At 36.3% G+C, this 139,158-nt stretch overlaps 9 protein-coding genes, 3 long non-coding RNA genes and 3 pseudogenes across 19 annotated transcripts; 10 read left to right on the forward strand and 5 right to left on the reverse strand.

Annotated features, from left to right (window-relative positions):
- The first annotated feature begins 9,780 nt into the window (after positions 1-9,780).
- Positions 9,781-15,807, forward strand: LOC143471416 (uncharacterized). Its single transcript, XM_076969873.1, has 2 exons — positions 9,781-12,547; positions 12,689-15,807. Exon 2 carries the CDS (start codon positions 12,709-12,711, stop codon positions 14,452-14,454), a length of 1,746 nt encoding a protein of 581 aa, XP_076825988.1. The 5' UTR covers positions 9,781-12,547; positions 12,689-12,708; the 3' UTR covers positions 14,455-15,807.
- Positions 15,808-17,151: 1,344 nt separating this feature from the next.
- On the forward strand, positions 17,152-25,101 carry LOC143471451 (uncharacterized; annotated as a pseudogene). The gene is made up of 2 exons (XR_013119549.1): positions 17,152-24,193; positions 24,275-25,101. The product of XR_013119549.1 is annotated as an uncharacterized LOC143471451 (transcript).
- LOC143449810 (general transcription factor II-I repeat domain-containing protein 2-like) lies at positions 19,778-21,513 on the reverse strand. The gene is made up of 2 exons (XM_076950140.1): positions 20,965-21,513; positions 19,778-20,530 (listed from the first exon to the last, which is right to left on the reverse strand). Exons 1-2 carry the CDS (start codon positions 21,511-21,513, stop codon positions 19,778-19,780), a joined length of 1,302 nt encoding a protein of 433 aa, XP_076806255.1.
- An 864-nt stretch (positions 25,102-25,965) lies between the features above and the next one.
- LOC143449819 (serine racemase pseudogene) lies at positions 25,966-26,430 on the forward strand (annotated as a pseudogene).
- A 3,269-nt stretch (positions 26,431-29,699) lies between these two features.
- On the forward strand, positions 29,700-73,765 carry LOC143471520 (uncharacterized). The gene is made up of 2 exons (XM_076969896.1): positions 29,700-35,058; positions 73,674-73,765. The coding sequence occupies exon 1, from the start codon at positions 30,605-30,607 to the stop codon at positions 31,445-31,447; it is 843 nt and encodes a 280-aa protein (XP_076826011.1). The 5' UTR covers positions 29,700-30,604; the 3' UTR covers positions 31,448-35,058; positions 73,674-73,765.
- On the forward strand, positions 35,072-40,094 carry LOC143471483 (uncharacterized). Its single transcript, XM_076969893.1, has one exon. It carries the CDS (start codon positions 37,005-37,007, stop codon positions 37,950-37,952), a length of 948 nt encoding a protein of 315 aa, XP_076826008.1. The 5' UTR covers positions 35,072-37,004; the 3' UTR covers positions 37,953-40,094.
- Positions 44,440-50,030, forward strand: LOC143471467 (uncharacterized). The gene has a single exon (XM_076969892.1). It carries the CDS (start codon positions 46,850-46,852, stop codon positions 47,873-47,875), a length of 1,026 nt encoding a protein of 341 aa, XP_076826007.1. The 5' UTR covers positions 44,440-46,849; the 3' UTR covers positions 47,876-50,030.
- LOC143471436 (uncharacterized) lies at positions 58,298-62,916 on the forward strand. The gene has a single exon (XM_076969891.1). The coding sequence runs from the start codon at positions 59,205-59,207 to the stop codon at positions 60,888-60,890; it is 1,686 nt and encodes a 561-aa protein (XP_076826006.1). The 5' UTR covers positions 58,298-59,204; the 3' UTR covers positions 60,891-62,916.
- Positions 64,425-71,916, forward strand: LOC143471405 (uncharacterized). Its single transcript, XM_076969863.1, has one exon. It carries the CDS (start codon positions 67,847-67,849, stop codon positions 69,710-69,712), a length of 1,866 nt encoding a protein of 621 aa, XP_076825978.1. The 5' UTR covers positions 64,425-67,846; the 3' UTR covers positions 69,713-71,916.
- Positions 73,766-76,649: 2,884 nt separating the features above from the next.
- Positions 76,650-84,491, reverse strand: LOC143471499 (uncharacterized). Of its 2 annotated transcripts, none has more exons than XR_013119580.1 (5): positions 79,260-84,491; positions 79,007-79,073; positions 78,639-78,765; positions 78,423-78,555; positions 76,650-78,117 (listed from the first exon to the last, which is right to left on the reverse strand). XR_013119580.1 is itself a non-coding variant. In XM_076969895.1 (5 exons), the coding sequence occupies exons 2-5, from the start codon at positions 79,021-79,023 to the stop codon at positions 78,092-78,094; spliced, it is 303 nt and encodes a 100-aa protein (XP_076826010.1). In that variant the 5' UTR covers positions 79,024-79,073; positions 79,260-81,440; the 3' UTR covers positions 76,650-78,091. The 2 variants fall into 2 exon arrangements, 1 of the variants encoding a protein (XP_076826010.1); XM_076969895.1 differs by having other exon boundaries at positions 79,260-81,440.
- Positions 84,492-86,037: 1,546 nt separating this feature from the next.
- Positions 86,038-93,001, forward strand: LOC143471427 (uncharacterized). Its single transcript, XM_076969882.1, has one exon. It carries the CDS (start codon positions 90,423-90,425, stop codon positions 92,190-92,192), a length of 1,770 nt encoding a protein of 589 aa, XP_076825997.1. The 5' UTR covers positions 86,038-90,422; the 3' UTR covers positions 92,193-93,001.
- Positions 93,002-96,597: 3,596 nt separating this feature from the next.
- On the forward strand, positions 96,598-102,469 carry LOC143462515 (uncharacterized). Of its 4 annotated transcripts, none has more exons than XR_013118176.1 (6): positions 96,598-99,917; positions 100,091-100,135; positions 100,690-100,863; positions 101,098-101,260; positions 101,479-101,550; positions 101,932-102,469. It is a non-coding gene; the product is annotated as an uncharacterized LOC143462515 (long non-coding RNA). The 4 variants fall into 4 exon arrangements; XR_013118175.1 differs by having other exon boundaries at positions 99,714-99,917; positions 100,690-100,935; XR_013118179.1 differs by adding an exon at positions 100,354-100,557 and having other exon boundaries at positions 99,748-100,135.
- A 3,531-nt stretch (positions 102,470-106,000) lies between these two features.
- Positions 106,001-111,954, reverse strand: LOC143460773 (uncharacterized). Its single transcript, XR_013117964.1, has 6 exons — positions 108,171-111,954; positions 107,534-107,702; positions 107,301-107,451; positions 107,036-107,108; positions 106,674-106,835; positions 106,001-106,581 (listed from the first exon to the last, which is right to left on the reverse strand). It is a non-coding gene; the product is annotated as an uncharacterized LOC143460773 (long non-coding RNA).
- Positions 111,955-114,501: 2,547 nt separating this feature from the next.
- LOC143457833 (serine racemase pseudogene) lies at positions 114,502-116,201 on the reverse strand (annotated as a pseudogene).
- A 19,548-nt stretch (positions 116,202-135,749) lies between these two features.
- On the reverse strand, positions 135,750-137,335 carry LOC143461181 (uncharacterized). Of its 3 annotated transcripts, XR_013118020.1 has the most exons (5): positions 137,018-137,335; positions 136,867-136,948; positions 136,730-136,765; positions 136,432-136,602; positions 135,750-136,305 (listed from the first exon to the last, which is right to left on the reverse strand). It is a non-coding gene; the product is annotated as an uncharacterized LOC143461181 (long non-coding RNA). The 3 variants fall into 3 exon arrangements; XR_013118017.1 differs by having other exon boundaries at positions 136,867-137,335; XR_013118016.1 differs by having other exon boundaries at positions 136,730-137,335.
- Between the last annotated feature and the right edge of the window lie 1,823 nt (positions 137,336-139,158).

The raw sequence follows: 139,158 nt of genomic DNA on the forward strand, positions 1-139,158 counted from the left end.
ACTGTAGCAATAAATTAATAAGAGCCGCATCAGAAGGATGAAAGATCCGCATGCGGCTCCGGAGCCGCAGGTTGCCGACCCCTGGCCTAGTGTGAAAGACACGAAAAGATATTTTATGAAACCTAATATAAACCATATGTAATATATATATACCATACCTTTCAAACATATTCGGATGTCCTACGAAAGCAATCATTATGAATAATGACTTAGACCAGGGGTGGGCAAATGTATTCAATGGAAGAGCCATTTGCAGAAAATACAAGCACCAGAGAGCCTCGAAATTATTTCAATACAAAAACGGAAATTTTAAAATTTCAGCAATAATAACAGAATTGTAATATTACAAAACGGTAATAATTAACACAATACAGTGAGAGTGAGACCTCGTTAATCTGGACCACTTCGTTTCGCCAAAAAATGTCGGTTTAGCGGGGTTTCCGGATTGTTGGAAAGTAAAAAATTGATCAATCTTGCAAATGCAGTTCCGTGTTTAAAACGCAGTATGCACCTTACTCCAATTCTAAGTACCGAGTTTCTGGATGGACAGCAACTAAAATAAAATTATATTTATTGTATGATCCGACCAAGTGTTGAACCCCAGAACCAACGTATTAAAGACGAATGCTCTAAGCCAGAAGTGGCGAACATGCGGCCGCAAATCGGTTTGACAATCGCTCTTGCATGGCGAAGCATTCCGGCAGGACCAGCAGTCTTGAACTTTCTTTGGCCTGTTTCTAATCTTTGCGCAATGCGATATCAAAAGCTGATAGCACGATTGAGTTGTAGCAGCATGTTTTCGATAGATTGCCGCACTCAACCGATGTACTGTACGTATTTTTTTGCGACCGCGGAAGCGTTGTTTGTTACTGTTTATGAACAATTTATTTTTTCGTTTCTAAAATGCTAAATACACAGCTAAATTTTATACAAAGCGCAATGCTGTGTAGTACTATACTTTTGAATCAATAAAGACCGCAGCGTTATTATGCGTAGTTAATCGGCTATTGTTTCGTCAACTAACTACATACATACTGTATTAGTACAACCGTGAATCATTTTCGCTTAACTGTTAATAATCCTGTTTATCGGATTTTATTGTTATTGATTTAGCACATTTGTTCCAAAACTTTTGTGTCGGAGTAAGACAGCGGGGTTTCCGGATTAATAGGGGTAAAATGCATAGGAAGAAATCCGTTCCCGGCAGTTTTGTGTCGGATAGCGGGGATTCCGGTTCATCGGAGTCCGGATTAATGAGGTCTCACTGTAATAATAACGGTAATAACAAATTCAAAAGGACAATATTTTTCAAAATCAGTCTTTTGTTTGATTTGCTAATCTCTAAAAAATTGGACGATATGTTGTTAAAGCTATGCGAATTACTTCTTCCAGGTGTTCATTTGTTAAGGTTACACGCTGCTTTGATTTAATAAACTTCATTACAGAGAATAAAGATTCATAGCAATACGTTGTGCTAAATACAGAAATGAGTCTTGAACTAATTTTTGAAGTTCTGGGTATTTACTCTCTGGAACCTGTCGCCAGAACTCAACCGTAGAGTGGCATTGGCTGAAACTTTTTAGAGCCATATCTTCTTGCATTTCGATCAGCTCCATTTCAATAGCACATGTGTTTGTGACAAGCGGTTGGCGAACTAGATGGCCATCACTGACGACATTAACACTGAATGGATTTACAAGGAATGCCAAGCATGGTATTAGCTCCTGCAAATCACTCGATATTTAATCACACACTTACAGTATCAAAAATTGCATGTCTACACACGAAAAACAAATATAAACTTGAAAAGAAATTGTTAAAATGATTAAACATTGTCTGCGCAGATTAAATTGATAAAATGTAAAATTAATTATGTTGTTATTGATTTTGATTACATGAATTCTTATGTACTTGACATTTCTTAGCGGTAACATTAATTCAGGTTAATTCGCATACAATGCTGCCCTTGTCACAAATAGTTTCTCTGACTAATAATTAAATGATATTCCACTTTATAACTGGCACCCAATTTTGTTCAACTCTTCTCAAAGAGAATTGAGGTCTCTGTTTATCAACTCTTCTTGGACTTGTGCTACAAGCGATCGAGCGACTATACTTTTACAACATACATAGATTTATTTTCCCATTTTTTTACGATATTTCGATATTTTTACGATATTTCATGTAAACCGAACGGTTTGGTGACACTTAATCACGCAACGCTTAATTACTAGGACATTTAATCACGCGACACATAATCACTAGGACATTTAATCACGCGACACTTAATCACACATTTACAGTATCGGCTACCGTACACACTAGGTAACAATGTCATGCATGGGAAATGTAAGCAATTGCACAAAGACAAACGAAAATCTCGCTTGACAGATAACGGTCAACTGTGTTTTGCACGCGCAGTTTCAGTGCATTATACCGCATTGGAATAGAAGGTTGAGTACCAGCAATTCCTTGCAGAAACGTTGCATGTTGCATTTGAATATCTTTTTCAATTCCCTGTATGAAAGTCCACAATGTCGGGTGGTGGCATTGAAAAAGCACTTGGAGACCAAAATGCCAACCTTCGACTGCATTCTTGCAATGCAACCTGTCCCGGCTTTGTAATGATTCCAACTTTCGATTGGAAAGATGGCAATGTACACTCGACATTTGGCCCGTGACTAGTAAAAGGTTGCTGATCCCTGATATAGACAAAGGTGCTGTCCAAGTGCTGTCGCGTCAAAGTGATTATGTGTCGCCTGATTAAGTGTCCAAGTCCCGTGATTAAATGTCCAAGTGATTTTGTGTCGGTTATTAACACGTTCATTGCGATGTGACCCACCGTTGGGTCATGAGTAAAGTTTAGCTACTGCGATGTGACCCACCGGTGAGTCGTACGAACAAAATCACTGTTTTTTTTAAAGTTCACTGCGATGCGACTTATTATTGTTTCATGCGTAAAATTTTGCTACTAAGTTGTGACCCACCGGTGGTTCTTACGAAAAAAATTACTTTTATTATTTTTTTGCCTTTTTTCCTGTTTCACAATACTTGTTCAACACAGACAAATGGTGAAACGTTTTGTAATTTTGTTATATTGAAAAAGAACATACAGCTTGCTTTTCGACCAATACAGTGCTATTTGGGGAAGTTTGTGTATTCCCATATAAAAAAAATTCCTATGAACGTCTTGATTTCAGATGAGGAGGTTGGTTTCCAGGAATTTAATCGTGAATTGCGTGTTACAGTTTGTCCTGCAATGAACTTACAAGCGTAACGGTTCGTTTCTCTCACCATTAGACTAATGATGTCATCTGATATAAATAGACTGAATACGTCTATTGGCCAAACTTTACCTTCGTGTGAAGGTTCAGCCTGAATGCAAAGAGTTTCTTGACCAGTGAATCCAAAATTCCTCTGCCTAACACTGGTAGCAGTCCAGCTATTTTGTAGCGTGGCTAAACCAGAAGTACCATCTACCATGCCTGTGGTGGTCACAACAACTTCTGCCGACGTATCTTCCTCTTCATCCTGTTCTATACTTGTACTGCTGCTATCACTTGGTTCATACACTGAATCATCTGACTCCTCTTCATCTGAACTAAAATCCTCATCTGAAGACTCCTCAAAATTAGCAGCACTTCTACCGTAAAACGATGCAGGATCCATTTTGCAACAATTGAGACAGAAATTACTTACAATATATTACCTACGATCTATCACACGCAAATAGTTAAGTTTTACTCTATAAGTTGCTTAAAATTATGTGACCCACCAGTGGGTCAAATCGCACTGACTACAGTTAACAGGAGAATTTAACACAAATGATCACCAGAGAAGTTATGACATTTTAAAAAGCTATTTGGACATGAATCTATGTTTAAAAATCATTTACATTTTATTCTTAAGGATTTTGTTGTTTAATGATTCATGTTTTGAAATCATTTTTGCTACAACATTTCAAGATTATTTCCTTGATTCAAAGACTTATATGTTTAAGGCCATAGTTGACATACATCTTGTAACAATATTTTTAGAATTGGACTTTTTCATACTTAAATGATTGAGTGTCATTTAAAAACTTGAACTTCAATCAGCAAAGCTAGAGATGAATTTGTTAAAAACTTTGTTATAACTTGTGTTTCTGAACAGTTTTAACTTTTGAATCTTAAGTTATTGTTTTTTGCTGCTCTCTTTTGTTTTGTATGCTGTATAGGTGCATAACCATGACGACATAGACAACAGCTAAGTTATTTTTACAGGATTGTGTAACTATAAATATTTAAAAATCAACAATTGCTGAGTCTGAAAACTTAAATCAAAAGATTGTACACAAATACAACGATTGCAACATGTCAGCTTTGAAGTTTTCTGATAAAGAAAACACAAATTGTAAAAACATTAAAAGCAATATTGGATGTTTGATAGCAACTAAGGAAAAAAACAAAAAAAAACGTTTTTGTTGCACTGTTTGTGATAAATCTTTTAAAAAGAATTCAGCCTTGAATGTTCATTTAAGGACTCACACTGGTGAGCAGCCATATCAATGTCGGATTTGTTGCAAATCATTTTCACAAAACAGCAGTATGAAAACTCATATGAAAGTCCACACTGGAGAGCAGCCTTATCAATGTGATGTTTGCTGCAAACCATTTTCACGGAACAGTAATTTGCAGCGTCATATGGAAGTACATAATGGAGAGCGTCCTTATCAATGCGATGTTTGCTGCAAATCATTTTTAAAGAACAGCTATTTGCAGCGTCATATGAACGTCCACACTGGAGAGCGTCCTTATCAATGTGATGTTTGCTGCAAATCATTTTCACTGAACAGCAATTTTCAGCATCACATGAAAATCCACACTGGTGAGCAGCCGTATCCATGTCGGATTTGTTGCAAATCATTTTCACGGAACCGCGATTTGCAGTCTCATATGAGAGTCCACACTGGAGAACGTCCTTATCAATGCAATGTTTGCTGCAAATCATTTTCACACAATAGTAGTTTAATAAGTCATATAAAAGTCCATATCGGAGAGCGCCCTCATCAATGCGATGTTTGCTGCAAATCATTTTCACGAAACAGCCATTTGCAGCGTCATATGACAGTCCACACTGGAGAGCGTCCTTATCAATGCGATGTTTGTTGCAAATCATTTTTGCTGAACAGCAATTTGCAGCGTCACATGAAAACCCACACTGGAGAGCGTCCTTATCAATGTCAGGTTTGCTGCAAATCATTTTCACAGAACAGCGCTTTGCAGCGTCATATGAAAGTCCATAATGACGAGTAGCAGTATCAACTTGAGATTTGTTGCAAATCATTTATACTAAGCAGCGATCTGGAGCATCATTATAATGATGACGGCCATATGGCGGTACACCTCGTCTAGAATGCTTATAAATGCGGTGTTTGCTTTGAATTACTTTCACCTAGCAGCTATTTGCGACACTGGAGACCGACGATAGCATTGTTCTTCTTCTGGGAAGTCATATTCGGATGGAAGTCGTATTTATCAGGACACAGGAAATTTTTCAACAACGGATCACCAGACAAATGTTGACATTTTAAAAAGCTATTTCGACATAAATCTTCTTTTAAAAATCATTTTCATTTTATTCTTAAAGAGTCTGTTCTTTAATGATTCATGTTTTGAAATCATATTTGCTCCAACATTTCAAGATTGTTTTCTTGATGCAAACACATACATTTTTAAGGCCTTAGTTGACATTCATCTTGTAACAATGTTATTAGTTTTAGATTTCTTTATTTTGTCATGTAAGTGATTGAGTATTATTTAAAAACTGGAACTTCATTCGGCAAAGCTAGAGATTTTCAAGATCACTGTTTATTTTTCATTTGCTGCTGGCAACTTTATGGTTTACTATAGAATGTTTTCTTACAGAAACAAACAAATTCTACACCGTGCGTAGACCAATGCAAAAATGATTTGAAATGATGACACTTTGAATAAATATACTTATACAAATACACTTGACATAAATATACTTTTAAATTTCCCCGTTATTCTTACAAAATCTGTTCTTCAGCGAATCGTTGTTTTTACACCATTTTTGCTGCAACATTTGAAGATTGTTTTCAATTTTATTGGTGTATAAATGCCGTAAATTGAACAAGAATCAATAAGCTATTTGCACCCAACCCCACACTCTCACAACTACTTCTACTATGGACCGACTTTCAAAGTTTACTTTGGACTTTATGTGAAACATTCGATTACCGTGTTAATTGGATCTACATCTAGAGTTTAAATCAGCAAAGCTAGAGATGAATTTGTTAAAAACTTCATTATAACTTATTTTTCAAATCATTTTTGCGAAATCACAAATTGCATAGTCATATAAAATTCTATATTGGACAGCGCCTTTATTAATGTAATGTTTCTTTCAAATAGATATGTTACACACTGGAGAGCGCAATTAATCAAATTTTTAGTTTAGGTGTGAATCAGATCTACTGTAAGTGTAGATGTGGTAATGTTTTGGTATTTGTTAACATTTATCGTTACAGTAACATTAACATTGACACCACATAAAGCTAGTTTGTTGATTTGCCATTTATGCCAATGATTGTTATGTTTTGCGCCATAAAGATCTTGTTTCATTTTTAAACATTTGCAAAGGTCATGTTACGAACTATGAACCAATTTAATATGTTTTTCTTTTGTTTTTCGCTGATTGCAATGTCTTTGAATTGACGTATTAATTTTGCCAGTTTATTTATATTTTCTGTATTCACATCATATGCAGTTTCCATTTCACATTCATTTTCTTAGCAAATAGGTCATAAACTCATAAGCATAAATTGCACCACATTCAACTGTGGAGTGTCAACCCGAGCAATGAGTGATCTGATATCACAAGGAATTTGCTTTGCCCCAAAGAAAAATAAGAATAAAAAATTTTCAATGTTGATAAAAGCGACCACAATATTTTATGCATTATATAAATTTTTCTTCAAAGGGAGCAAAGTTATCGGTATATAGTTGCAGTCTATTCAACAAGATACAAAAATAATTTGCACACATCCCAAAGCTTTCGGAACTACTTTTAAAACTGATTGACTGTCAAACTTTACTTTGGAATTTATGTGATGTTTTCAGTTTACGCCTTAATTCTGTTTTAAATGTAGATGATACGATCATAAAACTTTTCTTTGTCAACCGTTTAAAAGATATTTTTGGTGTTTGTTTACACACAGAGTTATTGTAATGTTAGTATTGAAACTGCTTTCACATCAGCACGGCTGTTTTGCTGCACATAGCAACGCTAGCACATGTTGTTATTTTTCATTGTTTCATTCGTCATTTTGTTGAATGCATCATTTCTAAATACTTCTATTTTTTGCAATTTCTTTGTGTTCTCTTCATTTTACAGTTTTGCGCATTCAGTTTCTTTCCCCAGCAAATAGGTTACAAATATAAACAATGTCATATATAATTGCGGAATGTAATTCAGGTGGTATCCATCGAACAGGAGTGTCATCCAAACATTATGTTGAGATTTTTTTTAAAACAATGACCAGTGGTGGTCAAAGTAATCACATAAGTTACTTAAGTAGAAGTTCTGTTCTCCTTGAAAAAATGTAAGTCACTATAAGTGCAAGTATTGTGGTTTGAAAGCTGCTCTCAAGTATGAAGCAGATCCTTTTGAACTACTGAAATAACAAGTAGTTTGAGAAGTAATTATTGATATGAAATGAGGTTATGAAAGTACAAATTACCAAGAGCTTGCTCAAACCAATACAGCTGCATGGAAATACATTAATGTGTAAAGCTAATTAGTTGCAAATAAAACTTTGTCAGGATATTTTCATGAAAATCAAGTTGCAGACGCTTCATAAATATGTGAATGCCAATGAAAGTTATTTTCTAACTACAACACTAACAATTTTCTACTTATAAAATATAAGCCAAATTTCTCACTATTTTTTCGTTAACGATTTATTGACAAAACCATTTTAAAGCTATGCTGGGAGCCGATAATGTGACGTCACATAGTTGGATCGCCTTCAAACATGGTTCAAGCACATATCGTATCAATGAAAAGTTGATGTCGGAAAACTCATTTCGACGAATGTAGTGGATGCATTGGACGGACTTTTTTAATATTTCTGCAGTAAAAGATGATTGACTAATTATTATAAGTTGGTTTTTAAAATTAAATAGGAGTTATGTGTACTGTGTGACCTTGCTACCTACAAGAGCACTTTCATGCTCAACTATTTGGTATAATAGTACTGGTACGGTAGTGCAAAAAGTGATGTCGTAAATTGACTAGAAGAAGATATTGGTAAACAGTCTTTCCATTAACAAACACATAATTTATTTTGGAATGATTTTAGGATACGAATTTGTTATCACAGATAACCGAACTATTATAAGTGCGTGACCAAAACCAACAAGCTTTTAACTAAACTTTTAAATAAATTTGTGTTGAAAAAGAATATCAATACTTTGAATGTATCAAGTTATGCGTCCTATGGCTTCGTGCAACTGGGAAATTATTGACGGTACATTACATTTCTGGAAGCACGATTGACTGTTGTTGATGTCGCCATTCAAGCGTTACAAATTCCATTGTTTGTGTGTGCGGCGCATAAATAAACCAGTTAATAAAAAATATTCCGTCATCTGCGTTGACGTAACAAATGCGATACGCATGCGTGTTTGTTCCGGTATCGGTGTTTGCAAACTGCAACGCACGCTGCAAATCCTAATTTTTGCGTTTTGACCCATTTTGCTATGTCAATGTTCCCGTTCATTAACAAATGTCAGCAGCAACTGGCATTGTTTTCCATTCACACAGAGTTAATAATGAAAGAAATGATTAGGTATATATGGTGATTAACGCCTCACCAAACAATGATCTAATTACGGCTACAAAACGATAAGACTGCATTTGATTGAATGAAATCATCTGCGGCAGACTATGTATAATAATTGATTTTCCAAATTGGATACCATATTCGTGCCTATTCAGTGGAATCCCATAAAAACATTGACTAATAAGCTACAAACATACAAAGCTTTTTATGCTTTATGAAAGCAATTTTAATGGTTTGATTAAACTGCTATACGATTAATCGTGGCCATTGTTTCGACATAAAACTGCAAGATGCAATCGACCAGGTATTATGTATTAAAAATGCCAGCCATTCAGCAGTGTATGGTATACACTTTTGCATTTGATCGTGATTTTACCTACGGTTTTCACCCAAAATTTGTTGACTGGAGTATTTGGCAACGGTCTGTTTGCAAAGCGTTTTTGATTTGTTATTCAGTACAAGACGTACTTCGTTGTTGTTCCATAACAGTGGTCGCGATTTACCACAGGAAACGAAAGGAAACCGCCGACATTCATTCGCTGTGATCATCTTGCAGGCAGGCTAAAACAGTTTCTGTTGCGTTGTTTAGCAGACTTGTCACAGTTCCAAAATCTTCCCCGTGCTTTTCGATGCAGGCTTAGTACTCAGCAAACAACCTCGACTGGCACTTGATGGCAAACTTCTTTCGAAAACGTGCTTCCTTCACGCTGTTAGTGTTGTGATAATAAGGGGATATTATAGTAAAGTATAAAGATCGAATACGGTGTAGAATTCTTGCTTTCGGACGTATGCTTTGCGAATCATGGCGTCAGTGATGCATCGTATTGCGAGCCGATCCCTTCCTGTTTCCGTTTTAAGTTGTGCCTGCCTATCCTGCGTGAGGTATGCACAGCTGTTCAATGCGTTTTTTCTAGTAAGATTATCGCTGCAACGTGGACGTCTTTATGCTGTTGCTGTGCTAATATAGGCTATGGTCTAAATGCAATTGTTCAAGGAAACTTCAATATAATCAGTATATACAGTTGTCATTCCTGTGTAACCATTCTTGATATCAATTTGAAGACGTTGAGCTGTAAGATAGTCAACTTTATTGTAATGTTTAAAAACCAACAAGGACTTTGGTCATATATTATAGCAGTGGAAAATAAGTCATTATAATATTGATCAGTGCTAATTGAAGATAGCCTTCAGAAAATAAGCCGTCAAGGTAAATAATGAAATCTGTGGTTGAGAAAAGCAGACGATGACCCCATGAGAATCATATATTGTTACCCGCAATAGACATTTCGACAATTACTTATTGTAGTTAAGTGGGTCAACCTCTCAAGTTCAGGTGCCGTATACCCATTTTCCATTACAGTGTCTTCTATAAGAAAGAGCTTATACAGGCGAAGCTTTCGAAGACGCCGAGCAAGGGATCGAAAGGTATGGACGCAGCATGTCTGATGCATTACCGGTTGTTCTTGAGTTGATTAAATTGGCTTGAAAAAACCGGCAAAAACTTTGAATCGTTGTCAGTTGTGGGAACGTCAACGGCAAAGCCATCACGTTGTAAATTTTTGGCAAATGTCTCCCCTAGGTCGCGTTCCATGCTGCCTATAAAGAAAACAGAAATAAATACGATCGCTACTATCATATAAAAATGGCTGTAAAATGGCAAATTAAATTTCAAACATCTCGAAAACAACTCGTGATTCGTGACGCAATTGTCACACTGCGTCACTTAATGAAGCATCAATGTCGGTAAAATATAGACTGCACTTTAGGATTATTTGTACTGCATTATATAGATTGTCGAATCACCAATCATTCTAATACGATCCCCGCCAATAGCTGATGCAGGAATTAGATAACTCACCACTAACCTGATGATGACACCAACGATATAACGAACTTTAAAGAGTTCTTTATATCGTTGATGACACCTTTGTCACAGAAGACATTTCGTCCGGGGTAATAAGGATGACCCTTTGTAAACTTGTACTGCTTACATTTATTCTGAACAGCATAGTAACAAGCATAAATAGACAGTTGGATTAAAAATTTCACTTGTAAGGGGTCACTTTCCAATAGAAAGATAATTTTAAGCCGGCAACATGGCGAATGTGAAGATGTTGCATTCAAAGCGTCATATTAAAAAAACTAGGAAATTTTCCGGTCCAATGCGCACGTGATGAAAACATGGACTAATTTGTTATTGTTTTGGCCATAGCTGGTTGCAGGTGTAAGCTAACTGGTAAATTTTGTGTGGGTTTAAATTTTCGGTATTTTGGAGTATTTGTTCTAAAAGTTTAAGCTCAAAACTTGCTGTAAAGTTTATGTGGTTGTTATAAAAAGTTGAGCACAAGGATTCTCTCACAATTAACACTGTAGGCAGCAATAACCTAGATTTCGTTACAAGCAGAAATTCAAGGAAGGATTATGATGTTATTTTGCGATAGTAGCTTCATGATTTAATGTACTTTGCATTGAAAAGCCTATGTTTTTGAATTCGGTCATGACCCCTTAAATGTGTTTTTGATATTGTTTTACATAGGCTACAGAGTTATCGTAATGTTAGTATTAACACAGATTGCACATAAGCAATAGCGTACTTCTTAGCTTCACATGGGTATCTAGGGTTGCCATGCGTCAGGATTTTCCCAGACATGACCGGGATTTTGGTGTTCCAATTTGCATCAGAAGGAAATGTTAAAAAGTGCTTAAATTACCTGGATTTTTGAACAATGCATTTTATAAAATCTAAATCTATTTTCACAGTAAGAATTTGTTTAGTGCTAAAGATTGAACAAAGTTATTGTTTTACTGTTGAGAATAATAAAGCGAAAATGTAACTTCACTGACGAGATGAAGGCAAGCTGCTTCCAGTAGAAGACCCACATGCAGGCATAGGTCCTTCTGGGCTTATCGGTTACATGACATCGCCTTAACGCCAATATAGTGTGTTTTTAGTTAACTTTGCTTTGTGGCATAGTAATTTTTATTAGCCTATTTGGTAATTGAGCAAATTGGCTTATTTGCTTGTCAAGTCATTTGACTAGGCTAGTTTATTTTGTGAGATCAATTTGGCTGTTTACTGTGTAGTAACCAGACCTACCTTTGTATTTGTAACTTTTCAGCAGTGAATGTAGCAAAATTGATCTTATTTTCGTTAAGCAGATAAAAGGTATAATATTAATGTAAAAGAAAGTTGTTGGACTAAACAAATGTGGCAATTCTGTGCTTTTTTTCCTCCGTGAAAGTAGTGTTGTCTTTCGGACAAAATAAGGCATTTGGCTTAGTACAATGTAAGAACATACTGTAAAATCGAACTATATAGCGCCTGTTTGGTGTCGCCAAAGTTAGTCATTGAGACCGTCGGGAATTTGACTTTTTCAGTTATGGTAACCTTATGCTAGCACATGTTTATCTCAAATTGCTTTGAGTTTTGTTGAATGCAACGTCCTTGAATGCTTCTGAGAATTTTTAAAGTTTCACAAGTTTCTTTATATTGCCAACATTTTAACAGAAGTGCATGTTAATTTTCTTTCCCTAGCAAATAGGTTACAAAAATAAATAATTTCATGTATAATCATGGAATGTTATTCATTTGGTATCCATCTAACGCTACATTAAACATCAATTTTTGTTTTGTTTTATCATTTTTGTCAATTGTTTAGCTAGCAACTTCATTGTTTAGTATGTAGTGTCATCCACATGGTAAGCATGTCAAGATTGTTTTAAAAAGAATCAGTGATACGATCTTACAAAAATTAAAATCTATGCAACAACATGGTGTGAAGTTGGAATTTGCCAAAATACAAGAAAACATGGAAGACATGTATTTAAATTTTCTTGCAGAAACAAAAAGAACTGAAACCATGAACATTGCAATGCCATTTGAAGAAACATTGCAACCATCAGCTATACCGTCTGAGTCTGATACTAGCATTAGTATTCAGGAAGTTCATTCAGAGAAGGCATCAGCTATAGCTCATCTTGAAGCTATTGAAGAAAAATCTTTGTCATTGCAAGATATTGAGATTTTCCCGACTGAGACAGATGCCACATTTACTCTCATGTCAAATACTGTTATCCCTCAGTTGGAGAATGAATGGAATGCAACATTCGATGATGAGGTTGTTGATTCTGAATACTTAAATAAAAGAAGCTCACATGAGGAATGCAACAAGTTGGCTACGAAGTTTCCTGATAAAATCATAACAAAGAGTAAGAGCAAATATAGGGAGATTCAGTGTTCAACAAGTGTTGGAAATGACAAAATGAAGCAATTCTCTTGCACTGTTTGTGATGAATCTTTCACACAAAAAGCAAACATGAAAATTCATTTAAAGACTCACAAGAGTATAAAGTTGTATCAATGTCGAGTTTGTTGCAAATCATTTTCACGAAACAGCACTTTGAAGCAACATATGAAAGTCCACACTGGTGAGCAACCTTATCAATGTGATGTTTGCTGCAAATCATTTTCAGAAAACAGTACTTTGAAGCAACATATGAAAGTCCACACTGGAGAGCGCCCTTATCAATGCAATGTTTGTTGCAAATCATTTTCACAAAACAGCTCTTTAAAGCAACATATGAAAGTCCACACTGGTGACCAACCTTATCAATGCAAAGTTTGTTGCAAATCATTTTCACAAAACAGCAATTTGCAACGTCATATGAAAGTCCACACTGGAGAGCGCCCTTATCAGTGTGATGTTTGCTTCAAGTCATTTTCGCTAAACAGCCATTTGCAACGTCATATAAAAGTCCACACTGGAGAGCGCCCTTATCAATGCAATATTTGTTGCAAATCTTTTTCACGACACAGCTATTTGCAAATTCATATGAAAGTCCACACTGGAGAATGCCCTTATCAATGCAATATTTGTTGCAAATCATTTTCACTAAACAGATATTTGAAGCAACATATGAAAGTCCACACTGGAGACCAACCTTATCAATGCAAAGTTTGTTGCAAATCATTTTCACAAAACAGCAATTTGCAACGTCATATGAAAGTTCACACTGGAGAGCGCCCTTATCAGTGTGATGTTTGCTTCAAGTCATTTTCGCTAAACAGCCATTTGCAACGTCATATAAAAGTCCACACTGGAGAGCGCCCTTATCAATGCAATGTTTGCTGCAAATCATTTTCAGAAAACAGCAGTTTGCAGGATCATATAAAAGTCCACACTGGGGAACGCCCATATCAATGCGATGTTTGTTGCAAATCTTTTTCACAACGCAGAATTTTGCAAAGTCATATGAAAATCCACACTGAAGAGCGCCCTTATCAATGCGATGTTTGCTGCAAATCATTTTCGCAAAGCAACTATTTGCAAAGTCATATGAAAATCCACACTGGAGAGCGCCCTTATCAATGCAAAATTTGTTGCAAATCATTTTCACGAAACAGCTATTTGAAGCAACATATGAAAGTTCACACTGGAGAGCGTCCTTATCAATGTGATGGTTGCGGCAAATCATTTTCACAGAACAGCAAATTGCATCGTCATTTGAAAGTCCACAGTGGAGAACACCCCTATCAATGCGATGTTTGCTTCAAGTCATTTTCGAGAAACAGTACTTTGAAGCAACATACGAAAATCCACATTTGAGAGCGCCCTTATGGAGACAATGTTTGCTGTAAATAATTTTCGCAAAACATCCTTTTGAAAGTCCAAACTTGGGAGAGACTTTATCAATGCAAGGCCTCTTGTAAACTATTTTTCAAAAAAGAACAATTTGCTATGTTTGGTGAAATTGGTGGATGCCCTTATCAATGCGATGTTTGTTTCAAGTAATGTTCTACTTTGAAGCAACATGTGAAAATCCACACTGGAGAGCGCCTATATACATGTGATGTTTGTTTGAAGTCATTTTTGCTAAAAAGCCATTTGCAAAGTCATATGAATGTCCACACTTTATAGTGCCCTTATCAATGTGATATTTGTCTGAAGTCATTTTGCAAAACAGCTATTTGCAGCGTCATCCAACAGATCACATCGGAGAGTGCCCTTATCAATGCAAAATTTGGGATGTTTGTTTCAAACCATTTTTGCTAAGAAATAGTCATATGTGAAATAGTCATATGTTGCGTCATATGATAGTCCGTACTGGAGAACGCTTTTTTCAATGCGATGTTTCGTTGAAATGTGATAAACTGATAATCCACGTTGGAGAGCACCATTTATAATAAATTATTTGGTTTAAGTTTTAATAAGATATATTGTAAATAGATCTATATATATTTCTGCAGTAAAACATGATTGACAATTATTATAAGTGGGGTTTTTAATGAAATGGGAGTTATCTGTTTGTGCACTGTTTGACCTTGCTACCTACAAGAGCACTTTCATGCTCAACTATTTGGTATAATAGCACTGGTACGGTAGTGCAAAAAAGTGATGTCGTAAATTGACTAGAAGAAGACATTGGTAAACAGTCTTTCTATTAACAAACACATAATTTATTTTGGATTGATTTTAGGATACGAATTTGTCATCAAATATAACCGAACTTTTATATATTGTGATGTAATAACATCCTCTATTTCTGTCATAATTAGATGAGAAATCTATATTTTTGGCATTTATTTATGGCAATAATCGATGCGTAACCACTGCATAATCGTAAAAAATTATCCTCGGCTATACACAATGACAATTGCTGTTTCATTTAAGGTCGATTGATATGATTGATTGATAAAGCGTATTACACCTCAAGACGGAACTCTGTTTCTTTAATGCTCTCCTTCAGTGTATATATGTATCGTTGCATGCTATGATTAGAGAGTTGGAAAATTAGAGCGAGTATGAATGATCGAGAAGGAAATAGATCGTAACTGTTCTGAGATCCATCTCCTCAAGTGTTTGTGTAATGTAAAAAGATGTGCTTACACATGCCGTGAAAACTTGTTCTAATTGTTCTTAAAATTCAGATTGCAATAAACATTATAATTGTGGTATACACTAACCAGAGTGTAAATGTCAGTTTCTCTTCAATTTGAACGTTCATTGCGTGGTTTTCATAAGGACAAAGCTTGGACTCACTTTCCATAACTTGCCGTAAAAAAACATGTTTCAGATTTTGTAATAGTGGCGCATTATCCACACCAAATGTTTTGACCCAAAAACCCAATTTTGCTACTTTCAAGGCAATTTTTAGCTTAAGTTTGCACGCAACCTATTACGTTAGGTTATTCAAGCACTCCAACCGGTAGGGTAATTCCCAAGCTTACAAAACAAAAACAACCATACAGCTCTCTGATTGGTCTAGCCTTGTATTTAAATGTTTTGTCCACAGAATCATAGAAATCTTAATTTTACCCTGTTTGACGGGACGCCGCATCCAATACAGCTTCGTATGTAATATACTTAAAGATACGAAGCTCTTGTCACGCAGAATTAAATAGCGCCTCTGAAACTCAATGTAAGACGCTCTTCGACAACAATGTTAAAGAATTTTAGAATAAGTTTAACCAGAGATTTGCCCAAGATGTTTGCTGCTTGTATAAGGCATTGAATGTTTTCATCACCGCCACCGGCACAATCTTGGCGAAATAGCTGAGAGATCGTCTGCGTAGTGTTGCTTTATCCCAAGAGCAGCTTTCATACCTGTCCAAGTTTTATGATATAGATTTTGCATTAATGTGATCGCAATTTCACATATTTGTTACAGTAATTTCTGTAGAAAATCTATGCATTACTTCACTTAGCGAAATGGTAAAGGTAATGGCGGACAAGGGAAACATATTCGGATATAAGGATAAGGAAACTATATACGCAAGTATATTAATCTAGCGTAAATTTTCTGGTTTAAAACTTACTTTCCCTGCATGTTTTGTTTTCTTGTTTGCAAGTTTTCTCTCAAACCGACGGTAATCTCCAAGGTTTTTGAGCGGAAAACGCAGAGGCATGCGATATATCTACGTCAAAATGTCCTGAACAAATGCGGCACGACACCGGTTTTGTAGCTGACATCAAACAACTGATGCAGCCGACCTCTATTTGTGACGCAATAAATAGACCAACATCTGTAACTTGTGTACGGTATTTTCTTTTCGAGTATATAGGCATTCCATAAAGTTACAGTATCATACTGTTCAGCCATTGAATGCCAAACCTTTAAACTTTCATTCCCTAGTTTGTCTTCTGCGGGGCAAAGATAACCGAATGTGAAATACAGATGTACAAGCACCGGCTTTAATATGTATATTATAAGAACCGTGTTATTCGATTATAATTATTATTTAAGTACCGACCATAATTTGTTATGGATAAGCACCAGGTTTTACGAATAAGTAATCACCGGCCTTAAATTGTGTTGGGTAAGTGCCGAGTTTTACGAATATGCCAATACCGGTCTTTAATTGTATGTTATAAGCACCGAGTTTTACGAATATGCCGGTAGCAGTCTTTAATTGTATTATATAAGCATTGAGTTTTACAAAGATCCAAGCACCGGGTTTTATGAATTTACAAGCATGGCCGTTTTTAATCTCCACTGGAAATGGTAATTTTATGTGATGTCTATTTAATGGATGATGTTTTATAGATGGAGAAACATAGATATCTTATATATAACAACAAGATATCCAACTCTCGCTGAGTGAAGAAACCTGCGACGACACGTGCGCCCAAAAGCGTTGGGTAACTTGGGTTAGAGCAGGGGTTCCCAACGTTTTATGTTCTCGTACCACTTAGCCACCACGGATTGTCAATACGTACCACTATTTTCAAAACAACTAATTTTATCCAATATTCGCACAGCAGCATTGTATTAATAACAATGACAGCAGGGAGCAAGATCGACAAAAGTAGCTTACTGAGTGCAGAGAATTTAGTACGGAAATAAATAAAAGTGTTGTTCGCATATTTTAGCAACTCAAAATTAAATTGTTATACTACTATACTGTATATCGCATGCAACGGAGAGCTGCTCTGGTACCACCTTAAAAGCTCCCGCGTACCATACCACCGGTTGGGAACCCCTGGGTTAGAGTGAGGGAAAGGGCTTTTAGCCAATATTGTAAATTGGAGTAGTTCTGTATAGTATAGGCCTAATCCTATGAAAGTTTTTAGAAAGGCCGAGGTGTTTGCACTGCACTATCTCAGACTGTTTTTGTAAATATTTGTATTTTAGCAGTATCGATGAATAAGCTTGCCTAGACTAATTGCCTACCGGTACCGTATAGCATAAGGCAATGGGGGTAGCCCATCATTCGAGTAAGAGTTGCATGATTCAAAGCAATTGATTGATGCATATTTTTTACAAAATTAGGTGTTAATGTGAAAGACACGAACTGAAATATTATGAAACCTAATATAAACCATATCTAATATGTTTCATACCTTTCAAACATTTTTCGGATGTTCTCAGAAAGTAATCATCATGAGTAATGAGAATGACTTAGACATTGCTAAATAAAACAAGTTTGTTTGATTGCTGCCGGTAACCAATTTTGTGTTTTTATATTACAGTTTTGGTATAATGCTGGCCATAGGTCAAAACCGTGATGGTGAAAAATTCTTTAATAATTTTCTTTATTAATTGTAAACAATGAAGATCTTCACGTCAAATCTCAAAATCGTCATCATGGTTTCTTAGGAAAGGAAAAGAATCATAATTTTTAACTTTTTCATAAATTAATTCACACAGGTTTTGACTGAGATGATCCTTGATACAAATTTTAAGATTTAGTGAATTAAATCCACAAACAGCAGCTCGAAAGAGCTTCTCTGCCTGTCTGACCACAGTTACAACACCTGCTGATGGGGTAATTAAGCTGCCTCGATCTTTGTCTTGAATGAATGCCAGGTATATAGACATTTTTTGTGCTGTAGTTGTGGTCATCTTTGGAACTCTTCTGTTGTATAAGTGCTTCAGCACAATATGAGCAAGTTATTCTATCGTTTAGTTTTCTGACCAAGTATCCTGAATGTATCCAAGTATAGCATCTTGGTATAATGAAATATATATCCACTTTATTGAACTACATGGCTTTTCAAATGTTATGCAGTTTGTATATTTAGAACTTGTTATGGCATTTTTAAGCAAAAGTTTATTGATAATTGACTTAAACTGTATTACATTTGGATTATATATTATTAAATCCATTTTTGCCTCTGATGCATGCAAATAGAAGCTCTAGATTCTAGAATCTAGATATATATAATTGTTGTTATATATAAGATGTCTATGTGTAGAGAAAGCACCGGCAAGTACCGGAGTTATCCTTTGCATAACCTGAACCTTAAGCACCGGCAAGTACCGAGTTTCAATGAAACCGTTTGATACTTATAACAAAATTACTCCCAAGTTGAATAGTACTGTCTTTTAGTTATAGAATGAAGAAATTGTCTCATTTCAGGGCTTCATTTAGTAAAAACTTTAAGAACACGTTCGCTTGCAATGAATTTTCAACACTCATCACTAGTGCGATTATATTTTAGACAAATGTATTGAACAGTTTTTGTTGTGTCTTATTTGTAGTTTTTTTTGGCAGTGATTTGTAATTAGCTCATTTCCCTTTTCAGAATAGGCTAGGTATGTGTTCAGATTTTTGCTCTTCTTTACTACAATAAATTTTAACTTTTTGTACAATAATACGTAATTTAACTACTAGAGTTCTTAAGGCCATAGTTGACATACATCTTGTAACAATATTTTTGTTTCAGATTTGTTTACTTTGTCATGTAAGTCAGGGGTGTGCAACCTTTTGTACAAGAGGGCCAGATCCCAGCAACTGGTTGAAACCGCGGGCCACACCTTTAATTAACATACACGTAGTTAAAAGCACAAAATCAATAACAGTTTCTTTCGTTATTGGTCTTGTGACTTTATTAGGGGTTATCTCCTTGCAGAAATATAAGTTAAGACGCAGGAATTTCTAAAGAAAACTGTAATTTAAATTTATTGTCACACCCGCTTTAAACGAATTCAGTGAGAAATTTGCAACTGGCTCATTTTCCCGACGACTTTTTCCAAATTTGCTTCAAAGGAAGTGCTAGCAATTCGAAGTCCATTTTCCAAGTGTTCGTCTGTCAAAACCGATCGATAGGGGGATTTCATAAAGCCCATTTTGGAAAAAAATTGTTCGCACAAATACGTCGAGCCAAAAAGTGCCATTTTTGAAGCTATGAATTTTTTCAAATGTGGAAAGTCATCTTGGGTGAGATGTTTTCGGTAAAAATCGCCAAGTTTCTTTTCCAAATACTTTTCTTTTAAATCACTCTGTTGTTGGAGATCAATCAGTTCGAGTTGGATTTCAGCTGGTGCTCTGTCAACATCTGTGTTGAACGGAGAAGAGAATATCTCAAACAAATGTTCATGAGATTTGAAGTCCTTGAAACGAGCTGAAAATTCATGCAACAATTTTTCAAGTTGCTCTACAAATTCAGTCTTCTTCTCCAAATTCATTCCACAGTCTCTCAAAGTTGGAAAGTGAAACACATTTCGTGTCTGCATGTGACTTATCCAAAGTCGTAATTTGTTCATAAAGCCTTTTATGTGGCCATACATCTCATTCGCATACTGGCTTTTTCGCTGCAGTTTTGTGTTGAGTTCATTCAGGTGCACAGTTATATCAACCAAGAAAGCTAGCTCGCACAACCAATTTTCGTCTTCCATTTCAGCTATTGGGCGCCCCTTAAACTTCTTCCCGCAATTCGTAAAATCGTCGTAACATGCCACCTTTGCTCAACCAACGCACCTCGGAAAAGTACACTAGATCTTGATGTGTCGTGTTGAGATCATCTAGAACAGGGATTCTTAAACTTTTTGGCACACGCCCCCCCTTGACGGTACCTAAAAAATCCGCGCCCCACCTCATTGCAAAATAAAAAAAAGCATTAAACAAAACAACAATTTATTTTCAATTAACTTTCATTAATGTGACGGATGTAGTTGTTTTTGGGAAACCAAACGTTTAATTCGAGGCTTTGTAGAAGGTAATGCACATCTTTAATGAAGAATGTAGAAGATAATGCACATTTGTCATCTCTCGCACCCCCCTTATGAATCCTACACGCCCCCCAAGCGGGGCGCATCCCCCAGTTTAAGAACCACTGATCTAGAAACTTTTGAAACTGGCGATGGGGGGGCCCTCGTGCTCGAATGAAATTTACGGCTTTGATAACCGGGTCCAAGACGTGTTTGAATTTCAAGGATTTTGCGCATAGGTTTTGTTGGTGAATGATTTTGTTGGTGAATGATACATGATGAAAAATCACAATATCATCATTGATATTTCTCTCCTTCAAGGCAGACTTAGAGAGGCCTACGAATCCAATACCAGTTCCCGACATTGATCGAGCACCATCAGTAGCGAGTCCGCATAAGTTGGACAAGTCCAGCCCAAACTTGTCAAAAGCACCAAGTATTTCAGTCAGAATATCAGCACCAGTTGTCGTACCCTTCATTGACAGAAGCTCTTCCGTTTCGTTTAACTCTTTGTCCACTCCCTTCACAAATATGGCCAACTGTGCCGTGTCCTTCTGGTCCATACTTTCATCCATCGCAAAACTCCATGAAACAAAGTTCTTCGCCTTATCCCTGAGAGTGTCGCTAATATCACTAGCAAGATCATCGATACGCCTCGTTATCGTCCACCGTGACATACTTATCTTCTCGAACTCACACTTCATTTTAGGCCACATTTCTTGTGCAATATCCATAACGCACTGCTTCACAAAATTGCCGTCAGATTACGGTTTCATGCTTTTAGCTATTCTTAGTGCAGTTAAGTAACTGCACCGGACTGCTTTTTCGCTATCACTATGCATTTTTCGAATCATCGAACGTTGAATTTTTAATTCTTCCTGCAGTTGCTTTACTTTCAGCTCTCTGTTATGTACAGCTAGCTTTCCATAAACATCTTTAGAATGCATTGTCTTGTAGTGTCGTTTAATGTTGCACTCTTTTGTAGCATTAACAGTTTGCTTGCAAATAAGACATAAAGGCCTTTTATCTGTATTTTCAATGAAGAAGTACTCAAAAGTCCATCTTGTCTGAAACATTCGATTCTCATCCTCCAACTTTCTCTTTTTTGTCTGCTGCAAATTTGCTACAAAATTAGCCATTGCAGAGTGATTAGTAAATCTGATATATATTACAATTATTTGCAGAGTGAAAAGTTTGTACCTGAAAACCAGTTTACAGTAAGTCAGTCATTTCAAGGTGCTAGTTAAGACTGTTACATACTTTAGCTACTCAATCTCTCAGACTATTTACTAATTGCTTAACCTTCAATTGCCCTTTCTTACTTATTTAACAGCGTCTACATTTTCCTTGAAATGCTAACTGCTCAGCAATTGACATCTTTGTGAATTACGTTCTTGCTTTGCACAAGCTAGCCGTTAGGCCCTAATCGTCTGTCTGTGACGCAACAAAACGGTTAGGGTATTGTTGCGTCACAGACATTCAGCCAAGGTTTGATTCAGCACTGCAAGGGGATTGGAATTGATTGCATATAGCAGACTAAACTAAATAAAAACTCGTTTCGCGGGCCGCACATTTTTCCTTTGCAGGCCGCGGGTTGCACACCGCGGGCTAAGGCCGCGGGTTGATGTAAGTGATTGAGTGTCATTTAAAAACTTGAACTTCAATCAGCAAAGCTAGAGATGAATTTGTTAAAAACTTTGTTGTACCTTGTTTTTCTGGACAGTTTTCACTTTTGTATGTTAAGTTATTCTTTATGCTGCTCTCCTTTTGTTTTGTATGCTGTATAGGTGCATAACCATGATGACATAGACATCAGCTAAGTTATTTTACAGGATTGTGTAACTATAAATGTTTAAAAATCAACAATTGCTGAGTTTGAAAACTTAAATCAAAAGATTGTAGACAAATACAACGATTGCAACATGTCAGCTTTGAAGTTTTCTGATAAAGAAAAGACAAATTGTAAAAACATTAACAGCAATATTGGATGTTTGATGGCAACTAAGGAAAAAGACAAAGGAAAACATTTTTCCTGCAAAGTTTGTGATAAATCTTTTAAAAACAAATCAAACTTGAAATCTCATTCAAGGACTCACACTGGTGAGCAGCCATATCAATGCCGGATTTGTTGCAAATCATTTTCGCAAAATAGCAATTTGAAAACTCATATGAAAGTTCACACTGGCGAGCGTCCTTATCAATGCAATGTTTGCTGCAAATCATTTTTACTAAACAGCAGTTTGCAGCGTCATATGAAAGTCCACACTGGGGAGCGCCCTTATCAATGCGATGTTTGCTGCAAATCATTTTTACAAAGCGGCCAATTGCAGTGTCATATGAAAGTCCACACTGGTGAGCAGCCATATCAATGCCGGATTTGTTGCAAATCATTTTCGCAAAATAGCAATTTGAAAACTCATATGAAAGTTCACACTGGGGAGCGCCCTTATCAATGCGATGTTTGCTGCAAATCATTTTCACAAATCGACCAATTGCAGCGTCATATGAAAGTCCACACTGGAGAGCGCCCTTATCAATGTGATGTTTGCTGTAAATTTTTTTTGCAAAGCGGCCATTTGCAGCGTCATATGAAAGTCCACACTGGAGAGCGCCCTTATCAATGCGATGTTTGCTGCAAATCATTTTTACTTAGAGCAGTTTGCAGTATCATGTGCGTATTCACACTGGAGAACGCCCTTATCAATGTGATGTTTGCTGCAAATCATTTTCACACAACAGCCATTTGCAGCGTCATATGAAAGTCCACACTGGAGAGCGTCCTTATGAATGTGATGTTTGCTGCAAATCATTTTCACTAAACTGCAATTTGCAGCATCATATGAAAATTCACACTGGAGAGCGCCCTTATCAATGCGATGTTTGCTGCAAATCTTTTTCACAAAACAGCAATTTGAAGCAACATATGAAAGTCCATAATGGAGAGCTTCCTTATCAATGTGATGTTTGCTGCAAATCATTTTCACAAAACAGCACTTTAAACAACATATGAAAGTCCATACTGGAGAGCGTTCTTATGAATGTGACATTTGCTGCAAATCATTTTCACTAAACTGCAATTTGCAGCATCATATGAAAATTCACACTGGAGAGCGCCCTTATCAATGCGATGTTTGCTGCAAATCATTTTCACAAAACAGCAATTTGAAGTGTCATATGAAAGTCCACACTGGGGAGCGCCCTTATCAATGCGATGTTTGCTGTAAATCATTTTTACAAAACGGCAATTTGCAGCAACATATGAAAGTCCATACTGGGGAGCGACCCTATCAATGTGATGTTTGTTGCAAATCATTTTCACGAATTAGCAGTTTGACAACTCACATGAAAGTTCACACTAGATAGCGATAGCGACACAGAAATTTGCCGCATCGTATGAAAGTCCACATTGGAGAACATCCTTATCAATGTCAGATTTGTTGCAAATCAGTTACACAAAGTTTGAGAACTCACATGAAAGTCCACACTGGAGAACATCATCCTTATCAATGTCAGGTTTGTTGCAAATCTTTTTCAAATCAAAGCAATTTGCAGCGTCATATGAAAGTCCACATTGGAGAACGTCCTTATCAATGCGAAGTTTGTTTTAAATTATTTTCACAAGCCGGCCATCTCCGAAGTCATATGACGGTACACCCTGGCTAGAATGCTTATAAATGTGGTTTTTGCTTTAAATTACTTTCACATCGGAGCTATTTGTGACACTTGAGATAACGATAACAGTGTTCTTGTTGTGGGAAGTCGTTTGGATTGATGTCGGATTTATCAGGTCACAGGAAAGTTTACAACTCAGGATCACCAGAGAAATAATGACATTTTAAAAAGCTATTTGGACATGAATTTACTTCTAAAAATCAATTACATTTTATTCTTAAACATTCTGTTGTTTAATGATTCATGTTTTGAAATCATTTTTGCTACAACATTTTGAGATTGTTTTCTTAATGCAAAGACATAGATATTTAATGCTTCAGTCGCATACATTCTGTAACAATATTTTTAGTTTTAGATTTGTTTACTTTTTCATATAAGTATCTGAGTGTCATTTAAAAACTTGAACTTCAAACAGCAAAGCTAGAGATGAATTTGTTAAAAACTTTGTTATACCTTGTTTTTCCGGACAGTTTTCACTTTTGTCTGTTAAGTTACTGTATTGTGTGGCTCTGTTTTGTTTTGTATGCTGTATAGGTGCATAACCATGGTGAAATAGACATCAGCTAAGGTATTTTACAACTATAAACTTTAAGTTTGTGTCAATATTGAGAATGCAATAACTTCATAACACCTTTTACAATGTTTTTTTTGTCAAATGCTCAAAGCTCTTTACATGGTTTGTTATCCAAGTGATTTACTGTTAAGTTTTGCTGATGCTAAATTCTTTGTTCAGTGTTCTTTTGCATGAGATGCAACTCTGAAATTCTGCAAACTATCACACTAAGCACGACTGTTATGGTCTTTGTTGTCATCTTATGCTGTGTTATTCAAACACAGTGTGCAATGTGTCGAAATATGTTTTATTTCAAACTTGACATTACAGCTTGCTTTTTGTTTTTTAACAATAGGAGTTTAAAAGTATTATTAATTAGTATACAGTGTCATCCAAGTGGTTTGCCAGTAGCCATTATATTAAAAGAATTTAGCGACCTGATTTTGCAAGAATTGAAATCAATGCGACAAGATCTGAATTTGGGATTTGCCAAAATGCAAGAAAACATGAAAGATATGTATTCAAAGCTTCTTGCAGAAGTAAAAAATATGAAACCACAAATAATGTAATGCCAGTTGAAAAACCATCGCAACCATCGAATGTAGAAACTGAAAACCGGATCATTTAAGATCAGAGGAGCAGCAAATGCGATCGCTTCTCTTGTGCGAAAGAACATAAAACCCGACTGCATTGTCACACACAGCAGTGGAAATCATGGACAAGCTGTGGCAAAAGCTGCTAACAATTTCCACATACCCGCATATATTGTGATGCCAAGCAATGCCCCCGAGTGCAAGAAAAATACAGTGAAGAGTTATGACAGTTTCGTTGTGCAATGCGCATCAACTGAGAAAGCTCTAGAGGAAGGAGCAGAAAAAGATTGTCGTGAAAAAGGGGATGTTTTATCCACGCAAATCAGACAGCCGAAGTAATCAGTGGTCAAGGTACAATCGGGTTTGAAATGTTGAAACAAAATCCTGATCTCGACGCAATTGTAGTCCCAGTTGGAGGAGGAGGACTGATAAGTGGCATCACCATCGCTGCAAAACACATCAAACCTTCAATCAAGATCTATGCTGTTGAACCAGAAAAAGCAAACGATTGTTACATATCAAAATGTAACAGCCACATCACACCAGTGGACCATCCTGTGGTTACCATCGCCGATGGTGCTAAAGTGACAATTGGTGAAAATGCCTGGCCCATTATAAGAGATCTGCTGGATGGTGTCATCACTGTATCAGAAGAGCAAATCATAGAGGCAACAAGGCTGGTTTGGGAAAGAGCTAAGCTTGTAATTGAACCACATCAGGTGTGGGCATCGCAGCCATCGTCAGTGAGAAGTTCTCAAAAGATGACGTCAAGAATATTGGGGTTGTCCTCTGTGGTGGAAATGCTGATGTTGGAACTAAAGCTAAAATTTTAACTGGTGTCTAAAGATGCCATGAAGAATCTTTAGTACTAAAACTATGCATCATCATCTCAACCCACACTCTGCTTTGGTTGAAAAAATCATTCCTTGCAGTCATATGCATGGTAGACTACATAATTAAAAGGCACATGTAAATAATATTTATTAAAGTTTATCCATCGCAACTCAATTCTGTTGCCAGATTTGTTTCACTAAATTTTATTTGTGTCAGCCTTAAATTATCTATTGTAGTGTATCTATTATACATGAAAATGTTAAACCATGAAGTTGATGATGCCTTAAATATTGTTTTTTTTTTTCAACGCACCTCTGAGATACGTATATTTTTAAAGACATTTTTAAGGATTTGATTGGAAATTAAAATCTTCTAGATTGTTCAAGTTGTCACTGTAAATTTCAAGGTGTTTTTCAATAATTGTGCAATTAAATCTCGTCTCGACTTTTTTCAGATGAAATTCTTTTGTAAGTTGTGGTTTTTCTTGAATTAGCCTGTTCCTAGTGGCAGCAATTTTGATGCAATGATATGGTTTATCCCTACCCAATGATGCACATAGGTGATACTTGCTTCTGTTTTAGTTTCTGAAAACAACCAATAATATTAGAATAAACATATATTAATTGCAAGTAAGAGATCTTATGCAGATAAAACACATTTAGCACATCAGTGACGAGTTGGTTGATTTGCTTTTGTTATCGGTCGCCATCTACCACTTCCACTGGCTTTATATGAACTAATCACTTCGACTTTCACGTTTGAATGTGTGGTGTTAAGTCTTGACCCTGCCCCCGTATTAGATTGAACTTTGTCATATTTGTTCTTCAATTGCTTGTGGTACTGGATAAAAAGCAAAATAAATAAACCTGCAACAATCGGAAACTGCACAAAAGGCTAGCTCGGTAACCGGGACTCTAACAATGAGGAATCCTAGCCTGGTTTAAGTCATGCAAAGGTTTTCTCAGTCTGAGAAAAAACATCAATTAACATAATATAGTTAATAGCGGCACAGTAACATTCAAATATAACACACCAACATACATAGGCCAATGTTTCTGGCTAACACCAGATGGTTTACACTTGATATTCTTCATTTCAGGATTCCCCCAATTTGATACTTAAATATCTTATCTAGAAAGATTATGGTGGCTGAACTGTGTTAACCCAGTGAAAAGTAAAATATAAAAAAAAATAAGTTGGCATTCTATAAGGTTAACTTTTATTTTCAGATTTTTTACTAGATATAAAACTTTGAGAATTTTCATCATTCATAGAAATCTAATATGATTGAGTGTACTGTATTTGTAACATTTGTAATTATTTATTAGCGGCGGCGCAGTCCCGCCAGTCTGGCTTAATGGTAAAAAGTACTACACGGCAAGATCGTAGCAAAGCGGGTAGCCCCAAAATATATAGGTTCGCTTAGACTGGAAAACTGATTAGAAAATTAGGCAATTTGAAACCGTGCATTTAGTTAGGCCTAAGTGATCGTGATTCTAAACATAGGTTTTTAAAACTTGCTGCAAGTAGGCCTAAAGCACAAATTCACAAGATCACTGTTTATTTTCATTTGCTGACAACTTTATGGTTTACTATAGAATGTCTTCTTACAGAAACAAAGAACATTTAAACCAGTGGTTCCCAACCGCGGCTCTTAGAGCCGCATGCGGCTCCAAGCTAGCCTTCTTGCGGCTCTCGATGACCCCTGAAAATCCCACAAAAAAATAAAAAATCTATTTGTAATAATTAGGGCGATAATTTTTTGACTTGTCAAAAAAAGTATAAAATTGGTCAAATTTTATAGCGTTAGGTCAAAATTTTTTACAAATGTTTCATTTTACATCTTACAGCACCACCTTGTAGTCTACTTTATACTGTTGTGAATGGTCCATTGTCTAATTATTGTGAATCATAAACCGCCTCCTGAATCCTAAACCACAATTTCGCCTCGCTTTGACAAAGTTGTTAAAGCTCAAAGCCAATGCCAAGTTGGACATTAAATTGATTTGTGTTATTTTTCTTGTTAGTGTTGCTATTCGTTGGTACATGATTTCATGCTTTAAAATTTTCGTTAAAATTACTTGAGTGTTTTCATGCGGCTCCATACGTACTCTGAAGTTTGAAATTCGGCCCCGACACCAAAAAAGGTTGGGAACCACTGATTTAAACCGTGCATAGACCAATGCGAATTGAAAAAAACATTACAATTTTACCAGCAAGGTTAAAAATTCTATGGCAATTATTTAAAATGACAGAAACAAGCATTCCTGTAACTCAGTTTGTGATAAAATATCCTAACCCGAAAGCAAACTCATTTACGGACATGGATATGCGGCCACATCAATAGTAGATTTGTTCAAATCGCTTCACAAAATAGCTATTTGGAAACTCATGACAGTTCTCACTGGAGAGCGTCCTTATCAATGTGGTGCTGCAAATCATTTTCACGAAACAGCAGATTGGGAATTCACATGAAATTTCACTTTAGAGAGTGTCCTTACCGATGCTATGTGTGCTGCAAATCATTTTCAGAAAATAGCAATTGGCTGTGTCATATAAAAGTTCACACTGTTTAGAGTACTTGCGATGTTTGCTGCAATTCATTTACACAAAGCGGTTATTTGCGGTGTCATATGACAATTCACAACATAAGGCTACCACATCAGTGTCCTAATTGTGAGAAGTTGTTTAAGTTGAAGGCACAGTTGTTTTGAATTTTTTTTTCTCATTTTGTTTATTTTATTTGAAAGTTCACAACAAAGCATGACCTCAGAAATAATGACACTTTGACAACCTGTTAGGACATAAATCAACTTTATAAAAAATCATTTCCATGTTATTCTTACAGAATCTGTTCTTCAGCAAATTGTGGTTTTTTTTCGCCACTTTTGCTGCAACATTTCAAGATTGTTTTCAATTTTGGTGCATAAATGCTATAATTTGAATAAGGTTAAGAAAATATTTGCACCCAACCCCACACTCTCACAACTACTACTATTGACCGACTTTTCAACTTTACTTTGGACTTTTTGTGAAGTTTTCAGTTAACGTGTTATTTGATCTGTTATAAATGGAGATGTTGTAATCATAAAATTAATCTCTAACTTAAAATTTATCTTTATCTTAACAGGCTCTTTTTATTACCTACAATTTTTACAGTTTTTCATGTTCATTTACTTTCCCCAGCAAAAAGGTTACAGATATAAACAATGTCATATATAATCATGGAATGTCATTGACGTGGTATCCATCCAACACTGCATTAACGATCATTTTCTGTTTTGTTTAGCTAGCAACTTCCTAGATTACTATGAACTGTCATCCAAGTGATAAGCATGTCGGTATTATTTTGCAAGCAATAAGTGATATGATGTGATAAATGGAATTTATCAAAATGCAAGAAAACATGAAAAGCATGTATTCAAAACTTATTGCTATCTGAGAAGAATCGATGCAGGATTAGAAGTTGTCTTGCTTTGAGACCGGTCACCAAATTACTCCAATGTTGAATACTGTTGATCCTCAGTGGGAGAATAAAGCAAATGAATTCAAAGGCGCCGTTGCTGATTTTAAAAACTTAAATCAAAAGATTGTACACAGATACAACGATTGCAACATGTCAGATTTGAAGTTTTCTGATAAAGAAAAGACAAATTGTAAAACCTTTAGAAGCAATATAAGCAATGTTAGTTGTTTATCTGCAACTATAAAAAAGACAAAGCAAAGGATTTTTGCTGCAAAGTTTGTGATAAATCTTTTTAAAAATATATAACTTGAATGTTCATTTGAGAACTCACACTGGTGAGCAGCCGTATCAATGCCGGATTTGTTGCAAATCATTTTCACAAAGCACCCATTTGAAAACTCACATGAAAGTCCATAATGACAAGTAGTCGTATCAGAGTGATGTTTGATTCAAATCTTTTTTACAAGACGGCCATCTCCAAAGTCATATGGCGGTACATGTAGGCTAGAATGCTTATAAATGCAGTGTTTGCTTTAAATTACTTTCACATAGAAGCTATTTCTGACACTGGAGGGCAATGATAGCAGTGTTCTTGTTGTGGGAAGTCGTTTGGATTGAAGTCGTATTTATCAGGTCACAGGAAAGTGGGTCTGAGTGGTCTCATTCAGGGTCTGAGTGAAGCGGCGGTCATTGATTTAGAAGAAGTCATGACACTTTCATGCTTGCCCAAACTAAAGGGAAGCATACCTACCGACAAGGACGTGACACGATATCCTTATCTTGAAGGCCTGCAATTTCCTGCCATACCTGCTGGTGGAGTGGAGTTGCTCATTGGGGCCGGTGCAAGGAAAGCACATGTCATTCACGCGGTCAGGGAAGGAGGTGCCAATCAGCCAACAGCAGTCAGAACTGGGTTGGGATGGACACTGGTTGGACCAGAACCTGCAACCGAAGACAGAGCCGTTTGCCATGTCAACTACGCTCGTTGCGACAATCGCATCTTGCATGACCAAATGCAAAGGATGTTTGATCATGACTTTGTGGAGGATGAAGACTCAGAAGATCTTTCTTACTCCGTTGACGATATTCGCGCCATTCATAAACTGAAGTCATCAGTTCAGGAAAAAGATGGACGATACCAGTTGGGACTTCTATGGAAAACCGACAATGTCACCTTGCCATACAATCGTTTTCTGGCTGTGAAGCGGTTGTCATATTTGAAACGCAAGCTTGAGAAGGACTCAAGTTTGTTTGATCAGTACAAAAAGAAGATCAATGAACTGCTGCAATCTGGCTATGCCAAGAAAGTTCCAGAAGGACAGTTTTGCCATGCAAAGAGAACATGGTACATCCCTCATCACTGTTGTACTGGAGGGAAATTCCGAGTTGTTTATGATTGTGCTGCAAATTACAAGCTACGGCGTTACGCCATGTGGAAGCACTTTCGCAAAAAGAACATTGTTGAGCCACAAACGTGGAAATTGGCCAAAAGCGCGCGTCGAGGAGACGTATCCAGACAAGGATGGGATGGTAAGGAGAGTCCAAGTTAAAACTGCGGACAATAGATTAATGCGTGACATACGCAAGCTCTGCCTGTTGGAGGCAGCATGAAATCGAGCTGAGCCTAAGGTGGCCAGCAGCTATTTGCAAACATACGGAATTACAATGCTAGATATACCTTAGCCATTCACAGGACAAAACACCTTTTATTTTTACATACACATGTTAACTGTATTAGTTGCCTTACTCTAGCCATTTATATCATTTTCACTGTTGCTTGCATGCTTAGTATTATCTTGCCAGTTTGATACTATTGATTCATATTGCCTGCCATGGATTTACTGACTGACGGCCGATGTTAATACGGTACCCACATAATTACCTCTTGAATTGTTGATTTGAATGTACTTGAACCTGGCATCGGCTGTGATCATTTGTAAGATGTTTCTTCTTCACTTACTCATAGGTAGCTTATTAACCATTGTAGTGTGATCGTGTTTGATCTTTATTAATAAGTGTTGTGAAAACGTGGTGTTATGTCAATGACCTCTTTTTGGGTACCCGTTACGCCTTGCGCGCTGCCGTCGAATTTGTCCGTGCCTTTGAGAATAACTTCATTCCACTGCGTTATTCTGGGGCCGGTATGTAACGTACAAATTAACCTGTTGTTCCTCCCAATTATATGATTTGTGATAAGGACTTATATGACCTAAAATTCCAATTGGCTTGGTAATCAAAATTCCGGACAACTTGATGATTGTGTGTTTGGCCTCGCGTTCTTGTCTTAAATTGCTGTAATTATAGCCGAGGCCGTGTTGTTAGGCCCAGTATTGTGCTAGCCTAACCTGTTTAGTGAGGGTTGCATGCAGTACGTTTGAGTAGTGGTCAGTGTACATGTTGTAATGCGTAAACTGAGTAACCATGTGATTGAGACCTACTTTATTGGTATCTACGATTATTGTTTCTATCTGAATAAGATGCTAAGTAACCACCTGGGTTCGGTATTTGTAGAAAACACATGCACGTTACCATATACTATACCGTTATACCTGGTCAATATAACAGCTTCAAGATTACGTGTGCATTTCTAAATACTAATAGGGTGGAATTCAGGCCTTGTTGGCCCAAAAGACTAGGTGATCGGCTTCTGTAAATTTGCCGGTTACATGATTTCATGCTTTAAAATTTTCGTTAAAATTACTTGAGTGTTTTCATGCGGCTCCATACGTACTCTGAAGTTTGAAATTCGGCCCCGACACCAAAAAAGGTTGGGAACCACTGATTTAAACCGTGCATAGACCAATGCGAATTGAAAAAAACATTTCAATTTTACCAGCAAGGTTAAAAATTCTATGGCAATTATTTAAAATGACAGAAACAAGCATTCCTGTAACTCAGTTTGTGATAAAATATCCTAACCCGAAAGCAAACTCATTTACGGACCCACATGGATATGCGGCCACATCAATAGTAGATTTGTTCAAATCGCTTCACAAAATAGCTATTTGGAAACTCATGACAGTTCTCACTGGAGAGCGTCCTTATCAATGTGGTGCTGCAAATCATTTTCACGAAACAGCAGTTTGGGAATTCACATGAAATTTCACTTTAGAGAGTGTCCTTACCGATGCTATGTGTGCTGCAAATCATTTTCAGAAAATAGCAATTGGCTGTGTCATATAAAAGTTCACACTGTTTAGAGTACTTGCGATGTTTGCTGCAATTCATTTACACAAAGCGGTTATTTGCGGTGTCATATGACAATTCACAACATAAGGCTACCACATCAGTGCCCTAATTGTGAGAAGTTGTTTAAGTTGAAGGCACAGTTGTTTTGAATTTTTTTTTCTCATTTTGTTTATTTTATTTGAAAGTTCACAACAAAACATGACCTCAGAAATAATGACACTTTGACAAGCTGTTTTGACATAAATCAACTTTATTTGCGGTGTCATATGACAATTCACAACATAAGGCTACCACATCAGTGCCCTAATTGTGAGAAGTTGTTTAAGTTGAAGGCACAGTTGTTTTGAATTTTTTTTTCTCATTTTGTTTATTTTATTTGAAAGTTCACAACAAAGCATGACCTCAGAAATAATGACACTTTGACAAGCTGTTTTGACATAAATCAACTTTATAAAAAATCATTTCCATGTTATTCTTACAGAATCTGTTCTTCAGCAAATTGTGGTTTTTTTTCGCCATTTTTGCTGCAACATTTCAAGATTGTTTTCAATTTTGGTGCATAAATGCTATAATTTGAATAAGGTTAAGAAAATATTTGCACCCAACCCCACACTCTCACAACTACTACTATTGACCGACTTTTCAACTTTACTTTGGACTTTTTGTGAAGTTTTCAGTTAACGTGTTATTTGATCTGTTATAAATGGAGATGTTGTAATCATAAAATTAATCTCTAACTTAAAATTTATCTTTATCTTAACAGGCTCTTTTTATTACCTACAATTTTTACAGTTTTTCATGTTCATTTACTTTCCCCAGCAAAAAGGTTACAGATATAAACAATGTCATATATAATCATGGAATGTCATTGACGTGGTATCCATCCAACACTGCATTAACGATCATTTTCTGTTTTGTTTAGCTAGCAACTTCCTAGATTACTATGAACTGTCATCCAAGTGATAAGCATGTCGGTATTATTTTGCAAGCAATAAGTGATATGATGTGATAAATGGAATTTATCAAAATGCAAGAAAACATGAAAAGCATGTATTCAAAACTTATTGCTATCTGAGAAGAATCGATGCAGGATTAGAAGTTGTCTTGCTTTGAGACCGGTCACCAAATTACTCCAATGTTGAATACTGTTGTTCCTCAGTGGGAGAATAAAGAAAATGAATTCAAAGGCGCCGTTGCTGATTCTGAAAACTTAAATGAAAAGATTGTACATATACAACGATTGCAACATGTCAGCTTCAAAGTTTTCTGATAAAGAAAAGGCAAATTGTAAAACCTTTATAAGCAATATAAGCAATGTTAGTTGTTTATCTGCAACTATAAAAAAGACAAAGCAAAGGATTTTTGCTGCAAAGTTTGTGATAAATCTTTTTAAAAAAATATATAACTTAAATGTTCCTTTGAGAACTCACACTGGTGAGCAGCCATATCAATGTGGTATATGGTATGGTATGGTATGGTATATGGTATGGTATATGGTATGTGGTATGGCAGCCATATCAATGGTTTGCTGCAAATCATTTTCACAAAGCACCCATTTGAAAACTCACATGAAAGTCCATAATGACAAGTAGTCGTATCAGAGTGATGTTTGATTCAAATCTTTTTTACAAGACGGCCATCTCCAAAGTCATATGGCGGTACATGTAGGCTAGAATGCTTATAAATGCAGTGTTTGCTTTAAATTACTTTCACATAGAAGCTATTTCTGACACTGGAGGGCAATGATAGCAGTGTTCTTGTTGTGGGAAGTCGTTTGGATTGAAGTCGTATTTATCAGGTCACAGGAAAGTTACCACTCTGGATCACCAGAGAAGTTATGACATTTTAAATAGGGTTAGTTCGGATATCAATAATTTTTACTATCCGGATAACGGATATATCCGTATATTTGGAATTTATCTAACCGGTTAACCGGATAATAACTGCTAAGTGAGACAATAGATTTCACGAGGTTTGCATGAAAAATGGATTGTAAAATCATTACGCAGTTTTATTGTAAATCTACGTACACGCGCAGTACGAGCGAATGCGAGAAAAATCACGCAAATTCAATGTTCACTGCTTCTGCAACACCCTCCTTATAAACAGGGTTGCCATCAGTCTCAACTCAAAAATAAGCACGACTAGAAAATGAAAGACGAATACCACCTTAAACAGTGTACAACAGGAGAAAGCAACCAATGTTCCTAAAAAAAAACAAAAAAACAAGACACTATCTGCATGTGTAACCAAACTTTCTCTTAACCAGGAACCTTCCCACTTTACAGCTAGTCAATTAGCTCTGTTTGCTTTATTAACATTTAATGGCATATTTCTTCGCTAAAACGACCATCTTTCCACCATAAAGGCAAAACGTAGACTCCTTTACCCTCGCCCAGCCGAGCGCGACACCTCACCAAACACAAATTCCACGTAATCAAAGAATCAACGTGGGACGCTGAATACTAATTAAACATATTAAATATGGCGGAACGTGAGCATGCATAAAAATGAATAATGTGAACAACACTGAAATAAAACAAATATAGGCTACATAACCAGACAAACATAAAATGACACAACAAAAAGAACACGTCCGACTAAATCAATCAATAAAAAGGGGTTCAGAAAAACAGTGTACATTGTGATTGCTATAAAACGGGTGCCTAAAATAAATCTCGTGACACAAGTTCATAATTTTGGTATCTCTTCGGTACAAAATGGTATCGTAAAGGTGACCAAATGCCCAAAATACGAACCTCCGCCCTAAAAATAAGGACGAAAGTGAAAATAAGGACATTTCTTAGAAAAAAGGACAAACATATTTTCCAAGACACGAACCTTTAAAATAAGGACAAATCTTAGAAATAAGGACGGTATGGCATCCCTCCTTATAAAGCACAATGCATCAATTGTGGAATCCTGTAGACGGGACCGGTGTTTTGTAACAAAGAGTCCACATGCACTGAATGCTCTTTCTGCTTCCACAGAAGTGGGCTGAATAGAAAGCCCCAAACTGGATTATCACTTTTGAAACGTTTAAATTCCATCTCTTAAATTTAGTCACATCAAACTGGGTTGTAGTCAAAGCTTTTCAACTGACACTTCACATACTTTACCTTGCCATGAGAATGCAGTCTTCTATTAAAAGAATCATTCATTATGCTTTCATTGTGACGTGATACTAAATTTCACTCGTGCATTTTACGAGTACGGTAGTTGAAAGTATAAGACAATAGAAGTGTGAACAAAGGTTTAATTGCGCTCAGCGGGAGTCAGCCTCTACGTAACAAAGAATGTTCAAACTTACTAAAAAGTGTAAAACGCATTAGCAACGATATTCTCTAAGCCGGTTAAGCGGCAGAATTATATCCGGATATCAGATAGAAAAAAAACTGCGGTTAACCGTTATCCGGATAATCCAACCCTAATTTTAAAAGGCTATTTGGACATAAATTTACTTTTAAAAATCATTTACATTTTATTTTTAAGGATTTTGTTGTTTAATGATTCATGTTTTGAACTCATTTTTGCTACAACATTTCAAGATTGTTTTCTTTATACAAAGATATAGATGTTTAAGACCATAGTTGACATACATCTTGTAACAATACTTTTAGTTTTAGATTTGTTTACTTTGTCATATAAGTGATTGAGTGTCATTTAAAAACTTGAACTTCATTCGGCAAAGCTAGAGATGAATTTGTTAAAAACTTTGTTATAACTTGTTTTTCTGGACGTTTTTCACTTTCTTATATTAAGCTAATGTTTTCTGCTGCTTTCTTTTGTTTTGTATGCTGAATAGGTGCATAACCATGATGACATAGACATCAACGAATTTTTTTTATTGGATTGTGTAACTATAAACATTTAGAAGTCAATAATTGTGTTTTAAAATATAAATTTTTCATAAGTTCAATGCCAAATGGGGATACGCCGCAACCATCAGATGCAAACTCTGAATTAGTTTATCTTCACATCGAAGTTGTCAAAGAAGAATCGATGCAGCATTGTGAGGCTTCTTGCTTTGAGACCGGTCACCAAATTACTCCAATGTTGAATAGTATTGTTCCTCAGTCGGAGAATGAAGCAAATGAATTCAAAGGCGCCGTTGCTGATTCTGAAAACCTACATCAAAAGATCGTTCACAAATACAACGATTGCAACATGTCAGCTTTGAAGTTTTCTGATAAAGAAAAGACAAATTGTAAAAACATTAAAAGCAATATTGGATATTTGATGGCAACTAAGGAAAAAGACAAAGAAAAGCAGTTTTGCTGCAAAGTTTGTGATAAATCTTTTAAAAAAAAATCAAACTTGAATTCTCATTCAAGGACTCACACTCGTGAGCAGCCATATCAATGCCGGATTTGTTGCAAATCATTTTCAGAAAATAGCAATTTGCAGCGTCACATGAAAACCCACACTGGAGAGCGCCCTTATCAATGTCAGGTTTGTTGCAAATCATTTTCACAACACCGCAGTCTGCAGTGTCATATGAAAGTCCACACTGGAGAGCGCACTTATCAATGCGATTTTTGCTGCAAATCATTTTCACAAAATAGCAATTTGAAAACTCATATGAAAATCCACACTGGAGAGCGCCATCATCAATGTGATGTTTGCTGCAAATCGTTTTTACTTAACAGTGGTTTGAGAACTCACATGAAAGTTCACACTGGAGAGCGCCCTTATCAATGTGATGTTTGTTTCAAATCATTTTCATATAGTAGCAATGTGCAGCATCATATGAAAGTACACACTGGAGAACGTCCGTATCAATGTGATGTTTGTTTCAAATCATTTTCTCGAAACAGCAATTTGAAGCGTCATATGAAAGTCCACACTGGGGAGCGTCCTTATTAATGTCTAGTTTGCCGCAAATCATTTTCAAATAACAGGAATTTGCGTCGTCATATGAGAGTCCACGATGGCATGTATGTATGCAGTATCAATGTCTAATTTGTTGCAAATCATTTTCATATAACAGTAATCTGCCGCACCATATGAAAATCTACACTGGAGAGCGTCTTTATCAATGTGATGTTTGCTGCAAATCATTTTCACAGAACAGCATTTTGCATCGTCATATGAAAGTCCACAATGGCAAGTAGCAGTACCAACGTCAGATTTGTTGCAAATCGTTTTCACATAACAGTGATCTGGAGCATCATATGAAAGTCCACACTGGAAAGCGTCAGCATCAAAGTGAAGTTTGTTTCAAATCTATTTCACAAGACGGCCATATGACGGTACATGTGGGCTAGAATGCTTATAAATGCGGTGTTTGCTTTCAATAACTTTCAAATACGAGCTATTTGCGACACTGGAGAGTGACGATAGCAGTCTTATTTGAAATGAAGTCGAATTGATCAGGTCACAGGAAAGTTTACAACAAAGGATGACCAGAGAAATGATGACATTTTAAAAAGCTATTTGGATATAAATCTACTTTTAAAAGTCATTTACATTTTAATCTTAAAGATTCTGTTGTTTAATGATTCATGTTTTGAAATCATTTTTGCTTCAACATTTCAAGATTGTTTTCTTGATACAAAGACATACAGTGAGACCTCGTTAATCCGGACCACTTCGTTTCGTCAAAAAATGTTGGTTTAGCGGAGTATCCGGATTATCGGAAAGTAAAAAATCAATCAATCTTGCAAATGCAGTACCGTGTACAAAACGCAGTATGCACCTTACTCCAATTCTAAGTACCGACTTTCTCGCTGGACAGCAACTAAAATAAAATTATATTTTTTGTATGATCCGACCCAGTGTCGAACCCCAGAACCACCGTATTTAAGACGAATGCTCTAAGCCAGAAGTGACGAACATGCGGTCGCAAATCGGTTTGAAAACCGCTCTTGCATGGCGAAGCATTCCGGCTGGACCAGCAGTCTTGAACTTTCTTTGACCTGTTTCCAATCTTTGCGCAATGCGATATCAAAAGCTGATAGCACGATTGAATTGCAGTAGTATGTCTTCAATAGATTGCCGCACTCAACCGATGTAATGTACGTATTGTTTTTGCGACCGCGGAAGCGTTGTTTGTTACTGTTGATGAACAATTTATTTTTTCGTTTCTAAAATACTGTACAGTATTTCATAGTAGGCTATGACTAAAAAGCTGTGCGGCTAAAATTTTTTACAAAGCGCAATGCTGTACAGTACTGTACTTTTGAATCAATAAAGACCGCAACGTTATTATGCGTAGATTATCGGCTATTGTTTCGTCAACTAACTACCCAGTGTACATAGGATATTAGAACAATCGTGAATCATTTTCGCTTAACTGTTAATAATCCGGTTTATCGAATTTTATTGCTATTGATTTAGCACATTTGTTCCAAAACTTTTGTGTCAGAGTCGGACAGCGGGGTTTCCGGATTAAAGGGGTAAAATGCATAGGAAAAAAATCCGTTCCCGGCAGTTTTGTGTCGGATAACGGGGATTCCGGTTGTTCGGGGTCCGGATTAACGAGGTCCCACTGTATATGTTTTCAAAACCTTAGTTGACATACATGTTGAAACCATGTTTTTAGTTGTAGATTTGTTTATTTTGTCATGTTTAAGTGACTGAGTGTCATTTAAAAACTTGAGTTTGAATCAGAAAAGCTAGAGATGAATTTGTTAAAAACTTTGTTATAACTTATTTTTCTAAACATTTTTCACTTTTGTATGTTAAGTTATTGTTTTGTGCTGCTCTCTTTTGTTTTGTATGCTGTATAGGTGCATAACCATGACGACATAGACATCAACTAAGTTGTTTTTACAGGATTATGTTACCATAAATATTTAGAAATCAACATTTGATTTTTGAGATATAACTTTTTCATAAAACCACCACCATTAAATCTGAAACCACAGACCGTTCAATTGAAACTGATTTCACATCCGCACGGCTGTTTTTCTGCACATAGTAACGCTAGCGCATGTTGTTCTCATTTCGTTGAATGCATCATTTCTAAATACTTGTATTTTTTGCAATTTCTTTGTGTCCTCTTCATTTTAAAGTTTTGCATGTTCAGTTTCTTTCCCCAGCAAATAGGTTACAAATATAAACGATTTCATATATAATTGCGGAATGTAATTCAGGTGGTATTCTTCCAACACTACATTATGTTGAGATTGTTTTTGAAACAATGACCAGTGGTGGTCAAAGTAATCACATAAGTTACTTAAGTAGAAGTACTGTTATCCCTGAAAAAATGTAAGTCACTAAGTAAGTCAAGTGCAAGTATTGTGGTTTGAAAGCTGCTCTCAAGTATGAAGTAGAACCTTTTGAACTACTGAAATAACAAGTAGTATGAGAAGTAATTATTGATATGAAATGAGGTTATGAAAGTACAGATTAAAATTATTACCAAGAGCTTGCTGAAACCAATACAGCTGCAGGGAAATACATTAATGTATAAAGCTAGTTAGTTGCAGATAGGCTAAAACTTTGTCCTTTGTCAGAGTATTTTCATTAAAATCAAGTTGCAGACACTTCATAGATATGTGAATGCTAATGAAATTTATTTTCAAGATACAACACTGATAATTTCCTACTTATAAAATATAAGCCAAATTTCTCACTATTTTTTCGTTAACAATTTATTGGCAAAACCAATAAATAGGAGTTATCTGTATGTGCACTGTGTGACCTTGCTACCTACAAGAGCACTTTCATGCTCAACTATTTGATATAATAGTACTGGTACGGTAGTGCAAACGAATTATGTCGTAAATTGACTAGAAGAAGACATTGGTAAACAATCTTTTTATTAACAAACACATAATTTATTTTGGATTGATTTTAGGATGTGAATTTGTCATCACATATAACCAAACTTTTATAAATTGTGATGTAATAACATCCTCTATTTCTGTCATAGTTAGATGAGAAATCTGTATTTCTGGCATTTTTTTATGGCAATAATCGATGCGTAACCACTGCATAATCGTAAAAAATTATCCTCCGCTATACACAATGACAACTACTCTTCCATTTAAGGCCGATTGATATGATTGATTGATAAAGCGCATAACACCTCAAGACGGAACTCTGTTTCTTTAATGCCCTCCTTCAGTGTATACATGTACTGTTGCATGCTATGATTAGAGAGTTGGAAAATTAGAGCGAGTATGAATGCTCGAGAAGAAAATAGATCGTAACTGTTCTGAGATCCATCTCCTCAAGTGTTTGTGTAATGTAAAGAGATGTGCTTACACATGACGTCAAAACATGTACTAATTGTTCAACTTTTAATTGTTCTTTAAAGTCAGATTGCAATAAACAATATAATTGTGGTATACAATATACACTAACCAGAGTGTAAATGTCAGTTTCTCTTCAATTTGAACGTTCATTGCGTGGTTTTCGTAAGGATAAAGCTTGGACTCACTTTCCATAACTTGCCGTAAAAAACATGTTTCAGATTTTGTAATAGTGGCGCATTATCCACACCAAATGTTTTCACCCAAAAACCCAATTTTGCTACTTTCAAGGCAATTTTTAGCTTAAGTTTGCACGTGACCTAGTACGTTAGGTTATTCAAGCACTCCAACCGGTAGGGTAATTCCCAGGCTTACAAAAAAAACAACCATACAGCTCTCTGATTGGTCTAGCCTGGTGTTTAAATGTTTTCGTCAACAGAATCATAGAAATCTTAATTTTACCCTGTTTGACGGGATGCCGCATCCAATACAGCTTCGTATGTAATATATATACTAGGGTGACCATATTTTCGGGGCCTAAAATCCGGACACTCTTTGATGCCCACTAGCGGTTTTTAAATTGAGTTATTAACACATTGTCTGTCAATATGACGTCACACTAGCAATGCCCCACCTTGACGGTGCGAACAAAACCCGCGGCCCACTTCAAAATCATTAAGAATTAAACAAACGACAATTTCCTTGGTATTCTAATTTGGTCTGCAACAGACTTCTTGTTGAGCTATTTTTCTACTGATTTCACTGCTTTATAATTTTTTTCAGCGAATATCGTATCTTATCTTTTCAGACATGTTCTAAATTTTGCAATATCGACCAAGATATAAGGCCTTCAGCTACTAGCCCAGCTCCACTCATCCATGTATCATTGTATTCCAAATACAGCGCTGTATTGTCCTTTATGATGTAATAATCAAATTATTACCCGTAACGCAACAAACAATTTTAAAAAATTCCCACCCGATTCGTTTGCTCTCCGCCCATTAAAATGGGTGAAAATGCGGTAATATTTTCCCATTCGAATGGCAGGAAGTATGCCTTTCTTACTATAGAGTAAGAAATGTGCATTTGGAATGGGGAGATGTTTACTTTGGCAGAAATATCGTTTGTGGTAAACCCCGTTGCTGAAAGCAGGTTAATTTTAATGGGCGGAAAAATAGACTAATGGCGTTCACAAACCATACTTGTGCCGAAGTAAAATTCTCCCCATTCCAAAGGCATATATCTTACTCTAGGGTTAGAAAGGCATACTTTCAACCATTACCATGGGAAGAAATTCCCGTACTCTGGACCATTTTAATGGGCGGAAAGTAGACGAATTGGGTGAAATTTCGGACATTTAAACATATTTTAGCATTTCCCCCAGGACGCACTTTGAACACTAAAATTCCGGATATGTCCGAGGAAATCCGGACGTATGGCAACCCTATATACTCAAAGATACGAAGCACTTGTCACACAAAATTAAGTAGCGCCTCTGAAACTCATTGTAAGACGCTCTTCGACAACAATGTTAAAGAATTTTAGAATAAGTTTAACCAAAGATTTGCCCGAGATGTTTGCTCCTTGTCTAAGGCATTGAAAGTTTTCATCACCGCCACCGGCACAATGTTGGCGAAATAGCTGAGAGATCGTCTGCGTAGTGTTGCTTTAGTCCAAGAGCAGCTTTCATACCTGTCCAAGTTTTATGATATAGATTTTGCATTACTGTAATCGCAATTTCACATATTTGTTACAGTAAGTTCTGTAGAAAATCTATGCATTACTTCGCTTAGCGAAATGGTAAAGGTAATGGCGGACAAGGGAAACATATTCGGATATAAGGATAAGGAAACTATATACGCAAGTATATTAATCTAGCGTAAATTTTCTGGTTTAAAACTTACTTTCCCTGCATGTTTTGCTTTCTTGTTTGCAAGTTTTCTCTCAAACCGACGGTAATCTCCAAGGTTTTTGAGCGGAAAACGCAGAGGCATGCGATATATCTACGTCAAAATGTCCTGAACAAATGCGGCACGACACCGGTTTTGTAGCTGACATCAAACAACAGATGCAGCCGACCTCTATTTGTGACGCAATAAATAGACCAACATCTGTAACTTGTGTACGGTATTTTCTTTTCGAGTATATAGGCATTCCATAAAGTTACAGTATCATACTTTTCAGCCATTGAATGCCAAACCTTTAAGCTTTCATTCCCTAGTTTGTCTTCTGCGGGGCAAAGATAACCGAATGTGAAATACAGATGTACAAGCACCGGCTTTAATATGTATATTATAAGAACCGTGTTCTTCGATTATAATTATTATTTAAGTACCGACCATAATTTGTTATGGATAAGCACCAGGTTTTACGTATAAGTAATCACCGGCCTTAAATTGTGCTGGGTAAGTGCCGAGTTTTACGAATATGCCAATACCGGTCTTTAATTGTATGTTATAAGCACCGAGTTTTACGAATATGCCAGTAGCAGTCTTTAATTGTATTATATAAGCATTGAGTTTTACAAAGATCCAAGCACCGGGTTTTATGAATTTACAAGCATGGCCGTTTTTAATCTCCACTGGAAATGGTAATTTTATGTGATGTCTATTTAATGGATGATGTTTTATAGATGGAGAAACATAGATATCTTATATATAACAACAAGATATCCAACTCTCGCTGAGTGAAGAAACCTGCGACGACACGTGCGCCCAAAAGCGTTGGGTAACTTGGGTTAGAGCAGGGGTTCCCAACGTTTTATGTTCTCGTACCACTTAGCCACCACGGATTGTCAATACGTACCACTATTTTCAAAACAACTAATTTTATCCAATATTCGCACAGCAGCATTGTATTAATAACAGTGACAGCAGGGAGCAAGATCGACAAAAGTAGCTTACTGAGTGCAGAGAATTTAGTACGGAAATAAATAAAAGTGTTGTTCGCATATTTTAGAAACTCAAAATTAAATTGTTATACTACTATACTGTATATCGCATGCAACGGAGAGCTGCTCTGGTACCACCTGAAAAGCTCCCGCGTACCATACCACCGGTTGGGAACCCCTGGGTTAAAGTGAGAGAAAGGGCTTTTAGCCAATATTGTAAATTGGAGTAGTTCTGTATAGGCCTAATCCTATGAAATTTTTTCGAAAGGCCGAGGTGTTTGCACTGCGCTATCTCAGACTGTTTTTGTAAATATTTGTATTTTAGCAGTATCGATGAATAAGCTTGCCTAGACTAATTGCCTACCGGTACCGTATAGCATAAGGCAATGGGGGTAGCCCTTCATTCGAGTAAGAGTTGCATGATTCAAAGCAATTGATTGATGCATATTTTTTACAAAATTAGGTGTTAATGTGAAAGAAATATATGTGAAAGACACGAACTGAAATATTATGAAACCTAATATAAACCATATCTAATATGTTTCATACCTTTCAAACATTTTTCGGATGTTCTCAGAAAGTAATCATCATGAGTAATGAGAATGACTTAGACATTGCTAAATAAAACAAGTTTGTTTGATTGCTGCCGGTAACCAATTTTGTGTTTTTATATTACAGTTTTGGTATAATGCTGGCCATAGGTCAAAACCTTGATGGTGAAAAATTCTTTAATAATTTTCTTTATTAATTGGAAACAATAATGATCTTCACGTCAAATCTTAAAATCGTCATTATGGTTTCTTAGGGATGGAAAAGAATCATAATTTTTAACTTTTTCATAATTTGATTCAAACAGGTTTTGACTGAGATAATCCTTGATGCAAATTTTAGGGTTTAGTGAATTAAATCCACAAATAGCAGCTCAAAAGAGCTTCTCTGCCTGTCTGACTACAGTTACAACACCTGCTGATCGGGTAATTAAGCCGCCTCAGTCTTTGACTTGAATTAATGCCAGGTATGGTAGACATTTTTTGTGCTGTAGTTGTGGTCATCTCCAGAACTCTTCTCTTGTATAAGTGCTTCAGCACAATATGAGCAAGTAATTCTATCTATTCTATGATTTCCGATTTAAGCACAAAGCTTTTATTTCAGCATCATCTTCAGCTTTGTCGATGATTTATTAACACATTCACTGCGATGTGACCCACCGGTGGGTCGTACGAACAAAATTACTGTTTTTTTAAAGTTCACTGCGATGCGACTTATTATTGTGTCATGCGTAAAATTTTGCTACTAAGTTGTGACCCAGCGGTGGTTCTTACGAAAAAAATTACTTTTATTATTTTTTTGCCTTTTTTCCTGTTTCACAATACTTGTTCAACACAAATGGTGAAATATTTTGTAATTTTATTATATTGAAAAAGAACATACAGCTTGCTTTTCGACCAATACAGTGCTATTTGGGGAAGGTTGTGTATTCCCATATAAAAAAATTCCTATGAACGTCTTGATTTCAGATGAGGAGGTTGGTTTCCAGGAATTTAATCGTGAATGGTGTGTTACAGTTTGTCCTGCAATGACCTGACAAACGTAACGGTTCGTTTCTCTCACCATTAGACTAATGATGTCATCTGATATAAATAGACTGAATACGTCTATTGGCCAAACTTTACCTTCGTGTAAAGGTTCAGCTTGAATGCAAAGAGTTTCTTGACCAGTGAATCCAAAATTCCTCTGCCTAACACTGGTAGCAGTCCAGCTATTTTGTAGCGTGGCTAAACCAGAAGTATCATCTACCGTGCCTGTGGTGGTCACAACAACTGCTGCCGATGTATCTTCCTCTTCATCCTGTTCTACACTTGTACTGCTGCTATCACTTGGTTCATACACTGAATCATCTGACTCCTCTTCATCTGAACTAAAATCCTCATCTGAAGATTCCTCAAAATTACCAGCACTTCTACCGTAAAACGATGCAGGATCCATTTTGCAACAATTGAGACAGAAATTACTTACAATATATTACCTATGATTTATCACACGCAAATAGTTAAGTTTTACTCTATAAGTTGCTTAAAATTATGCGACCCACCGGTGGGTCAAATCGCACTGACTACAGTTAACTGGAGAATTTAACACAAATGATCACCAGAGAAGTTATGACATTTTAAAAAGCTATTTGGACATGAATCTATGTTTAAAAATCATTTACATTTTATTTTTAAGGATTTTGTTGTTTAATGATTCATGCATGTTTTGAAATCATTTTTGCTACAACATTTCAAGATTATTTTCTTGATTCAAAGACTTATATGTTTAAGGCCATAGTTGACATACATCTTGTAACAATATTTTTAGTTTTAGACTTTTTCATACTTAAATGATTGAGTGTCATTTAAAAACTTGAACTTCGATCAGCAAAGCTAGGGATGAATTTCTTAAAACCTTTGTTATAACTTGTGTTTCTGAACAGTTTTAACTTTTGAATCTTAAGTTATTGTTTTTTGCTGCTCTCTTTTGTTTTGTATGCTGTATAGGTGCATAACCATGACAACATAGACATCAGCTAAGTTATTTTACAGGATTGTGTAACTATAAATGTTTAAAAATCAACAATTGCTGAGTCTGAAACCTTAAATCAAAAGATTGTACACAAATACAACGATTGCAACATGTCAGCTTTGAAGTTTTCTGATAAAGAAAGCACAAGTTGTAAAAACATTAAAAGCAATATTGGATGTTTGATGGAAACCAAGGAAAAAGACAAAAAAAAACGTTTTTGCTGCAAAATTTGTGATAAATTTTTTAAAAAGAATTCAGCCTTGAATGTTCATTTAAGGACTCACACTGGTGAGCAGCCATATCAATGTCGGATTTGTTGCAAATCATTTTCACAAAACAGTAGTATGAAAACTCATATGAAAGTCCACACTGGAGAACGTCCTTATCAATGTGATGTTTGCTGCAAACCATTTTCACGGAACAGTAATTTGCAGCGTCATATGGAAGTACATAATGGAGAGCGTCCTTATCAATGCGATGTTTGCTGCAAATCATTTTTAAAGAACATCTATTTGCAGCGTCATATGAAAGTCCACACTGGAGAGCGTCCTTACCAATGTCAGGTTTGTTGCAAATCATTTTCACTGAACAGCAATTTTCAGCATCACATGAAAATCCACACTGGTGAGCAGCCGTATCAATGTCGGATTTGTTGCAAATCATTTTCACAGAACCGCGATTTGCAGTCTCATATGAGAGTCCACACTGGAGAACGTCCTTATCAATGCGATGTTTGCTGCAAATCATTTTCACACAACAGTAGTTTAATAAGTCATATAAAAGTCCATATCGGAGAGCGCCCTCATCAATGCGATGTTTGCTGCAAATCATTTTCACGAAACAGCCATTTGCAGCGTCATATGACAGTCCACACTGGAGAGCGTCCTTATCAATGCGATGTTTGTTGCAAATCATTTTTGCTGAACAGCAATTTGCAGCGTCACATGAAAACCCACACTGGAGAGCGTCCTTACCAATGTCAGATTTGTTGCAAATCATTTTCACGGAAAAGCGATTTGCAACGTCATATGACAGTCCACACTGGAGAGCGTCCTTATCAATGTCAGGTTTGCTGCAAATCATTTTCACAGAACAGCGCTTTGCAGCGTCATATGAAAGTCCATAATGACGAGTAGCAGTATCAACTTGAGATTTGTTGCAAATCATTTATACTAAGCAGCGATCTGGAGCATCATTATAATGATGACGGCCATATGGCGGTACACCTCGTCTAGAATGATAATAAATGCGGTGTTTGCTTTGAATTACTTTCACCTAGCAGCTATTTGCGACACTGGAGACCGACGATAGCATTGTTCTTCTTCTGGGAAGTCATATTCGGATGGAAGTCGTATTTATCAGGACACAGGAAAGTGTACAACAACGGATCACCAGACAAATGTTGACATTTTAAAAATCTATTTCGACATAAATCTTCTTCTAAAAATCATTTACATTTTATTCTTAAAGAGTCTGTTCTTTAATGATTCATGTTTTGAAATCATATTTGCTCCAACATTTCAAGATTGTTTTCTTGATACAAACACATACATTTTTAAGGCCTTAGTTGACATACATCTTGTAACAATGTTATTAGTTTTAGATTTGTTTACTTTGTCATGTAAGTGATTGAGTATTATTTAAAAACTGGAACTTCATTCGGCAAAGCTAGAGATTTTCAAGATCACTGTTTATTTTTCATTTGCTGCTGGCAACTTTATGGTTTACTATAGAATGTCTTCTTACAGAAACAAAGAAATTCTACACCGTGCGTAGACCAATGCAAAAATGATTTGAAATGATGACACTTTGAATAAATATACTTATACAAATACACTTGGCATAAATATACTTTTAAATTTCCCCGTTATTCTTACAAAATCTGTTCTTCAGCGAATCGTTGTTTTTACATCATTTTTGCTGCAACATTTCAAGATTGTTTTGAAATTTATTGGTGCATAAATGCCGTAAATTGAACAAGAATCAATAAGCTATTTGCACCCAACCCCACACCCGCACTACTACCTCTACTATGGACTGACTTTCAAACTTTACTTTGGAGTTTATGTGAAACATTCGATTACCGTGTTAATTGGATCTACATCTAGAGTTTAAATCAGCAAAGCTAGAGATGAATTTGTTAAAAACTTCATTATAACTTATTTTTCAAATCATTTTTGCGAAATCACAAATTGCATAGTCATATGGAAGTCTATATTGGACAGCGCCTTTATTATTGTAATGTTTCTTTCAAATAGATATGTTACACACTGGAGAGCGCAATTAATCAAATTTTTAGTTTAGGTGTGAATCAGATCTACTATAAGTGTAGATGTGGTAGTGTTTTGGTATTTGTTAACATTTATTGTTACAGTAACATTAAGATTAATACTGACACCACATAAAGCTAGTTTGGTGATTTGCCATTTATGCCAATGATTGTTATGTTTTGCGCCATAAAAATCTTGTTTCATTTTTAAACATTTGCGAATGTCATGTTACGAACTATGAACCAATTTAATATGTTTTTCTCATTTTGTTTTGATTTTTGCATATTTCAATGTCTTTGAATTGACGTATTAATTTTTTCAGTTTATTTATGTTTCTGTATTCACATCATACGCAGTTTCCATTTCACATTCATTTTCTTAGCAAATAGGTCATAAGCATAAATTGCACCACATTCAACTATGAAGTGTCAACCGAAGCAATGAGTGATCTGATATCACAAGAAATTTGCTTTGCCCCAAAGAAAAATAAGAATAAAAAATTTTCAATGTTGATAAAATCAACCACAATATTTTATGCATTATGTAAATTCTTCTTCAAAGGGAGCAAAGCTATAGGCATATAGTTGCAGTCAATTAAACAAGATACAAAAGTAATTTGCACCCATCCTAAAGCTTTCGCAACTACTTTTAAAACTGATTGACTGTCAAACTTTACCTTGGAATTTATGTGATGTTTTCAGTTTACGCCTTAACTCTGTTTTAAATGTAGATGATACGATCATAAAACTTTTCTTTGTGAACCGTTTAAAAGATATTTTTGGTGTTTGTTTACAAACAGAGTTATTGTAATGTTAGTATTGAAACTGCTTTCACATTAGCAATGCTGCTTTGCTGCACATAGCAATGCTAGGATATGTTGTTCTCATTTTGTTGAATGCATCATTTCTAAATACTTGTATTTTTGGCAATTTCTTTGTGTTGTCTTCATTTTACAGTTTTGCGCATTCATTTTCTCTCTCCAGCAAATAGGTTACAAATATAAACAATGTCATATATAATTGCAGAATGTCATTCATGTGGTATCCATCCAACACTACATTATGTTGAGATTGTTTTTAAAACAATGACCAGTGGTGGTCAAAGTAATCACATAAGTTACTTAAGTAGAAGTACTGTTATCCCTGAAAAAATGTAAGTCACTATAAGTGTGTAATAAAATGGTTGTTTATCGTTCCTTAGCCTGTAAGGACGACCACTTCAATTACAAAGTTTGTCTGTAGAATTGCTTAATGTCCTCGATGTGAAATGAGTCTCAGGTCGTTGTTTCGCTTCTCTTAATCTTAGAATCAATTGTATGCCATGACAACTGTATAAACTGGTTATATTGTTTCTTGTTTAAACGATTACATTAAATAAGACATTGTGACAGCTACACAATAAAGTCGACCACTTTCTATGGTTAACTTCGTAGACTGTGACGCAACGAATAGCTGTAAATGAAAGAATAACTCACGTCACGAATTATAACGATACACCGGAAGTCATGCATAGGCGACACGTAACGCAATGCTTTGCTTTGCCGATTTCCGTAGTCTATGCGGCATTCGATTTGCAAACAATTTTATAAAATCATCACAAGTGCAAGTATTATGGTTTGAAAGCTGCTCTCAAGTATGAAGTAGAACCTTTTGAACTACTGAAATAACAAGTAGTATGAGAAGTATTTATTGATATGAAATGAGGTTATGAAAGTACAAATTACCAAGAGCTTTCTAAAATCAATACAGCTGCAGGGAAATACATTAATGTATAAAGCTAGTTAGTTGCAGATAGGCTAAAACTTTGTCCTTTGTCAGAGTATTTTCATGAAAATCAAGTTGCAGACACTTCATAGATATGTGAATGCTAATGAAATTTACTTTCAAACTACAACACTGATAATTTCCTACTTATAAAATATAAGCCAAATTTCTTACTATTTTTTCGTTAACAATTTATTGGCAAAACCATTTTCAAAAAGCTATGCTTGGAGCTAATAATGTGACGTAACATAGTTGGATGGTCTTCAAGCACATATGGTGTCAATGAAAAGTTACTGTCGGAAAACTCATTTCGACGAATGTAGTGAGCGCGTTGGTCAGACTTTCTTAATATTTCTGCAGTAAAAAGATGATTGACTAATTATTATAAGTGGGGTTTTTAATGAAATAGGAGTTATCTTTATGTGCACTGTGTGACCTTGCTACCTACAAGAGCACTTTCATGCTCAACTATTTGGTATAATAGCACTGGTACGGTAGTGCAAAAGAATGATATCATAAATTGACTAGAAGAAGACATTGGTAAACAGTCTTTCTATTAACAAATGCATAGTTTGTTTTGGATTGATTTTAGGATACGAATTTGTCATCACATATAACCGAACTTTTATAAATTGTGATGTAATAACATCCTCAATTTCTGTCATAATTAGATGAGAAATCTGTATTTTTGGCATTTATTTATGGCAATAATCGATGCGTAACCACTAACCACTGCATAATAGTAAAAAATTATCCTCCACTATACACAATGACAATTACTCTTTCATTTAAGGTCGATTGATATGATTGATTGCTAAAGCGCATTGCACCTCAAGATGGAACTCTGTTTCTTTATTGCTCTCCTTCAGTGTATATATGTACCGTTGCATGCTATGATTAGAGAGTTGGAAAATGAGAGCGTGTATGAATGCTGGGGAAGGAAATAGATCGTAATTTTTCTGAGATCCATCTCCTCAAGTGTTTGTGTAATGTAAAGAGAAGTACTTTAACATGCCGTCAAAACATGTTCCAATTGTTCAACTTCTAATTGTTCTTAAAAGTCAGATTACAATAAATAAGATAATTGCGGTAAACACTAACCAGAGTGTAAATGTCAGTTTCTCTTCAATTTTAGCCCCATGGTGTGGTTTTCGTAAGGATAAAGCTTGGACTAACTTTCCATAGCATGCCGTCAAAACACATGTTTCACATTTTGTAATAGTGGCGCATTATCCACACCAAATGTTTTTACCCAAAACCCAATTTTAGCTACTTTCACGGCAATTTCAAGCTTAAGTTTGAACGCGACCTAGGACGTTAGGACATTCATGCGCTCCAACTGGTAGGGTAATTCCCAGACTTGAAAACAAGAACAATCATACAGCTCTCTGATTGGTCTAGCCTGGTATTTAAATGCCTTCGTCAACAGAATCATAGAAATCTTAATTTTACCCTGTTTGACGGGACGTCGCATCCAATACAGCTTCGTGTGTAATACACTAAGATACGAAGCACTTGTCACGCAGAATTAAATAGCGCCTCTGAAACTCATTGTAAGACTCTCTTCGACAACAATGTTAAAGTATTTTAGAACAAGTTTAATCAGCGATTTGCCCAAGATGTTTGTTCCTTGTTTAAGGCATTGAATGTTTTCATCACCGCCACCGGCACAATGTTGGCGAAATAGCAGAGAGATCGTCTGTGTAGCGTTGCTTTAGTCCAAGAGCAGCTTTCATACCTGTCCAAGTTTTATGATATAGATTTTGCATTAATGTAATCGCAATTTCACATATTTGTTACAGTAAGTTCTGTAGAAAATTTACGCATTACTTCACTTAACGAAATGGTAAAAGTAATGGCGGGCAAGGAAAGCATTTTCGGATACAGTATAAGGATAAGGAAACTATATACGCAAGTATATTAATCTAGCGTAAATTTTCTGGTTTAAGATTTACCTTCACTGCATGTTTTGTTTTCTTGTTCGCAAGTTAAGTTTTTAACTTGCAAGTTTCTCTAAAACCGACGGTAATCTGCAAGGTTTTTGAGCGGAAAACACAGAGACATGCGATATATTTACGTCACAATGTCCTGAACAAATGCGGCACGACACCGGTTTTGTAGCTGACGTCAAACAATCGATGCAACTATATTACCAGAAGCTATTAGATCTATGATCGCATTCTGAGTACATTCGGGACGACATTCGGGACATTCGGGACAGTACATTCGGGACTACATTCGGGACGGGACGAGTTTTAATCAATTTACATTTATGAAAGATATGACAACACTCAGAAACATTTGTGACGTAAACATGAAAATTAACCGTTGAGAATTGCTTAAGTGTTGATTGAGTGTACTGCGCACTTATGTAGGGGCTCTTTGAGTCTTTCCTAGTTTTAGCTATGTGCTTACACATTCTGTTCGCTGAAAAATATTATTTGACGCAAGTCTCTCTGTTTCTTGTTTGTAGTGAAGTGCGTTGTAAAAGACCTCAGTCTCATAGCAATTGTAGGCCTAGTGCGCAATATAACAACTTATGTAGCACAAAAACAACCTTCACTTTATATTAGGTTTGTCAAAAGCATATAAAAAGCATGCAGTGCCCTTTGCTTGCCGGTGCTTCAGCTCATGCAAAGGATAACGCGGTACTTGCCGGTGCTTTCAGCTCGTTACCATGAAACATCGTTCACACTGCACATACATAAATACGTATGCTTGTGCGATAAAAGCAGTTGTCAACGTTATTAACTTCTAAAGACATTTCAAAATCTTGCTGCTTAACAAACTCAACATTAAACACCAACCCGATGCTTATAAAATACATATTAATGCCAATTAATTTTTTGCAACAAACCGCACTCGTGACGAATCCGGGACAAATACGCGGCGCATGTGAAGGCTCCGGGCACACTTGTGCCACATTAGTGACTCAATTTTTTGCCCCACTGGCACGAAATCGTGTACACTCAGGGTTGCCATACCGTCCGGAAAATTCCGGACATGTTCGGAATGTAGGGTTAAATTTTGCGTCCGGGAGGAATTTTAAAAAATGCTCAAATGTCCGGAATTTTATGATGGGCGTTTTGGGGGAATTAGAATTGCGGAAATAATCCTGTAAATCAGGGGTGTCCAACACGTGGCACGCGACGTGTCTGACCTAGACCCTAGCCTAGAGATCACCATAGCCTAACCCTAGCCTAGAGATCACCAGAGGTCAAATCAGAAATAGCCCAATAGCCTAGTGAATTCACGACACTATGTTCAAAATTCCACTCCGGTATACAATGGGTAGGCAAAGCATTGCTACTGTGACGTCATATTGACAGACAATGTATTCATACCTCATTTTTAAAAATCGCTAGTGGGCACTAAAGAGTGTCCAGATTTTAGGCCACGAAAATATGGTAACCCTAGTGCAGTGGTTCCCAACACGTTTTTAAGGCGACCCATTTTTTAAAAAAATTCAGATTTTTAAAATCTTGCGACCCAAGTAAATTGTCGTAAGATTTTAAAAGTTAAACAAGATTGCGCTGCAAATACACAGCACTTCAAAAGCAGCAAATTTTTCTGAAAATAATATGTTTATCAATTCATATATCACACTAATCAGATAACTGTGCTCGCTTGCTGTCAGTGAGTTTTTGAAATTGAGGCTTTATTTTACTTAAGCATAGCCGCAAATCGGCTTCAACTTTCAGACGGTTTCGCTGTTTTGTTTTCAATGCACACATGGCGCTAAATCCAGTCTCACAAAGCCAAGTTGTTGCAAATGGAATCAGTTTTTGAATCACATATTTTGAAACTATGGGATACACTTTGAGCATGGAAGCCCAAAAGTGGATATTTGCAGAATATTTGGGGTATTTGTCTTTGAAGGACGCAAAAGAAATACGATTTTCTGCTTATGTCGTCATGTCCATAAACTGTTCTGCTACATGGATGGGAAGTTGAGGCTGGTCCTTTCCAGAAAATGGATCAATTATTATCCAATCATTTTGGCTATTAGGTGTTGGAGATTTACCATAGTAGTGCACAAGAGTTTGGGTAAGTTGTTCCAAGTGTCAAATTATAGTTTGCTTGATATCAACTTCCTTGCCACAAATATATTGCGTTAGCTCAGGAAACATATCGTACTCATCTCTAGTGACATAAATTTTCCAGAGTATGAGTTTTTTGTGGAAAGCAGAAACTTTGTCGGCGTGATCAATCACCGTAAAACAATTGCGAGAATTCATACAGTTGAATATATCGGTAAGGTAAGCAACTTTTGCGTTGAAATTTTCTTTCCAAAAACTTCTCGGCTAATCCTACATAGTTGTGTTGCTTCAGGAAGATAGCAATCTCCTCCCGTAAACCACAAACTCGCTTTAAGACACGACCTCGTGACAACCATCGCACTTCCGTGTGCAGCAGCAGAGTTTCATAATCCGAATCCGTGTCAGTGCACAAAAACGAAAACAAACGCTGATTTAGTGGCCTTGCTTTGATGAAGTTTACACACTGCACAACATTATTCAACACTTCGTGCGGCACTTGAGACATATTTTTTGCAGCAACAGCCTTTCTGTGGAGAAAGCAATGAGTCCACAAAGCATTTGGGACTTCGTTTTTGATTCGTTTTAACACACCAGACTTGATGCTAGAACAAGCTACTGCGCCATCGGTGCAAATGACCGCGCATTTATCCCAAGGAATGGAATACTACGTAAAGAAATAATCCAACAATTGAAAAATATCTTCACCTTTGGTGTGCAGTTTTAGTGGTTTGCAAAATAGCATATCTTCATTCATACAGCTTCATTGTTGATAAAGCTGATAAAGACGGAAAGTTGGGGCAAACATTCAATGTCGGCAGATTCATCCAATTGAATTGAATAAAAGGGAAACTCCTTCACTTGGATAAGAATCAGCTCAAGAACATCATCAGCCATGTCTACTTTGCGTCTTTTCACTGTGTTGTTGGATGAAGAAATTGCATTTAACTTTTCACTTTCTTTCTCACCAATCATTATATTTTTAGTACTTCTTTCATAACTGGCATTATCAAATTCTCACTTTCTGTAGCTTTTCTGGTTAGCAATTTGATAGGCCGCAACATACGAAGATTAAACAGCAACGGTATTTTTAACAGTACTTTTTTGATCTTGAATCGATTTCAACTTACTCTTAAAAAATTCAACAGGCTTATTCACACAGTTTGGATCATTTGCGGATTGCATGAAAAGTTCACACGACGCGCTCAAAATTTTTTCACTGCGGGAGCTCTTTATACGACAAAATGCAACTGATGCGAAATTACTCAAGCGTCACGCAGAACAGCTTTCTCATTTCACGACATAAAATGCTTCATGTCTTGGAGTATATATTTTCAAGTTTTGTGATCTCTTTAATTTTTTTATTGTAATTTTAAATTTCAATTTTTTTATTGTAATTTTTCGCTCAAGATACAATATGCCTAAAAAGCAAGCGACCCAACTTTGGGTCGCGACCCATGCGTTGGGAACCACGGCCCTAGTGTACACAAACTCACAGTCTACAACCGCTGTCGATTTAGTGGACAGTGGATTTTTAAATCCGGGCAATATTTTAAATACACACAAAAAAGAAAAATAATAAACCTGCAACATTCAATGCAGTCATTCAATCAATTCCTGTGTTAAGTTAATAGCTGCAACATGGTTGAATCAACATCTTATGCTGTTGATGTGCCAATGTACTGTTTATATGTAATCGCTTAAAGAAGCTTCAACATAATCAGTATATGTAGTTGTCATTCTTGTTTAACCTTGTTTAATACATATTAAGGCCAATGTAGTGCCAAATATTGACTTCACTTTGTGACGCAGTAAATTCATTGTCTGTTCTATCATTCAAGTAGGTCAACATCTGTGACCTGTATACGGTATTGTCTTTGCGAGTATACATGCATTCAAAAAAGTTACATTATCATACTGTTCAGCCATTGAATACCACTCAAAGAACCTTTAAACTTTCATTCCCTAGTGTGTCTTCTGCGGGGCAAAGATATCCGAGGGTGAAATAGGAATATGCAAGCACTGGCTTTAATATGATCATTATAAGAAACCGTGTTCTACCGTTTATGTGATGTCTTTATGTGATGTTTAGAAAACCGTTTAGAAACCGTTTATGTGATGTCTATGCAATGGACAATGTTTAATTGTAGCGAGCTGAAGCACCGGCCTAGTACCAGGTTTTAATGAAACCCTTTGATACTTGTGACAAAATTACTGCCATGTTGAATAGAATTGTCTTTAAGTTATAGAATCAAGAAAGTGCCGCATTTGAGAGCGAGGTTGTTGATTCTGAAACCTTGAATGAAAGAACTCATTTCCAGAATATAACATGTCAGCGAAAAAGTTTCTTGATGAATGCTTATCATGCGGTAAAAACTTTAAGAACACGTTCGCTCGCTGTATCCTTCTTTTAACTTCAAAATAGTTAAAAATTTTCTCAACCACATGCCACCAAATTTGTTGTTGCCAAACTCTAGACCAGGGGTGGACAAACTTTTTGTACTGAAGGCCGCATTAGAAAAAATGTTGCAGCCGGCGGGCCGCACACTCTCATCCGTCAGTACAAAGTAAGAAAATTTACCCGGTGTGTAAATAAACGCATATTCATATTAAACACAATTTTTGCATTTCACACTCAGTTATGTTTAAAGCTTCATCACAAAGACCTACGGTAGCCGCTACCGTATTTGTATTTTATGATCAAACAATTGAATCAAACAATGCGTGAGAAGTGTACGGCTAGTTGCTGAAAGCATGTTGCAATACATGCGCGACTGACGTGTGTGTGTTTAGGCACTGAAAGTGAAGAGAAAAACACACTCGTAAAGGGAATAATATTTTGTCATGTAACCTGTTTAATTAAAACAATAAGTGATGAGTAGGAGTTTCTGCAAGTGCCGGCGGGCCGCCTAAAATGGGACCGCGGGCCGTAGTTTGCCCACCCCTGCTCTAGACATAGGCAGTAAGCATCCAGCACGCGCACGACAAGTACCTTTTGATAAAGCACTTAGATACAATGATGGTATTGGAAATTATGAATTGGATTAAGAAAATTATATGTCAGTCTGTTCATTTATTAACTTGTAAATTTTCAACACTCATTAGAGTCATTACACAACTATTTCGGATATTTACTGCAAATCTTATGAATACAGATCCCATATATGTAGATGTGGAAATGTTTTGGTTTTTGTTTACATTCGGCGCTATAGTAATGTTAGTATTAATTAATACTTCTACCAAGTAAAACTAGTTTGGTGATATGTTATTTATACCAACGATTCTTTTGTTTTGCACCATAAAAGTCTTTTCATTTTTAAACATTTGCAAAATTCATATTGCGAAATGTGATCCATTTTTGGATGTTTGGTTCATTTTGTCTTGATTTTCGCTGATTGCAATATCTCTGGATTGACGTAATAATTTTCCCAGTTTCTTTATATTTCTGTGTTCACGTCATATGCAGTTTTCTTTTATTCACATTCATTTTCTTTGACAATAGGTCATAAGTATAAATCACACCATATTCAACTATGGAGTTTCAACCAAATTGAAGACTGGTTGACGTTGTATTGAAAGCAATCAGTGATCTGATTTTACAAGAACTTTGCTTTGACCCAAAGAAAAATAAGAATGACAAATTTTTAATGTTGATAAAAGCTACAATACAATATTTTAAGAATTATATTAATTCTTCACCAAAGAGAGCAAAGTTATCGGCGAATAACTGCGTTAATTTCATCAAAACCTAAAAATTGTTTGCACCCAACCCCACACTCTCACAAATAGGCTACTTCTATAGGCTAAAATAGCTATTGACCAATTTTCAAACTTTACTTTGGACTTTATTTGAAGTTTTTAGTTAACGTGTTAATACTAGTTAACGTTTATTAAAACAGAATTGCTAGTCCAAAAAAAATATAAATAGTTGCATAGGACGTGACTGTAAACTACATAACACTTATATAGATGAAGTCTTAGCATTAAGCAGCCGACCTGCCCACACTACACTTACTACTGAATAACGGCGTACAGATGAAAACCAACATAAAACGCAAAAATCAATTAAGGCGGCGTGATTATGTACGAGGCAGACAAGGGAAAACAAACAGAAAAAGGAATGTCACCGCAGGTCCATTGTTAAAATTATGCTTTGATGAAATGAGTTAGTACGTTGGACAGATAAAAACCAACACACAACCAATTATGCGCGCGGCAGAAAATGAAGACAAAGGAATGTCATTGCTTATATTTACTTCCCCAGCAAATAAGTTACAAATATAAACAATGTCACATATAATCCTAGCCTAGCTATTCATGTGGTATCCGTCCAACGCTACATTAAAGATCATTTTCTGTTTTTTTTTGTTTTAGCTATCAACTTTATGGTTTAGTATGGAGTGTCATCCAAGTGGTAAGCATGTCAAGATTATTTTGAGAAGAATCAGTGATATGATTTTAGAAGATTTAAAATCTATACAACAAGATGGTGTGAAGTTGGAAATTGCCAAAATACAAGAAAACATGGAAGACATGTATTTAAAGCTTCTTGCACAATCAAAGAGAACTGAAAGCATGAACAATGCAATGCCATTTGAAGAAACATTGCAACCATCAGCTATTCAGTCTGAGTCTGATACTAGCATTTGTATTCAGGAAGTTCATTCAGAGAAGGCATCAGTTGTAGCTCATCTTGAAGCTATTGAAGAAACATCTTTGTCACTGCAGGAGATTGAAATTTTTCCGATTGAGACAGATGCTACATTTACTCTCATGTCAAATAATGTTTTCCCTCAGTTAGAGAATAAAGGAAATGCAACATTCGATGATGAGGTTGTTGATTCTAAAAACTTGAATAAAAGAAAATCACATGAGGAATACAGCAAATTGGCTACGAAATTTCCTGATAAAAACATAACAAATCGTGAGAGCAATTTTGGAGAAGTTAAATGTTCAACAATTGTTGGAATTGACAAAATAAAGCATTTCTGTTGCACGGTTTGTGATAAGTCTTTTACACAAAAATCAAACATGAAAAGTCATTTAAAGACTCACATGAGTATACAGTTGTATCAATGTCGAGTTTGTTGCAAATCATTTTCACGAAACAACACTTTAAAGGAACATATGAGAGTCCACACTGGAGAACGTCCTTATCAATGCAAGGTTTGTTGCAAATCATTTTCACGAAACAGCCATTTGCAGCTTCATATGAAAGTCCATACTGGAGAGCGCCCTTATCAATGTGTTGTTTGTTGCAAATCATTTTCACGAAACAGCGATTTGAAGCAACATATGAAAGTTCACACTGGAGAGCGCCCTTATCAATGCAAGGTTTGTTGCAAATCTTTTTCACAATACAACACTTTGAAGCAACATATGAAAGTCCACACTGGAGAGCGCTCTTATCAATGCAAAATTTGTTGCAAATTTTTTTCACAAAATAACACTTTGAAGCAACATATGAAAATCCACACTGGAGAGCGCTTTTATCAATGTGATGTTTGTTTGAAATCATTTTTGCAAAATAGCCATTTGCAGCGTCATATAAAAGTTCACACTGGAGAGCGCCCTTATCAATGTGATGTTTGTTTGAAAACATTTTCGCTAAACAGCCATTTGCAGCGTCATATAAAAGTTCACACTGGAGAGCGCCCTTATCAATGCAAAATTTGTTGTAAATCTTTTTCACGTTGCAGCAGTTTGCAAAGTCATATGAAAATCCACACTGGTGAGCGCCCTTACCAATGCGATGTTTGCTGCAAATCGTTTTCAGAAAACAGCAGTTTGCAGCGTCATATGAAAGTCCACACTGGAGATCGCCCTTATCAATGCAAGATTTGCTGCAAATCGTTTTCACTAAACAGCAGTTTGCAGCGTCATATGAAAGTCCACACTGGAGAGCGTCCTTATCAATGCAAAATTTGTTGCAAATCATTTTCACGAAACAGCACTTTGAAGCAACATATGAATGTCCATACTGGAGAGCGCCCTTATCAATGCAAAGTTTGCTGTAAAGCATTTTCACAAAACGGCCATTTGCAATGTCACATGAAAGTCCACACTGAAGAGTGCCCTTAATGAAATTTTTCGTTTAGGTGTTAATCAGATTTATTATAAATGTAGATGTGTCAATGTTTTGGTATTTGTTTGCATTCAAAGCTGCAGCAATGTTAGCATTAATATTTCCTCCACATAAAGCAAGTTCTATGATTTGTTATTTATGTCAATGTTTATTATGTTTTGCCCTATCAAAATCTTGCTTCATTTTTTAACTTTTGCAAAAGTCATATTGCGAAATGTGAATCATTTTAATATGTTTTTCTCATTTTGTCTTGATTTTCGCTGATTGCAATGTCTTTGGATTGATGCAATAATTTTCCCAGTTTCTTTTTCTTTCTGTATTCACGTCATATGCAGTTTCCTGCTATTCACGTTCATTTTCTTATTAAACACATCATAAGTATAAACCGCACTATGTTCAAGTATGACGTACCAACCAAATTGTAGACTGGTGGACATTGTATTGAAAGCAATCAGTGATCTGATTCCACAAGAACTTTGCTTTTGACTTTTTGTGAAATATTCAGTTAACGAGTTTATTTGATTTGCTACAAACGTTTCAATCATGAATTTTAACTTTAATGAACCTTTTAAACATGTTTTTGGTTTTTGTTATTGTGATGTCACCATTAGCACAGGTTGCACATAAGCAATGCTTCTTTGCTTTACATGCAATGCTAGCACATGTTGTTCTCATTCATGTGATATCATATTCATGTGAAATATAAACGATGTCATGTATAATCATGAAATGTCATTCATTTTGTATCCATCCAACGCTACATTAAAGATCATTTTTGTTTTTTTGGTTTTAGCTAGCAACCTCATAGTTTAGTATGGAGTGTCATCCAAGTGATAAGCATGTCAAGATTATTTTAAAAAGAATCAGTGATATAATTTTAAAAGAATTAAATTCTATGCGACAAGATGTGAAGTTGGAATTTAACAAATGCAAGAAAACATGAAAGATTCAAGGATTATTCTTCGTGAAGAAATAAAGAAATCTAAAACCACGAACAGTTCAATGCTAATTGAAGAAATATTGGAACAATAACATGAAAAGTCTGACATTGACATTTGTATTAAGGAAGTTCATTCGGAGATTGCATTTGTTTCTCCTCATATTGAAGCTATCAAAGAAGAGTCAATGGAGGATTGCGACATATTTTGATTGGTGCGACACTGTCCTTGAATACTTCTAATTTTTTAACAGATTCTATATATTGACTACATTTTTACAGTTTTGCATGTTCATTTACTTTCCTCAGCAAACAGGTTACAAATGTAAAAATGTGAAATATAATTTTGAAATGTCATTCAAATGGTATTGTCAATTGTCCTAATTAGGCGCACTTTTTTTAAATTTTCCAATTACAAGTTTGCTTGTGCATCAACTTGCAATAAGTCACTCTTGGGTTATAGGTGGTACTTTAATAGTGGTGGCACTTTAATACACTTACTGTGCTTTCACATGACGTCAAAACATGTTCTAATTGGTCAACTTTTAGTTGTTCTTAAAAGTCAGATTGCAATAAACAATATAATTGTGGTATACACTAACCAGAGTGTAAATGTCAGTTTCTCTTCAATTTGAACGTTCATTGCGTGGTTTTCGTAAGGATAAAGCTTGGACTCACTTTCCATAACTTGCTGTGAAAAAACATGTTTCAGATTTTGTAATAGTGGCGCATTATCCACACCAAATGTTTTGACCTGTAATGAAAAGTGGTATATGGTACCTTAGCCTGTAAGGTTTACCCACTACACTACAAAGTCTGTTTCCTTGTGTATATCTTAACAGTGAACTTTGATAGACTTCAGCAATAATGACACAGGAATGACTACTGTATAATCTGATTATATTTGAAGCTACTTTGAACGAATACATCAAGATAGAACATTGTGACAGCAACAGCACAAAGACATGTTGCGGCGTTGAACGTACGACTGAAAAGGGATGACTCGTAATGCACGCACAGTAACAGAGAAGCAATCGATTACGTCACGCAGTGTTATGCTTCGCTGATTCGATAGACGACAATTCTATGTCGTACACAATTTTATGTTACATTAATTGATATATTTATCACAGACCCAAAAACCCAATTTTTGCTACTTTCAAGGCAATTTTTAGCTTAAGTTTGCACGCGACCTAGTACGTTAGGTTATTCATGCACTCCAACCGGGAGGGTAATTCCCAAGCTTACGAAACAAAAACAACCATACAGCTCTCTGATTGGACTAGTCTGGTGTTTAAATGTTTTCGTCAACAGAATCATAGATATCTTAATTTTACCCTGTTTGACGGGACGCCACATCCAATACAGCTTCGTATGTAATATACTCAAAGATACGAAGCACTTGTCACGCAAAATTAAGTAGCGCCTCTGAAACTCATTGTAAGACGCTCTTCAACAACAATGTTAAAGAATTTTAGAATAAGTTTAACCAAAGATTTGCCCAAGATGTTTGCTCCTTGTGTAAGGCATTGAATGTTTTCATCACCGGCACAATGTTGGCGAAATAGCAGAGAGATCGTCTGCATAGCGTTGCTTTAGTCCAAGAGCAGCTTTCATACCTGTCCAAGTTTTATGATATAGATTTTGCATTAATGTAATCGCAATTTGACATATTTGTTACAGTAAGTTCTGTAGAAAATCTATGCATTACTTCGCCTAGCGAAATGGTAAAAGTAATGGCGGACAAGGAAAACATATTCGGATATAAGAATAAGGAAACTATATATTCGGATACAGTATAAAGAAACTATAAGGAAACTTAATCAAGCGTAAATTTTCTGATTTAAGATTTACTTTCCCTGCATGTTTTGTTTTCTTGTTTGCAAGTTAAGTTTTTCACCTTGAAAGTTTTCTCTCAAACCGACGGTAATCTCCAAGGTTTTTGAGCGGAAAACGCAGAGGCATGCGATATATCTACTTCACAATGTCTTGAACAAATGCTGCACGACACCGGTTTTGTAGCTGACATCAAACAACAGATGCAGCCGACCTCAATTTGTGACGCAATAAATAGACCAACATCTGTAACTTGTGTACGGTATTTTCTTTTCGAGTATATATAGGCATTCCATAAAGTTACAGTATCATACTGTTCAGCCATTGAATACTAAACCTTTAAACTTTCATTCCCTAGTATGTCTTCTGCGGAGCAAAGATAACCGAATGTGAAATACGAATATACAAGCACTGGGTTTAATATATATATTATAAGAACCGTGTTATTCGATTATTTAAGTACCGGCCATATTTTGTTGTGGATAAGCACCAGGTTTTACGTATAAGTAATCACCGGCCTTAAATTGTGTTTTATAAGTGCCGAGTTTTACGAATAAGCCAGTACCGGTCTTTAATTGTATTGTATAAGCACCGAGTTTTACTAAGATCCAAACACCGGGTTTTATGAATATACAAGCATGGCCGTTTTCAATCTCTACTGGAAATGATAATTTTATGTGATGTCTATAAAATGGATAATGTTTTATAGCTGGAGAATGTTTTTTATTAATGTTTTTTATTAGTGATCAAAGGCGAATTGCAAATTGGAGTAGTTCTGTATAGTATAGGCCTAATTCTATGGAAGTTTTTCAAAAGGCCGAGCTGTTTGCACTGCGCTATCACTGACTGCTTTTGTAAATATTTGTATTTTAGCGGTATCGATGAATAAGCTTGCCTAGGCTAATTGCATACCGGTACTGTATAGCACAGGGGTCGACAACCTGCGGCTCCGGAGCTGCATGCGGCTCTTTCATCCTTCTGATGCGGCTCTTATTAATTTTATTGCTACAGTAGAAACAAACAAAAGAACACTCGCGTGTTTATCTCACTGAGCACATTATAGTAAATGAAAGCATAATGACTCTGGTTGTGACGTCATCATTAGTCTATTAACATAAAGGTTGTTTTTAGCAGTCTACTAGCAGCAGTTAGACTAGCTAGATTAGAGAGTGCGCAGGCTGTAACAGCCAACCAACTATGAGTAAATATAAGAAAAGAAAAGTGTATGAAGAAACCAGAACGTTCAACGATTCGTGGACAAATTCATTTCCTTTCATTGCTGATAAGACCGGTTTGCCAGTGTGCTTAATATGTAACGAGAAATTAGCAAACAACAAAAAGTCAAATTTTGAAAGACATTTTGAAAATAAACATTTATCTTTTGCTCAAAAATATTCAGAAGGAGATGCAAGAAAAAAAGCTGTTTTAGAACTAATGCGGAACGCTGATCGAAGCAAACATCAATTTAATAAGTGGATCAAGTCTGCAAATGCCACCACGTATGCCGGTTTTGTGGCCGCTCAGGAAATAGAAAAGCATGGTCACCCATTTACTGATGGAGAATATATAAAATATTCATTCATTAAAATATCTGAACATTTATTCACGGACTTTAGAAACAGGAGTGAAATTGTGCAAAAAATCCACGTGACATGCCACTCTCTGCAAAAACTGTTCAAGACAGAACCTCAAGAATGGCAGAAGACATCTCCAAACAGCAAATAAAAGATATAAATTCCGCAGTAGCGTACTCTATTGCCTGTGATGAGTCTAAAGACAAAAGTGATATTGAAGAAATAGCACTATTTTGCCGATATGTAAGCTGGGCTGAAACCGGGCTCTTGCCCAGAATGGGGTTTGTTTTACGGTGGGTTTCCCATCCACTGATGTACAGCACTGAAGCGATTTTTATTAAGCAGTTGCTTGAACACACCACCTTCTCGTTTGCTTAATTTTCGCTTTTTCTACTTACGTTTTATGGAATTAACTAATTACAGGTTTAGTGGCCGTGCTAGTTGTTACCAGCAAATATTAAAGTAATTTCTCTTTAGCACGTTTCAAGTCTTTTCGGCTTTTTCACTCTTTCCTTTTCATTGGTCCGTGTTAGTAACAACTGGCTTGATTTTCCATCCGCATTGCGCTTTTGGTGAAAGATAAATTGATTGATTGATTTACGAGCAAGGTTAACTATTCTACAACAAATGTTCAAAATGACAGAAACAAGCATTTATGTTACTTGGTGTCTGATAAATCTATTAAACAAAAAGCAAACATGCGAAATCATTAAAGGACCCACGTTGGCATGCGGCCGCATCTATGCCGCGTTTGTTTCAAATCGCTTTCCCAAAACAGTGATTTACTGTGTCATATTGCCATATCAGTGTTCTCATTGTGGAAAGTCATTTAAGTTAAAGGCACATTTGTCAAGGCATATTTCTAAATATTTGCACTAAAGGACGAACGGAATAATGTTGACCTTTTGAAAAGTTCATTGGACATAATTGTAACTTTAAATTTCTTTCATGATAGTCTTACACAATCTAATATTTAGTGAATCGTGTTTTTTGTATTATTTATGCTGCACTATTTCAAAATTTGAATTATATAAATTCTTCACCAAAGAGAGCAAAGTTATTGGCGCATAATTTCATCAAGACCCGAAAAAATATTTGCACCCAACCCCACACTCTCACAACTACTTCTACTTTTGACACCGACTTTCAAACTTTGCTTGGGAGTTTATTTGAATTTATTCATAAACATGTTAACTGTATATTCAGTTAACGTGTTAATTTGATCTGTTATAAACGTAGATGATGCAATCATGAATTTTTAATTTAATGAACCTTTTAAGGGGTCACTTCCCAATAGGAAGATAATTTTGAGCCGGCAAACGATTGTTACGGCGATTGTTACGAAGTCGCACTCAAAGCGTCATATTAAAAAAAGTAAGAAAATTTCCGGTCCAATGCGCATGTGATGTCAACATGGACTAGTATTTTGGTGTGGGTTGAATTTTTGATGTTTTGGAGTATTTGTCCTAAAATTTTAAGCTCAAAATTTGCTTTAAAGTTTAGGTGGTTGTTATAGAAATTTGAGTTTAAGGATTCTGTCCAAATTAAGACTGTAGGCAGTCGTAACCTAGATCTCATTACAATCCAAAATTCAGGGGTGGTTTATGATGTGGTTTTGCGATAGTAGCTTCTTGATTTAAAGTACTATGCATTGAAAGCCTATCTGTTTAAATTGGGTCATGACCCCTTAAACGTGTTTTTGGTTTTTGTTTACATACAGAGTTATCGTAATGTTAGCATTAACACAGCTTGCACATAAGCAATACCTCTTTGCTTCACATAGAAATGCTAGCACATGTTTATCTCAATTTGCTTTGAGTTTTGTTGATTTCTCCGTTCTTGATAACTTCTAATACTTTCTACAGTTTTGCGTGTTCATTTACTTTCCCCGACAAATAGGTTAGAAATATAAACAATGTCTTATATAATCATGGAATGTCATTCATGTGGTATCCATCAAATGCTACAATAAGTATCTTTTTTTTGCTAGCACCTTCATAGTTTACTATGGAGTGTCATCCAAGTGCTTAGTAGGTTGAGATGATTTTACAAGAATTAAAATTGAATTAAATAAGTTATCGACGAATAACTGCGGTAAATTCAACAAGACCCAAAAAATTTTTTGCACCCAACCCCACACTCTCACATATGTTTAAGGCTTTATTTGACATACATCTGGTAACAATATTTTTAGTTTTAGATTTGTTTACTTTGTCATGTTTAAGTGATTGAGTGTCATTTAACAACTTGAGCTTCAATGAGCAAAACTAGAGATGAATTTACTAAACACTTTGTTATAACTTGTTTTTCTAAACATTTTTCACTTTTGTATGTTAAATTACTGTTTTGTGGTGCTCTCTTTTGTTTTGTATGCTGTATAGGTGCATAACCATGATGACATAGACATCAGCTTAATTATTTTTACAGGATTGTGTAACTATAACTATTTAAAAATCAACAGTTGTTTTATGAGTTGTAAATTTTTCATAAAAGCACCACCATTAAATTTGAAACCACGGACAGTTGAAATGAGGAAACATTGCAACCATCAGATGTAAAGTCTCAATCAGTTTATCTTTTTATCGGAGCCGTCAAAGAAGAATCGATGCAGAATTTGGAGGCGTCTTGCTTTGAGACTGGTCACCAAATTACTCCAATATTGAATAGTATTGTTCCTCAGTCGGAGAATGAAGCAAATGAATTCAAAGGCCCCGTTGCTGATTCTGAAAACTTAAATGAAAAGATTGTACACAAATATAACGATTGCAACATGTCAGTTTTGAAGTTATCTGATAAAGAAAAGACAAATTGTAAAAACTTTAAAAGCAATAAAAGTAATATTAGTTGTTTATCGGCAACTATAGATAAAGACAAAGAAAACCATTTTTGCTGCAAAGTTTGTGATAAATCATTTAAAAGAAAATCAAACTTGAACGTTCATTTGAGAAGTCACACTGGGGAGCAGCCATATCAATGTCGGATTTGTTGCAAATCATTTTCACAAAACATCAGTTTGCAGCGTCATATGAATATCCACACTGATGAGCGCCCTTATCAATGCGATGTTTGCTGCAAATCATTTTTACAAAATAGCAGTTTGCAGCGTCACGTGAAAGTCCACACTGGTGAGCGTCCTTATCAATGCGATGTTTGTTGCAAATCATTTTCACGAAACAACAGTTTGAGAACTCACATGAAAGTCCACACTGGAGAGCGCCCTTATCAATGCGGTGTTTGTTGCAAATCATTTTCAATACGCAGCAATTTGCAGCGTCATATGAAAGTCCACACTAGAGAGCGCCCTTATCAATGCAATGTTTGTTGCAAATCATTTTCACAAAACAACTATTTGCAGCGTCACATGAGAGTCCACACTGGAGAGCGCCCTTATCAATGCGAAGTTTGTTGCAAATCATTTTCACAAAACAGCAGTTTGAGAAGTCATATGAAAGTCCACACTGGAGAGCGCCCTTATCAATGCGAAGTTTGTTGCAAATCATTTTCACAAAACAGCAGTTTGAGAACTCATATGAAAGTCCACACTGGAGAGCGCCCTTATCAATGCGATGCTTGTTGCAAATCATTTTCACAAAACAACTATTTACAGCGTCACATGAAAGTCCACACTGGAGAGCGTTCTTATCAATGCGATGTTTGTTGCAAATCATTTTCACAAAACATCAGTTTGCAGCGTCATATGAATATCCACACTGATGAGTGCCCTTATCAATGCGATGTTTGCTGCAAATCATTTTTACAAAATAGCAGTTTGCAGCGTCACGTGAAAGTCCACACTGGTGAGCGTCCTTATCAATGCGATGTTTGTTGCAAATCATTTTCACGAAACAACAGTTTGAGAACTCACATGAAAGTCCACACTGGAGAGCGCCCTTATCAATGCGGTGTTTGTTGCAAATCATTTTCAATACGCAGCAATTTGCAGCGTCATATGAAAGTCCACACTAGAGAGCGCCCTTATCAATGCAATGTTTGTTGCAAATCATTTTCACAAAACAACTATTTGCAGCGTCACATGAGAGTCCACACTGGAGAGCGCCCTTATCAATGCGAAGTTTGTTGCAAATCATTTTCACAAAACAGCAGTTTGAGAAGTCATATGAAAGTCCACACTGGAGAGCGCCCTTATCAATGCGAAGTTTGTTGCAAATCATTTTCACAAAACAGCAGTTTGAGAACTCATATGAAAGTCCACACTGGAGAGCGCCCTTATCAATGCGATGCTTGTTGCAAATCATTTTCACAAAACAACTATTTACAGCGTCACATGAAAGTCCACACTGGAGAGCGTCCTTATAAATGCGATGTTTGTTGCAAATCATTTACACAAAACAGCATTTTGAAGCGTCATATGAAAACCCACACTGGGCAAGGTCCTTATCATTGTCAAGTCTGTTTCAAATCTTTTGCAGAAAAAGGCAGTTTACAAACTCATATGAAAGTTCACACTTAAAAGCGCCCTTATCAATGTAAGGTTTGTTCTAAACCATTTTCACAAGACGGCCATCTCCAAAGTCATATGACGGTACACGTCTGCTAGAATGACTATAAATGCAGTGTTTGCTTTAAATTACTTTCACAGAGGAGCTATTTGCGAACTCATGTGACAATTCACACCTAAGGGCGACCATAGCAAGTCGTTTGAATTGAAGTCGTATTTATCAGGGCACAGAAATGTTTACAGCAAAGGGTCACCAGAGAAATGATAACTTTTTAAAAAGCTATTTGGACATGAATTTACTTTTAAATATCATTTATATTTTATTCTTAAAGATTCTGTTCTTTATTGAATCTTAGTTTGAATTCGATTTTTTTGGAAATCATTTTTGCTACAACTTTTCAAGATTGTTTTCTTGATACAAAGACATAGATGTGTAGCGGCCTGGGAGCCGCTTTCAATACCAATATATCATTCGTGGGAACATATTCGCCAGTAATTTATTGTGATATTGTTTACTGATAAAACCGCAATTATTGTCGTTTAATATTTGGAAACTTGCTCTAAATAACTTTATGTGAAAACGCCGTTTAGTACGTTACCACTTACCAGGTGATTTCATAACATCCTAGTTTTAACTGAATGTAATTCCCATTGCCAACGCTTTGTGTTTATCGTTCGCACGTTTTGAAATGTTCGTGTATTTTGTGTAGAATATTTCTGTTCACACCGCTCCACGCTGTTATAAGCTCAAACTTCTGTGCGAGTAGCGGCAGACGCGCAGACAGAGATACCGAATCGTACGAACGTATTACGTTAGTCGTGTAAAATGTAATTCGTTAGACTTGTTTTAAATGGTGAATGCTAAGTTTGTGATTGTATCATATTCGGAACCTGTACAGTTCCTACAATAAAGGATTGTTTCTGATAAACTGTATCTGTTAATCGTAAGAGCTTTCGGTTAGTAGACGTAAGGTTAGAGAATTCTAGCCGCACGCAACCACGGAGTCAGATCATTAATTCGGCAGGTAAATTAAGTCCGAATATCATAAGTTAAGACAGACAAACAGTGCAATCCTCTGCAGATGTTTAAGGCCTTAGTTGACATACATTTTGTAACAATATTTTTTGTTTTAGATTTGTTTACTTTGTCATGTAAGTGATTGAGTGTCATTTAAAAACTTGAGCTTCAATCAGCAAAGCTAGAGATGAATTGTTAAAAACTTTGTTATAACTTGTTTTTGTACACATTTATCACTTTCCTATGTTAAGTTATTGTTTTTTCCTTCTCTCTTTTTTGTTTTGTCTGCTGTATAGGTGCATAACCATGGTGACATAGACATCAGCTAAGTTATTTTACAGGATTGCTTAACTATAAATATTTAGAAAACAAATTTTGTTTTTCAAGTATAAAATTTCTAAAATGTAATTAGCAAAAATTATGTTATGCAATAACAGCATTCTTTGCCTAAACTTTGTACAACATTTACTTGAAAACATGTGGTAATGATAGAACTATGCTTTGCACAAGAAAATAATAAGACTGAAAAGAATTTATTGCTGATAAAACCCAACACACAATATTTTGTGTTTGACATAAATTTTTCATCATTTGGAGCAAAAGTTATCAACGTGTAACTGCAGTAACTTGCGTTCTTGTTACTACTTTCATTATTGATTGTCTTCCAAAGTTGGTCTGAGTGTTATTTGGTTAATTTGTTATTTTTAATAATTTATTGAAAACATATTGTTAACGTTTTGTTCATTTACAAGAATTGCGGTTTGTTTTTCACATATTTTTGCGTTTTGTTAAATGGAATTTTTTTAGATTTTTCCCTTTCATAATCTTTCTATAATGCGTATATGATCTACGTTTATGGCCTAAAGCAGCGATCTATAAACTCTGGGTCAATATTTATAATACAATAACTTTATAACACTTTTAACAATGTTTTTTCTTCAAATGCTCGATTGATTATTATGCTGTTTGCAAAGGAAGCTCTTTACATGGTTTGTTATCCAAGTAATTTACTCTTAAATTTTGCTGATGTTGATTTCCTTGTTCAGTGTTGTTTTTTTAACCTTTGCATGAGATGCAACTCTGAAATTCTGCAAACTACCACACTAAGCATAACTGTTATGGTCTTTGTTGTCATCTTATGCTGTGTTATTCAAACACGGTGTGCGATGGGTCCAAATAAGTTTTATTTCAAACTTGACATTACAGCGTACTTTTTGTTTTTTTTTACAATAGGAATTTAACAATGTTATTAATTAGTGTGGAGTTTCGTCCAAGTGGTTTGCCAGTAGCCATTATATTAAAAGAAATTAGTGATCTGATTTTGCAAGAATTAAAATCAATGCGACAAGATATGAATTTGGAATTTGCCAAAATGCAAGAAAACATGAAAGATATGTAGCCTAACACCAAAATCGATTTCTCAAAGAGGTATGAAGAAATTAAAATGTTGCATTGTGAGTTGTGACGCTTAAAAACACCAAAAATTACCTGCATTGATCGGGGCAGATATGGTTTGGCCGCTGCAAGCTTACATTTATGTGTCACTATATGTGTCGAAGAATGACCTATTTATGACGATGTCGTTGCCTACACAGCATGCATAACTTGGTGGAAATTCCAATGTATGCAATATGACGCACAGCGCGTGTGTGTTTGACCATGCTCTATTTCTTCTGCAAAGCATACAGTTGTTTCGGGTCACCAGTTTTTCAAAAATATTTGTTAAGAAGATACCAATTCGTCAGTAACACACACCAAAAACACCACATTATTTTGTTTATTTGGAAGGAACTAGACAGCGAATGTTGAAAGTGCAAGAAAGAAAACTGTGATAACAAATTTTTCAAACGGCCGACACAAAATACAGCTGCAAAACTGGCAACAAATTTAGGCAAACGCACTATTACAAAAGAACTGAAGATGTGTAGCAACAAAAAACACTAAACGCACATTAACAGCAAAATATTGGATAACAACATAACATCAAGTGAACAACATTAATTCATCAGCAAAGTTTGCTACTGTATTCCATGCAACTGGTAGACAGCAAAAAATTAATAAAAAATGAGAAATGCGAAGCGCCCGATATATTCTAACAAAGCAAACACCAGAGGTGGGCAGTACAGCGGATCTACTATAGGGTCATTCCCTGTCAAATCACCCAAAAAAAAGTTAAATCTTAACCCCTACCTCTTCGATTTTGCTGAAATTTGGTATGTAAGGAGGTCTTAGCATAATTAGCCCAAATCCAAAATATTAGCTCAATCGGATCAGTGGTTTTAGAGATATAGGCCCTCGAATTTTCGAATTTTGGCAAAAACGGACGCGGTCGCCAAATTTTAGGCCCTGATATTTTGGTAACCGGTGGACCAATTTTGATGAAACTGGTGTCATTGGAAAGGTAATTTCACAAGGAATCCAAATCTGTCATTCTTTTCTTGATAGGAGCAAGTTAAATGTCTGTGACCTTTTGACCTATTGTTTGACCTTGTGGCCCACGTGACCTTGAAATTAAATTAAGTCCAAATTATACCCCAAGATGTTACCTACAACATATAAAAAATGCAGAGATGTAATATTTTTGGTTTATTAATAAAATACACTTCAGTGGGCATACCTGACCATAAAATGACTATTTTGAAACTTATAATGCATTAATATACACAAATACACTACAGGAGATATGTCATAGTTTAGTACAAATTCAAAGTATGATGTCATATTGTATTAACATTATGGCAGGCTTTGCTCATATTAATTGACATATTTTAATTAATTTATCAGGCCTTCACAATGCTTTTCATTAAAATAATGCAAATTTACATAGGCTATACTAGGGTTAGTTCGGATATCAATAATTTTTACTATCCGGATAACGGATATATCCGTATATTTGGAATTTATCTAACCGGTTAACCGGATAATAACTGCAAGTGAAACAATCGATTTCACGAGGTTTGCATGAAAAATGGATTGCAAAATCATTACACAGTTTTATTGTAGATCTACGTACACGCGCAGTACGAGCGAATACGAGAAAAATCACGCAAATTTATTGTTCACTGCTTCTGCAACGCCCTCCTTATAAAGCATAATGCATCAATTGTGGAATCCTGTAGATGGGACCGGAGTTTTGTAACAAATAGTCTTATGTTTTAAACCAAGGTGGTTTCTCATTGCTCCTGTAGATCCACCTTTACAAGAAATCGTGTTTTCACAGGTTTCACATTTTGCCCTCTCACCATTTCTTGATCATAGAAAGTAGCCCCAAACTGGATTATCACTTTTGAAACGTTTAAATTCCATCTCTTAAATTTAGTCACTTCAAACTAGGTTGTAGTCAAAGCTTTTAAACTGACACTTCACATACTTTACCTTGCCATGAGAATGCAGTCTTCTATTAAAAGAATCATTCATTATGCTTTCTTTGTGACGTGACAGTAAATTTCACTCGTGCATTTTACGAGTACGGTAGTTGAAAGTATAAGACAATAGAAGTGTGAACAAAGGTTTAATTGCGCTCAGCGGGAGTCAGCCTCTACGTAACAAAGAATGTTCAAACTTACTAAAAAGTGTAAAACGCATTAGCAACGATACTCTTTTAGCCGGTTAACCGGCAGAATTACATCCGGATATCAGATAGAAAAAAAAACTGCGGTTAATCGGTTAACCGTTATCCGGATAATCCAACCCTAGCTATACAAATCAATGTAAAAGTAGGCTATTAACAATATGATAATACTCCTGAAGTTAACATTTCTATTTTTTACATAGTCCAGTTATTTTAATATAGTCAGGCTTGCTGATGCTGTACATCCGAGTGGAAAGTGTAAGAGATGGTGTGTTGATGACTTATTTTCAGGGCCATGGACAACTGTAGCTTTTACTCAGAAGAAAGTTCCTGCCACCAATTTCAACACACACGAACCAGTTTCATACGTAGCACAACCAAATACGAGGAAATCAGGTTGCTGAGACTCCGAACTGGGCGTAAAACGAACGACATCAAGACGATATGTTCCCATCATGAGCAGGAACTCTTAACAAAGTTTTCTTCACTCAAGAAAAAATGTTGCGATCCGATGAATTAACATCCGGGGAAATCTAGGACTAAATCATTACGTGTCGTTATAGTTTGGATATGCTTGAGAAACTAAGTGATCCTCCGTGTGTTGTAGTACCTGGTGTTAAAGTGTGTTTCGAGTGTTTAATGATTCTTCAAAGGCAACATATCATGTAAAGAATGGAAATGTTAACTTCAGGAGTATTATCATATTGTTAATAGCCTACTTTTACATTGATTTGTATAGCCTATGTAAGTTTGCATTATTTTAATGAAAAGCATTGTGAAGGCCTGATAAATTAATTAAAATATGTCAATTAATATGAGCAAAGCCTGCCATAATGTTAATACAATATGACATCATACTTTGAATTTGTACTAAACTATGACATATCTCCTGTAGTGTATTTGTGTACATTAATGCATTATAAGTTTCAAAATAGTCATTTTATGGTCAGGTATGCCCACTGAAGTGAATTTTATTAATAAACCAAAAATATTACATCTCTGCATTTTTTATATGTTGTAGGTAACATCTTGGGGTATAATTTGGACTTAATTTAATTTCAAGGTCACGTGGGCCACAAGGTCAAACAATAGGTCAAAAGGTCACAGACATTTAACTTGCTCCTATCAAGAAAAGAATGACAGATTTGGATTCCTTGTGAAATTACCTTTCCAATGACATCAGTTTCATCAAAATCGGTCCACCGGTTACCAAAATATCAGGGCCTAAAATTTGGCGACCGAGTCCGTTTTTGCCAAAATTCGAAAATTCGAGGGCCTATATCTCTAAAACCACTGATCCGATTGAGCTAATATTTTGGATTTGGGCTAATTATGCTAAGACCTCCCTACATACCAAATTTCAGCAAAATCGAAGAGGTAGGGGTTAAACCCATTGGGTGATTTGACAGGGAATGACTCTATAACAGTATCGAAGTACAGTACCGCGATACGTTTTCAGTTTATTTTAAAGATACTTTATTCGGTTCCGATACTCTTAAAGTATTTATTTCAAGGTTTTGTGTAGCATTTAAAAAAATCATATTGATCAAACCTTAATATCCATTCTAGCACACTCAATTGTTCTAAGTGACGTCACGTATATTTTGAACTGGAGTTATTTGTGGTGGAGCATTAATAGAGGCAATTATTGCATTTACAACAGGATCCTCTATACAAAAAGTACCGATACAGAGTGCCAAACTACTCTTTTGAAACACGACTTTTAACATGTATGGTTTGCTAACACTGGTTTCTATGTTTGTACGTATATCACATGTAGCTGCTTACAACCCTCAGTATTGCACTGTAATAGCCGAGTTAATAATAATCGCTATGTTCTTTCAAAGTACCCACTACCCACCTCTGGCAATGAAACATCATTGAATGAATTGTTACAGTTTAACCTTCTAACACCACCATTTCAAGCATATCTTTTTCACTCTCTGGTGCAGACCAACTAATTATAAAAGAATAGTATAATACCGAATATAATATCAGAATTCCATAAAAACAAGATACACTACCACTGCATCAGCTTAAGATATACTGTATCTATGACAAACAAATAAAAACAGACAAATATAACATACCGCAAAGCCGAAACCACACCTGTTGATAACTACTTTGAGCTGGTTCCTACAACTGATAATATCTTTGTATATGCGTGCACCATAACCTGCTGGTTTTTTTTTAAACTCCTGATGGCAGGCCAAGCATGCTTATGCCTAGTTCATTAAGTTTGGAGTATGGCAGCTGCTGGTTGTTTTCACAGCTTCTGCTAGAGAATTTAATAAATAACACTGCAACCATTTCATAATAACCGTAAAACTAAAACACTACAAAGGAAAAAACTTACAATATTTCTCATTAAATATTGCTCTGACTTCTTTTATTAGAATGTTTAAACCTGTAGAAGTGGATGATTTGTCCAAAATATCGGAAAAAAAATTGAACACAATTTAATTTTTAATGACAACACGGCAATCACAGCAATGTAAAATCTGCCTGATAAAAATTCTCCAAAATTTCAATAAGTCAATGCTTTTAATATATACTATAAATGAAACTAAAAACAGCCTGAAACTGTCAATAACTGCCATAGTTAAGCAAGTAATTTCTAAAAGTCTGTCATTTTCTTCTCCATCAATTTTTAGTACTCACAGCATTAGTTATAATTAGGGCCCGCAAAAGTCAATAAAGTCAAAAATTTTTAAGGACCTCGTCTGACCACGAATCAAAGAATAAAGTTGTTTTCAGCACCTAGGGGGTTGTTTCTAAGAAGTTTATAGGTCAAAATAAAGTCAAAATTTACAATAAAGTCAAAATTTTCAATAAAGTCAAAATTTGTCAAAATATGGCTTTTTACAAAGTTTTTGTGTTTCTTGAGAGTAATTCTTGTAAAAATCCTCGTGGAAGCATTGTAAATCAGGAACTGCGACACAATTAAACCATATTAACCCATAAAAGCAGGAAATAAGTCACAATGCCCACTTGGATCAGCTGTAACTTTTATCGCAAATTGTCCATTGTTTATTCATTGTTACGTATTTAAATAATTCTTATAAAACACTTCCTCTTCATAAACGTGGTATTTTCGAAGATCAACAGTTTGGATTTTAGGAATAGCCTACTGACATTCTGTAATACAAAAATGCCTAATCAAGCTAAATCGTCTTCAGCAAAAGTTAGACAGATTTGTCGAGATTTTTCTGATGAATTTAATGCAACTCCCGGGGGTGATTAAAGGTGCAATTTTTGCGAGGTTATAGTGAAGTGCGATAAAAAGTATTTTGTTGAAAGCCACAGGAAAAGTAAACGCCATCAAGCTGGATTGGAGCAACAACAAGCATTCCCTGTTTAATTTGCTGTTTATTAGAATTTACCATGCGGAGAAAATCGAGGCAAAGTGCCCTTTTCACAAGGACAAAATAACACAAGCTACCTAAATCTATCGCCAAAAAACACGACACACTTTTTATAATCCATAAAACACCTTGACTTTTCGACAAAATATTACGTTTGGGTCTGAAATCGACAAAATATTATGTTTGGTTAACTGGAGGAAGAACTGTGGCCTCTACAAATAAGCAATTTCGTTAGGTCAAAATAAAGTCAAAATTTGATAAAAATAAAGTCAAAAAAAATTTTTTTTAGGTCAAAATAAAAATGGCCCTAGTTATAATCTTTAACTCCCTGTTTTTTAGATGCTTGATTCGTGTTTCAGTCACTCGTGCCTTTCTACCAGAGTTGCTTTCTCACCTTCTTTTTCCCAAAACTTCTTTTACTCCTCACTCAATTGTTTCTATTTTGTTGCCCATTGTCTATAAACTTTTGCAAAGAAAACCAAACAGCGTAATTAAACAATTGAAACAAGAAACACTATTTTAGAGAAAACTGGCAAGCCAAACTATTCAGGGGGATGAAAACTAGAAAAATTAACAGCAGTTTGTTTTTTTTAATACCATGTAGCTATGATGTTGCTTAGAAGAAATAGCACATGCAAATGTTAAATCATAATTGATAAGTAACACAATTACGAAATGTATGCTGCTAATTAGTTATAGACTACACAATTTTGCAAATTTTTCTATTTCTATTGCAATTTTTAACGTAATCTAAAGCAAGCAATGTACCAATTCCGTCCTTTTTAAGAGAAGAAGAATACAAGTTATAGCCTGACACTCTTCTTTTGCAAGAAATATTTGTAGGCTTTCCGAGGGAACTAGCGCTGGTGGAATGTTCTGTCCAAGTATCTTTTATCCAGACCTAAAATACAAAAAATGTTCTTCCAAGTTGAACGATGATTTTTTAAAACTTTCTAGTTTTTACTAAGATTAACCTTTTTGTACCTTCACTTGATTCTCGGTCAAATATGCTGAAACAGCGGCTTCAGCAACCCTGGGATCTGAAAGATCCCGCATTCCTTGTTGCCAATACTCAGTCATTAACTCTACCTGAGTAGCCAGCAGATCGAGTCTATTACAATAACATACGACCTTAACTAAAGAAAACGTTGGATGACTGGAATACAATTCAAACATAACAACTTTGGTAAAACAAATTACTATGTGGGTTGCAAAAGTGTCCGTAATATTAAGACATACGACATACATACCAACAAACTATTCTACAAATGTAATTCTTGCTTACATGTATACAAGTTACGCTAAAACATTTAACAATACATTTGTGTGAGCTTCATTGCCTTCATGCTTACCTCTGTCTTTTAGGCATTTCACTTTGAAAAAATAACGTAAAACTTCAGAATTAAATACAGTATACACCTAAAAACATTCACATTATAATTAAATTCAATTTTGTAAGAAGTTAACACTTTAAACACTGTACAACGGGGTCTTATGACTAATTTATTTTCTTTAGCATGTATACACTTATACAGTACACATGGTTTGTGTAACAATTTGTGACAAACAACATGTTCTAATCTGGCAAACACACCAACTACTCACTGTGTAAGTATTCCGAATATAATACAGTATCTCCAAAGCTACAGTGATGGTGGGAGTTTGTAATACTACCAACTTCTAACATTTGTAGTTTAAGGCATGGAGAATTTTAAACAATCCCCTGTATGCGTAAAATATGGGCGAACTTCTGCAAAGACGGTAATCATGTTAAGATTGAATGAAAACACTGATATACTGCCATGCAGACAGCAAACTGGCATTCTTGTCACCATTATAGTACAATACGTAGGCTCAGCAAGACACCTACGGGTCCTTAAGCAACTTTCTGTAATGGGTCCATGTAAGGAAAATATCCCTTTTAAAACTAATGTTTCCTTATTAACTGATATCATACTAATTTCAAAAACGAATTAGAAAAAGAATTGTAATTGAAACACACATCACATATCAATTCCAGGACCCAGAAATCTTCATATGACTTACACTAGACAATGATTTCTACTGGCCCGGCTATCTTACTATTCTGTGTACATTGCTATATTTTGATTTGCTATTTGTTCTGCCCAACTTTGGAACTATTCATCGGAATCACTGCAAATAAGAAAACATTTTTTACGCCTTGCTCAGGAACATTTCAGCAGTAGAACCACTACGCATCAAGCAGGGATTCACACCATTGCAAGCTTGGCGCTCTAATCACTCCGCTACTGTGCCAACATAGCCTACAACATTTTGCTCTACATATACAGTATTTCTTGTTAAGTTTAAGCACTACTTATTCTATTACAGAGCCTGTGGATGGTAGCAACATTTACCTGAAATCAAATTACAGATACTGCATTTTCAGTAGGTCAAGACAGTACCACCTTAACTACTATCAAAAATTATACTTTTCTATCAACCTGTCTCGTACTAATCTAATATTACTAATTAACAACAGAATTTAGCGTTGAAACAAGAAACGGAAGTTGGGTTGAGCATTTAAAAAAGTGTCGGTGGGGTTTCAGGACAAAGTATTTAAAAGAGAATCATCAGCTTACTACACGTAAGTACAGTCAGACCTCATTCATCCGGACCACTTTGTTTCGTCATAAAATGTCGGTTTAGCGGGGTCTCCGGTTTATCGGAAAGCGGAAAATCAATCAATCTTGCACCGTGTTCAAAAAGCTGTATGCACCTTACTCCTATTCAAAGAATGCGTATGTGTACGAGTTTAAAGAGTGAAACTGCATTATTATGCGTAGATAATCGGCTATTTTATTAATCAACAAACTACTATATCTAGGACATTCGTGAACCATTTTCGCTTCACTCTTAATAATCCGGTTTATCGGATTTTATTGCTATATATTTAGCCCATTTGTTCCAAAAATTTTGTGTCTGAGTCGGACAGCGGAATTTCCAGATTAAAGGAGTAAAATGCATAGGAAGAAATCCGTTCCCGGCAGTTTTATGTCAGATAACGGGGATTCCGGTTGTTCGGGGTTCGGATTAACGAGGTCTCACTGTATTTACTTTCCATTTAACTCAGCCACCAAATAGTTAATTGTTTATTAAAAATCTATCAATTGTGAATTATTTAGCGGTGACTTTGCACCTAAAATCAATGGCTTTAACGCATTCGGTAATTTTGTTTTCAAGTGTTTTGGGGTCGAAATTTGCTTTCAGAATTACATGTAAGTTTGGCGTGGTATTTTCGAGATCACATTGGACCCGCGTTTACTTCTATTTGAGATACCACACACAGATTTATCTGTGTCAGCCATAAATTATCGCATTCTGCAAGTTCATTGTATGTCCGCATTATACATCAAAATGTTAAACCATGCAGATGCCATAAATATTGCTTTTAAATTACCGGCTGCACCACTGAGATACGTATAATTTTAAAGACATTTTTATAAACATGAAATTCATTTGATTGGAAATTAGAATCTTCTAGATTGTTCAAGTTGTCACTGTAAATTTCAAGGTGTTTGTTTATCAATAATTGTTCAACTAAATCTTGTCTCGACTTTTTTCAGATGAAATTATTTTGTGGTTTTTCTTGAATTAGTCTGTTCCTAGTGGCAGAAATTTTGATGCAATGATATGGTTTATCCCTACCCAATGATGCACTTAGGTGACACTTGCTTCTGTTTTTGTTTCTGAAAACAACCAATAATATCAGAATAAACATATATTAATTGCAAGTAAGAGATCTTATGCAGATAAAACACATTTAGAACATTAGTGACGAGTTGGTTGATTTGCTTTTGTTATCGGTCGCCATCTACCACTTCCACTGGCTTTATATGAACTAATCACTTCCACTTTCACATTTGAGTGTGTGGTGTTAAGTCTTGACCCTGCCCCCATATTAGATTGAACTTTGTCATATTTGTTCTTCAATTGCTTGTGGTGCTGGATAACGTCTTTCTCGTAGAAGTCTGTGAGTGCATGAATGTCTCCGATGTTCATGTCGTGGAGGAGTTGATCCAGGCAATCATAGAAACCAGTGCGACCTGTCAATGATTCGTTGTCAATCAAACTCCTTAGTGTGGTGCACATGTTACTCAGGTAATGCTTAACGACGTCACGCAAAACGCTGAGAGTTGATTTTGATGCAACTTCGAAACCGTGACACAAAAGTATCCTAGAAAGTCCCCACTCAATAGCGTCATCATTCATCAACATCGGAACAACTAAGGCACAGCTGGAAGTGTTGTTAAAATTTTGTTTCTTAGCTGGATCATTCATTGTGTTTCGGAATTCTGAAACTTTGTTGATAGTCATCGTTGCTGAATTCATATCGACATATTCGTCGAGTAACTTTTCTTTATTTTTAATTCCATGTACAAGTTCAAGGCTGTGCTCCACGTAAGGGCAACGAGGAACACTCACTTTGTCTGCATCATTCTCATTGATACTTATTTCCTCCAGATGTTTTTCCTTAGAAAGATCAAAACATTTTGGATTTCTCATCTCCAGCATGGACCTCGTCATTTGACTACTTCCTTCCACAGGCGGCATATCGCCCCAGTCCATTTTAAAGTAATTCCAACTGGTGATGGTCAAGCTATTCAAATAACGCACGTTACAGGTCATATACCTGACAGTAAAACACACACCACATGCTAATTCATACAAGCCTACCAACATTAAATTCCAGCAATTACTTAATCATTTTATAGACTACAAACCATAGTAGAAAGTGTAGCAACAGCCAGCTAAAAATGCCAGCCGGTTTAGGTTTGCAATGGTTTTACAAAAATTGTGTGATTTTTGTAATTTTTGAATAATCTTTTAAACTTTTTTCCTTATAATCCAATAAGCAGTACTTAGTGTGCCTATGCCAACCTTGCAGTCTGGGCTTTGGAGACATGTTATATAATAAAGGAGCTATTCTCACAAATCCACGGTCGGAATTTTATCAGCTTTCTTTGCTTAATCATCGTTTTTCAGGATGTTTTGAGACGATTAACTCTATTTTCAGTCTGAGAAAAATATTTGCACGACTTTGACGAGTCCAATGTGCACTAACTACAGTAAACCACTCGACTATCAAACACTATAGCCACTATAGATAGGAAACCAATCATTAAAACATGAACTCCTTGGTGTAGTTAAAAACTAAAAAAGTTTTTCTTGAATGCGGCTAGCATTTCTCACGTACATCGAAAACTGGTTATAACAATTTGTTGATAAATTTGGTACTAATTTCCTGACCATGATTGTAGAAAATATTCTGAAGCTTGAGAAGTCTGTTACTGAAAGTTAGCCAGATTGTTCAACTACGTCATTTATACCAATAATGCTACATGTGACTTATGACTGTGACGAAGAACTATGGAGAAAAGAAATCTGAAAACCATATATCGCACATAACTACTCTCCACTTCAACCAACATCAAATTCAATATGTAATTGATTGACCAACTGCAAGCCCCAAAAATAGGCCATACAGGAAACATGAATTGGAGAATTGCCAATGATGTAATAACTACTGTATGCGTGGGAGATTATAGCGTATTTAAAGCGTGTTTGTGACGCATCTTGTTCACAGCCAAATCTGAGGTAAATATTTTCCAATTAAATGGCTGATAGTGATTAATAAAACCCGCCTTATACAAAGCGATTTAATGAAAGATTATGTGTATTACATTTATATATTTTCCTTTATAAAGTAGCATACACTCCATTGCTCCATGCTATCACCTTTCATTCAACATGTCCCAGTCAATGTTTTTTATTTATGTTGAACATCTACTTTTCTCGAGTATCATTTTTGGATATTCGAAAGTTGAGGAGAAGTAATATTTGTCAACTACAACTTCTAAACCATTCACATTCCCATGAATGATAATCTGAAATCAGGACCTGCGGTTTACTTTGTATGTAGCAGGGGTGGGCAAACTGCGGCTCACCGGCATGTTTTTTTGTGGCTCTTCTAGTCAAATCATAAAATTCCAAAAACATTGTAAAGGCTACCAAGAGTACCGTTTATGAACGTTTCTGTCTAATTTTTTCTTTATTTAGGCCAGCATTTAGTTTATGATGTAACACTAGACATAGAATCCGACATTATTTCATTATAGATTCTATACTTTATGGGAAAGATGGTCAAAGTGCTCCTTGTCGACATGTTTTTTATGAATCTTCTAGCTGAAAAGTAATATCCCAAAATGAATACTAATCATATAATAACCAAATTAACAATCATTACTGATTTTGCGGCTCGCTGGTGTTTATAGTTTTCTGCAAGTGACTCTTTCTTTGAACAAGTTTGCCCACCCCCGGTATATAGCAAACATTTTCTTACTTAAACTGCTTCTTCTCATATACGAGCAATTTTCTGTTCTAGATAAAAATGTGCAACAACGATTGTCATTTCAAAAAGTTAACAACAAACGCGATTCATCAGAATGACGCATCTGAACCATCGCGGATTTCAGCCACAACTGCGGCGGATTCGAGCTACGTGTTTGGCTTAATTTTTTGCAACAAACCGCACTCGTGACGAATCCGGGACAAATACGTGGCCCATGTGAAGGCTCCGGGCACACTTGTGCCACATTAGTGGCTCAATTTTTTGCCCCACTGGCACTAAATCGTGTAAACAAACTCACAGTCTACAACCGTGGTTGATCTAGTGGACAGTTTTAAATCCGGGCAATATTTTAAATATACACAAAAAAGCAAAATAATAAACCTGCAACAATCGGAAACTGCACAAAAGGCTAGCTCGGTAACGGGGAATCTAATAATGAGGAATCCTAGCCTGGTTTAAGTCATGCAAAGGTTTTCTCAGTCCGAGAATAAACATCAATTACACATTATGATCAATAGCGGCACAGTACCACACAAATATAACACACCAATATACGTGCCAATGTTTCTGGCTTACACCAGTTACAGGGCTCTCACAAATGCAAACCAGAAAATCCCTAAAGCTATGCCAAAAAATCCCTATATGGTATGAAAAATCCCTAAACCATAATTAGCGCGTTATACTATTATTTTATCACTAGGGCGATTATTTTTTGACCTAAAAACGAAAGTTTTTGACCTAAACATTGAAAATTTTGAGAAATTGTCACATTAAAAAACTTTTTTTTGACAAATTGTCACGTATGAAGAACTCAAGTAGGTAATTGACTACGTAGGTAATTAACTACGGTTAATTGTCGTAGAACCGTAATCCTCTACTCTACAGTCTACACCTATGTTCCCTCTAATTTTTTACGAATCTGAGCAAACACACTAACTCCCTGAGCGGTCCCTTGGACCACTGTGAGCAACATCCGATGTGCTTACTGTGGCCATTATTTTGCATTTATTTTATTTTCAATTCAGGTTGGATTTTTTTCTTGTGCGCAGGCGCAGCACAGATTTTCTGTGCGTGAAGAGTGAAGACCTTGTCAGTAGTGCACATTTGCGCATGCGCGCAGCTTAGAGGGAACATTGCTCTACACTCTAATCGCAATGCAGAATGCACACCAAGGATTCCTTGGCAAGGAAGCACATGTCAGAAGCATGACTAACATTGAAGTCTTAATACGTACTTTATACGTATCAACAATTTCAAAAATCCCCAAAAAATCCCTAAATCATCAAAATCCCTAAACTTGTCCCTAAAAGGGGCTAAAAGTTCCAATTTGGAACTAAATCCCTAAAAGTGAGAGCGCTGACCAGTTAGTTTCCAATTGAAATACTTCATTTCAGGATTCCCCCAATTTGATACTTAAATATCTTATCATAGAAATCTAGAAAGATTATGGTGGCTGAACTGTGTTAACCCAGTGAAAAGTAAAATATAAAAAAAAATAAGTTGGCATTCTATGAGGTTAACTTTTATTTTCAGATTTTTGACTACCCATAAAACTCTGAAAATTTTCATTATTCATAGAAATCTAATATGATTGAGTGTATAGTCTACTCTATAGTGCAGAGGTCGGGAACCTATGGCTCGCGAGCCAGATGTGGCTCTTTTGATGACGACATCTGGCTCGCAGATAAATCTGAGCTGGCATTTCTTAGCACAATTGTTACGAATAAAACCCTTTCTGTGATTGTAAGTCGCATTAACAGTAAGAATCAGGTTATTAAAGAATAAATTCAGACATTTACCGTTGTCTAAAATTGTTGGTTTTACTTCAAAATGCACACGTTAGTTGCACTAAGTGTTGAAAAATATTATATGGCTCTCATGGAAATACAATTAAAAATATGTAGCTTTCATGGCTTCCTTAGCCAAAAAGGTTCCCGATCCCTGCTATAGTGTATCAGCGCTCTCACTTTTAGGGATTTAGTTCCAAATTGGAACTTTTAGCCCCTTTTAGGGACAAGTTTAGGGATTTTGATGATTTAGGGATTTTTTGGGGATTTTTGAAATTGTTGATACGTATAAAGTACGTATTAAGACTTCAATGTTAGTCATGCTTCTGACATGTGCTTCCTTGCCAAGGAATCCTTGGTGTGCATTCTGCATTGCGATTAGAGTGTAGAGCAATGTTCCCTCTAAGCTGCGCGCATGCGCAAATGTGCACTACTGACAAGGTCTTCACTCTTCACGCACAGAAAATCTGTGCTGCGCCTGCGCACAAGAAAAAAATCCAACCTGAATTGAAAATAAAATAAATGCAAAATAATGGCCACAGTAAGCACATCGGATGTTGCTCACAGTGGTCCAAGGGACCGCTCAGGGAGTTAGTGTGTTTGCTCAGATTCGTAAAAAATTAGAGGGAACATAGGTGTAGACTGTAGAGTAGAGGATTACGGTTCTACGACAATTAACCGTAGTTAATTACCTACGTAGTCAATTACCTACTTGAGTTCTTCATACGTGACAATTTGTCAAAAAAAAGTTTTTTAATGTGACAATTTCTCAAAATTTTCAATGTTTAGGTCAAAAACTTTCGTTTTTAGGTCAAAAAATAATCGCCCTAGTGATAAAATAATAGTATAACGCGCTAATTATGGTTTAGGGATTTTTCATACCATATAGGGATTTTTTGGCATAGCTTTAGGGATTTTCTGGTTTGCATTTGTGAGAGCCCTGAAGTGTATGCTTAATGGTAAAAAGTACATGGAAAGATCGTAGCAAAGCGGGTAGCCCCAAAATATATAGGTTCGCTTAGACTGGAAAACTGATTTGCAAATTATTTGAAACCGTGCATTTAGTTAGGCCTAAGTGATCGTGATTCTAAACACTGTTCTAAACATAGGTTTTAAAACTTGCTACAAGTAGGCCTAAAGCACAAATTTTCAAGATCACTGTTTATTTTTCATTTGCTGACAACTTTATGGTTTACTATAGAATGTCTTCTTACAGAAACAAAGAACATTTACACCGTGCATAGACGAATGTGAATTGAAGAAACAGCTATATAACAACTTATGTAACACAAAAATAACCTTCACTTTATATTAGGATTGTAAAAAAAACAAAAGCATATAAAAAGAATGCAGTGCCCTTTGCTTGCCAGTGATTCAGCTCATGCAAAGGATAACCGCGGCACTTGCCTGTGCTTTCAGCTCGCTACCATGAAACATTGTTCACACTGCACATACATAAGTACGTATGCTTGTGCTATAAAAGAAGTTGTGACGATAATGAGATATTATACTGTTTTGTTTACGGAAATTGCTTTCATGAAACGTGACATAAAAATGCTGACGAGATTCTGGTTTTGCAAACCTGCTCATTGCTTTTGTTTGTGATTGAATTTTGTATCGTCTAGTGTAATCATTACTTTGCGGTGTATTGTTTTAAATTCGCGACATAATTTTTGTGCCTGGCTATGTTACATAAGTCAGTCGCAGTCATTCAATCAATTCCTGTGTTAAGTTAATAGCTGCAACATGGCTGAATCAACATCTTATGCTGTTGATGTGCCAATGTACTGTTTATATGTAATCGCTTAAAGAAGCTTCAACATAATCAGTATATGTAGTTGTCATTCTTGTTTAACCTTGTTTAATACATATTAAGGCCGATGTAGTGCCAAATATTGACTTTACTTTGTGACGCAGTAAATTCATTGTCTGTTCAATCATTCAAGTAGGTCAACATCTGTAACTTGTGTACGGTATTTTCTTTGCGAGTATACATGCATTCGAAAGAGTTACAGTATCATACTGTTCAGCCATTGAATACCACTCAAAGAACCTTTAAACTTTCATTCCCTAGTGTGTCTTCTGCGGGGCAAAGATATCCGAGGGTGAAATAGGAATATGCAAGCACCGGCTTTAATATGATCATTATAAGAAACCGTGTTCTACGAATATACCAGTACCGGCCATGATGTATAAATGTATGGTATAAGCACCGAGTTTTACGAATATGCCAGTACCGGTCTTTAATTGTATGGCATAAGCACAAGGTTTTACAAAAGTCCAAGCGCCGGGTTTTGCGAATATACAAGCTTGGCCGTTTTTAATCTTTACTGGAAATTCTAATTTTATGTGATGTCTATGCAATGGACAATGTTTAATTGTAGCGAGCTGAAGCACCGGCCTAGTACCGGGTTTTAATGAAACCCTTTGATACTTGTGACAAAATTACTGCCATGTTGAATAGAATTGTCTTTAAGTTATAGAATGAAGAAAGTGCCGCATTTGAGAGCGAGGTTGTTGATTCTGAAACCTTGAATGAAAGAACTCATTCCCAGAATATAACATGTCAGCGAAAAAGTTTCTTGATGAATGCTTATCATGCGGTAAAAACTTTAAGAACACGTTGCTTGCTGTATCCTTCTTTTAACTTCAACAAAGTTAAAGATTTTCTCAACCACATGCCACCAAATTTGTTGTTGCCAAACTCTAGACCAGGGGTGGACAAACTTTTTGTACTGAGGGCCGCATTAGAAAAAATGTTGCAGCCGGCGGGCCGCACACTCTCATTACAAAGTAGGAAAATTTACCCGGTGTGTAAATAAACGCATATTCATTTTAAACACAATTTTTGCATTTCACACTCAGTTACGTTTAAAGCTACGCAATCTTCATCACAAAGACCTACGGTAGCCGCTACCGTATTTGTATTTTATGATCAAACAATGCGTGAGAAGTGTACGGCTAGTTGCTGAAAGCATGTTGCAATACATGCGCGACTGACGTGTGTGTGTTTAGGCACTGAAAGTGAAGAGAAAAACACACTCGTAAAGGGAATAATATTTTGTCATGTAACCTGTTTAATTAAAACAATAAGTGATGAGTAGGAGTTTCTGCAAGTGCCGGCGGGCCGCATGCGGGCCGTAGTTTGCCCACCCCTGCTCTAGACATAGGCAGTAAGCATCCAGCACGCGCACGACAAGTACCTTTTGATAAAGCACTTTGATACAATGATGGTATTGGAAATTATGAATTGGATTAAGAAAATTATATGTCAGTCTGTTCATTTATTAACTTGTAAATTTTCAACACTCATTAGAGTCATTACACAACTATTTCGGATATTTACTGCAAATCTTATGAATACAGATCCCATATATGTAGATGTGGAAATGTTTTGGTTTTTGTTTACATTCGGCGCTATAGTAATGTTAGTATTAATTAATACTTCTACCAAGTAAAACTAGTTTGGTGATATGTTATTTATACCAACGATTCTTTTGTTTTGCACCATAAAAGTCTTTTCATTTTTAAACATTTGCAAAATTCATATTGCGAAATGTGATCCATTTTTGGATGTTTGTTTCATTTTGTCTTGATTTTCGCTGATTGCAATATCTCTGGATTGATGTAATAATTTTCCCAGTTTCTTTATATTTCTGTGTTCACGTCATATGCAGTTTTCTTCTATTCACATTCATTTTCTTTGACAATAGGTCATAAGTATAAATCACACCATATTCAACTATGGAGTTTCAACCAAATTGAAGACTGGTTGACGTTGTATTGAAAGCAATCAGTGATCTGATTTTACAAGAACTTTGCTTTGACCCAAAGAAAAATAAGAATGACAAATTTTTAATGTTGATAAAAGCTACAATACAATATTTTAAGAATTATATTAATTCTTCACCAAAGAGAGCAAAGTTATCGGCGAATAACTGCGTTAATTTCATCAAAACCTAAAAATTGTTTGCACCCAACCCCACACTCTCACAAATAGGCTACTTCTATAGGCTAAAATAGCTATTGACCAATTTTCAAACTTTACTTTGGACTTTATTTGAAGTTTTTAGTTAACGTGTTAATACTAGTTAACGTTTATTAAAACAGAATTGCTAGTCCAAAAAAAATATAAATAGTTGCATAGGACGTGACTGTAAACTACATAACACTTATATAGATGAAGTCTTAGCATTAAGCAGCCGACCTGCCCACACTACACTTACTACTGAATAACGGCGTACAGATGAAAACCAACATAAAACGCAAAAATCAATTAAGGCGGCGTGATTATGTACGAGGCAGACAAGGGAAAACAAACAGAAAAAGGAATGTCACCGCAGGTGCATTGTTAAAATTATGCTTTGATGAAATGAGTTAGTACGTTGGACAGATAAAAACCAACACACAACCAATTATGCGCGCGGCAGAAAATGAAGACAAAGGAATGTCATTGCTTATATTTACTTCCCCAGCAAATAAGTTACAAATATAAACAATGTCACATATAATCCTAGCCTAGCCATTCATGTGGTATCCGTCCAACGCTACATTAAAGATCATTTTCTGTTTTTTTTTTTGTTTTAGCTAGCAACTTTATAGCTTAGTATGGAGTGTCATCCAAGTGGTAAGCATGTCAAGATTATTTTGAGAAGAATCAGTGATATGATTTTAGAAGATTTAAAATCTATACAACAAGATGGTGTGAAGTTGGAATTTGCCAAAATACAAGAAAACATGGAAGACATGTATTTAAAGCTTCTTGCACAATCAAAGATAACTGAAACCATGAACAATGCAATGCCAATTGAAGAAACATTGCAACCATCAGCTATTCAGTCTGAGTCTGATACTAGCATTTGTATTCAGGAAGTTCATTCTGAGAAGGCATCAGTTGTAGCTCATCTTGAAGCTATTGAAGAAACATCTTTGTCACTGCAGGAGATTGAAATTTTTCCGATTGAGACAGATGCTACATTTACTCTCATGTCAAATAATGTTTTCCCTCAGTTGGAGAATGAAGGGAATGCAACATTCGATGATGAGGTTGTTGATTCTGAAAACTTGAATAAGGAAAACTCACATGAGGAATACAGCAAATTGGCTACGAAATTTCCTGATAAAAACATAACAAATCGTGAGAGCAATTTTGGAGAAGTTAAATGTTCAACAATTGTTCGAATTGACAAAATAAAGCATTTCTGTTGCACGGTTTGTGATAAGTCTTTTACACAAAAATCTAACATGAAAATTCATTCAAAGACTCACAAGAGTATAAAGTTGTATCAATGTCGAGTTTGTTGCAAATCATTTTCACGAAACAACACTTTAAAGGAACATATGAGAGTCCACACTGGAGAACGTCCTTATCAATGCAAGGTTTGTTGCAAATCATTTTCACGAAACAGCCATTTGCAGCTTCATATGAAATTCCATACTGGAGAGCGCCCTTATCAATGTGTTGTTTGTTGCAAATCATTTTCACGAAACAGCGATTTGAATCAACATATGAAAGTTCACACTGGAGAGCGCTCTTATCAATGCAAGGTTTGTTGCAAATCATTTTCACAAAACAACACTTTGAAGCAACATATGAAAGTCCACACTGGAGAGCGCTCTTATCAATGCAAAATTTGTTGCAAATGTTTTTCACAAAATAACACTTTGAAGCAACATTTTAAAATCCACACTGGAGAGCGTCCTTATGAATGTGATGTTTGTTTGAAATCATTTTCGCAAAATAGCCATTTGCAGCGTCATATAAAAGTTCACACTGGAGAGCGCTCTTATCAATGTGATGTTTGTTTGAAATCATTTTCGCAAAATAGCCATTTGCAGCGTCATATAAAAGTTCACACTGGAGAGCGCTCTTATCAATGTGATGTTTGTTTGAAAACATTTTCGCTAAACAGCCATTTGCAGCGTCATATAAAAGTTCACACTGGAGAGCGCCCTTATCAATGCAAAATTTGTTGTAAATCTTTTTCACTTTGCAGCCATTTGCAGCGTCATATGAAAATCCACACTGGTGAGCGCTTTTACCAATGCGATGTTTGCTGCAAATCGTTTTCAGAAAACAGCAGTTTGCAGCGTCATATGAAAGTCCACACTGGAGAGCGCCCTTATCAATGCAAGATTTGCTGCAAATCGTTTTCACTAAACAGCACTTTGAAGCAACATATGAAAGTCCACACTGGAGAACGCCATTATCAATGCAAAATTTGTTGCAAATCATTTTCACGAAACAGCACTTTGAAGCAACATATGAAAGTTCATACTGTAGAGCGCCCTTTTCAATGCAAAGTTTGCTGTAAAGCATTTTCACAAAACGGCCATTTGCAATGTCACATGAAAGTCCACACTGAAGAGTGCCCTTAATGAAATTTTTCGTTTAGGTGTTAATCAGATTTATTATAAATGTAGATGTGTCAATGTTTTGATATTTGTTTGCATTCAAAGCTACAGCAATGTTAGCATTAATATTTCCTCCACATAAAGCAATTTCTGTGATTTGTTATTTATGCCAATGATTATTATGTTTTGCCCTATCAAAATTTTGCTTCATTTTTTAACATTTGCAAAAGTCATATTACGAAATGTGAACCATTTTTGAATGTTTGTTTCATTCTGTCTTGATTTTCGCTGATTGCAATGTCTTTGTCTTTGGTTCGATGTAATAATTTTCCCAGTTTCTTTATATTTCTGTATTCACGTCATATGCAGTTTCCTGCTATTCACATTCATTTTCTTATTAAACACATCATAAGTATAAACCGCACTATGTTCAAGTATGACGTACCAACCAAATTGTAGACTGGTGGACATTGTATTAAAAGCACTCAGTGATCTGATTTCAAAAGAACTTTGCTTTTGACTTTTTGTGAAATATTCAGTTAACGAGTTCGTTTGATTCGTTACAAACGTAGAGGTTTCAATCATGAATTTTAACTTTAATGAACCTTTTAAACATGTTTTTGGTTTTTGTTATTGTGATGTCACCATTAGCATATGTTGCACATCAGCAATGCTTCTTTGCTTCACATGCAATGCCAGCACATGTTGTTCTCATTCATGTGATATCATATTCATGTGAAATATAAACAATGTCATGTATAATCATGAAATGTCATTCATTTTGTGTCCATCGAACGCTTCAGTAAATATCATTTTTGTTTTTTTGGTTTTAGCTAGTCACATCATAGTTTAGAATGGAGTGTCATCCAAGTGATAAGCATGTCAAGATTATTTTAAAAAGAATCAGTGATATAATTTTAAAAGAATTAAATTCTATGTGACAAGATATGAAGTTGGAATTTGACAAATGCAAGAAAACATGAAAGATTCAAGGCTTCAAGGATTATTCTTCTTGAAGAAATAAAGAAATGTAAAACCATGAACAGTTCAATGCCAAATGAGGAAATATTGGAACAATAACATGAAAGTCTGAAATTGACATTTGTATTAAGGAAGTTCATTTGGAGATTGCATTTGTTTCTCCTCATATTGAAGCTATCAAAGGTAAGTTTTTATAACATACAAAAACTGTGCAAATGTAACTTTTGACTTGGTATATGCAACAGTTTAATTTGGTGCAGCAGTTTGGTTTGAATTACTTCTGTTCCGTGTTTTGTTGGAATAATTCAAATATACAGTAATATCATGAAAAGTCTGACATTGACATTTCGATTGAATGAGGAAACAGAGTAAGTTTTTGATGAAGTTTTTGATTTAGGTGTTAATCGCATCTATTATAAATGTACATGGGACAATATTTTGGTATTTTATTACATTCAAAGTTATAGTAATGTTAACATTAATCCTTATATCACATAAAGCTAGTTTGGTGATTTGTTATTTGTTATATATTTATGATTATTATGTTTTGTGCCATAAAGATCTTGTATCATTATAAAAAATTTGCAAAACTCATGTTTCGAAATATCAAAGATTTTAGAATGTTTGTATCATTTTGTTTTGGTTTTTGCTGATTGCGATGTCTTTGGATTTATGTATTAATTTTTCTAGTTTCTTCATATTTCTGTATACGTATCATATGTTCATAACATAACCCGCTCCATATTCAACTGTAGAGTGTCAACCAGGTCGTAGACTGGTGGACTTTGTATTAAAAGCAGTCAGTGATCTGATTCCACAAGAACTTTGCTTTTGTTTTTTTGTGAAGTTTTCAGTTAACGTGTTAATATGTTCTGTTATAAATGTACATGATGCAATCAAGAGATTTAACTTTAATAAACCTTTTTAAATGTGTTTTTGTTATTTAATTACGTACAGAGTTATCGTAATGTTATTATTCACATTGCTCGCAAATAAGCAATGCTTCTTTGCTTTACATAGCAATGCTAGCACATGTTTATCTCAATTTCATGTGAGTTTTGTTGATTGCACCGTTTTTGAATGCTTCTAGTTTTTTAACAGGTTCTATATATTGCCAAGCATTTCACAGTTTTGCATGTTCATTTACTTTCCCCAGCAAACAGGTTACAAATGTAAAAATGTCAAATATATTTTTGAAATGTCATTCAAATGGTATTGTCAATTGTCCTAATTAGGCGTACTTTTTTTAAATTTTCCAATTACAAGTTTGCTTGTGCATCAACTTGCAATAAGTCACTCTTGGGTTATAGGTGGTACTTTAAAAGTGGTGGTACTTTAATACACTTACTGTGCTTTCACATGACGTCAAAACATGTTCTAATTGGTCAACTTTTAATTGTTCTTAAAAGTCAGATTGCAATAAATAAGATAATTGTGGTATACACTAACCAGAGTGTAAATGTCAGTTTCTCTTCAATTTGAACGTTCATTGCGTGGTTTTCGTAAGGATAAAGCTTGGACTCACTTTCCATAACTTGCTTTAAAAAAACATGTTTCAGATTTTGTAATAGTGGCGCATTATCCACACCAAATGTTTTGACCCAAAAACCCAATTTTGTTACTTTCAGAGCAATTTTTAGCTTAAGTTTGCAGTTTGCACGCGACCTAGTACGTTAGGTTATTCAAGCACTCCAACGGGTAGGGTAATTCCCAAGCTTACAAAACAAAAACAACCATACAGCTCTCTGATTGGTCTAGTTTGGTATTTAAATGTTTTTGTCAACAGAATCATAGAAATCTTAATTTTACCCTGTTTGACGGGACGCCGCATCCAATACAGCTTCGTATGTAATATATATACTCAAAGATACGAAGCACTTGTCACGCAAAATTAAGTAGCGCGTCTGAAACTCATTGTAAGACGCTCTTCGACAACAATGTTAAAGAATTTTAGAATAAGTTTAACCAAAGATTTACCCAAGATGTTTGCTCTTTGTCTAAGGCAATGAAAGTTTTCATCACCGGCACAATGTTGGTGAAATAGCTGAGAGATCGTCTGTGTAGCGTTGCTTTAGTCCAAGAGCAGCTTTCATACCTGTCCAAGTTTTATGATATAGATTTTGCATTAATGTAATCGCAATTTCATATATTTGTAAAGTAATATCTGTAGAAAATCTATGCATTACTTCACTTAGCGAAATGGTAAAAGTAATGGCGGACAAGGAAAACATATTCGGATACAGTATAAGGAAACTATATATTCGGATACAGTATAAGGAAACTATGAGGAAACTTAATCAAGCGTAAATGTTCTGATTAAAGATTTACTTTCCCTGCATGTTTTGTTTTCTTGTTTGCAAGTTAAGTTTTTCATGTTGAAAGTTTTCTCTCAAATCGACGGTAATCTCCAAGGTTTTTGAGCGGAAAACGCAGAGGCATGCGATATATCTACATCACAATGTCTTGAACAAATGCTGCACGACACCGGTTTTGTAGCTGACATCAAACAACAGATGCAGCCGACCTTAGTTTGTAACGCAATAAATAGGCCAACTAGTGTAACTTGTGTTCGGTATTTTCTTTTCGAGTATATAGGCATTCATTAAAGTTACAGTATCATACTTTTGAGCTATTGAATACCAAACCTTTAAACTTTCATTCCCTAATTTGTCTTCTGCTGGGCAAAGATAACCGAATGTTAAATACAAATATACAAGCACCGACTTTAATATGTATATTATACAAGAACCGTGTTCTTCGATTATATGTAAGTACCGGCCATAATTTGTATTGGATAAGCACCGGGTTTTACGTATAAGTAGGCCTAATCAAAGAGATTTAAATACATGAGTAGAAACTTCTCTTTTGCGCATGACGTCATGTTTCTTTCTTTTATTCTCTTGGAGCATATTCATGAGCATATACATGCAGACGACGACAATGATTTTCAGATCTGTTTGCTGCTGGAACAGATTAGTCTTATTATTAGGGTGCAGTTATTGGGATCCAATAGGTGTTAATTTTAATTGAAATTAATTAATGAAATCAGGTGGTAGTTTTAGGTTCAGCAATTAACTTAGTTTCAGTTCATTGAACTGATAATGCTGCTGTTTTGTATCAAGGCATGGCTTAGCCTACTTGAGTTGCGCGGGAAGATTTTTTCGTTCACCACATTTAAGGTGAAAAATAAAATGAATGGATGAAAAATTTAGATAAACCGAGTCATATTGTATTGTTTCATCTGCGCATAAAATTACGCTCCACGCGCAGAATAAAAACTTTACAGATTAAGACTCAATAGTACAGGTCTTATGTTGCATGCAGGTTTTGAGTTATTGAAATAAGCTAAATAGTCTGAAATAATGGCAAACTTGTGCTGTTTACCAATGTGCAACAACAGGTCACCTGCCGTGACTCTGTTTAAGCACCCGCTTCGTCAAGGATTAGCCCATAGGAAAGGGAAAAAGGAATGCACGGATTACCCATTCGTATGGGCTAAAAAGAATATTTCCATCTTTCAAAGTAATTGTTGTAAGGCTAATCGTGTTGGAATGAGTAATCCATTTTATGTGAAACTATGGCTGGTCATTGTACGGTGAAGGCTACTGCTGTACATTATTGAGATCTATAGGCTGTTGTGTTGATACGAACTACAGCATAGTACAGTGTGATTACTCGTTAGTTTAGCATATAGCATAGGTTTATCTGTGCAAATGGCATTGGTAATGCAGTTACAACCGTTGGAGTGACTTCAGTGCATCTATAATAAATAGTGTTATCTCGCATAAGGTAGGGCGCTGACGCACTTCGGAATTGACAGCTTTAGGTGCATTTTCGCACTTAATAATGGGGACAGAAGCTGCCAACTCAATTATTGGGTCTAACAGTGAACAACCAAAGGACGAACACAAGATCTTGCTAGAAACGACTACAATTAGCAGTCCGGGACGTTGACAATCACTACATGGCAATCATCATAGACGCAATATTTAACATTGTGACCCTTCTAGGCCTAGCCTAGTTGCAAACCTTCTAATATGTCGGTGCAGCACTGGACTACTGGTAAGTCTGTACTAAATGTCAGCACTAGATTATACCTATCTGTATACTTCTATGCCAAACTCTTCTATGGTTTGGGCAACTATCTCACCGGCTGCTAGCTATCCATTGTGGAATGCGTGGCGACTACATCCTCAAGATTTTTGAAGACTGTGCTTGCTACACCCGAACGTTTCACATGTAGACATTACCTCTTGAAAACGGAGCCCACAGTTTCTGCATTTTGCCTACCAGACGGCAAAGTGCACCCAAATTTATTCATTCTGCACCCGGCCTTTCCATTACTGGCCATCTTGCAACCTTAATATCTTGTCGAAAAGTGCCATGATTTCCAGTCTGGCCTGATTCTGAATTCAGAAAAAGCTACTACAGTACATGCCCAGCCTGTTACGCTATTGGTATTTTTCTAGCCCACTTCGTTAGCCTGTGGCTGTTGAAGAAAACACTTCAAATATAAATATGGTAAACGACAATTAGGCTAGTCTGTCAATAGAAAGGTATGTTTACTCAGTGTTTAACGATTACAGTTGAGTAGTTGTGAAGATAACCTTGCTCTGCTGTCTACTTGTCGGGTCGTCTTGACTTTAACAAACACAAATAATTGATATTGATTCCTCTTGATTGTATTATTTCTTAATCGGTTAAACATGTTGTTATATTACATCAACATTAGGTAGCATAATTTATCTTAAATTAGACTGAGTTTTTAATAGAAATAAATAATGAAATAAACAAAAGGCTGTCACTAATTTGCCGGAAAACATCATGCGTTTGAAGCTATTTTTTACAGTTCCTTGTGAACCTAGCTTAAACATCATTCCATAATATACTGGTACGTGTTACTAACCTAAATCTTCCTTCCAGCAGGTTTAATGTAGCTTCAGTTAAACCTTAAATAACTAAAATCAACTTTTTTATAACCTTTCTTTTAATCTAGCCGCCTTTTTTAAACAACAGGCTGCATGATGTACTTATAGTGATATTGACTCTTTAAACAAAACGGTGATACAGCAAGAGTGGCATAAATATAAATGGTCAGTTGTTTTCTATTGTTTGTGAAATTGTCATTGTCTGTGGTAGCGGGACGAAAAAAACAATGCTAGTCAGTGTAGTGTTATAAAATAAAATAAATTTCCACCAGCAAACAATGAGAGGGAAATGGCAGCAAAGCCCAAGGGCTTAAAATGTGCAAGGATATTGCAACCAAACAAAAAAGATGAATAAATGGTTAGTCTGGTCACTAATACCAGTAATACAGTATAAATAAACGCAATTATTAAAGTTTCATAAAATTCTTTTATGTTGGTTTCACTGCTGCTTTGGATTTTGCTATACCTCTACATCTCAGAGCTGCATTTTACTTCTTTAACATACTGGTTACAGCGGTAGAGAGAATAAACAACTTCTATGGTACGGAATCACAACCTTTATCCTAGGATTGAGAAAAATCTTTGCACAGCTTGACTTGAGTCTTGATACTGACCTTGTCTTAGTCCAAGTTTCAACTTTTTTAATTGATTGTTTTATATTGTATTTCTCGAATTTGAAACTGTAGAATGAATTTGGAACAGCTAACTAGGACGGTAGCAAGCCGAGCCAGGTGATTTAACTGCTACACCTTTGAGTTGGCATTTTGTGCATATTACAGCTAGTTTATAAGTAGCTGTTTGAAGATTAAGGTTTTCCTCACATCATACAGACTTTTATTACAGGCACAGGATTTTAAAGACTAGATTAGACATCATGTATCAGCAGCCCCAGCGCCTGTGAGTTTTGTATAGTTCATACTCCAGTCCCTGTGTTCTCAATTGTAATGACATGAACTTTGTAAATATTTGCTGTTTATCGTAGTAGCAACTTAACTTAAATTGCTTAAATTTAACATAAAATGTCAGTATTCTATCTAACTTCTTTATAGGCAGATTAAATTTTACCCTTTTTTATAATAGTTGTTGTAAATCAGCGGTTCTTTGGGATATTACCAATCTATGCAATTCTTTCATGAACAGAAATTATATGCGCGAAAACGTTTTGTTGTTTATGAATATATTTTGTGGGCCACTTGCTAACCAGACCCAAAAAAATGTGTATAACTCCCACCTAACTCGGCGATAGGAGCTTTCGAGTATTAAATATATTGTTGAGCTGTGTATACTTTGTGTTTGTGATATATTTCATATCAAATTGTCGTGGCAAGCAAGTCACTGCAACGGTATCCAGGTAAAAAATAGACAGTATGGGATGCACCCCCAGCTTGCTTGTGCGAATCACTCGTAAATATGGGTAACTTATGTATACTTGACCAAACGTTAATATAATCTTCAATGCTGTATTGTAAGTCATAAGTCACGGCACCTGTATCATAAATTTTTTGACATAGACAGATATTGAGACTGGGTATTCTCAACTTTTGTGCAATCGTATACAGTATATTTATATGTGCATTAGAAAGTATTCATGTTAGTTTGACTTCAGATATGGGTTTTACAGCTAATAGAAATTACACAACAATATCTAAATGACTTGGTAGTGTGTCAATTTCAAATGACTATGTGCATACTTTTACTTAACTCCTCACTACTTGCAGGTTTGAATTTATTGTTGTTATTATTAGACTAAAATATTTATAGCACAAGAATTTGCCTGTATGTTTACTGCAAATAGAAACTTGACCTACATGTCAAGGAATGGGAAAATTAAAAGGAGCAAGTACGTCTACTGTAAGATGTGGAAAGATGTACTTGGTTTCAAGTAGCCTACATCTTTTGGTTTGCTACTTACGTAGCATTGGTGATGACAAATGAAGTTAAGAACGGAACATATTGCATGTGTTTTGTCATTACTTACTGACATATTGCATATATTTTGTTGTGTTTCACCAGGCAATTATCAAAGTATCGTGAAGTAAATGAGAAGAAAATACCAAGGTTTGGAGAAACACTTATTTGTTTTTTACACTTTTTTATGCAAAGTCTGTTTAAAAAGGATAGCTAATAAGATAGCAATAAATTAGTTGTCATACCAGTTTCAAGCCTTAATACCAATAATTCGCTAATCTTAATCAGGGTAGTCCTGTTATTTTTGCTACATGGGCCAGCAATAATAGTGGTTACAATTTATTAATGATATATTTTGCATTGCATAGGCAACAACAAAAGCTAATTTTCGATATTGGATAAAAGGACCCAAAAAAGAACATGACTGGTTTGCCTCTTTTGCAAAACATTTGGTCCATTGTTGAACGCCAATACAAACAGTCACAGAATTACATGAGGTTCTGTGGGAGTTAATATAACTGCTACAAATCCTGAAATGCCAAGCACTAGTAATGTTAACAGTTCTTGTGGAGGTGAATGAAAGTAATTACTAATTAGTAAAGAGATTTCCAACATATTTGACATTTCTATTCAATTTTTTTTACTGGAAATATTCACTTAACATTCACTTTGAATAATGAATATTGGTTTTCATTTTATCACAGGGTTGCAAGAAAACTTGAGTTACGAAATCAGAGAATCGGTTTTCAGATTGGCGATCACTTAAAGAAAAGTTGTTTAAGTTTTCCATAACCCTTTAATCGCCTGAGCGACACCCTTGCTGTGTCTGCTTTAAAGAAGTTGTCAACATAATGTGTGGTGGAGATTGTGGGCCAAAAGTATGTTACTGTTGTCAGTGCAAGGATAACTGTCATTCTTTTGTTTGGTATCATTTGCCAGACATATGGATGGTAATTAGAAACAATTACATTTTTTTACTTCCACTAAAACTAGTATTACACTATTTACTGTATAGAAATATTAAAAATAGGTAGTCAATCTTCACAAACTGCGAGTTTAACTAAACTTTCACAAATATTTGTATAATTATGTTCCTTGTTATTTATTTTCAGAAATGAGAGTGTAGCATTACACTTTAAACCTTGCAGGAAAATTAATACAACATCCGTTAAAAGCAATAGCTTTGCAACCAGAGTCGTGTTCTTCTGCTGAAATGGCATCCTTTTCTTGGGTAGAAGAATACTCACTAAAACTACAAGAATACTATTGGTTGAAGTGAGTTGACTAAATGTTTTCTGAATGTTTACATTTCTCAATACAAAGTTTTTGTTTATAAAATTTATGCTAGTTCCTGTTTGTAGATTGTATTGGAAAACTGAAAGTTGCGAAACTGTTGAACGTACAAATTTAAGTACTAATGCCTTTAGGAATAGAAGTATAGAATTAGAATTATGTATAATTGTATATGTATATATAATATTGTTAATTTGTAGAGAAAAAGTTGAAGGTCTGAGAGAGGACACAGCGTCTGACATACTTTCTGGAAAAGTTGACCAAATTGCTAAGTGAGTTGAAGGACATATCAGTGTTAAATTAAATTACTACAATAGCTCTCCATGCCAAAACCTAAACAAATATTGTAACGTCCCACTACTGCAATATAAGGAACCATTAAGAAAAGTTCCTGTGGTAAAGTTTAACTCACACATTGATGTTGGAAAGTAACAAATGATACAATGCTTACATATTTATCAAGTGCCATGACGAAAAAAAGAACAGAAATTTTGGAGAATATTTATTAATTAAATATTAAAAATTTTTTTTTGTCTACTTTCATTCAAAAATACCCAGGTAGTTTGTGCATGCACTATGCATAGAGGTACGTTATACAGGTAGATAAAGCTACTGTTCTATTGTTTCTAACTTAGTACATGATGATTTTTCAGCTGGTTAAACAATTGTTCAACGGTTAGTGCGAAGCATCAAGAAGATTAACAAAAACATTCATCATTGGATAACTGTGTATAAAAAGTACCAGAATGTTCCACAAAGTGATATGAAAAGCATAACTTTTTAAATGGTTGTCGGGTCTGGGCCAGTTTAAAATCAATGCCTGTCAATAGTAAATAGACATAGTACCTATTCTTGCAGAAGGCTGTAAGGTTGTGAAACCATATGCGGTTACCCATCAGTTGCAAGCAGAGGTCGAACTTCTTTGTTTCATAAAGGGCCCAGTACCCTTTCAAGCAAATGGACCTAACGAAGACTGAAGATGGTGGACGTGAATAACCAATACATTTCTCTGAGCTTCAAGAAATTTTAACTGGATTTGGCTCGGAAAGCGAATGTTCAGATAACGAAGATGAAGATTAAACTAAGTAGTTTTAACCCATGCCAGTGAGCGAGTTATGCCACAAAATCACGTTTAAGTAGCTTGTTTCCATTTTTATACGCATTTTGGGTATTACACGTTCATCACATATACACTTGCCATATGTTTGTTTTGCCTCAGTAGCTTTTCTCAGGCAGTGATAGTTCCTATGAAATATTTCAAAGAAAGAGTATGATGATTGCAAAAATCGGCAATGCCCGTTGACCTAAAACGAGCAAAGACTTGAACCCTTTGTTTTGCTATAACGACGGCTACCCAACGCAGAAAGCGTTAACGGTAATACTGAACCAAATAATATTTATGCCGGAAAACATTTTTGAAAACTTAAAGAACATGGTTATTGCACTTGCAGGAGTTGTTGATACGCACATGGATGGTTAAAATAAAACTCCGCTAAAAGAAACAGCATCCCAACGATTAAAACCCTTCTTCTGTGGCCATAACACGACGTCAGGCCTTTAGTTGCACAAAAAAACATGCCAATAAACAAAATTTTTTAAAAGATTGAACCTGTATTTAGGTTACTACTGCTTATGATCAACAAACTCCTCATTACTATACGTTTACTGGCCAAGGCAACAACGTTAAAAGTTTTTTAATTAAGTACAGGCTATAAGTTAAGGTTTACAATAAATCCCGTAGCTTTTCTTTAATGAATGACCAATGCACGATTCGGCTTAAAACAGTCCGCTCAAGAATGCAACTTGCAACATTGTTACGAGTCAATACTTAAACGATGTTGTACTCCCTTACAGCTACAACGATGGAAAATTTTTATTTCTGTGGCAAAATCTTCACCTAGTAAGTAACTAAAAAACTGTATTCGTCGTTGTGTGACCCAGCTGTTACTCAGCCCACCAAGCTAGATGTTGGGAAACGTGTGGAGTAACTACAGCGTTGTGTGGTGTCAACTGTCAATCAAACCCCGCAGATCATACCGAGTTTAGCGGATATGCCAAACACCGGTTAGCTAGGAGTTAAGTCGTACCCAGGCCATCCTGAGCAACAAAATCCGATTGTTTTGGACTGCGCGTCGGTACTGAATTTGCCAAGTCTGGGTAGGGTTTTCCTGCCACTCCATGTTTTATTTATGGTTGGTCCAAGAAGCCGCTTTGGATTTTCGGCTTGTTCTCGTAACTGAATTTTGGTCGGTACCAACAGCTGTTTTGCTTTTAGTCGTCGGTATTGTATGTCTGCAAAGACAGAAAGCTTCGGGTGAAGCTGACGGGTTGGCTTTGTCGCCAGAAGAGCAAAGGAAAGAATGGCTTTATCGCGGTGAAACCCAGGAGGTTGGATGCCCGTAGCTTGTTAAACTGGCCGAACTGAACTGAACTGGCCGCAAGGAAGAGAATGTTCTCCAGTGGTGTGGGACCCAGATATCCAGTACAATACGTTAAACGTCGTAGTGTGCAAAACACCGTTTATGACAATATGTATTTGGTGATTGTGCGATGTAATCCCTTACACATGCGCAGGAAGCTACTCAGCGATGGGGTATAGTAGAACCACAGCTGTTGTACGAAGAGTAACAGCCAAGTGACCATGCATGAGGTCATCATTTCTCTTTTCAGGGGGACCCGGGATGTACGTTTCTTGCGTAGTGACTCAAGTTATCGGCAAAACGTGAGCGAACTGTTCGAGATTATTCCAAGATATTTGGGGTCTGGGCAGAAGAGCGCATAGATGTTTAAGGAGGACAAGGCTGCGGTGCCACATTGTATCATGGGCAGCTGTAAGTTGTAAAAGTACATCACCGGCCTTTTTCTTAGTTTTGAAGCTTTTCTTGATACCCTGGGTCATAAGAGTGATCTGTACTTCAGCCAGTGGGGAAGGAAGTCGATTACGAGTAAAAAACGACTAAAAAAGACAATTTGTAGGCATAAAAATACTTACAATATTTCATATTAAAAGTTTAACAAACTTCTGTTTGCAGTTCATGTTTTTTTTTGTCTTGGAAGTATCACTCGACTCAGCGTAGATCAAACGTTTGAGGACTTTCCAGAAAACTCGCAAAAGAGTTATGGGCGATAACTCTTTGGGTCCCCAAACGGTGCTTGAAGACTTGGGTCACGACGACAAAAGCTCTTCTTCACATTTTTAAATTTTATGGTGCCGCAAGTAGATAGCCGAAAGCTACTTAACCAATACTTCAAGGCAGGACCGGCATGGAACTCTGGGCAGATGTATTTTAGACCCGGAACATTGATTGGCTTTGTTTGATGGAGGACGGCAGGGAACTCATTTGGGGAGAAATGACCAGAGATGTTTTCGCCATCAGATGTTTCTAACCTCCAAAGGTCAAACACTTCTTTTCCCACAAGTCTGGTCCTTCTTTTCCTGTATTCCGCATTTAGTCAGTTGTGTGGCGATCGTGTTGGATGAGAGAAGGGATGGACGAGGCAAGCGAACTGACCGGCCAGCGAGATTGTACTCCATTCCTTTCGGCTGCTGAACTGCGAGCAGTAGATAGTATTGAATTCGTAAAACCCTTCACTGCGCTAGCTTTTTTGTATTGAGTCTTTCCAAGAGCGAAGGGCTGCATTAGCGGTGTCTAGAGAGTCGCCAGGTAAGACGAAATTTGGTAAAGGGATGGGATGTGACTCATAACGAGGTTGAAAGTCCTGCCAAGGTTTCCCTTCTGATACACCGTTTTATAAAAGAAACCATTTATTTTCAGGAAATTTTCTTTTGATCAATCTTATCTACAATAATTGGCAAACCCAGAAACAAGGTTTTAAAATGTGTTTTATTGATTTTGTTTTACCATGTAAACCTGAAAGAGGGCCAAAATGTTATACAATAAAAAGGCTATACTATTGTAAACGCATGTTGAACGTTAGTAAACAGTATTTTAAGTTCCGACGTGATATTGTTGGAGACATTTACGTAAAACTGGAAATTTATGGCCTTGTAGCGATTGAGCTCACCTACCACTTCGCTAATATCACCCGAAAAGATGTCGTCCACCCATATGATAAGAGCTTTGGATTATATTGCATAGAACTTGCGTTGGTGGTTCCTTTTTAAAGTGGTGCCGGCAAGCGAGTCGTTTAAGCTTTACACTTCAAAAATCCGAAGCAGATGTTAATAATAGAGCGGAAACTTGCACGCGGACGATAACAAACAAGGTAAGGGTACAGCAAATTAACAGCTATGCCATCCGGCAACAACAAATTTATACTTTTACAGCAAATTTTTATACAAGGGGGTACACAGTTGTCGATGTTTAGACCAGATAAGACAGTTGATGATCCGAAAACAAATTTCTTTCTGATTTAAACTTAACAATTTTCTTACTATTTCGTGGTTGTCATGCGGTGGGTATGCTAAAAAGGGGCGAGTAAAATTTTGAAGTTAACATCACGATTTTCTGTTATTAATGTGGTGACATCAAATTTGGCATGCGACCAACTTAACAAAGAAACCGTTTATCTTGTTTCGTCCATTTGTATTCGTATCGCAAAAGTGCGGCCTACATATCAAAGTTTTGCAGATATTGTAACTGCTTTTTAGTGTAAGTGTCAACCAACCAATTTAAAAAGGAATAATTTCACCAAGAAAATATGCCTTAATAGAAAATTACTTTACCAATTTAAAGCAGTGAGTCATTATCACTAAAAATGCTTTGATTCAGCAGAGTATATTCCACGAAAGCACCGTCAAAAAGTGTAAAGCAAAAGAACGAAAATACTGAAGACAATAAAATAAAAAAACAACAAACAATTACATATGCATCCAATATAGCTACAATTAATCAATGTTAACTTCTTAAAATTACGAAAATGCGGACATGAATGAAGGATGAAATCTTAAAATGGAATGATTGCAGCTTAAGTTAACAACAAAATACTGTAAAAGGCGCACAGAACAAATGAAACCGTAGAAATATGGAAAAACAACGACCAGTAACTTTTCGCTCACCAATGCGTGTGTGATAATTGCATACCGTACAGTAAATTACCACAATAGATTGGCTTGATGAAATCATTGCACCGTCGTATGATAACGTAAAAATAACAAACATTACAAAAATAAGACTGGTAAATGATGTAATGTTTGATTAAAACACTGAATCATTTACAGATTTCCAATCTACTGATCAATGTGTTGGTCTATCACCTCAGGAAAGTTCAAATTTTCTTCATTTTCACAATCATCAGTTATCATCAAAAGAACTAGATCTTTATCTGCCAGTTCTAAATTGCTATAAAGAGTATAACAGAAAAAGCACAGTGTAAAAATTGTAAATTGTAATCTCTTTATCAATGCAAAGATTACAGAAATCACATCACTTACCCCCTTTTCAGAATCATAGTATTTTTTTGCTCATCAATACTTTTCTGGCAATCAACTGGACCACAGCTGCAGAGATTTTGAAATGGTATTCCACAAGGCATTCCAGTGATATTGAACTTGTTAATTTTAGCATATGTCAATGGGATTTGTGCATTGTCTCACCTGAAAAGCACCAGATCAAAAATACCAAGGTATGCACAAAAACAACTTAATGTAATTAAGATGAAACAATTTCCATCAATTCTATTTTATTTACCACATACATTCCATTGCTTGCAACAATAGGCAACACTAACGAAAACATTTCTCATTTTACACTGTTACGCTAAAAAAAGACAATCTGTAGGCATAAAAATACTTACAATATTTCATATTAAAAGTTTAACAAACTTCTGTTTGCAGTTCATGGTTTTTTTGTCTTGGAAGTATCACCAGCTGAATACAAATATACAGAAAACATTACTTCTAACAAGAAATTTTTCATACTTCATGATTAACATGCTTAATTACAAAAGTTTACAAGAAAAGTACTACGAAAGTTCATTATAATATATGCTTGCAGTATAGGTTAGTTAATCATGTTCTAGCAAATGTTTAGAAATGACACAGTTAATTACATAAAATTACCTTTTCAGCACTGTAAAACCTCTATAAAGCCACTTAGATCAGTTTGCTCCAAGAAATATGCCCTTACATCCCTGTTTCAAAATGCATGGAATGTACCATTAACAAATGCCATTCCACTAACGGCCGCACCAGTTTCTTCAAGTTCATCACACTAAAACAAAAACAAGTTTCCTATGTTTGGTGTACACTGTACAGCACGGGTACAACATAGTATGGTATACACAGCAACCTACAGCTTGAGTTATCGGAGCAATGGCATTCTTTCGAATTTTGTTTGTCATGTTTTCATCCAATTTACTTAGTGGCATACAACTTTCAGCATTAAAGATATTTGCTTTGTTATTTCCATAGTTGTTTTCTTCGGTTTGGAAGTTCTTTCCACTTGCAGGCAGAGTTTGAAATCTTGAAATACAACAATCAAACATTACTACACAACATTTGAAAGCTTAATAAAAAAACTAAACATAAATTGAAACTGAGAAACACTGACAACTAGCAAGACATTACTTTATACAAAGCACCTGGATAACTTGTCTAAATAGTACTTTCACTGTTCAGCTGTGAACATAGTGAAACCTTCATTTATGTATATTAGCAAATTGCAAAGTAATTTAAGCCTCTTAAGCTTTAACAGTGTCAATCAGTATCTTTGGCTTTGTAACAAACAATGAACATAACAGTAAAACACAGTTTTGGAAATTTATTACACACATATCATGTGAAGTCACAAACAGCATTCACTTCAAGTCATGTATACTAATCCAACTTACACTGTGACATAAATTTCACAATCAAACCTAGAAAATATAATTTCGACATGCAAGTTTAGTAATGAGCACAGTTAGCATGAAATCAATGCATGCAACTTACCAGGTGAAAAATGATGTGAAGTTATATTGAGTGAGAACTTCGATTGTGTCTTTGACGGCATAATGCCAATGATTCATTGAAGCAAGCAATCAATTAAGCAAAACAGCCAGAATATCAGACCTTGTACATATCTTACATGAAATACAAGTGATGTTGTGTACAAACTTCTTCCTTGAAAATTTTTGAAAAAATCATGCAACTGCATAAAAACTACCAATTTTCAGTTCCTGAATAGAAGAAAAAAATAAATTGTAGCCTGCGAGTGTTCTTTTTCGAAAAGGATTAACGCTTTGGATCTTTGGTTATATTTCTGCATTGTAATTGTAAATCCAACGTTAAAACACAATGGTTGTCAAAACGCTAGTAAACAAATAGCAATAGTTATAACTAGTGGCATTTAACACTCCCTCAAACAAGAAATCTAAAAAAGGACAAATTTTAATAATTTTGTAAGATCATGTAATAAACATGCAATTACAAAATACTTAAAGTTGGAGAGTTGTCCTGGACAACAAATGGTGCCTTCCTGTCCTTTGTAAAGTCAGTAATTCAAAGTTAGCATTTAAAAAACGGACTAAAATTGACGAGGTAGTTGGATATTCCAAAATAATTCGAAGAATATGCAAAACAGATAACCAGAAAGTCAAGACAGGCTTCAGAATTTCATGCTCCCAACTAGGGTAAAATTGGCACAAGAAAGCTTAGTAAAAGTAACATGTGAAAAAATGTTTTCAAGTTAAACAACTTCATGCATTATAAATTTACTTCCAACATTCGGCGATAGCGAACTTTCACAATGTGCATCTGATGGAAGAATTCAGCAGGCAAACAATGCTTGGTGGTGGATAATGTTGATTTCCAAATAATTTTGATTTAAGAACTTACAATACGAAATCAAATCAAAATACATTGAAAATTCTTCTTTACCCCTAGAAAATAATTACTACCATCAAAAAAAAACTCTTTGCAGAAACCAATAAAACTTTCTTTTGTCTTAACACATTCAATAGAAGTAAATTTTGCTGAGAGCAGCATCTTAAATTGATCAGCACTACAATTCTCATATGGCAATTTCTGCCACAGCGTGTGCCTACTTATTCTGACTGCCGGTTGGTCACAATGTTTCGTTTTCTCTCTTTGAATTATTTTCTCCTTGTCCCGCTTGATGCTACTACTAACAACATGATCTGCAAATCAACAAGAACGTTCCAGCTATAAGAACTACACAGTATCGCTTAGTGGCTTGCTTACCATAGAAGGTCTACAAGTATATCGCCATTCTTCCTGTGACTTCCTGAGTAGGCGCAAACAATGTAAGCACAGCAAGATATATATGTTAAGCGAGTCTGGTTTCCCCAGCACAGACCTTGCGTCAGTGTCAAATACATGCCCAAGATACTTGACTGTGGCAATGACAGCAGCTTTGCCAATACACTTGTTGTTCTTAACGACAAGAGGTAAATTGCCCATCACAGTTGAGCCAAGTGGTCAGTGAACTCAAGTGATGACGATCGACTAAACACATAAAGTAGTCTAAATACTACTATGCGGTGTACAACCTAGCGGTCGTGTACTCGGCCAAAAATTGGGAAACATTGAGCTGGCCCTTGGTCAAGACATGATCACTTAGCCATGGTGTATTTCCAAAATTGGACAATAAAGCTCAACAATGAGTGTTAGCATCCATTTACCCTAACACCAAGGTAGCAAAAAGTGAGCTTAAAGCTAACATCAACAGCTCACCTTGTGACACCTTGCAGTAAATTTACATCTTTGGTCACCTCAAGTGAAAAAATGACTAATGGGCATGGGGCACCAAATCGACACTGTTATAGTAAACAGCATCCTGTGACTGGATGTAGAGCTATAGGACCCCACAGCATGACAATTTTTCTGTTTTTGTGAGCATTGAACCTGCTGGGCTTCAGTGCGATAGAGTCACTCCTTACCTTGCACATTATTCAGCGGAGCCACTCTGATTGCTCCTCCCGAAACTATTTGCCTCAGCAAAAAAGCAAGCCGGATAAATAAAATCAAGATACCCATTGCTCACTGGCTCTACACTGCTAAGGATGGCGTGGGTGGAACTTAATTGCCTGCTATCTGGAGATGGTTGTTTCTGCTCAACCCTGTAAAAATAGGGAATGGCAAACATTGTAACTTGTGAACGTAGCGCAAAGGAGATTGCAAAATAAAGATTACAATATATCCAGCTATTGTATCCCCACGTTCCCCATGGAATACATAGTCATCAATTTTTGGATGGCAGCAAGACCCAGTTGTTACTTGACTCAAGCTCAAACATCTAGCTTGTGTTGCCAAATAACATCTTGCTCACAGGAAGCAGGCTGATGGTAAAACAGGGATATTTTGACACAGGACGTTGATTTTCTAGAGGCCGTTTATTATCATTTTTAATTTGTAATAATCTGCAAACTCATGAATGCATATAATCGACAAATAGCACTCTTTAAAAACGATTGAAACCTTCGTTTGTCGAAAGTCAAGACAAATTAAATGATTGCCTTTTGCTTATGATCTGCATATCAGATGGATTTCCTTTTTGGAATACTAGAATGTTAAGTTGCTCTTTCACTCCACTCAGGATTTCGAAGTTCTCTGACAATCATACAAGATCACTGTACTCTGCAAGCTCGTTATGTAAGAAAGCAGCAATGTTGAGTAGTAGCCGAATGGTTAGAGCTGGCAATTAGGCAGTGTTCACTACCCAGTAGCACTACCATTGTTATGCCCTTGGGGTATTACCAATGCTTGCTCCAGTTCAGTGCTTCTGATAAACATACCTAAATCATTCAGAACTTGCTTAAAAGCTAGCCAGATAAGTGGGGCTGGAGCAATTAAAGATTACCACAAAGGTTAATGGAAGCGAACTAAATTGACATATGAAGTTCTAGATACTTCTATCCTATAGCCGCCAAATAAAGAAAATCATGTCGATTGCTGTGAAACGCTTCGACCTTATGCCACACTGGGACTCTGGATAAATACAGTGGGTGAGTTAGAACTGCACGGACAAAGACCTTCCATAACATGTTCAGCAGTGTATGCCGCGTGTATATAATTGATGCAATCACTCCAGCTTGAAGGCAAAACTATTTCAACCTGATGCTGAACAAAAGCACCATGCAATTACCACAATTCAATTTAATACAGTGCATGAGCACTGCAAACACGAAAAAGTGACTTTTGGCTACTAGAGTACCGGTCTATCGTTGGCTGGATTGCCAGTTCAAACACCATTGTGCATTGCACTATGTGCAACAATTAAGCAGTCTTTAGAACTTGCTTGGATTCTACATTCAGTAAGTAAGCATACAGCTATTCCAGTGCCTAGAAGCCCGAGGTAGATAACCTATATCTTGTCTACGAAACAGGACCAATTAAGCAGCGTTAATGCCAGACACACCAAACGCATGAAAGAACTGAAATCGAAAACTAGGCTATTTTGTTCATTTCAGCCTTTTCAGATTTTTAGTGAGATCCGTTTATAGTTTGTGCAAGGCATTCCAACGTGCATCAATCACTATACAAACCTTATCCATACATTCCGGTATAGATCTCAGTAGTCTACACTCTACACCAGTAGCCTAAGCCATCCAATCGTACCGTACGATGACCAGCCACAGCAGTTCGACTGGATTACTTATTCAACCCACCGCTCGTTTGGATTACTCATTCGAACACGATTAGCCTTACAACAATTACTTTAAAAGATGGAAATATTCTTTTCAGCCCATACGAATGGGTAATCCGTGCATTCCTTTTTCCCTTTCCTATGGGCTAATCCTTGACGAATGGGGTGGTTTAAGATATCTTCGAGAAAATTTGTAAAAAAGGAGAAGGAAAGCTGGGCAGAAAGGTTAGAGTGTATCGTGCTGGCTTGCAGAAGCGACGACCACATAAACAAGCTATTTGCTCGAGATGCTGTGAAAATGTGTGAAGTGCATTTTGAAAGATCTGACATCGTTTTAAGTAAAATTTGTTTTACATACACTTACATGTAGTGTAACTAGTGTATTGAGGAAAGATATTTAATTTAATGGCATATCTAGCGTTTGATTTCCTTGAGATGGTTTGATGCAGAACTTCATTAAACTTCATGGAACTGTAAGATGTCCATAATTGTTATTATTTAAAGCGGAAATCGAGGAACTATTAGTGGTTTCATTACTATAATCAGTTAAACAAGACAATAGATCTATTTCTCTCGGATTTATACAGCGCTTAGTGAGTTTCTGCAAAATATAACCACCTATGTACTGAATTATGAATTCTTCGTCTCGGCTTAACTTGTGTAATGTCAAGTGTTTCCCCTTTTTGTTGTGTGCAACAGTGGTAACGTGTGATAAAAATACATCAAACAATTTTCGTGTTAAACATAGTGACAATTTTCTTGGTAAGAAAAATAGTGATGGGATTCACGTAATTCCATCACATGAGAATTTATGAAACAGTTCATCCGGTGAATTGTAGGAAGAAAATAGCTTCATAAAATAGTTAACCGCATCTGCAGTTAGATCTGTTTTAACGCCACCCACCATTCCATCAGCTTTTCTCTTGTAACATTATTGCAAGAAGATTCTGCAAGACAAGTGTAAAATTAAGTTTACTAGATTTTTTTAACCGGAATCTGCCAATGATAGAGCTCGAAATGAAATAAGTTTCAAAAAAAAAAATATATACCATGAGCAGTTTTTTGATGAGCGAGCAAAGTTTCATTACTTGTGCAGTTATGCAAACATTGTCCACATCTGCAAATACATATTTTCATTATCAGATTAAATGACATCAATATATCAGTACAGTATTTCTTCAAATATTCGTTACGACTTACATTAATTTGTTGTTTTGCTTGGCTGTTTAATATAAATTGGCGAGAACGTACACTCTGGGTGACCGCCATACATGACAAGCTCAACAGCAGTTGGCTAACTGATTAATAGGCATATCGTATCTTACATAAAGTTTGCTGCATCGTCTTCTGGGTCACAATCTATTTCAATAATTAACTTCAAATTGACATCCATTAGATCCCAACAACTGCACCACAATAACAAGATTTTAAATCAGACTTTCAGTAGCCTATTTTAATGACACAACACCTGCAACATAAGGCCTATGCTAATCAGTTTAGTTGCTAATTGCCTGGTCGAAGAGAAATGTGGGGAATGAAAAAATCTTCCCGCGCAACTCAAGTAGGCTAAGCCATGCCTTGATACAAAACAGCAGCATTATCAGTTCAATGAACTGAAACTAAGTTAATTGCTGAACCTAAAACTACCACCTGATTTCATTAATTAATTTCAATTAAAATTAACACCTATTGGATCCCAACAACTGCACCGTAATAATAAGACTAATCTGTTCCAGCAGCAAACAGATCTGAAAATCATTGTCGTCGTCTGCATGTTTATTGTTATGTAGTGAACCGTGACCGTGGAGAAAGTAGAATATGCTCCAAGAGAATAAAAGAAACAAATATGACGTCATGCGCAAAAGAGAAGTTTCTACTCCTGTGTTTTAATCTCTTTGGCCTAATCACCGGCCTTAAATTGTGTTATGTAGGAACATTGAAGACATTCATGCACTCACAGACTTCTACGAGAAAGACGTTATCCAGCACAACAAGCAATTGAAGAACAAATATGACAAAGTTCAATGTAATATGGGGGCAGGGTCAAGACTTAACTCCACACATTCAAACGTGAAAGTCGAAGTGGTAAATGGCTACCGATAAAAAAAGCAAATCAACCAACTCGTCACTGATGAGCTAAATGTATTTTATCTGCATAAGATCTCTTACTTGAAATTAATATATGTTTATTGTAATATTATTGGTTGTTTTCAGAAACGAAAACAGAAGCAAGTATCACCTATGTGCATCAGTGGGTAGGGATAAACCATATCATTGCATCAAAATTGCTGCCACTAGGAACAGACTAATTCAAGAAAAACCAAAACTTACAAAAGAATTTCATCTGAAAAAAGTCTAGACAAGATTTAATTGCACAATTATTGAAAAACACCTTGAAATTTACAGTGACAACTTGAACAATCTAGAAGATTTTAATTTCCAATCATATCCATAAAAATGTCTTTAAAATTATACGTATCTCAGTGGTGCGTCGTTACTTTAAAAACAATATTTAAGGCATCATCAACTTCATGGTTTAACATTTTCATGTATAAGTTAATAGATAAAATACAGTAGATAATTTAAGACTGACACAAATAAAATTGGTCTCCTGAGTGAAACAAATCTGGTAACAGAATTGAGTTGCGATGGATAAACTTTAATAAAGATTATTTATATGTGCCTTGTAATTATGTAGTAAACCATGCCTATGACTGCAAGGAATGATTTTTTCAACCAAAGCAGAGTGTGGGTTGAGATGACGATGCATAGTTTTAGCATTAAAGATTCTTCATGGCATCTTTAGACACCAGTTGAAATTTTAGCTATAGTTCCAACATCAGCATTTCCACCACAGAGAACAACCCCAATATTCTTGACGTCATCATGCATGCCTTTCGCTTTTGAGAACTTCTCACTGACGATGGCTGTGATGCCCACACCTGATGTTGGTTCAATTACAAGCTTAGCTCTTTCCCAAACCAGCCTTGTTGCCTCTATGATAGGCTCTTCTGACACAGTGATGACATCATCCACCAAATCTCTTATAATGGGCCAGGCACTTTCACCAATTGTCACTTTAACACCATCGTAACCACAGGATGGTCCAATGGTGTGATGTGGCTGTTACATTTTGATATGTAGCAATCGTTTGCTTTTTCTGGTTCAGCTGCATAGATCTTGATTGAAGGTTTGATGTGTTTTGCAGCGATGGTGATGCCACTTATCAGTCCTCCTCCTCCAACTGGAACTACAATTGCGTCGAGATCAGGATTTTGTTTCAACATTTCAAACCCGATTGTAGCATGACCACTGATTACTTCGGCTGTCTGATTTTCGTGGATAAAACATCCCCTTTTTTCACGACAATCTTTTTCTGCACATTGCACAACGAAACCGCCATAACTCTTCACTGCATTTTTCTTGCACTCGGGGGCATTGCTTGGCATCACAATATATGCGGGTATGTTGAAATTTTTAGCAGCTTTTGCCACAGCTTGTCCATGATTTCCACTGCTGTGGGTGACAATGCAGTCGGGTTTGTTTTTCCTTTTCACAAGAGAAGTGACCGCATTTGTTGCTCCTCTGATCTTAAATGATCCGAATTTCTGCAAGTTTTCTGTTTTCATAAAAAACATTTCCTCCACATAACTTGGAGATGGCCAGCTTGTAAAATGATTTGGAACAAACGTCGCATTGGTATGGCTACTCTCCTTTGTGACTCCTTAAATGAGCTTTCAGGCTTGAAAGGTTTACCACAAACTGAGCAACAGAAATGTTTGTTTTTGTCATTTTCAACAACTATTGGAGACTGCTTAACCTTGCTAGTATCGCTTTATCACTTGATGTACATTTGCGCAATCGAGATGCTTGGAATTCTACAAGTGAGTTTCTTTCATTTAAGTTTTCAAAATCGAAAACTTCATCCTTGATTGTAACATTTCTTTCAATCTCTGACTGAGGGACAATACTTTTTATCATGGGAGCAATTTTATCACCAGTATCAAACCGTGACATCTCCCAATCCTGTAAAGGTTCTTCTTTAGTAGGCATAAGATGACGACAAACTGACGCCTTCTCTGAATAAACTTCTTCAATACAAATATCAGTTTCTACATTCGATGGTTGCGATGGTTCTTCAACTGGCATTACATTGTTTGTGGTTTCATTTTTTTTACTTCTGCAAGAATCTTTGAATACATATCTTTCATGTTTTCTTGCATTTCGGCAAATCCCAAATTCAGATCTTGTCGCATTGATTTCAATTCTTTCAAAATCAGGTCGCTAAATTCTTTTAATATAATGGCTACTGGCAAACCACTAGGATGACACTCCATACTAATTAATAACACTTTTAAACTCCTATTGTAAAAAAACAAAAAATACGCTGTAATGTCAAGTTTGAAATAAAACATATTTGGACACATTGCACACCGTGTTTGAATAACACAGCATAAGATGACAACAAAAACCATAACAGTTATGCTTAGTATGGTAGTTTGCAGAATTTCAGACTTGCATCTCATGCAAAAGAACACTGAACAAAGAATTCAGCATCAGCAAAACTTAACAGTAAATCACTTGGATAACAAACCATGTAAAGAGCTTCCTTTGCAAACATCATAATAATCAATTGAGCATTTGACAAAAAAAACATTGTAAAAAGTGTTATAAAGTTATTGCATTCTCAATATTGACACAGACTTAAAGTTTATAGTTCGCTGGTTCAGGCTATAAACGCAGATGATATATGAATTATAGAAAGATCATGAATGGGAAAAAACCTAAAAACATTCCATTTGACAAAACGTAAAAAATGTGAGAAACAGATTCGTAAAATTATCCTTTTACCGTAATTCTTGTAAATGAACAAAATGTTAACAATAAGTTTCCAATATAATATATTAAAAATATAAAATTAACCAAATAACACTCAGAACAACTTTGGAAGGCAATCAACAATAAAAGTTCTGACAAGAACGCAAATTACTGCAGTTACACGCCGATAACTTTCCTCTATCTCTATCATTTATCATAGTTCTATCAGTACAACATGTTTTCAAGTAAATGTTGTACAAAGAATGCTGTTATTGCATAACATAATTTTTGCTAATTACATTTTAGAAAAAATTTTTATTTGAAAAACAAAGTTAAACAATACGTATGTGTAAAATAACTTATCGGATGTCTATGTCGTCATGGATAGCACCTATACAGCATACAAAACAAAAGAAAGCAGCAAAAAACAAGAACTTAACATACGAAAGTGAAAAATGTTTAAAAAAAACAAGTTATAACCAAGTTTTTAACAAATTCATCTCTAGCTTTGCTCATTGAAGCTCAAGTTTTTAAATGACACTCAATCACTTACATGACAAAGTAAACAAATCTAAAACAAAAAATATTGTTATAAGATGTATGTCGACTGAGGCCTTAAACATATATGTCTGCAGAGGACTGCACTGTTTATCTTAACTTATAATATTCGGACTTAATTTACCTGCCGAATTAATGATCTCACTCCGTGGTTTCGTGCGGTTAGAATTCTCCAACCTAACGTTTTATTAGCCGAAAGCTCTTACGATTAATCAGATACAGTTTATCAGAAACAATCCTTTATTGTAGGAACTGTACAGGTTCCGATTAATATTACACAATCACAAAACTTAGCATTTACCATTTAACACAAGTCTAACAGATTACATTTAACACGACTAACGTAATGTTCGTACGATTCAGTATCTCTCTGTCTGCGCGGTTACTCGCATATTAGCTCGAGTTTATAAAGCGAAGCGATGTGAACGGAAACACAATATACACAAATATTTCAGAATGCGCGAACGATAAAATAAGCGTTTGGGCAATGGGGATTATTTACGGTTAAAACTCGGATGCTATGAAATCACCTGGCAACGTACTAAACGGCGCTTTCACATAAAGTTATTTAGAGAAAGTTTCCAAATATTAAGCGACAATTGCAGTTTCATCAACAAACAACATGTAATGAAAGAGTGGTATATGGTCCCTTAGCCTGTAAGGTTTACCCACTTACACTACAAAGTCTGTTTCCTTGTGTAGTACTTAACAGTGAACTTTGGTAGACTTCAGCAATAATGACACAGAAATGACTACTGTATAATCTGATTATATTTGAAGCTTCTTTGAACGAATACATCAAGATAGAAAACTGTGACAGCAACAGCACAAAGACATGTTGCGGCGTTGAACGTAGAAACCAAAAAAGGACTGAGTAAATCAAAATGCACGCACAAGGGAACAATCGATTACGTCACGCAGTGTTATGCTTCACTGATTCGATAGACGAGAATTCTATGTCGTATACAATTTTATATTACATTAATTGATATATTTATCACAAACATTTCAATAAACAACTGGCGAATACTTTCCCACGAATGATATATTGGTATTGGTAGTGGCTCACATGCCACTACATTCCTCCCCCGCTACGGAAGGGAAAAAATTGACAATTAAAAAGCAATATCCTGATTACGCGGGTAGCACAAAAACAACACAATGATTATTTACAGATAACAGAGTAAGTGCAGTTTTGCAACCACCCTCTGCTACCAGTTGGTGGGTGTCTCACACATCAATCGGTGTTTCATATAGCTTTTGAACTGTTCGTAAGCCTGGGTTCCAAGTGGCGTTGTGTCTCTCAGGCGGCCGAGAAACTCTAGCAAGTCGGCTGACTGGATAGTAGCTGTGGCTCCTATCATTGTAAAGATTTTTGTCTCGCAATCAATCTGTGGAACCAGTTCGAACATTGCTTCCAGACGCTGGAACCAAAGCTCCAGGTCCTCTGCCGAAGTGGTTGGTGGTGATGGAAATGCCAGGACCTTCGGTGAAATGTCTGGTCCTCATATCTCATAATATTTGTATATCGGATGAAGTGCCGTTTGTTTCCAAACCGCCAGATCACGCCGTCGAGGAAGGAGGTAACTAGAGCCTTGTACGCCAGGTCTGATAATCGACAGTTGCGGAGCGGGAACCGACTGTTCATCCGGTGACTCTGGTGAATCGGGAATCGGTGAGTCGGGCATCGCGACGTCGATAAACGTAGGCCTACCCGCCGGCGTGTCAGACGTTGTATTGTTCATTTGAAAGTCAGCAGTCGATTCCAGAAACGTCAAAATGGTAGATTTGTTTGGCAGCAGTGGTAATGATGGCAAAATCTGTGGAGAAACTGCAAGGTTTGAGATCAGTTTGCTCGCATAACTAAGCTCATGCGTGGGAAAGATGAACATGCAAAACGACGGAAAATCGGTAACGATATAAGCACAAGACAAAACGACGCAGCAAAGAGAAGGTTATTAGTTATTAGTATTATGCATGCACTAAGCGAGAGATATACTAAAAAAATTGTCGGCCGACAGTTACAAAGGAAAATGTTAAAAGGTTATATGCATAAGACATTAGCGGCACCGAAAAACACGTTGATACAGATAATGAAACTTAAAGTGTGTGTGTGTTCGCGAACTCATCACGGGACGACGCAGCGGGCGGCGCGTCATCAGAAGATCCAGAAGAAGACGGTTGGTCACGAGAACGTCGAAGCAAAGGCGACGGTTGAGTTTGTTGTGGACGTGCATCTCGTTGGTTGCGTCCAGCGCGAATACGGGATACAAGAGATCTGGCATACCGCAAATGCTGCGGAGATGATCGAATAAACCCGATGGTATGGAAAAGGGCCCACATCATGGCAAGTAGCTGCAGGATGAAGATAAGGGCTGAGAGAAATGGATTCGTAATCTGCGACAGTGCAAGCAGTAACGTTTGTTTTGCGGCGTGCGCGAATGTGTCTGCGACGTAGGATCCGTTGATCATAGTTTCATCAGTTGTAGTAAGACTTGTTATGACATCTCGCATTTTCTCCTTAAGCAGGTTGGCTTCAGACATAGAGCTGAGCAGCGATTGAAGGTCAGTGAACGAGTCGGAGTCAGGTAGCTCGTTGAGAATCTTCTCGTAGTCGGGAGCTTTGTAGTTGATGTGTATAGTCGACAATGGTAAGTTGAGTTGATGCACCTGCACATGTTCGTGCGATAAAGTGTAGTTGTGGTAAAGGACAGTGTGTCCCAGAACTCGGAAGACAAAACTTCTAGCTGTTCGATACGATTCCAGCAGATGTACTCCCGGTAAGACAATGTTGTCTGAGATGAGTTGGCCGTATTGACTGCGGCCGTTTTGATCGCGATACTGGATGAGAGGACGTTGACTGAACGCGTTGTGGTACACAAGTGACGGTAAGACGGTACCGTTGATAGAGTGACATGTTGCTCTGGACATAAAATCTCCAAGGTTGGAACCCATGGTTTGATGTCCAAGAGTGGAAGACAGTATCTCAGTAGGGAAAATCTTCCCAACTGCTTTGTAGAGTGTGCCAATCAGCTTCGTGAGTTGTATCGGCAATGTAGGAACTTCATCTCTACGCAGTGAGAACTTCGGAAATGAGATCGTCCTGTTGTCCGTCAAAGGTTGCCAGAAGTCGTGAGAATTCAGAGTGTGGCGTATGATCAGATACACGCCTTGGCAGGCTAGGGCGCAAAAGAGCGAGTCTGTCGAGCTCTGTACATTGCTGGTAGCGAAAGATAAAGTTGTTGTTGTCGCAGTGGATATTTTCGCCATAGCAGCTTTTCGCACGTGTAGAACACTTTCTCCAGTGATGTACGGAGATTCCGAAGTCAGGTAAGGAAACTCTATATAAAGACGTAGAGTTGTAATGGAGTAGCATCTTATGTGATCCCAGAGGTTTGTTGGTGGGCAGTTGATATTCGAGGGTACTCGCCATATAAACATACGATTGCCCGTTAAGCAATATCCACGCTCGATTGAGCACGATGCAAGCGATCCAAGCGACGACGTCATTGTGTCTGTGACGTAATCGTAGTAAATTGTAGTGTGAAACAGGAAGTCGTTTGTTATTGTCCCTGACGCTGTAGTTGGCCAGACAAACTTGTAATGAACGGCATTCCGTGTGGAGTACGCAGCAGGGTTAGATCGAATGAGTGGGCCATTTGATGAGACTTTGGTTTCATTCCAAGACGTACATTTTTTATTGTAAGGTGGGTGTGCGTCAATGGTATTGGCCGATTTTTGATAACTCCCAAAAAAGAAGTAAATAGTGCTCCAGGATGTAATCTGTGAAGTACAAACTGTTGCAGGAATCTTCTGGAGATGCAGATCTGGAGCAAACACGTTAGCAGAGCAGTTGTGTATGGTGAAGGATGTCTGCTTTTGGCAATGCATGTCGTCATCAAAGGTGTACAACCCAAGAGAGTGTGTTCGTTGACATAATTGAAATTCTTGGTCGGCCTGTTGAGGGTTCAACTGTTCGGCTGATGAGAACAAGCAGAGGCACGAAAGCATCAAGCAAATGAACATGTTGCTTTTATAATTCGCGAAACTTTCGGTGGAATGATTTTGCGACCAGTTCGAGACGTCTTTATAACCGCAGGAGGTTTTGTTGGCTCCGGAGCGGCGACCGTTGGTGGTACCGTTTCTTGTCTCGCTGAGGTGGGGGGCAATGGCTGCGGAGCAGGATCTTGTGTCTGCAAAGAAAAATTCTGTTGTTGATGCGAAGGTGTTGATTTTAAAGGGGCATCAATATCGATAGTGTAGCTAGGCTTTAGACGGTCGAGGGAAACGCGGTCCGGTTTGCCCTGGCGAGAAATAACAACATACTTTTCGTATCTCTCCAATACTGGAAACGGACCAACATAAGGGCGTTCCAACGCTCTTTTGACATAGTCACAGCGCACATAGACGCGGTCACAATGTTTCAAATCCGGATGAACATAGGACTGTACGAATTTCGTATGAGCGGTCGTTGGTGTAAACTGAAGGTCGTTGATGAAGTCTGGATAGGCACCGAGGTAGCTGGATGTAGGAACTGCGGAGGCAAGCTTGGAGTCTGAAAAGAAACCTCCTGGATGACGTAAGGTGCGTCCAAAAGCTAACTCAGCTGGTGTACATTTCAGGTCCTGAAGATAGCGATTGCGCAGAGCCAGGACAATAAACCCCAATTTGTGAAACCAACGCTCAGGTTCGTCGAAACGCTTGATGGCGCGCTTGATCTCCGCATTTGCACGTTCCGTAATTCCATTGGACATGGGGTGGTAAGCGGTGGTCAGATTGTGTTGGATACCAAGAGAGCGCATAATTTCCGCCCAGGCAGAACTTGTGAAACACGGTCCACGATCACTTGTGAGGATGATTGTAACGCCGACCAAGGAGCACCAGTGATTTACAAAGTAAGCGGCGACGGTTTCCGTGGTGGCATCAGGGATTGGTATGGCTTGAACGAAACGCGTATATCGGTCAATGCAGGTAAGAATGTATTTATAACCGTGTGAGGTTGGAAGTGGTCCAATCAGGTAAATTGCAACATCGGAAAATCGACCATCCTGAATTTTAAATGACCCTGGTGCGGTTTTGGTGTGACGGAAAATTTTTCCTTCTTGACAGTTTGGGCATTGCTGGACCCAGGTCGCGATCTCTTTACACATTCCTGTCCAGATAAATCGTTCCTTGATGAGCTTGACTGTGGCTTTCTTCCCAGGATGCGATAAGTTATGTAAGTGCAGAAATACTTGACGCCGGAAGAATGAAGGAACTAGGACACGCTCTGTGTCGGCGGACACGTCACAAAGAATGGTTACGTCGTTATTGGGCAGCTTGCAGTCTTGAAGTTTGAGTACTGTTGTCGCGGCGCGTAGTTTTTGAATGGCAGGATCTGTGGTTTGAGCTTGTGCTATTTTCTCATATTCCAAAGGCGGCGGAAAATTGGAAATAGCGTTAATGTCGGGTGTTGCATTATGAGACCTTGACAAAAGGTCCACCACCACGTTATCAGAACCTTTGATGTGTTCCACGGTTGTCGTATATTCTGAAATGAACAACAATTGTCGGAATTGTCTTGGTGAGTAATGTTCTGAGATCTTCCCGAGACTAGAAACCAGGGGTAGGTGGTCAGTACGTAGGGTGAATTGACGACCTGTCAAGAAGTAGCGGAAATGCCGAATGGACTTGTACGCGGCCAGCAGTTCTCTGTCAAAGCAACTGTATTTCTGTTGACTTGCACTCAGCTGTCTTGAAAAGAAGGCTAACGGAACTAGTTGGTTTCCTTGTTGTTGTTCCAACGTTGCTCCAATACTGGTCAATGAAGCGTCAACTGTTAAGTAAGTCGGCGCGTGGAGTTTCGGAAACGCCAAAGTGCTGGCATTTGCAATAGCTTGTTTGCTATCAGCGAACGCGCGTTCTGCATCCGCATTCCATTGTAAAGGGGCGCGTTTGTTTCGATTGCCTGGAATTAGTTTGTACAGCGGCTGCAACATGGTAGAGCAATGCCTCAGGAAACGAAAATAATAGCAATAAACGCCCAAGTAACTTTTCAGCTGTTTGCAGGTTTTTGGCTGAGGGTAATCGAGAATGGCTTGCACTTTTTCTTGAGTTGGTCGTATCCCCTCAGAATTTATGTGATGTCCTAGGTAGTCAAGAGACTTGCGGTTGAATTCACATTTGTCGAAATTCAGCGTTAAGCCAAATTCATCAAGACGTTGAAAAAGCATCTTAAGGTGTTCAAGATGTTCCGACAAGTTACTACTTCCAATGATGATATCATCGAGGTAGGCAAAGATTCCAAGGTGCAGAAGGGGACGTAGCAATTCTCCTATGAGTCTGGAAAACGTCCGTGGAGCGCCGGACAGACCGAACGGAAGTCTTGTATATTCAAATTATCCAAGGGGGCAAACAAACGCCGTCTTATGAACGTCTTCAGGAGCCACCTGCATTTGATGATATGCAGCTTGGAGATCTAACTTGGAGAAGACAGTTTTACCATACAAGACATCTGAAAAGCTGTGTAGGAACGGAAGAGGGTAACAGCTGTCGGTTGTTTGTTTATTGACCAGTTTGTAATCAATGACCAGACGATATTTGTTGCCTGACGAGCCTTTAGGAACGAGTAACGCTGGGCTTCCGTAAGGCGAATCACTGTAGCGGATGATTTCCCGTTCCAGCAAGCTGTCAATTTCTTTCTTCAAGATTTCCATTGTTTCTGGACTATAACGACGCGGGCGTGAACGCACAGGCGGACCTGTGGTATGAATATGGTGAACGATGGAATGTTTCACCGGTTTAACAGCAGCTGACATGGGTTGTAACAGGTCCGGAAATTGATGTAACAGATCGTCCACAGGATCTATCTGACTGAGAATGGATATTCGAAGAGGATCATGTGCAACCGGCTCTAATGTGTATTGTTGTTGGTTTGGTACATCTATCAGCTGTTTTGCTTTAAGGTCCAATACAAAGTTGTAGTTAGTGAGAAAATCCAACCCCAGGATGCAAAAGGGTGTGTCCGCCAGCACAAACTCATAGGGATAAGAAAAGCGAGGATGCAGAGAAACATTAAGCTGTTTAATGCCATAGTAATAGGCGTACTGTTAGCAACAAACAGCGGCGTTTTTGGTTCGCGATTTGATTTGTCAGCTGAACTGGCCGACAACAGCGAAGTTGCGGCCGCGCTATCTACATAAAAATGATTGTCATTGCATTGATCATAAACAGTCAACAAAGGGCAGCCTCTTGTGGCAGTTGTTGCGATCGACGGGGCTGAGCGTTCTAATGTTGCGTCGACCGCCAAGCGTTTTTTGTCGCTTGTGAATTATTTTCCCACATAGAACAGGATGGGTGACAGCGGCGCGCATCTCTTCCGAAGCGTGCGTGATAATAACATAAGCCATTAGAACCATAGGAAGCACCCGGGTAATCACCAGGGGAAGCACCATGGTAATTGTTACGTTGATATTCTCGTTTCGGAAAAGTGGCAGATGAATTTGAAAACTTGTCATTGCGTCTGTTCGGGAAGTGAGAATCGGGTGATCGTTGATTATCTCGATCACAGACGTTGTAGTCACCTGATTCGTTGAACCTTCTATTGTTTGCGTGTGGCGATCGTTGTTGCCAAGTAGCGTTGAAAGCTTTTCGTTGGTTTGTTGGATTTTGGTTGGTGAAGTAAGGATTTCTTTCTCCCAAACTCTTTGCTGCATGTTGCTGTCCATCTGTATTAGTTATAGCAAGCGAAAGGTTGTTCCGAGAAATTTGCGGTTGTTTAAGCAACAATACTTCGTGCGCTTTATTTGCCAGGCTTTGGAGATTTTCATGTTCCACGCTGGCTAGTGCAATTGCGATGTCTGGCGGTAACGCTTTGAGAAATTTTGCACGAATTAGCTTAACCACTGGCGGAGTAAGATTCTCTTGACCTACCGCACTCATTAATTCACGCATTAAATGCCTGGGTGACTGATCATGCAGCGTGAGGTCAGCCAACAAAAAATCCAAATGATCCTCACGTTTATCAAAGTTCCTCAAAATTTCGTTGATCAAGGTGTCGTAACAGTCCAGAGCCGATGCAGAAGGCAAACGAAGTAATGCGAGGTCTTTAGCCGGTATTGCTTCTACTGCTAGCAAGTAACGGTTTGTTTGCGAAGCGATGCGATACAGAGAAAATTTGTGTTCCAGGTGGGAGATCCATGCTTCCGGATTGAATTTCCAAAAAGTAGGAAGTTTGACGTGTGAAAACAAATCGTTCCGCGAGGTAGTGTCCTGTGTCCGCGAGGTAGTGTCCTGTGTCCGCACACTTGTCAGCTCTTTCCTGTCAGCCCCCAGACCAGAGGTTCCAGCTGCCTCACTGCTGTGGGGATCTGTCGATTGTTCCTCGTTTTCGTTCGACATGGTCATATTCTGAATTGACTCGACGGGCCGTGGGGTTAATCGTGTGCTAACGTTATACTCTGACTTAGTTTTGCCTGGTACAGAAGTAAATTTTCGTAGTGTCGACAACGATTTTGGCATCTATCAGAACTGATAAAAAATTCGCCGACGCCCCGTAAAAATGTTGGTCACAAAAGAACCCGAAGGAAAAAATTTCACGACAAAAACTTTTATTTCATATTACAGCGCGATGTAAAAATGATAGTCTAAGCTAAGTGAGCATGCATTACGTGCGCATGCATTATAATTTAGGGTTGCAGCTAGTTGTAAAAAAGACATGCAAAGATCCACTTACCAGTGAAAAACGGCTGTAACGATTGAAACACGTCGTGTCAACGACGGGGTCACCAAAATTCAGAGGACTGCACTGTCAGTCTTAACTTATACTATTCGGTCTTAATTTACCTGCCGAATTAATGATCTGACTCCGTGGTTGCGTGCGGTTCGAATTCTCTAACCTTCACGTGTTACTACAGTTACTAGCCGAAAGCTCTTACGATTAATTAGATACAGTTTATCAGAAACAATCCTTTATTGTAGGAGCTGTACAGGTTCCGATTAATATCACACAATCACAAACTTAGCATTTACCATTTAAAACAAGTCTAACAGATTACATTTAACACGACTAACGTAATACGTTCGTACGATTCAGTATCTCTGTCTGCCTGCGTACTCGCGTATCAGCACGAGTTTATAAAGCGGAGCGATGTGAACGGAAACACAATATACACAAATATTTCAGAATGCGCGAACGATAAAATAAACGTTTGGACAATGGGGATTATTTACAGTTAAAACTCGGATGCTATGAAATCACCTGGCAACGTACTAAACGGCGCTTTCACATAAAGTTATTTAGAAAAAGTTTCCAAATATTAAGCGACAATTGCAGTTTCATCCACAAACAACATTTCAATAAACAACTGGCGAATACTTTCCCACGAATGATATATTGGTATTGGTAGTGGCTCACATGCCACTACAAACAAATTCATCTCTAGCTTTGCTCATTGAAGCTCAAGTTTTTAAATGACACTCAATCACTTACATAAAAAAGTAAACAAATCTAAAACAAAAAATAACAGTATTGTTACAAGATGTATGTAAACTATGGCCTTAAACATATTTGTCTTTGTATATAGAAAACAACTTTGAAATGTTGTAGCAAAAATGATTTCAAAACATGAATCATTAAACAACAAAATCTTTAAGAATAAAATGTAAATGATTTTTAAACGTAGACTTATGTCCAAATAGATTTTTAAAATGTCATCATTTCGCTGGTGATCGTTTGTGTTAAACTTTCTTGTTAACTGACAAATACGACTTCAATCCAAACAAGTTCTCACAACAAGAAAACTGCTATCGTCGCTCTCCAGTGTCGCAAATATCTACTACGTGAAAGTATTTCAGTATTTCAAAGCAAACACCGCATTTAAAAGCATTCTAGCCCCTGCGTACCGCCATATGACTTTGGAGATGGCCGTCTTATGAAAATGATTTCAAACAAACTTCGCTTTGACGATGACGCTCGCCATTGTGGACTTTCGAATGACGCTGCAAATTGCTGTTATTTGAAAATGATTTGCAACGAACATCGCTTTGATAAGGACGCTCTCCAGTGTGGACTTTCATATGACACTGCAAATTGCTGTTATCTGAAAATGATTTGCAACAAAGCTGACATTGATAAAGACGCTCTCCAGTATGGACTTTCATATGACGCTGCAAATGGCTGTTATTAGAAAATGATTTGAAACAAACATCACATTGATAAGGACGCTCTCCAGTGTGTGTTTTCATATGACACTGCAAATTGCTGTTACTTAGAAATGATTTGCAGCAAACATCGCATTGATAAGGACGCTCTCCAGTGTGTGTTTTCATATGACACTGCAAATTGCTGTTACTTAGAAATGATTTGCAGCAAACATCGCATTGATAAGGGCGCTCTCCAGTGTGGACGTTCATATGAACTTTCAAACTACTGTTTTCTGAAAATGATTTGAAACAAACATCGCATTGATAAGGACGCTCTCCAGTGTGTGTTTTCATATGACGCTGCAAATTGCCGTTCAGTGAAAATGATTTGCAACAAACCTGACATTGATAAGGACGCTCTCCAGTGTGAGTTTTCATGTGATGTTGCAAATTGCAGTTTTCTGAAAACAATTTGCAACAAACCTGACACTGATAAGGGCGCTCTCCAGTATGAACTTTCATATGATGCTGCAAACTGCTGTTTTGTGAAAATGATTTGCAGCAAACATCGCATTGATAAGGGCGCTCACCAGTATGAACTTTCATATGATGCTGCAAATAGCTGTTTAGTGAAAATGATTTGCAACAAACATCGCATTGATAAGGACGCTGTTCAGTGTGGATTTTCATGTGACGCAGCAAACTGCTGTTTCGTGAAAATGATTTGCAGCAAACATCACATTGATAAGGGCGCTCATCAGTGTGGATTTTCATATGACGCTGCAAATTGCTGTTTTCTGAAAATGATTTGCAGCAAATTCGACATTGATAAGGTTGCTCACCAGTGTGAGTCCTTAAATGAGATTTCAAGCTTGATTTTCTTTTAAAAGATTTATCACAAACTTTGCAGCAAAAATGTTTTCCTTTGTCTTTTTCCTTAGTTGCCATCAAACATCCAATATTGCTTTTAATGTTTTTACCCTTTGCCTTTTCTTTATCAGAAAACTTCAGAACTAACATGTTGCAATCGTTGTATTTTTGTACAAACTTTTGATTTAGGTTTTCAGACTCAGCAACGTCGCCTTTGAATTCATTTGCTTCATTCACGACCTGAGGAACAATACTATTTAATATTGAAGTAATTTGGTGACCAATCTCAAAGCAAGACGCCTCTCAATGCTGCATCGATTCTTCTTTGACGGCTTCGATATAAAATAAACTGATTCAGACTTTATATCTGATGGTTGCGATTGTTCCTCTGAACTGAACTTGAACTGAAAGTTTTTAACAAATTCATCACTAGCTTTGCTGATTGAAGTTCAAGTTTTTAAATGACACTCAATCACTTAAACGTGACAAAACAAACAAATCTAAAACAAAAAATGTTGTTACAAGATGTACGTCAACTAAGGCCTTAAATATACCTTGCTTTAAAAAAACAATTTTGAAATGTTGTAGCAAAAATGATTTCAAAACATGATTCAATAAACAACAGAATCTTTAAGATTAAAATGTAAATGATTTTTAAACGTAAATTTATGTCCAAATAGCTTTTTAAAATGTCATCATTTCTCTGGTGATTCTTTGTGGTAACTTCCCTGTTTCCGAATAAATACGACTTCAATCCAAACGGCTTTCCACAACAAGAACACTGCTATCGTTGCTCTCCAGTGTCGCAAATAGCTCGATGTGAAAGTAATTTAAAGCAGGCACCGCATTTATAAGCATTCTAGCCAGGGTGTACCGTCATATGACTTTGGAGGTGGCCGGCTTGTATAAAAAATTTAAAACAAACTTCGCTTTGATAAGGACGTTCTCCAATGCGGACTTTCATATGACGCTGCAAATTGCTTTGATTTGAAAAAGATTTGCAACAAACATTGAATTGATAAGAGAATTCTTCAGTATGGAATTTAAAAATGTTTGTAAATAGGCAGTTTGTGAAAATTATTTAAAACAAATTTGACAACGATAATAACCCAGCCCAGTGTGTGCTTTCATATGACAAATTCGAGATTGATACAACTTTATACTCATGTGAGTCTTTTAAATGAACATTCATATTTGCTTTTTGTGTGAAAGATTTATCACAAAACAGTCCAACAGAAATGCTTCATTTTGTCGTTTTATCATTGTTTTTTGTCGTTCGTGCTGAAGCACTTATACAACAGAAGAGTTCCAAAGATGACCACAACTACAGCACAAAAAATGTCTACCATACCTGGTATTAATTCAAGTCTAAGATCGAGGCAGCTTAATTACCCCATCAGCAGGTGTTGTAACTGTGGTCAGACTGACAGAGAAGCTCTTTTGAGCTGCTGTTTGTGGATTTAATTCACTAAACCCTAAAATTTGTATCAAGGATCATCTCAGTCTAAACCTGTGTGAATCAATTTATGAAAAAGTTAAAAATTATGATTCTTTTCCTTCCCTAAGAAACCATGATGACGATTTTGAGATTTGACGCGAAGATCTTCATTGTTTCCAATTACTAAATAAAATTACTAAAGAATTTTTCACCATCAAGGTTTTTACCTGTGACCAGCATTATACCAAAACTGTGATACAAAAACACAAAATTGGTTACCGTCAGCAATCAAACAAGCAAACTTGTTTAATTTAGCAATGTCTAAGTCATTATTCATAATGACATCTTTCGTAGAACATCCGAATATGTTTGAAAGGTATGGTATATATATACAGTCGAATCCGGTTAATTGCATAATCAATTTGCCAAGTTTTTTCATGCGATTAAAGTATTAAACGAATTATGCGTTTATGCAAAAGTGCAAATTCCACTTATTTTCTTACTTGACGTGCGAAGCTAGTCACGTGTAACGACGTCAACACGCACGCACACGAAATTCACTAACGTTTATTGTGTATTATGATCATGAATTCATTCTAACAAAACAAAATACTCTGACCTTTATTGTTTAATAAAGAAAAATACTGCGTGATTGTTGTTTACTTAATTTTTTTTTGCTTTCTTGCATTTGTGTTTCTAAATCTAAACGAACAAATGTGGCCATTTCCGCCCCTTCAAACTGTAGTCGTCGGCGAGTTGTATCATGTGCATGCAGAACTTTTTTTTTGTGCAGTCGAAGCGATTGCGTCAGCAGAGCTTTCTTCGTTGATGTCGTCTTTTTTCTCGTCTTTTTTTCTGTCTCTCGTCTTTTGCTGTGTGCTTTTGATTGTTTCCTAACAAAGCGCAATTCAAGTCACAAAGCTCATTCATTGTGTGTGCGCTTCCATTGCGCGTTGTTTTCAATTTTATCTTTTAAAAACTTTTGAATAATCGAATAAATTACTTTAATTTTTATTCATTTAAACGGATTATGCAATAAACCGCGATGCAATAAACCGAAGTATTATCTTTACAAATGATAGACTATGGTTTGGGATTTGCGCTCTTCATGCAATAAAACGGATTATGCGATTATCCAGAATGCAATTAACCGGATTCGACTGTATTAGATATGGTTTATATTAGGTTTTATAAAATTTCTTTTTGTGTCTTTCACTCTAACACCTGCTTTTGTAAAAAATATGTATCAATCAATTGCTTTGAATCATGCAACTCTTACTCGAATGAAGGGATACGCTATTCCCTTATGCTAGGCCTATACGGTACCGGTAGGCAATTAGCCTAGGCAAGCTTATTCATCGATACTGCTAAAATACAAATATTTACAAAAACAGTCAGTGATAGCGCAGTGCTAACACCTCGGCCTTTCGAAAAACTTCCATAGAATTAGGCCAATACAGAACAAATCCAATTTACAATTGGCTAAAAGCCTTTGCTCGCTACTAAAAATCATTATCCATTTTATAGACATCACATAAAATTGTCATTTCCAGTAGAGATTAAAAACGGCCATGCTTGTATATTCATAAAACCCGGTGTTTGGATCTTAGTAAAAACTCGGTGCTTATACAATACAATTAAAGACCGGTACTGGCATATTCGTAAAACTCGGCACTTACACAACACAATTTAAGGCCGGTGATTACTTATACGTAAAACCTGGTGCTTATCTATAACAAATTATGGCCGGTACTTGCATAATTGAATAACACGGTTCTTATAATATACATATTAAAGCCGGTGCTTGTATATTCGTATTTCACATTCGTTTATCTTTGCCCCGTAGAAGGGAATGAAAGTTTAAAGGTTTGGTATTCAATGGCTGAACAGTATGATACTGTAACTTTATGGAATGCCTATATGCTCGAAAAGAAAATACCGTACACAAGTTACAGATGTTGGTCTATTTATTGCGTCACAAACTGAGGTCGGCTGCATCTGTTGTTTGATGTCAGCTACAAAACCGGTGTCGTGCAGCATTTGTTCAAGACATTGTAAACTATAATGCAGTACAAATAATTTAATCCTAAAGTGCAGTCTATATTTTACCGACATTGTTGCTTCATTAAGTGACGCAGTGTGACCATTGCGTCACGAATCACAAGTTGTTTGAAATTTAATTTGCCATTTTACAGCCATTTTTATATGATAATAGGGATCGTATTTATTTCTGTTTTCTTTATAGGCAGCATGGAACGCGACCTAGGTCCTAGGGGAGACATTTTCCAAAAATTTACAACGTAATGGCTTTGCCGTTGACGATCTCACAACTGACAACGATTAAAACTTTTTGACGGCTTCTACAAGCAAATGGAATCAAATCAAGAACAACCGGTAATGCATCAGACATGCTGCGTCCATACCTTTCGATCCCTTGCTCGGCATCTTCGAGAGCTTCGCCTGTATAAGCTCTTTCTTATAGAAGACACTGTAATGGAAAATGGGTATACGGCACCTGAACTTGAGAGGTTGACCCACTTAACTACAATAAGTACTTGTATAAATGTCTATTGCGGGTAACAATATATGATTCTCATGAGGTCATTGTCTGCTCTTCTTAACCACAGATTTCATTATTTACCTTGACGGCTTATTTTCTGAAGGCTATCTTCAATTAGCAGTGATCAATATTATAATAACTTGTTTTCCACTGCTATAATATATGACCAAAGTCCTTGTTGGCTTTTAAACATTACAATAAAGTTGACTATCTTACAACTCAACGTCTTCAAATTGATATCAAGAATGGTTACACAGGAATGACAACTGTATATACTGACTATATTGAAGTTTCCTTGAACAATTACAGTTAGACCATAGCCTATATTAGCACAGCAACAGCATAAAGACGTCCACGTTGTCGATAATCTTACTAGAAAAAATGCATTGAACAGCTGTGCATAACTCACGCAGGATAGGCAGGCACAACTTAAAACGGAAACAGGAAGTGATCGGCTCGCAATGCGATGCATCACTAACGCCGTGATTCGCAAAGCAGACGTCCGAAAACAAGAATTCTACATCGTATTCGATCTTTATACTTTACTATAATATCCCCTTATTACAGCAACACTAACAGCGTGAAAGAAGCACGTTTTCGAAAGAAGTTTGCCATCGAGTGCCAGTCGAGGTTGTTTGCTGAGTACTAAGCCTGCATCGAAAAGCACGGGAAAGGTTTTGGAACTGTGACAACTCTGCTAAACAACGCAACAGAAGCTGTTTTAGCCTGCCTGCAATGATCACAGCGAATGTCGGCGGTTTTCTTTCGTTTCCTGTGGTAAATCGCGACCACTGTTATGGAACAACAACAAAGTACGTCTTGTACTGAATGACAAATCAAAAACGCTTTGCAAACAGACCGTTGCCAAATACTCCAGTCAACAAATTTTAGGTGAAAACCGTAGGTAAAAACACCAACAAATGCAAAAGTGTATACACTGCTGAAAGGCTGGCATTTTTAAAACACAATACCTGGTCGATTGCATCTTGCAGTTTTATGTCGAAACAATGGCCACGATTAATCGCGTAGCAGTTTAATCAATCCGATAAAATTGCTTTCATATAGCACAAAACGTTTACTATGTTTTTAGCTTATTAGTCAATGTTTTTATGGCATCCACCGAATAGGCACGAATATGGTACCCAACATGGAAAAATAAATTATTATTAATTTATGGCCATTTTTATATGACCTTAAAAAACCAATAGTCAACTTTGGACTATTGACTATTGACTTTGGACGTTTGACTAGTCAACTTTGGATCGTTTACTGTAACCGTCTGTGACCAAGTGTTATGTAGGCTAATCCTACAGTTTGCCTTCGTTCAATCAGAAATTGCCTTACTTTCTTAGTGCTTAATTGCTTCACCGCTTAAATTGGTACTTTTTATTTAAAGTATACAACGATATTATTATACATAGTCTGCCGCAGATGATTTCATTCAATCAGATGCAGTCTTATCGTTTTGTAGAAGTAATCAGATCATTATTTGCTGAGGCGTTAATCACCATATATCCCTAATCATTTCTTTCATTATTAACTCTGTGTGAATGGAAAACAATGCCAGTTGCTGCTGACATTTGCTAATGAACGGGAACACTGACATCGCAAAATGGGTTAAAACGCAACATTTAGGATTTGCAGCGTGCGTTGCAGTTTGCAAACACCGATACCGGAACAAGCACGCATGCGTATCGCATTTGTTACGTCAACGCAGACGACGGAATATTTTTTATTAACTGGTTTCTTTATGCGCCGCACACACAAACAATGGAATTTGTAACGCTTGAATAGTGACATCAACAACAGCCAAGCATGCTTCCAGAAATGTAATGTATCATCCATAATTTCCCAGTTGCACGAAGCCATAGGACGCATAACGTGATACATTGAAAGTATTGATATTCTTTTTCAACATAAATTTATTTAAGAGTTTAGTTAAAAGCTTGTTGGTTTTGGTCACGCACTTATAAAAGTTCGGTTAGTTGGGATAACAAATTCGTATCCTAAACTCATTCCAAAATAAATAGTAGTTGTAGTTCGAAAATAATTTTCTTTAGCATTCACATATTTATGAAGCGTCTGCAACTTGATTTTCATGAAAATACTCTGATAAAGTTTTATCTGCAACTAATTAGCTTTATACATTAATGTATTTGCCTCCAGCTGTATTGGTTTTAGAAAGCTCTTGGTAATTTGTACTTTCATAACCTCAATTCATATCAATAATTACTTCTCAAACTACTTGTTATTTCAGTAGTTCAAAAGGATTTGCTTCATACTTGAGGGCAGCTATCAAACCACAGTACTTGTACTTATAGTGACATACATTTTTTCAGGGAGAACAGAACTTCTACTTAAGTAACTAATGTGATTACTTTGACCACCACTGGTCATTGTTTTAAAAACAATCTCAACATAATGTAGTGTTGGATGGATACCACATGAATGACATTCTGCAATTATATATGACATTGTTTATATTTGTAACTATTTGCTGGGGAAAGAAAATGAATGCGTAAAACTGTAAAATGAAGAGGACACAAAGAAATTGCAAAAAATACAAGTATTTAGAAATGATGCATTCAACAAAATGAGAACAACATGTGCTAGCATTGCTATGTGCAGCAAAACAGGCGTGCTAATGTGAAAGCAGTTTCAATATTAACATTACAATAACTCTGTTTGTAAACAAACACCAAAAATACCTTTTAAACGGTTGACAAAGAAAAGTTTTATGATCGTATCATCTACATTTAAAACAGAGTTAAGGCGTAAACTGAAAACATCACATAAATTCCAAGGTAAAGTTTGACAGTCAATCAGTTTTGAAAGTAGTTGCAAGAGCTTTGCGATGGGTGCAAATTATTTTTGTATCTTGTTGAATTGACTGCAACTATATACCTATAACTTTGCTCTCTTTGGAGAAGGATTTATATAATTCGTAAAATATTGTGGTCGCTTTTATCAACTTTGAAAATGTTTTATTCTTATTTTTCTTTGGGGCAGAGCTAGGGATGCACAATATAGAATACCTAGCTATTCTAAAATATTCTAGAATACTTAATTTCGAATCTATTCTGAAATTACGCGGCAATTTTCCGGTAATTGGAAAATTTCCAAAAAAGTGTGCCTAATTGGGACAATTGATAATACCACTAGAATGACATTCTAAAATTATGTATGACATTTTTATATTTGTAACCTGTTTGCTGGGGAAATTAAATGAACATGGAAAACTGTAAAATGCTTGGCAGTATATAGAATCTGTCGGTGCAATCAACAATATTCAAAGCAAATTGAGATAAACATGTGCTAGCATTGCTATGTAAAGCAAAGAGTTTGCTTATGTACAAGCAAAGTTAATACTAACAGTACGATAACCTCATACACGCGCGGGAACAAATTTTCAAAATTAAGATTTATGAAGATTAACTAATGTAACAAATTTTGTTAAGCTCTTTTTTTTTAAAGTTGTTTGCAAACAAATTTTGTTCCTTGAAACTAAAACTCGTCGACCAGCAGCAGCTGGTGATAAAGATTGACTAGAAATGATTGCCATGTGAAATTTGCAGAATAATAACATTTTATTGGAGCTAGGTGGATGCATATACAGGGAAAGTAATCCCACAAAAAATTCTCAAAGTAATGCAATATTGCAAATCATTCCACTAATCACACAGTATTCCATACTTCAATAAAGATAGAGTACAGTTGCAAAGTATCAAGATAACATGATATAAAAAATGCTGCAGATAATGAACGCGAAACAGAAATTTGAAAATGAATGAAACAGAAGATAGTAAAAAAATAACTCAAACTACACAAGTTCAAGGAAAGGAAAGGTTTGAAGATCGAGGATGCCATTGACAGGGGAAAGTGGAGGCGTCGCTGCAGACAATGGTCGACCCTGAATTTGTTTCGGGATGAAGACCAGGCCTGAACAACAGGCGAATGAAAGATGATGATGAGACACAAGTTCAAGCATATTCAAAGTTGGTAAATATAATTTTCTTTCTTCTTCTTTTGGCTGTCACTGGCAATTATACTATTTTTTGAGGAGAAGTGTCGGAATCTGAGTAATAAGTTCTTTCTCTTCGTTTCTTGGGCGTGCCTAAAAATATAACACGCACTTCCTAAGTCTGTTTGTACTAAATGACGCTATATTTTTTTGGAAAACAAACAGGTAGTAAAAGCTTAATGGTAGTGTGAAACTTCACCCAAATCCATACTAACTTACACAAGGATAAGTCAACTCTTGTAGCCAAATAAAACTGTTTGTCTGGAGGCCACCAAGCTAGACATTTTTTGCCCATTTTTATGTCAGCAAGTGACTGAACATCATTTCCCGAAACAAATCTGATGTCCAGGATAATTCGGTCATAGGTGAATTTCACTCTTATGACGTTAGCTATTTAGATATAACAAAACAGATTTTAGGCACATTGTTACGGAATGAAAGACCAACTTTGGTTAATGTTTTAATTTCAGTAAGAAAGCATAGCTATAAATAACCAATAATCACGTAGATACGATACCTTCAGAAAAAGAGATAGCAACACCTTTCGTTGGGCCTAAGAAACAGAAGGATTTTTTCTTTGAACCGATGAAAACATAAACAAAACAGACTTTTCCAGAACAGCAAACAATATTCACTAACTTAACACACACCTACCTATAAATGTATCCTGACGTATTTACTAATTCAGTTTTTAACAAACTTGATTCTTCTTGTGCCTGTCTGCCAGTGACTGCACCTGTTTAAAAAATGAGTATATTAATTTAAACAATTTAATATTTATCACCATCTTCTGTGAGATCTCTACCTATTTGACAATCGCTTTTGTCAGTCACGTTGGGAACTGGCTCTACAAAAGACAAATAAAAACTTTGCTAAAGATGATAAACCATAACAGGCATATAGGCTACTATAACACTAAACGAAAAAAAAATACCATTGTACCATTGTTTAGCGTCGCCAGGTAGTGAGGTAGGCATACCTGGTGCTGTCATGTCCTTCACCTGCAATTTGTTGGCATAAAGTCTGATAAATTTTTGTGGGATACTTTATATCAGAGGTCGGGAACCTATGGCTCGCGAGCCAGATGTGGATCTTTTCACGACGGCATCTGGCTCGCAGATAAATCTAAACTGGCATTTCTTAGCTCGATTGTTACGAATAAAACTTTTTCTGTAATTTTAAGTCGTATTAACAGTAAGAAAGATGTTATTGAAGAGTAAATTCAGGCATTTACCGTAGTCTAAAGTTGTTGGTTTTGCTTAAAAACGCACACGTTAGTTGCATTAATTGTTGATAAATATTATATGGCTCTCACGGAAATACAATTAAAAATATGTAGCTTTCATGGCTCCCTTAGCCAAAAAGGTTCCCGACCCCTGCTTTATATCTTCCAGACTGCTTATTAAAGTTCTAACTTGTTGCACATATCACAGAGCTTCAGCCTCGCTACACTCGTTTCTTTTGCCGATTCCCATTGTCTGTAAGGTTGTTTGATATCTTGTCAAATAAAACTGTAAATCAGACTTCTTAACCTTTGATTCTTTACAAATTTTATTGAATTCCTCTGACTTTAAAATTATTTCTTTATGTTTGTGCTTGATGTGACTTTCGATACCTTGCACAGACCTCCCACATAGTGTGCAGGAATAACCTGCAAACTGCTCATAACCAACTTTTTTCATTTTTTTAGCAAAGCTGTCATATAATAAGTTTTCCTTGGGTATTTCTGGATGTTTCTTGCAATAATTGGAAACATTTACATAGGTTTTTTCACAATAGGGACATGTCCTTATAATTCTCCCTGCCGAAGACCTTTAAAGTATAGAAATAGAGCAATCAGTTCTATTCACATGAACAGAAAGGGAACAATCATCATAATGACTGATAAGCTACTCTAGTCTTATGAGAAAGAATATTAACAATATATTAATTTCACATATATCCCATTTAACTACCAAAAATGTATAAATAAAATAAAATAATAGGGATTACATAAACCGAAACTGTCAGTCCTGTTAACACAGGCAAAGAAGATTACTGTATATTTGAATTATTCCAACAAAACACGGAACAGAAGTAATTCAAACCGAACTGCTGCACCAAATTAAACTGTTGCATATACCAAGTCAAAAGTTATATTTGCACAGTTTTTGTATGTTATAAAAACTTACCTTTGATAGCTTCAATATGAGGAGAAACAAATGCAATCTCCAAAGGAACTTCCTTAATACAAATGTCAATTTCAGACTTTCATGTTATTGTTCCAATATTTCCTCATTTGGCATTGAACTGTTCATGGTTTTACATTTCTTTATTTCTTCAAGAAGAATAATCCTTGAAGCCTTGAATCTTTTATGTTTTCTTGCATTTGTCAAATTCCAACTTCATATCTTGTCACATAGAATTTAATTCTTTTAAAATTATATCACTGATTCTTTTTAAAATAATCTTGACATGCTTATCCCTTGGATGACACTCCATACTAAACTATGATGTGACTAGCTAAAACCAAAAAAACAAAAATGTGAATTCATAAAACCCGGTGTTTGGATCTTAGTAAAACTCGGTGCTTATGTAACTAAACTTTTCCTTAGCCAGGAATCTTCCCGCTCTAACGGCTAGTCACTTAGCCGGTTTTGCCTTGTTAACTTTTAATGGCGTTTTACTTAATAAAAACGATCATCTCTCCCTGAAACCGAAACGTAACTGCCGACCACCGTCGCCCAGCCGAGCACAGTACTACACCAAACAAATTCCACGCGATGAAGAAATCAACGTGGAACGTAAAACACGATACTAATTTAGCCTTTGGGGTAATTACGTGAGACGTCACGAGAAATCGGATAAAAACATGTGTACAAAAACTAGTAAAACAACATAAACAAGTAAAATACGGCAGACCGTGGACATGCATAAAAACAACACAATACAAAGAAAAGACGGTGT

Source organism: Clavelina lepadiformis, chromosome 1 (assembly GCF_947623445.1).
Source record: "Clavelina lepadiformis chromosome 1, kaClaLepa1.1, whole genome shotgun sequence".
Classification (NCBI taxonomy): Eukaryota; Metazoa; Chordata; class Ascidiacea; order Aplousobranchia; family Clavelinidae; genus Clavelina; species Clavelina lepadiformis.

Excerpts from the sequence above, each read along its gene's own strand:
- LOC143471416 (XM_076969873.1), top strand. The coding sequence starts at position 12,709 with ATGAACATTGCAATGCCATTTGAAGAAACATTGCAACCATCAGCTATA.
- LOC143449810 (XM_076950140.1), bottom strand. The coding sequence starts at position 21,513 with ATGGATATTGCACAAGAAATGTGGCCTAAAATGAAGTGTGAGTTCGAG. Across the intron at positions 20,531-20,964 it reads TGGACCCGGTTATCAAAGCC|GTGGCATGTTACGACGATTT; the intron begins GTAAATTTCATT and ends GGTTGAGCAAAG.
- LOC143471520 (XM_076969896.1), top strand. The coding sequence starts at position 30,605 with ATGACACTTTCATGCTTGCCCAAACTAAAGGGAAGCATACCTACCGAC.
- LOC143471483 (XM_076969893.1), top strand. The coding sequence starts at position 37,005 with ATGCCAAATGGGGATACGCCGCAACCATCAGATGCAAACTCTGAATTA.
- LOC143471467 (XM_076969892.1), top strand. The coding sequence starts at position 46,850 with ATGTCAGCTTTGAAGTTTTCTGATAAAGAAAGCACAAGTTGTAAAAAC.
- LOC143471436 (XM_076969891.1), top strand. The coding sequence starts at position 59,205 with ATGGAGTGTCATCCAAGTGGTAAGCATGTCAAGATTATTTTGAGAAGA.
- LOC143471405 (XM_076969863.1), top strand. The coding sequence starts at position 67,847 with ATGCAGAATTTGGAGGCGTCTTGCTTTGAGACTGGTCACCAAATTACT.
- LOC143471499 (XM_076969895.1), bottom strand. Across the intron at positions 78,556-78,638 it reads TGACCGAGAATCAAGTGAAG|GTCTGGATAAAAGATACTTG; the intron begins GTACAAAAAGGT and ends TTTGTATTTTAG. Across the intron at positions 78,118-78,422 it reads TCTTAAAAAGGACGGAATTG|TTTATAGACAATGGGCAACA; the intron begins GTACATTGCTTG and ends TCTTTGCAAAAG.
- LOC143471427 (XM_076969882.1), top strand. The coding sequence starts at position 90,423 with ATGGAGTGTCATCCAAGTGGTAAGCATGTCAAGATTATTTTGAGAAGA.